This window comes from Ursus americanus, chromosome 11, assembly GCF_024610735.1.
Source record: "Ursus americanus isolate L20-20 chromosome 11, mUrsAme1.1.p, whole genome shotgun sequence".
Lineage (NCBI taxonomy): Eukaryota > Metazoa > Chordata > Mammalia > Carnivora > Ursidae > Ursus > Ursus americanus.
The window spans coordinates 6,137,028-6,275,728 of NC_142137.1; positions in this window are offsets into that span (position 1 = coordinate 6,137,028).

Below are 138,701 nucleotides of genomic sequence, written 5' to 3' on the forward strand. Positions count from 1 at the left end.
GCGCTGGACTCACCCTGCAGCTCCCCGCCACCGGGGCCGCTAGGGGCGCCGCCGGTCATTCAGGCGGGAGAAGGGGCAGGGCCCTCCGAGCCCCCACCGACCTTCGATGGCCCCCCCCGCCCCAAAGCGCTTGGGCCCACGTTCCCACTAGTCAGCGCCCTCACCTCAACCCGCCCCTCCGCTCGAAACACAGCAGGCGGATTGGACCTGCCGGCCTCCTGGGGGCTAACCTGAACCCTAGGTGGGTCCCCGAGGGGCCCCTCCCAAGGGGCTTGGCGACCCAACGCCGGGGATTGGGAACCACTGAACTCCAGCGGTGGAATCACCCTGCAGCCCCCCGCCACTCCGGCCGCTAGGGGCGCCGCCGGTCATTCAGGCGGGAGAAGGAGCAGGGCCCTCCTAGCCCCTGATGACCTTCGAAGGCCCCCGCGCCAAAACGGTTGGGCCCACGCTCCCACTCCTCAGCACCCTCAGCTCGGCCTACCCCTCTGCTCGCCGCACATCCAGCAGGTCGGGCTTGCCGGCCTCCCGGGGGCTAACACTAACTCTAGGTGGGCTCCTGAGGGGCCCCACCCAAGGGGCCTGGCGCCTCAACGCCAGAGATTGGGGACCCGAGTCCCAGCGCCGGACTCACCCTGCAGCCCCCCGCCACCTAGGCCGCTAGGGGGCCCGCCGGTCATTCAGGGCGTGAGAATGGGCAGGGCCCTCTGTGCCCCAGGGAACCTTCGATGCCCCCCCCCCCCCCGGTCCAAAATGTTTGGGCTCAGGCTCCAGCTCGCCAGCGCCCTCACTCCGCCCGCCCCTCCACTCGCTGCACAGCGGGCATTTCGGGCCGGCCGGCATCCTTCTCGCTAACCCTAACCCTAGGTCAGTCCCCGAGAGAACCCTGACAAGGGGCCTGGGGATGCAACGCTGGGGATTGGGGACCCCCGAGCCCCAGGGCCAGACAAACACTGCTGCCGTCCACCACCTGGGCCACTAGGGGCGCTGTCTCTCATTCAGGGCTGGAGAAGGGGCAGGGCCCTCTGAGGCCCCGCGGACCTTCGATGGCCCCCCGCCCCAAAGCGCTTGGGCCCACGTTCCCACTCCTCAGCGCCCTCAGCTCTCCTGCTCCTCCGCTCGCTGCACATCCAGCAGATCGGGCTTGCCGGACTCCTGGGGGCTAACCCGAGCTCTAGGTGGGCTCCTGAGGGGCCCCATTCAAGGGGCCTGGCGCCCTAACGCCGGGGATTGGGAAACTCCGAACCCCAACACTTGACTCACCCTGCAGCCCACCGCCACCTGGGCCATAGGGGCGCCACCGGTCATTCAGGGCAGGAGAACGGGTAGGGCCCTCCGAGTCCCCGGCGAGCTTCGAAGGCCCCGTTCGCCAAAACACTTAGGCCCATGCTCCCTCTCTCCAGCGCCCTCCCCTCGGCCCCACCCCCCGCTCGCCACACCTCCGGTGGATCCTGCCTGCCGGCGTCCTGGGGGCTAATCCTAACCCTAGCTGGGCCCCCGAGGGGCCCCTCCCAAGGGGCCTGGCACCGCAATTCCAGGCATTGGGGACCCCCAGCCCCAGGGCAAGACTAACACTGCTGCCCCTCCACCACCTGGGCACTAGGGGCGCTGCCGCTCATTCAGGGCTGGAGAAGGGGCAGGGCCCTCTGAGCCCCCGCCGACCTTCGATGGCCCCCCGCCCCAAGCGCTTGGGCCCACGTTCCCACCAGTCAGCGCCCTCACCTCAAGCGGCCCATCTGCTAGAAAGACATCAGGCGGATCGGACCTGCCGGCCACCTGGGGGCTAACCTGAACACTAGGTGGGTCCCCGAGGGGCCCCTCCCAAGGGGCTTGGCGACCCAACGCCGGGGATTGGGAACCACTGAATCCCAGCGTTGGAATCACCCTGCAGTCCCCCGCAACTCTGGCCGCTAGGAGCGCCGCCGGTCATTCAGGCGGGAGAAGGGGCAGGGCCCTCCTAGCCCCCGACCTCCGTCGAAGGCCCCCGCACCAAAACCTCTGGGCCCACGGTCCCGCTCGTCAGCTCCCTCCCCTCGGCCCGCCCCACCGCGAGCCACACAGCCAAGGGATTGGGCTTGCCGGACTCCTGGGGGCTAACCCAAACCCTAGGTGGGTCCCCGAGGGGCCCATCCCAAGGGGCTTGGCGCCCCTACCCCGGGGATTGGGAACCTCCGATCCCCAACGCTGGACTCAACCTGCAGCCCACCGCCACCTGGGCCGTAGGGGCGCCACCGGTCATTCAGGGCGGGAGAACGGGTAGGGCCCTCCGAATCCCCGGCGAGCTTCGAAGGCCCCGTGCGCCAAAACACTTGGGCCCGCGCTCCCTCTCTCCAGCGCCCTCCCCTCGGGCCCACACCCTGCTCGCCACACCGCCTGTGGATCCTGCCTGCCGGCGTTCTGGGGGCTAATCCTAACCCTAGGTGGGCCCCGAGGAGCCCCTCCCAAGGGGCCTGGCACCGCAACTCCAGGCATTGGGGACCCCCAGCCCCAGGGCAAGACCAACACTGCTGCCCCTCCACCACCTGGGCACTAGGGGCACTGCCGCTCATTCAGGGCTGGAGAAGGGGAAGGGCCCTCTGAGCCCCCGCCGACCTTCGATGGCCCCCCGCCCCAAAGCTCTTGGGCTCACGTTCCCACCCGTCAGCGCCCTCGCCTCAAGCGGCCCCTCCGCTCGGAAGACAGCAGGCGGATCGGACCTGCCGGCCACCTGGGGGTAACCTTAACCCTAGGGCGGTCCCCGAGGGGCCCCTCCCAAGGGGCCTTACGCAGCCACGCCGGGGATCCTGGACGTCTTAGCCTCAGGGCCGGACTCGCCCTGCAGCCCCATGGCACCTGGGCTGCTAGGGGCACCGCCGGTCATTCAGGCGGGAGAAGGGGCAGGGCCCTCCGAGCCCCCGACCTCCTTCGAAGGACCCCGCGCCAAAACCTGCGGGCCCCCGGTCCCGCTCGCCAGCTCCCTCCCCTCGGCCCGCACCACCGTGAGCCACACAGCCAGGTGATTGGGCCTGAAGGCCTCCTGGGGGCTAACCCAAACCCTAGGTGGGTCCCTGAGGGGCCCATCCCAAGGGGCTTGGCGCCTCAACGCCGGAGATTGGGGACCCGAGACCCAGCGCTGGACTCACCCTGCAGCCCCCCGCCACCTGGGCCGCTAGGGGGCCCGCCGATCATTCAGGGCGTGAGAAGGGGCAGGGCCCTCTGTGCCCCAGGCAACCTTCGAAGCCCCCCCACCCCCGCTCCAAAATGTTTGGGCCCAGGCTCCAGCTCGCCAGCGCCCTCACTCCGGCCGCCCCTCCACTCGCTGCACAGCGGGCATTTCGGGCCTGCCGGCATCCTTCTTGCTAACCCTAACCCTAGGTCAGTCCCCGAGAGGCCCCTGAAAAGGGGCCTGGGGCTGCAACGCTGGGGATTGGGGACCCCTGAGCCCCAGGGCCCGACGAACACTGCTGCCGTCCACCACCTGGGCCACTAGGGGCGCTGTCTCTCATTCAGGGCTGGAGAAGGGGCTGGGCCCTCCGAGCCCCCCGCGGACCTTCGATGGCCCGCCGCCCCAAAGCGCTTGGGCCCACGTTCCCACTCCTCAGCGCCCTCAGCTCGCCTGCCCCTCCGCTTGCTGCACATCCAGCAGATCGGGCTTCCCGGACTCCTGGGGCCTAACCCGAGCTCTAGGTGGGCTCCTGAGGGGCCCCATCCAAGGGGCCTGGCGCCCTAACGCTGGGGATTGGGAACCTCCGAACCCCAGCACTTGACTCACCCTGCAGCACACCGCCACCTGGGCCGTAGGGGCGCCACCGGTCATTCAGGGCAGGAGAACGGGTAGGGCCCTCCGAGTCCCCGGCAAGCATCGAAGGCCCCGTGCGCCAAAACACTTGGGCCCGCGCTCCCTCTCTCCAGCGCCCTCCCCTCGGCCCCACCCCCCCGCTCGCCACACCGCCTGTGGATCCTGCCTGCTGGCGTTCTGGGGGCTAATCCTAACCCCAGGTGGGCCCCCGAGGGGCCCCTCCCAAGGGGCCTGGCACCGCAACTCCAGGCACTGGGGACCCCCAGCCCCAGGGCAAGACTAACACTGCTGCCCCTCCACCACCTGGGCACTAGGGGCGCTGCCGCTCATTCAGGGCTGGAGAAGGGGCAGGGCCCTCTGAGCCCCCGCCGACCTTCGATGGCCCCCCGCCCCAAAGCTCTTGGGCTCACGTTCCCACCCGTCAGCGCCCTCGCCTCAAGCGGCCCCTCCGCTCGGAAGACAGCAGGCGGATCGGACCTGCCGGCCACCTGGGGGTAACCTTAACCCTAGGGCGGTCCCCGAGGGGCCCCTCCCAAGGGGCCTTACGCAGCCACGCCGGGGATCCTGGACGTCTTAGCCTCAGGGCCGGACTCGCCCTGCAGCCCCATGGCACCTGGGCTGCTAGGGGCACCGCCGGTCATTCAGGCGGGAGAAGGGGCAGGGCCCTCCGAGCCCCCGACCTCCTTCGAAGGACCCCGCGCCAAAACCTGCGGGCCCCCGGTCCCGCTCGCCAGCTCCCTCCCCTCGGCCCGCACCACCGTGAGCCACACAGCCAGGTGATTGGGCCTGAAGGCCTCCTGGGGGCTAACCCAAACCCTAGGTGGGTCCTTGAGGGGCCCATCCCAAGGGGCTTGGCGCCTCAACGCCGGAGATTGGGGACCCGAGACCCAGCGCTGGACTCACCCTGCAGCCCCCCGCCACCTGGGCCGCTAGGGGGCCCGCCGATCATTCAGGGCGTGAGAAGGGGCAGGGCCCTCTGTGCCCCAGGCAACCTTCGAAGCCCCCCCACCCCCGCTCCAAAATGTTTGGGCCCAGGCTCCAGCTCGCCAGCGCCCTCACTCCGGCCGCCCCTCCACTCGCTGCACAGCGGGCATTTCGGGCCTGCCGGCATCCTTCTTGCTAACCCTAACCCTAGGTCAGTCCCCGAGAGGCCCCTGAAAAGGGGCCTGGGGCTGCAACGCTGGGGATTGGGGACCCCTGAGCCCCAGGGCCCGACGAACACTGCTGCCGTCCACCACCTGGGCCACTAGGGGCGCTGTCTCTCATTCAGGGCTGGAGAAGGGGCTGGGCCCTCCGAGCCCCCCGCGGACCTTCGATGGCCCCCCGCCCCAAAGCGCTTGGGCCCACGTTCCCACTCCTCAGCGCCCTCAGCTCGCCTGCCCCTCCGCTTGCTGCACATCCAGCAGATCGGGCTTCCCGGACTCCTGGGGCCTAACCCGAGCTCTAGGTGGGCTCCTGAGGGGCCCCATCCAAGGGGCCTGGCGCCCTAACGCTGGGGATTGGGAACCTCCGAACCCCAGCACTTGACTCACCCTGCAGCACACCGCCACCTGGGCCGTAGGGGCGCCACCGGTCATTCAGGGCAGGAGAACGGGTAGGGCCCTCCGAGTCCCCGGCAAGCATCGAAGGCCCCGTGCGCCAAAACACTTGGGCCCGCGCTCCCTCTCTCCAGCGCCCTCCCCTCGGCCCCACCCCCCCGCTCGCCACACCGCCTGTGGATCCTGCCTGCTGGCGTTCTGGGGGCTAATCCTAACCCCAGGTGGGCCCCCGAGGGGCCCCTCCCAAGGGGCCTGGCACCGCAACTCCAGGCACTGGGGACCCCCAGCCCCAGGGCAAGACTAACACTGCTGCCCCTCCACCACCTGGGCACTAGGGGCGCTGCCGCTCATTCAGGGCTGGAGAAGGGGCAGGGCCCTCTGAGCCCCCGCCGACCTTCGATGGCCCCCCGCCCCAAAGCGCTTGGGCCCACGTTCCCACCAGTCAGCGCCCTCACCTCAAGCGGCCCCTCCGCTCGAAAGACAGCAGGCCGATCGGACCTGCCGGCCACCTGGGGGTAACCTTAATCCTAGGGCGGTCCCCGAGGGGCCCCTCCCAAGGGGACTTGCGCAGCCACGCCAGGGATCCTGGCGGTCTTAGCCCCAGGGCCGGACTCACCCTGCAGCCCCCTGGCACCCGGGCTGCTAGGGGCACCGCCGGTCATTCAGGCGGGAGAAGGGGCAGGGCCGTCCGAGCCCCTGACCTCCTTCGAAGGACCCCGCGCCAAAACCTGCGGGCCCCCGGTCCCCCTCGCCAGCTCCCTCCCCTCGGCCCGCCACACCGCGAGTCACACAGCCAGGGGATTGGGCCTGAATGCCTCCTGGGGGCTAACCCAAACCCTAGGTGGGTCCCAGAGGGGCCCATCCAAAGGGGCTTGGCGCCCCAACGCGGGCGACTGGGAACCTCCAAACCCCAGCGCTGGACTCACCCTGCAGCTCCCCGCCACCGGGGCCGCTAGGGGCGCCGCCGGTCATTCAGGCGGGAGAAGGGGCAGGGCCCTCCGAGCCCCCACCGACCTTCGATGGCCCCCCCGCCCCAAAGCGCTTGGGCCCACGTTCCCACTCCTCAGCGCCCTCAGCTCTCCTGCTCCTCCGCTCGCTGCACATCCAGCAGATCGGGCTTGCCGGACTCCTGGGGGCTAACCCGAGCTCTAGGTGGGCTCCTGAGGGGCCCCATTCAAGGGGCCTGGCGCCCTAACGCCGGGGATTGGGAAACTCCGAACCCCAACACTTGACTCACCCTGCAGCCCACCGCCACCTGGGCCGTAGGGGCGCCACCGGTCATTCAGGGCAGGAGAATGGGTAGCGCCCTCCGAGTCCCCGGCGAGCTTCGAAGGCCCCATTCGCCAAAACACTTAGGCCCATGCTCCCTCTCTCCAGCGCCCTCCCCTCGGCCCCACCCCCCCGCTCGCCACACCTCCGGTGGATCCTGCCTGCCGGCGTCCTGGGGGCTAATCCTAACCCTAGCTGGGCCCTCGAGGGGCCCCTCCCAAGGGGCCTGGCAGGGCAATTCCAGGCATTGGGGACCCCCAGCCCCAGGGCAAGACTAACACTGCTGCCCCTCCACCACCTGGGCACTAGGGGCGCTGCCGCTCATTCAGGGCTGGAGAAGGGGCAGGGCCCTCTGAGCCCCCGCCGACCTTCGATGGCCCCCCGCCCCAAAGCGCTTGGGCCCACGTTCCCACCAGTCAGCGCCCTCACCTCAAGCGGCCCATCTGCTAGAAAGACATCAGGCGGATCGGACCTGCCGGCCACCTGGGGGCTAACCTGAACACTAGGTGGGTCCCCGAGGGGCCCCTCCCAAGGGGCTTGGCGACCCAACGCCGGGGATTGGGAACCACTGAATCCCAGCGTTGGAATCACCCTGCAGTCCCCCGCAACTCTGGCCGCTAGGAGCGCCGCCGGTCATTCAGGCGGGAGAAGGGGCAGGGCCCTCCTAGCCCCCGACCTCCGTCGAAGGCCCCCGCACCAAAACCTCTGGGCCCACGGTCCCGCTCGTCAGCTCCCTCCCCTCGGCCCGCCCCACCGCGAGCCACACAGCCAAGGGATTGGGCTTGCCGGACTCCTGGGGGCTAACCCAAACCCTAGGTGGGTCCCCGAGGGGCCCATCCGAAGGGGCTTGGCGCCCCTACCCCGGGGATTGGGAACCTCCGATCCCCAACGCTGGACTCAACCTGCAGCCCACCGCCACCTGGGCCGTAGGGGCGCCACCGGTCATTCAGGGCGGGAGAACGGGTAGGGCCCTCCGAGTCCCCGGCAAGCATCGAAGGCCCCGTGCACCAAAACACTTGGGCCCGCGCTCCCTCTCTCCAGCGCCCTCCCCTCGGGCCCACACCCTGCTCGCCACACCGCCTGTGGATCCTGCCTGCCGGCGTTCTGGGGGCTAATCCTAACCCTAGGTGGGCCCCGAGGAGCCCCTCCCAAGGGGCCTGGCACCGCAACTCCAGGCATTGGGGACCCCCAGCCCCAGGGCAAGACCAACACTGCTGCCCCTCCACCACCTGGGCACTAGGGGCACTGCCGCTCATTCAGGGCTGGAGAAGGGGAAGGGCCCTCTGAGCCCCCGCCGACCTTCGATGGCCCCCCGCCCCAAAGCTCTTGGGCTCACGTTCCCACCCGTCAGCGCCCTCGCCTCAAGCGGCCCCTCCGCTCGGAAGACAGCAGGCGGATCGGACCTGCCGGCCACCTGGGGGTAACCTTAACCCTAGGGCGGTCCCCGAGGGGCCCCTCCCAAGGGGCCTTACGCAGCCACGCCGGGGATCCTGGACGTCTTAGCCTCAGGGCCGGACTCGCCCTGCAGCCCCATGGCACCTGGGCTGCTAGGGGCACCGCCGGTCATTCAGGCGGGAGAAGGGGCAGGGCCCTCCGAGCCCCCGACCTCCTTCGAAGGACCCCGCGCCAAAACCTGCGGGCCCCCGGTCCCACTCGCCAGCTCCCTCTCCTCGGCCCCCACCACCGTGAGCCACACAGCCAGGTGATTGGGCCTGAAGGCCTCCTGGGGGCTAACCCAAACCCTAGGTGGGTCCCTGAGGGGCCCATCCCAAGGGGCTTGGCGCCTCAACGCCGGAGATTGGGGACCCGAGACCCAGCGCTGGACTCACCCTGCAGCCCCCCGCCACCTGGGCCGCTAGGGGGCCCGCCGATCATTCAGGGCGTGAGAAGGGGCAGGGCCCTCTGTGCCCCAGGCAACCTTCGAAGCCCCCCCACCCCCGCTCCAAAATGTTTGGGCCCAGGCTCCAGCTCGCCAGCGCCCTCACTCCGGCCGCCCCTCCACTCGCTGCACAGCGGGCATTTCGGGCCTGCCGGCATCCTTCTTGCTAACCCTAACCCTAGGTCAGTCCCCGAGAGGCCCCTGAAAAGGGGCCTGGGGCTGCAACGCTGGGGATTGGGGACCCCTGAGCCCCAGGGCCCGACGAACACTGCTGCCGTCCACCACCTGGGCCACTAGGGGCGCTGTCTCTCATTCAGGGCTGGAGAAGGGGCTGGGCCCTCCGAGCCCCCCGCGGACCTTCGATGGCCCCCCGCCCCAAAGCGCTTGGGCCCACGTTCCCACTCCTCAGCGCCCTCAGCTCGCCTGCCCCTCCGCTTGCTGCACATCCAGCAGATCGGGCTTCCCGGACTCCTGGGGCCTAACCCGAGCTCTAGGTGGGCTCCTGAGGGGCCCCATCCAAGGGGCCTGGCGCCCTAACGCTGGGGATTGGGAACCTCCGAACCCCAGCACTTGACTCACCCTGCAGCACACCGCCACCTGGGCCGTAGGGGCGCCACCGGTCATTCAGGGCAGGAGAACGGGTAGGGCCCTCCGAGTCCCCGGCAAGCATCGAAGGCCCCGTGCGCCAAAACACTTGGGCCCGCGCTCCCTCTCTCCAGCGCCCTCCCCTCGGCCCCACCCCCCCGCTCGCCACACCGCCTGTGGATCCTGCCTGCTGGCGTTCTGGGGGCTAATCCTAACCCCAGGTGGGCCCCCGAGGGGCCCCTCCCAAGGGGCCTGGCACCGCAACTCCAGGCACTGGGGACCCCCAGCCCCAGGGAAAGACTAACACTGCTGCCCCTCCACCACCTGGGCACTAGGGGCGCTGCCGCTCATTCAGGGCTGGAGAAGGGGCAGGGCCCTCTGAGCCCCCGCCGACCTTCGATGGCCCCCCGCCCCAAAGCGCTTGGGCCCACGTTCCCACCAGTCAGCGCCCTCACCTCAAGCGGCCCCTCCGCTCGAAAGACAGCAGGCCGATCGGACCTGCCGGCCACCTGGGGGTAACCTTAATCCTAGGGCGGTCCCCGAGGGGCCCCTCCCAAGGGGACTTGCGCAGCCACGCCAGGGATCCTGGCGGTCTTAGCCCCAGGGCCGGACTCACCCTGCAGCCCCCTGGCACCCGGGCTGCTAGGGGCACCGCCGGTCATTCAGGCGGGAGAAGGGGCAGGGCCGTCCGAGCCCCTGACCTCCTTCGAAGGACCCCGCGCCAAAACCTGCGGGCCCCCGGTCCCCCTCGCCAGCTCCCTCCCCTCGGCCCGCCACACCGCGAGTCACACAGCCAGGGGATTGGGCCTGAATGCCTCCTGGGGGCTAACCCAAACCCTAGGTGGGTCCCAGAGGGGCCCATCCAAAGGGGCTTGGCGCCCCAACGCGGGCGACTGGGAACCTCCAAACCCCAGCGCTGGACTCACCCTGCAGCTCCCCGCCACCGGGGCCGCTAGGGGCGCCGCCGGTCATTCAGGCGGGAGAAGGGGCAGGGCCCTCCGAGCCCCCACCGACCTTCGATGGCCCCCCCGCCCCAAAGCGCTTGGGCCCACGTTCCCACTAGTCAGCGCCCTCACCTCAACCCGCCCCTCCGCTCGAAACACAGCAGGCGGATTGGACCTGCCGGCCTCCTGGGGGCTAACCTGAACCCTAGGTGGGTCCCCGAGGGGCCCCTCCCAAGGGGCTTGGCGACCCAACGCCGGGGATTGGGAACCACTGAACTCCAGCGGTGGAATCACCCTGCAGCCCCCCGCCACTCCGGCCGCTAGGGGCGCCGCCGGTCATTCAGGCGGGAGAAGGAGCAGGGCCCTCCTAGCCCCTGATGACCTTCGAAGGCCCCCGCGCCAAAACGGTTGGGCCCACGCTCCCACTCCTCAGCACCCTCAGCTCGGCCTACCCCTCTGCTCGCCGCACATCCAGCAGGTCGGGCTTGCCGGCCTCCCGGGGGCTAACACTAACTCTAGGTGGGCTCCTGAGAGGCCCCACCCAAGGGGCCTGGCGCCTCAACGCCAGAGATTGGGGACCCGAGTCCCAGCGCCGGACTCACCCTGCAGCCCCCCGCCACCTAGGCCGCTAGGGGGCCTGCCGGTCATTCAGGGCGTGAGAATGGGCAGGGCCCTCTGTGCCCCAGGGAACCTTCGATGCCCCCCCCCCCCCGTCCAAAATGTTTGGGCTCAGGCTCCAGCTCGCCAGCGCCCTCACTCCGCCCGCCCCTCCACTCGCTGCACAGTGGGCATTTCGGGCCGGCCGGCATCCTTCTTGCTAACCCTAACCCTAGGTCAGTCCCCGAGAGAACCCTGACAAGGGGCCTGGGGATGCAACGCTGGGGATTGGGGACCCCCGAGCCCCAGGGCCAGACAAACACTGCTGCCGTCCACCACCTGGGCCACTAGGGGCGCTGTCTCTCATTCAGGGCTGGAGAAGGGGCAGGGCCCTCTGAGGCCCCGCGGACCTTCGATGGCCCCCCGCCCCAAAGCGCTTGGGCCCACGTTCCCACTCCTCAGCGCCCTCAGCTCTCCTGCTCCTCCGCTCGCTGCACATCCAGCAGATCGGGCTTGCCGGACTCCTGGGGGCTAACCCGAGCTCTAGGCGGGCTCCTGAGGGGCCCCATTCAAGGGGCCTGGCGCCCTAACGCCGGGGATTGGGAAACTCCGAACCCCAACACTTGACTCACCCTGCAGCCCACCGCCACCTGGGCCGTAGGGGCGCCACCGGTCATTCAGGGCAGGAGAATGGGTAGCGCCCTCCGAGTCCCCGGCGAGCTTCGAAGGCCCCGTTCACCAAAACACTTAGGCCCATGCTCCCTCTCTCCAGCGCCCTCCCCTCGGCCCCACCCCCCCGCTCGCCACACCTCCGGTGGATCCTGCCTGCCGGCGTCCTGGGGGCTAATCCTAACCCTAGCTGGGCCCCCGAGGGGCCCCTCCCAAGGGGCCTGGCACCGCAATTCCAGGCATTGGGGACCCCCAGCCCCAGGGCAAGACTAACACTGCTGCCCCTCCACCACCTGGGCACTAGGGGCGCTGCCGCTCATTCAGGGCTGGAGAAGGGGCAGGGCCCTCTGAGCCCCCGCCGACCTTCGATGGCCCCCCGCCCCAAAGCGCTTGGGCCCACGTTCCCACCAGTCAGCGCCCTCACCTCAAGCGGCCCATCTGCTAGAAAGACATCAGGCGGATCGGACCTGCCGGCCACCTGGGGGCTAACCTGAACACTAGGTGGGTCCCCGAGGGGCCCCTCCCAAGGGGCTTGGCGACCCAACGCCGGGGATTGGGAACCACTGAATCCCAGCGTTGGAATCACCCTGCAGTCCCCCGCAACTCTGGCCGCTAGGAGCGCCGCCGGTCATTCAGGCGGGAGAAGGGGCAGGGCCCTCCTAGCCCCCGACCTCCGTCGAAGGCCCCCGCACCAAAACCTCTGGGCCCACGGTCCCGCTCGTCAGCTCCCTCCCCTCGGCCCGCCCCACCGCGAGCCACACAGCCAAGGGATTGGGCTTGCCGGACTCCTGGGGGCTAACCCAAACCCTAGGTGGGTCCCCGAGGGGCCCATCCCAAGGGGCTTGGCGCCCCTACCCCGGGGATTGGGAACCTCCGATCCCCAACGCTGGACTCAACCTGCAGCCCACCGCCACCTGGGCCGTAGGGGCGCCACCGGTCATTCAGGGCGGGAGAACGGGTAGGGCCCTCCGAGTCCCCGGCGAGCTTCGAAGGCCCCGTGCGCCAAAACACTTGGGCCCGCGCTCCCTCTCTCCAGCGCCCTCCCCTCGGGCCCACACCCTGCTCGCCACACCGCCTGTGGATCCTGCCTGCCGGCGTTCTGGGGGCTAATCCTAACCCTAGGTGGGCCCCGAGGAGCCCCTCCCAAGGGGCCTGGCACCGCAACTCCAGGCATTGGGGACCCCCAGCCCCAGGGCAAGACCAACACTGCTGCCCCTCCACCACCTGGGCACTAGGGGCACTGCCGCTCATTCAGGGCTGGAGAAGGGGAAGGGCCCTCTGAGCCCCCGCCGACCTTCGATGGCCCCCCGCCCCAAAGCTCTTGGGCTCACGTTCCCACCCGTCAGCGCCCTCGCCTCAAGCGGCCCCTCCGCTCGGAAGACAGCAGGCGGATCGGACCTGCCGGCCACCTGGGGGTAACCTTAACCCTAGGGCGGTCCCCGAGGGGCCCCTCCCAAGGGGCCTTACGCAGCCACGCCGGGGATCCTGGACGTCTTAGCCTCAGGGCCGGACTCGCCCTGCAGCCCCATGGCACCTGGGCTGCTAGGGGCACCGCCGGTCATTCAGGCGGGAGAAGGGGCAGGGCCCTCCGAGCCCCCGACCTCCTTCGAAGGACCCCGCGCCAAAACCTGCGGGCCCCCGGTCCCGCTCGCCAGCTCCCTCCCCTCGGCCCGCACCACCGTGAGCCACACAGCCAGGTGATTGGGCCTGAAGGCCTCCTGGGGGCTAACCCAAACCCTAGGTGGGTCCCTGAGGGGCCCATCCCAAGGGGCTTGGCGCCTCAACGCCGGAGATTGGGGACCCGAGACCCAGCGCTGGACTCACCCTGCAGCCCCCCGCCACCTGGGCCGCTAGGGGGCCCGCCGATCATTCAGGGCGTGAGAAGGGGCAGGGCCCTCTGTGCCCCAGGCAACCTTCGAAGCCCCCCCACCCCCGCTCCAAAATGTTTGGGCCCAGGCTCCAGCTCGCCAGCGCCCTCACTCCGGCCGCCCCTCCACTCGCTGCACAGCGGGCATTTCGGGCCTGCCGGCATCCTTCTTGCTAACCCTAACCCTAGGTCAGTCCCCGAGAGGCCCCTGAAAAGGGGCCTGGGGCTGCAACGCTGGGGATTGGGGACCCCTGAGCCCCAGGGCCCGACGAACACTGCTGCCGTCCACCACCTGGGCCACTAGGGGCGCTGTCTCTCATTCAGGGCTGGAGAAGGGGCTGGGCCCTCCGAGCCCCCCGCGGACCTTCGATGGCCCCCCGCCCCAAAGCGCTTGGGCCCACGTTCCCACTCCTCAGCGCCCTCAGCTCGCCTGCCCCTCCGCTTGCTGCACATCCAGCAGATCGGGCTTCCCGGACTCCTGGGGCCTAACCCGAGCTCTAGGTGGGCTCCTGAGGGGCCCCATCCAAGGGGCCTGGCGCCCTAACGCTGGGGATTGGGAACCTCCGAACCCCAGCACTTGACTCACCCTGCAGCACACCGCCACCTGGGCCGTAGGGGCGCCACCGGTCATTCAGGGCAGGAGAACGGGTAGGGCCCTCCGAGTCCCCGGCAAGCATCGAAGGCCCCGTGCGCCAAAACACTTGGGCCCGCGCTCCCTCTCTCCAGCGCCCTCCCCTCGGCCCCACCCCCCCGCTCGCCACACCGCCTGTGGATCCTGCCTGCTGGCGTTCTGGGGGCTAATCCTAACCCCAGGTGGGCCCCCGAGGGGCCCCTCCCAAGGGGCCTGGCACCGCAACTCCAGGCACTGGGGACCCCCAGCCCCAGGGCAAGACTAACACTGCTGCCCCTCCACCACCTGGGCACTAGGGGCGCTGCCGCTCATTCAGGGCTGGAGAAGGGGCAGGGCCCTCTGAGCCCCCGCCGACCTTCGATGGCCCCCCGCCCCAAAGCGCTTGGGCCCACGTTCCCACCAGTCAGCGCCCTCACCTCAAGCGGCCCCTCCGCTCGAAAGACAGCAGGCCGATCGGACCTGCCGGCCACCTGGGGGTAACCTTAATCCTAGGGCGGTCCCCGAGGGGCCCCTCCCAAGGGGACTTGCGCAGCCACGCCAGGGATCCTGGCGGTCTTAGCCCCAGGGCCGGACTCACCCTGCAGCCCCCTGGCACCCGGGCTGCTAGGGGCACCGCCGGTCATTCAGGTGGGAGAAGGGGCAGGGCCGTCCGAGCCCCTGACCTCCTTCGAAGGACCCCGCGCCAAAACCTGCGGGCCCCCGGTCCCCCTCGCCAGCTCCCTCCCCTCGGCCCGCCACACCGCGAGTCACACAGCCAGGGGATTGGGCCTGAATGCCTCCTGGGGGCTAACCCAAACCCTAGGTGGGTCCCAGAGGGGCCCATCCAAAGGGGCTTGGCGCCCCAACGCGGGCGACTGGGAACCTCCAAACCCCAGCGCTGGACTCACCCTGCAGCTCCCCGCCACCGGGGCCGCTAGGGGCGCCGCCGGTCATTCAGGCGGGAGAAGGGGCAGGGCCCTCCGAGCCCCCACCGACCTTCGATGGCCCCCCCGCCCCAAAGCGCTTGGGCCCACGTTCCCACTAGTCAGCGCCCTCACCTCAACCCGCCCCTCCGCTCGAAACACAGCAGGCGGATTGGACCTGCCGGCCTCCTGGGGGCTAACCTGAACCCTAGGTGGGTCCCCGAGGGGCCCCTCCCAAGGGGCTTGGCGACCCAACGCCGGGGATTGGGAACCACTGAACTCCAGCGGTGGAATCACCCTGCAGCCCCCCGCCACTCCGGCCGCTAGGGGCGCCGCCGGTCATTCAGGCGGGAGAAGGAGCAGGGCCCTCCTAGCCCCTGATGACCTTCGAAGGCCCCCGCGCCAAAACGGTTGGGCCCACGCTCCCACTCCTCAGCACCCTCAGCTCGGCCTACCCCTCTGCTCGCCGCACATCCAGCAGGTCGGGCTTGCCGGCCTCCCGGGGGCTAACACTAACTCTAGGTGGGCTCCTGAGAGGCCCCACCCAAGGGGCCTGGCGCCTCAACGCCAGAGATTGGGGACCCGAGTCCCAGCGCCGGACTCACCCTGCAGCCCCCCGCCACCTAGGCCGCTAGGGGGCCCGCCGGTCATTCAGGGCGTGAGAATGGGCAGGGCCCTCTGTGCCCCAGGGAACCTTCGATGCCCCCCCCCCCGTCCAAAATGTTTGGGCTCAGGCTCCAGCTCGCCAGCGCCCTCACTCCGCCCGCCCCTCCACTCGCTGCACAGCGGGCATTTCGGGCCGGCCGGCATCCTTCTTGCTAACCCTAACCCTAGGTCAGTCCCCGAGAGAACCCTGACAAGGGGCCTGGGGATGCAACGCTGGGGATTGGGGACCCCCGAGCCCCAGGGCCAGACAAACACTGCTGCCGTCCACCACCTGGGCCACTAGGGGCGCTGTCTCTCATTCAGGGCTGGAGAAGGGGCAGGGCCCTCTGAGGCCCCGCGGACCTTCGATGGCCCCCCGCCCCAAAGCGCTTGGGCCCACGTTCCCACTCCTCAGCGCCCTCAGCTCTCCTGCTCCTCCGCTCGCTGCACATCCAGCAGATCGGGCTTGCCGGACTCCTGGGGGCTAACCCGAGCTCTAGGTGGGCTCCTGAGGGGCCCCATTCAAGGGGCCTGGCGCCCTAACGCCGGGGATTGGGAAACTCCGAACCCCAACACTTGACTCACCCTGCAGCCCACCGCCACCTGGGCCGTAGGGGCGCCACCGGTCATTCAGGGCAGGAGAATGGGTAGCGCCCTCCGAGTCCCCGGCGAGCTTCGAAGGCCCCGTTCGCCAAAACACTTAGGCCCATGCTCCCTCTCTCCAGCGCCCTCCCCTCGGCCCCACCCACCCGCTCGCCACACCTCCGGTGGATCCTGCCTGCCGGCGTCCTGGGGGCTAATCCTAACCCTAGCTGGGCCCTCGAGGGGCCCCTCCCAAGGGGCCTGGCACGGCAATTCCAGGCATTGGGGACCCCCAGCCCCAGGGCAAGACTAACACTGCTGCCCCTCCACCACCTGGGCACTAGGGGCGCTGCCGCTCATTCAGGGCTGGAGAAGGGGCAGGGCCCTCTGAGCCCCCGCCGACCTTCGATGGCCCCCCGCCCCAAAGCGCTTGGGCCCACGTTCCCACCAGTCAGCGCCCTCACCTCAAGCGGCCCATCTGCTAGAAAGACATCAGGCGGATCGGACCTGCCGGCCACCTGGGGGCTAACCTGAACACTAGGTGGGTCCCCGAGGGGCCCCTCCCAAGGGGCTTGACGACCCAACGCCGGGGATTGGGAACCACTGAATCCCAGCGTTGGAATCACCCTGCAGTCCCCCGCAACTCTGGCCGCTAGGAGCGCCGCCGGTCATTCAGGCGGGAGAAGGGGCAGGGCCCTCCTAGCCCCCGACCTCCGTCGAAGGCCCCCGCACCAAAACCTCTGGGCCCACGGTCCCGCTCGTCAGCTCCCTCCCCTCGGCCCGCCCCACCGCGAGCCACACAGCCAAGGGATTGGGCTTGCCGGACTCCTGGGGGCTAACCCAAACCCTAGGTGGGTCCCCGAGGGGCCCATCCCAAGGGGCTTGGCGCCCCTACCCCGGGGATTGGGAACCTCCGATCCCCAACGCTGGACTCAACCTGCAGCCCACCGCCACCTGGGCCGTAGGGGCGCCACCGGTCATTCAGGGCGGGAGAACGGGTAGGGCCCTCCGAGTCCCCGGCGAGCTTCGAAGGCCCCGTGCGCCAAAACACTTGGGCCCGCGCTCCCTCTCTCCAGCGCCCTCCCCTCGGGCCCACACCCTGCTCGCCACACCGCCTGTGGATCCTGCCTGCCGGCGTTCTGGGGGCTAATCCTAACCCTAGGTGGGCCCCGAGGAGCCCCTCCCAAGGGGCCTGGCACCGCAACTCCAGGCATTGGGGACCCCCAGCCCCAGGGCAAGACCAACACTGCTGCCCCTCCACCACCTGGGCACTAGGGGCACTGCCGCTCATTCAGGGCTGGAGAAGGGGAAGGGCCCTCTGAGCCCCCGCCGACCTTCGATGGCCCCCCGCCCCAAAGCTCTTGGGCTCACGTTCCCACCCGTCAGCGCCCTCGCCTCAAGCGGCCCCTCCGCTCGGAAGACAGCAGGCGGATCGGACCTGCCGGCCACCTGGGGGTAACCTTAACCCTAGGGCGGTCCCCGAGGGGCCCCTCCCAAGGGGCCTTACGCAGCCACGCCGGGGATCCTGGACGTCTTAGCCTCAGGGCCGGACTCGCCCTGCAGCCCCATGGCACCTGGGCTGCTAGGGGCACCGCCGGTCATTCAGGCGGGAGAAGGGGCAGGGCCCTCCGAGCCCCCGACCTCCTTCGAAGGACCCCGCGCCAAAACCTGCGGGCCCCCGGTCCCGCTCGCCAGCTCCCTCCCCTCGGCCCGCACCACCGTGAGCCACACAGCCAGGTGATTGGGCCTGAAGGCCTCCTGGGGGCTAACCCAAACCCTAGGTGGGTCCCTGAGGGGCCCATCCCAAGGGGCTTGGCGCCTCAACGCCGGAGATTGGGGACCCGAGACCCAGCGCTGGACTCACCCTGCAGCCCCCCGCCACCTGGGCCGCTAGGGGGCCCGCCGATCATTCAGGGCGTGAGAAGGGGCAGGGCCCTCTGTGCCCCAGGCAACCTTCGAAGCCCCCCCACCCCCGCTCCAAAATGTTTGGGCCCAGGCTCCAGCTCGCCAGCGCCCTCACTCCGGCCGCCCCTCCACTCGCTGCACAGCGGGCATTTCGGGCCTGCCGGCATCCTTCTTGCTAACCCTAACCCTAGGTCAGTCCCCGAGAGGCCCCTGAAAAGGGGCCTGGGGCTGCAACGCTGGGGATTGGGGACCCCTGAGCCCCAGGGCCCGACGAACACTGCTGCCGTCCACCACCTGGGCCACTAGGGGCGCTGTCTCTCATTCAGGGCTGGAGAAGGGGCTGGGCCCTCCGAGCCCCCCGCGGACCTTCGATGGCCCCCCGCCCCAAAGCGCTTGGGCCCACGTTCCCACTCCTCAGCGCCCTCAGCTCGCCTGCCCCTCCGCTTGCTGCACATCCAGCAGATCGGGCTTCCCGGACTCCTGGGGCCTAACCCGAGCTCTAGGTGGGCTCCTGAGGGGCCCCATCCAAGGGGCCTGGCGCCCTAACGCTGGGGATTGGGAACCTCCGAACCCCAGCACTTGACTCACCCTGCAGCACACCGCCACCTGGGCCGTAGGGGCGCCACCGGTCATTCAGGGCAGGAGAACGGGTAGGGCCCTCCGAGTCCCCGGCAAGCATCGAAGGCCCCGTGCGCCAAAACACTTGGGCCCGCGCTCCCTCTCTCCAGCGCCCTCCCCTCGGCCCCACCCCCCCGCTCGCCACACCGCCTGTGGATCCTGCCTGCTGGCGTTCTGGGGGCTAATCCTAACCCCAGGTGGGCCCCCGAGGGGCCCCTCCCAAGGGGCCTGGCACCGCAACTCCAGGCACTGGGGACCCCCAGCCCCAGGGCAAGACTAACACTGCTGCCCCTCCACCACCTGGGCACTAGGGGCGCTGCCGCTCATTCAGGGCTGGAGAAGGGGCAGGGCCCTCTGAGCCCCCGCCGACCTTCGATGGCCCCCCGCCCCAAAGCGCTTGGGCCCACGTTCCCACCAGTCAGCGCCCTCACCTCAAGCGGCCCCTCCGCTCGAAAGACAGCAGGCCGATCGGACCTGCCGGCCACCTGGGGGTAACCTTAATCCTAGGGCGGTCCCCGAGGGGCCCCTCCCAAGGGGACTTGCGCAGCCACGCCAGGGATCCTGGCGGTCTTAGCCCCAGGGCCGGACTCACCCTGCAGCCCCCTGGCACCCGGGCTGCTAGGGGCACCGCCGGTCATTCAGGTGGGAGAAGGGGCAGGGCCGTCCGAGCCCCTGACCTCCTTCGAAGGACCCCGCGCCAAAACCTGCGGGCCCCCGGTCCCCCTCGCCAGCTCCCTCCCCTCGGCCCGCCACACCGCGAGTCACACAGCCAGGGGATTGGGCCTGAATGCCTCCTGGGGGCTAACCCAAACCCTAGGTGGGTCCCAGAGGGGCCCATCCAAAGGGGCTTGGCGCCCCAACGCGGGCGACTGGGAACCTCCAAACCCCAGCGCTGGACTCACCCTGCAGCTCCCCGCCACCGGGGCCGCTAGGGGCGCCGCCGGTCATTCAGGCGGGAGAAGGGGCAGGGCCCTCCGAGCCCCCACCGACCTTCGATGGCCCCCCCGCCCCAAAGCGCTTGGGCCCACGTTCCCACTAGTCAGCGCCCTCACCTCAACCCGCCCCTCCGCTCGAAACACAGCAGGCGGATTGGACCTGCCGGCCTCCTGGGGGCTAACCTGAACCCTAGGTGGGTCCCCGAGGGGCCCCTCCCAAGGGGCTTGGCGACCCAACGCCGGGGATTGGGAACCACTGAACTCCAGCGGTGGAATCACCCTGCAGCCCCCCGCCACTCCGGCCGCTAGGGGCGCCGCCGGTCATTCAGGCGGGAGAAGGAGCAGGGCCCTCCTAGCCCCTGATGACCTTCGAAGGCCCCCGCGCCAAAACGGTTGGGCCCACGCTCCCACTCCTCAGCACCCTCAGCTCGGCCTACCCCTCTGCTCGCCGCACATCCAGCAGGTCGGGCTTGCCGGCCTCCCGGGGGCTAACACTAACTCTAGGTGGGCTCCTGAGAGGCCCCACCCAAGGGGCCTGGCGCCTCAACGCCAGAGATTGGGGACCCGAGTCCCAGCGCCGGACTCACCCTGCAGCCCCCCGCCACCTAGGCCGCTAGGGGGCCCGCCGGTCATTCAGGGCGTGAGAATGGGCAGGGCCCTCTGTGCCCCAGGGAACCTTCGATGCCCCCCCCCCCCCGTCCAAAATGTTTGGGCTCAGGCTCCAGCTCGCCAGCGCCCTCACTCCGCCCGCCCCTCCACTCGCTGCACAGCGGGCATTTCGGGCCGGCCGGCATCCTTCTTGCTAACCCTAACCCTAGGTCAGTCCCCGAGAGAACCCTGACAAGGGGCCTGGGGATGCAACGCTGGGGATTGGGGACCCCCGAGCCCCAGGGCCAGACAAACACTGCTGCCGTCCACCACCTGGGCCACTAGGGGCGCTGTCTCTCATTCAGGGCTGGAGAAGGGGCAGGGCCCTCTGAGGCCCCGCGGACCTTCGATGGCCCCCCGCCCCAAAGCGCTTGGGCCCACGTTCCCACTCCTCAGCGCCCTCAGCTCTCCTGCTCCTCCGCTCGCTGCACATCCAGCAGATCGGGCTTGCCGGACTCCTGGGGGCTAACCCGAGCTCTAGGTGGGCTCCTGAGGGGCCCCATTCAAGGGGCCTGGCGCCCTAACGCCGGGGATTGGGAAACTCCGAACCCCAACACTTGACTCACCCTGCAGCCCACCGCCACCTGGGCCGTAGGGGCGCCACCGGTCATTCAGGGCAGGAGAATGGGTAGCGCCCTCCGAGTCCCCGGCGAGCTTCGAAGGCCCCGTTCGCCAAAACACTTAGGCCCATGCTCCCTCTCTCCAGCGCCCTCCCCTCGGCCCCACCCCCCCGCTCGCCACACCTCCGGTGGATCCTGCCTGCCGGCGTCCTGGGGGCTAATCCTAACCCTAGCTGGGCCCTCGAGGGGCCCCTCCCAAGGGGCCTGGCACGGCAATTCCAGGCATTGGGGACCCCCAGCCCCAGGGCAAGACTAACACTGCTGCCCCTCCACCACCTGGGCACTAGGGGCGCTGCCGCTCATTCAGGGCTGGAGAAGGGGCAGGGCCCTCTGAGCCCCCGCCGACCTTCGATGGCCCCCCGCCCCAAAGCGCTTGGGCCCACGTTCCCACCAGTCAGCGCCCTCACCTCAAGCGGCCCATCTGCTAGAAAGACATCAGGCGGATCGGACCTGCCGGCCACCTGGGGGCTAACCTGAACACTAGGTGGGTCCCCGAGGGGCCCCTCCCAAGGGGCTTGGCGACCCAACGCCGGGGATTGGGAACCACTGAATCCCAGCGTTGGAATCACCCTGCAGTCCCCCGCAACTCTGGCCGCTAGGAGCGCCGCCGGTCATTCAGGCGGGAGAAGGGGCAGGGCCCTCCTAGCCCCCGACCTCCGTCGAAGGCCCCCGCACCAAAACCTCTGGGCCCACGGTCCCGCTCGTCAGCTCCCTCCCCTCGGCCCGCCCCACCGCGAGCCACACAGCCAAGGGATTGGGCTTGCCGGACTCCTGGGGGCTAACCCAAACCCTAGGTGGGTCCCCGAGGGGCCCATCCCAAGGGGCTTGGCGCCCCTACCCCGGGGATTGGGAACCTCCGATCCCCAACGCTGGACTCAACCTGCAGCCCACCGCCACCTGGGCTGTAGGGGCGCCACCGGTCATTCAGGGCAGGAGAACGGGTAGGGCCCTCTGAGTCCCAGGCAAGCATCGAAGGCCCCGTGCGCCAAAACACTTGGGCCCGCGCTCCCTCTCTCCAGCGCCCTCCCCTCGGCCCCACCCCCCCGCTCGCCACACCGCCTGTGGATCCTGCCTGCTGGCGTTCTGGGGGCTAATCCTAACCCTAGCTGGGCCCCCGAGGGGCCCCTCCCAAGGGGCCTGGCACCGCAACTCCAGGCACTGGGGACCCCCAGCCCCAGGGCAAGACTAACACTGCTGCCCCTCCACCACCTGGGCACTAGGGGCGCTGCCGCTCATTCAGGGCTGGAGAAGGGGCAGGGCCCTCTGAGCCCCCGCCGACCTTCGATGGCCCCCCGCCCCAAAGCGCTTGGGCCCACGTTCCCACCAGTCAGCGCCCTCACCTCAAGCGGCCCCTCCGCTCGAAAGACAGCAGGCCGATCGGACCTGCCGGCCACCTGGGGGTAACCTTAATCCTAGGGCGGTCCCCGAGGGGCCCCTCCCAAGGGGACTTGCGCAGCCACGCCAGGGATCCTGGCGGTCTTAGCCCCAGGGCCGGACTCACCCTGCAGCCCCCTGGCACCCGGGCTGCTAGGGGCACCGCCGGTCATTCAGGCGGGAGAAGGGGCAGGGCCGTCCGAGCCCCTGACCTCCTTCGAAGGACCCCGCGCCAAAACCTGCGGGCCCCCGGTCCCCCTCGCCAGCTCCCTCCCCTCGGCCCGCCACACCGCGAGTCACACAGCCAGGGGATTGGGCCTGAATGCCTCCTGGGGGCTAACCCAAACCCTAGGTGGGTCCCAGAGGGGCCCATCCAAAGGGGCTTGGCGCCCCAACGCGGGCGACTGGGAACCTCCAAACCCCAGCGCTGGACTCACCCTGCAGCTCCCCGCCACCGGGGCCGCTAGGGGCGCCGCCGGTCATTCAGGCGGGAGAAGGGGCAGGGCCCTCCGAGCCCCCACCGACCTTCTATGGCCCCCCCGCCCCAAAGCGCTTGGGCCCACGTTCCCACTAGTCAGCGCCCTCACCTCAACCCGCCCCTCCGCTCGAAACACAGCAGGCGGATTGGACCTGCCGGCCTCCTGGGGGCTAACCTGAACCCTAGGTGGGTCCCCGAGGGGCCCCTCCCAAGGGGCTTGGCGACCCAACGCCGGGGATTGGGAACCACTGAACTCCAGCGGTGGAATCACCCTGCAGCCCCCCGCCACTCCGGCCGCTAGGGGCGCCGCCGGTCATTCAGGCGGGAGAAGGAGCAGGGCCCTCCTAGCCCCTGATGACCTTCGAAGGCCCCCGCGCCAAAACGGTTGGGCCCACGCTCCCACTCCTCAGCACCCTCAGCTCGGCCTACCCCTCTGCTCGCCGCACATCCAGCAGGTCGGGCTTGCCGGCCTCCCGGGGGCTAACACTAACTCTAGGTGGGCTCCTGAGAGGCCCCACCCAAGGGGCCTGGCGCCTCAACGCCAGAGATTGGGGACCCGAGTCCCAGCGCCGGACTCACCCTGCAGCCCCCCGCCACCTAGGCCGCTAGGGGGCCCGCCGGTCATTCAGGGCGTGAGAATGGGCAGGGCCCTCTGTGCCCCAGGGAACCTTCGATGCCCCCCCCCCCCCGGTCCAAAATGTTTGGGCTCAGGCTCCAGCTCGCCAGCGCCCTCACTCCGCCCGCCCCTCCACTCGCTGCACAGCGGGCATTTCGGGCCGGCCGGCATCCTTCTCGCTAACCCTAACCCTAGGTCAGTCCCCGAGAGAACCCTGACAAGGGGCCTGGGGATGCAACGCTGGGGATTGGGGACCCCCGAGCCCCAGGGCCAGACAAACACTGCTGCCGTCCACCACCTGGGCCACTAGGGGCGCTGTCTCTCATTCAGGGCTGGAGAAGGGGCAGGGCCCTCTGAGGCCCCGCGGACCTTCGATGGCCCCCCGCCCCAAAGCGCTTGGGCCCACGTTCCCACTCCTCAGCGCCCTCAGCTCTCCTGCTCCTCCGCTCGCTGCACATCCAGCAGATCGGGCTTGCCGGACTCCTGGGGGCTAACCCGAGCTCTAGGTGGGCTCCTGAGGGGCCCCATTCAAGGGGCCTGGCGCCCTAACGCCGGGGATTGGGAAACTCCGAACCCCAGCACTTGACTCACCCTGCAGCCCACCGCCACCTGGGCCGTAGGGGCGCCACCGGTCATTCAGGGCAGGAGAATGGGTAGCGCCCTCCGAGTCCCCGGCGAGCTTCGAAGGCCCCGTTCGCCAAAACACTTAGGCCCATGCTCCCTCTCTCCAGCGCCCTCCCCTCGGCCCCACCCCCCCGCTCGCCACACCTCCGGTGGATCCTGCCTGCCGGCGTCCTGGGGGCTAATCCTAACCCTAGCTGGGCCCCCGAGGGGCCCCTCCCAAGGGGCCTGGCACCGCAATTCCAGGCATTGGGGACCCCCAGCCCCAGGGCAAGACTAACACTGCTGCCCCTCCACCACCTGGGCACTAGGGGCGCTGCCGCTCATTCAGGGCTGGAGAAGGGGCAGGGCCCTCTGAGCCCCCGGCGACCTTCGATGGCCCCCCGCCCCAAAGCGCTTGGGCCCACGTTCCCACCAGTCAGCGCCCTCACCTCAAGCGGCCCATCTGCTAGAAAGACATCAGGCGGATCGGACCTGCCGGCCACCTGGGGGCTAACCTGAACACTAGGTGGGTCCCCGAGGGGCCCCTCCCAAGGGGCTTGGCGACCCAACGCCGGGGATTGGGAACCACTGAATCCCAGCGTTGGAATCACCCTGCAGTCCCCCACAACTCTGGCCGCTAGGAGCGCCGCCGGTCATTCAGGCGGGAGAAGGGGCAGGGCCCTCCTAGCCCCCGACCTCCGTCGAAGGCCCCCGCACCAAAACCTCTGGGCCCACGGTCCCGCTCGTCAGCTCCCTCCCCTCGGCCCGCCCCACCGCGAGCCACACAGCCAAGGGATTGGGCTTGCCGGACTCCTGGGGGCTAACCCAAACCCTAGGTGGGTCCCCGAGGGGCCCATCCCAAGGGGCTTGGCGCCCCTACCCCGGGGATTGGGAACCTCCGATCCCCAACGCTGGACTCAACCTGCAGCCCACCGCCACCTGGGCCGTAGGGGCGCCACCGGTCATTCAGGGCGGGAGAACGGGTAGGGCCCTCCGAGTCCCCGGCGAGCTTCGAAGGCCCCGTGCGCCAAAACACTTGGGCCCGCGCTCCCTCTCTCCAGCGCCCTCCCCTCGGGCCCACACCCTGCTCGCCACACCGCCTGTGGATCCTGCCTGCCGGCGTTCTGGGGGCTAATCCTAACCCTAGGTGGGCCCCGAGGAGCCCCTCCCAAGGGGCCTGGCACCGCAACTCCAGGCATTGGGGACCCCCAGCCCCAGGGCAAGACCAACACTGCTGCCCCTCCACCACCTGGGCACTAGGGGCACTGCCGCTCATTCAGGGCTGGAGAAGGGGAAGGGCCCTCTGAGCCCCCGCCGACCTTCGATGGCCCCCCGCCCCAAAGCTCTTGGGCTCACGTTCCCACCCGTCAGCGCCCTCGCCTCAAGCGGCCCCTCCGCTCGGAAGACAGCAGGCGGATCGGACCTGCCGGCCACCTGGGGGTAACCTTAACCCTAGGGCGGTCCCCGAGGGGCCCCTCCCAAGGGGCCTTACGCAGCCACGCCGGGGATCCTGGACGTCTTAGCCTCAGGGCCGGACTCGCCCTGCAGCCCCATGGCACCTGGGCTGCTAGGGGCACCGCCGGTCATTCAGGCGGGAGAAAGGGCAGGGCCCTCCGAGCCCCCGACCTCCTTCGAAGGACCCCGCGCCAAAACCTGCGGGCCCCCGGTCCCGCTCGCCAGCTCCCTCCCCTCGGCCCGCACCACCGTGAGCCACACAGCCAGGTGATTGGGCCTGAAGGCCTCCTGGGGGCTAACCCAAACCCTAGGTGGGTCCCTGAGGGGCCCATCCCAAGGGGCTTGGCGCCTCAACGCCGGAGATTGGGGACCCGAGACCCAGCGCTGGACTCACCCTGCAGCCCCCCGCCACCTGGGCCGCTAGGGGGCCCGCCGATCATTCAGGGCGTGAGAAGGGGCAGGGCCCTCTGTGCCCCAGGCAACCTTCGAAGCCCCCCCACCCCCGCTCCAAAATGTTTGGGCCCAGGCTCCAGCTCGCCAGCGCCCTCACTCCGGCCGCCCCTCCACTCGCTGCACAGCGGGCATTTCGGGCCTGCCGGCATCCTTCTTGCTAACCCTAACCCTAGGTCAGTCCCCGAGAGGCCCCTGAAAAGGGGCCTGGGGCTGCAACGCTGGGGATTGGGGACCCCTGAGCCCCAGGGCCCGACGAACACTGCTGCCGTCCACCACCTGGGCCACTAGGGGCGCTGTCTCTCATTCAGGGCTGGAGAAGGGGCTGGGCCCTCCGAGCCCCCCGCGGACCTTCGATGGCCCCCCGCCCCAAAGCGCTTGGGCCCACGTTCCCACTCCTCAGCGCCCTCAGCTCGCCTGCCCCTCCGCTTGCTGCACATCCAGCAGATCGGGCTTCCCGGACTCCTGGGGCCTAACCCGAGCTCTAGGTGGGCTCCTGAGGGGCCCCATCCAAGGGGCCTGGCGCCCTAACGCTGGGGATTGGGAACCTCCGAACCCCAGCACTTGACTCACCCTGCAGCACACCGCCACCTGGGCCGTAGGGGCGCCACCGGTCATTCAGGGCAGGAGAACGGGTAGGGCCCTCCGAGTCCCCGGCAAGCATCGAAGGCCCCGTGCGCCAAAACACTTGGGCCCGCGCTCCCTCTCTCCAGCGCCCTCCCCTCGGCCCCACCCCCCCGCTCGCCACACCGCCTGTGGATCCTGCCTGCTGGCGTTCTGGGGGCTAATCCTAACCCCAGGTGGGCCCCCGAGGGGCCCCTCCCAAGGGGCCTGGCACCGCAACTCCAGGCACTGGGGACCCCCAGCCCCAGGGCAAGACTAACACTGCTGCCCCTCCACCACCTGGGCACTAGGGGCGCTGCCGCTCATTCAGGGCTGGAGAAGGGGCAGGGCCCTCTGAGCCCCCGCCGACCTTCGATGGCCCCCCGCCCCAAAGCGCTTGGGCCCACGTTCCCACCAGTCAGCGCCCTCACCTCAAGCGGCCCCTCCGCTCGAAAGACAGCAGGCCGATCGGACCTGCCGGCCACCTGGGGGTAACCTTAATCCTAGGGCGGTCCCCGAGGGGCCCCTCCCAAGGGGACTTGCGCAGCCACGCCAGGGATCCTGGCGGTCTTAGCCCCAGGGCCGGACTCACCCTGCAGCCCCCTGGCACCCGGGCTGCTAGGGGCACCGCCGGTCATTCAGGCGGGAGAAGGGGCAGGGCCGTCCGAGCCCCTGACCTCCTTCGAAGGACCCCGCGCCAAAACCTGCGGGCCCCCGGTCCCCCTCGCCAGCTCCCTCCCCTCGGCCCGCCACACCGCGAGTCACACAGCCAGGGGATTGGGCCTGAATGCCTCCTGGGGGCTAACCCAAACCCTAGGTGGGTCCCAGAGGGGCCCATCCAAAGGGGCTTGGCGCCCCAACGCGGGCGACTGGGAACCTCCAAACCCCAGCGCTGGACTCACCCTGCAGCTCCCCGCCACCGGGGCCGCTAGGGGCGCCGCCGGTCATTCAGGCGGGAGAAGGGGCAGGGCCCTCCGAGCCCCCACCGACCTTCGATGGCCCCCCCGCCCCAAAGCGCTTGGGCCCACGTTCCCACTAGTCAGCGCCCTCACCTCAACCCGCCCCTCCGCTCGAAACACAGCAGGCGGATTGGACCTGCCGGCCTCCTGGGGGCTAACCTGAACCCTAGGTGGGTCCCCGAGGGGCCCCTCCCAAGGGGCTTGGCGACCCAACGCCGGGGATTGGGAACCACTGAACTCCAGCGGTGGAATCACCCTGCAGCCCCCCGCCACTCCGGCCGCTAGGGGCGCCGCCGGTCATTCAGGCGGGAGAAGGAGCAGGGCCCTCCTAGCCCCTGATGACCTTCGAAGGCCCCCGCGCCAAAACGGTTGGGCCCACGCTCCCACTCCTCAGCACCCTCAGCTCGGCCTACCCCTCTGCTCGCCGCACATCCAGCAGGTCGGGCTTGCCGGCCTCCCGGGGGCTAACACTAACTCTAGGTGGGCTCCTGAGGGGCCCCACCCAAGGGGCCTGGCGCCTCAACGCCAGAGATTGGGGACCCGAGTCCCAGCGCCGGACTCACCCTGCAGCCCCCCGCCACCTAGGCCGCTAGGGGGCCCGCCGGTCATTCAGGGCGTGAGAATGGGCAGGGCCCTCTGTGCCCCAGGGAACCTTCGATGCCCCCCCCCCCCCCGGTCCAAAATGTTTGGGCTCAGGCTCCAGCTCGCCAGCGCCCTCACTCCGCCCGCCCCTCCACTCGCTGCACAGCGGGCATTTCGGGCCGGCCGGCATCCTTCTCGCTAACCCTAACCCTAGGTCAGTCCCCGAGAGAACCCTGACAAGGGGCCTGGGGATGCAACGCTGGGGATTGGGGACCCCCGAGCCCCAGGGCCAGACAAACACTGCTGCCGTCCACCACCTGGGCCACTAGGGGCGCTGTCTCTCATTCAGGGCTGGAGAAGGGGCAGGGCCCTCTGAGGCCCCGCGGACCTTCGATGGCCCCCCGCCCCAAAGCGCTTGGGCCCACGTTCCCACTCCTCAGCGCCCTCAGCTCGCCTGCTCCTCCGCTCGCTGCACATCCAGCAGATCGGGCTTGCCGGACTCCTGGGGGCTAACCCGAGCTCTAGGTGGGCTCCTGAGGGGCCCCATTCAAGGGGCCTGGCGCCCTAACGCCGGGGATTGGGAAACTCCGAACCCCAACACTTGACTCACCCTGCAGCCCACCGCCACCTGGGCCGTAGGGGCGCCACCGGTCATTCAGGGCAGGAGAACGGGTAGGGCCCTCCGAGTCCCCGGCGAGCTTCGAAGGCCCCGTTCGCCAAAACACTTAGGCCCATGCTCCCTCTCTCCAGCGCCCTCCCCTCGGCCCCACCCCCCCGCTCGCCACACCTCCGGTGGATCCTGCCTGCCGGCGTCCTGGGGGCTAATCCTAACCCTAGCTGGGCCCCCGAGGGGCCCCTCCCAAGGGGCCTGGCACCGCAATTCCAGGCATTGGGGACCCCCAGCCCCAGGGCAAGACTAACACTGCTGCCCCTCCACCACCTGGGCACTAGGGGCGCTGCCGCTCATTCAGGGCTGGAGAAGGGGCAGGGCCCTCTGAGCCCCCGCCGACCTTCGATGGCCCCCCGCCCCAAAGCGCTTGGGCCCACGTTCCCACCAGTCAGCGCCCTCACCTCAAGCGGCCCATCTGCTAGAAAGACATCAGGCGGATCGGACCTGCCGGCCACCTGGGGGCTAACCTGAACACTAGGTGGGTCCCCGAGGGGCCCCTCCCAAGGGGCTTGGCGACCCAACGCCGGGGATTGGGAACCACTGAATCCCAGCGTTGGAATCACCCTGCAGTCCCCCGCAACTCTGGCCGCTAGGAGCGCCGCCGGTCATTCAGGCGGGAGAAGGGGCAGGGCCCTCCTAGCCCCCGACCTCCGTCGAAGGCCCCCGCACCAAAACCTCTGGGCCCACGGTCCCGCTCGTCAGCTCCCTCCCCTCGGCCCGCCCCACCGCGAGCCACACAGCCAAGGGATTGGGCTTGCCGGACTCCTGGGGGCTAACCCAAACCCTAGGTGGGTCCCCGAGGGGCCCATCCCAAGGGGCTTGGCGCCCCTACCCCGGGGATTGGGAACCTCCGATCCCCAACGCTGGACTCAACCTGCAGCCCACCGCCACCTGGGCCGTAGGGGCGCCACCGGTCATTCAGGGCGGGAGAACGGGTAGGGCCCTCCGAGTCCCCGGCGAGCTTCGAAGGCCCCGTGCGCCAAAACACTTGGGCCCGCGCTCCCTCTCTCCAGCGCCCTCCCCTCGGGCCCACACCCTGCTCGCCACACCGCCTGTGGATCCTGCCTGCCGGCGTTCTGGGGGCTAATCCTAACCCTAGGTGGGCCCCGAGGAGCCCCTCCCAAGGGGCCTGGCACCGCAACTCCAGGCATTGGGGACCCCCAGCCCCAGGGCAAGACCAACACTGCTGCCCCTCCACCACCTGGGCACTAGGGGCACTGCCGCTCATTCAGGGCTGGAGAAGGGGAAGGGCCCTCTGAGCCCCCGCCGACCTTCGATGGCCCCCCGCCCCAAAGCTCTTGGGCTCACGTTCCCACCCGTCAGCGCCCTCGCCTCAAGCGGCCCCTCCGCTCGGAAGACAGCAGGCGGATCGGACCTGCCGGCCACCTGGGGGTAACCTTAACCCTAGGGCGGTCCCCGAGGGGCCCCTCCCAAGGGGCCTTACGCAGCCACGCCGGGGATCCTGGACGTCTTAGCCTCAGGGCCGGACTCGCCCTGCAGCCCCATGGCACCTGGGCTGCTAGGGGCACCGCCGGTCATTCAGGCGGGAGAAGGGGCAGGGCCCTCCGAGCCCCCGACCTCCTTCGAAGGACCCCGCGCCAAAACCTGCGGGCCCCCGGTCCCGCTCGCCAGCTCCCTCCCCTCGGCCCGCACCACCGTGAGCCACACAGCCAGGTGATTGGGCCTGAAGGCCTCCTGGGGGCTAACCCAAACCCTAGGTGAGTCCCTGAGGGGCCCATCCCAAGGGGCTTGGCGCCTCAACGCCGGAGATTGGGGACCCGAGACCCAGCGCTGGACTCACCCTGCAGCCCCCCGCCACCTGGGCCGCTAGGGGGCCCGCCGATCATTCAGGGCGTGAGAAGGGGCAGGGCCCTCTGTGCCCCAGGCAACCTTCGAAGCCCCCCCACCCCCGCTCCAAAATGTTTGGGCCCAGGCTCCAGCTCGCCAGCGCCCTCACTCCGGCCGCCCCTCCACTCGCTGCACAGCGGGCATTTCGGGCCTGCCGGCATCCTTCTTGCTAACCCTAACCCTAGGTCAGTCCCCGAGAGGCCCCTGAAAAGGGGCCTGGGGCTGCAACGCTGGGGATTGGGGACCCCTGAGCCCCAGGGCCCGACGAACACTGCTGCCGTCCACCACCTGGGCCACTAGGGGCGCTGTCTCTCATTCAGGGCTGGAGAAGGGGCTGGGCCCTCCGAGCCCCCCGCGGACCTTCGATGGCCCCCCGCCCCAAAGCGCTTGGGCCCACGTTCCCACTCCTCAGCGCCCTCAGCTCGCCTGCCCCTCCGCTTGCTGCACATCCAGCAGATCGGGCTTCCCGGACTCCTGGGGCCTAACCCGAGCTCTAGGTGGGCTCCTGAGGGGCCCCATCCAAGGGGCCTGGCGCCCTAACGCTGGGGATTGGGAACCTCCGAACCCCAGCACTTGACTCACCCTGCAGCACACCGCCACCTGGGCCGTAGGGGCGCCACCGGTCATTCAGGGCAGGAGAACGGGTAGGGCCCTCCGAGTCCCCGGCAAGCATCGAAGGCCCCGTGCGCCAAAACACTTGGGCCCGCGCTCCCTCTCTCCAGCGCCCTCCCCTCGGCCCCACCCCCCCGCTCGCCACACCGCCTGTGGATCCTGCCTGCTGGCGTTCTGGGGGCTAATCCTAACCCCAGGTGGGCCCCCGAGGGGCCCCTCCCAAGGGGCCTGGCACCGCAACTCCAGGCACTGGGGACCCCCAGCCCCAGGGCAAGACTAACACTGCTGCCCCTCCACCACCTGGGCACTAGGGGCGCTGCCGCTCATTCAGGGCTGGAGAAGGGGCAGGGCCCTCTGAGCCCCCGCCGACCTTCGATGGCCCCCCGCCCCAAAGCGCTTGGGCCCACGTTCCCACCAGTCAGCGCCCTCACCTCAAGCGGCCCCTCCGCTCGAAAGACAGCAGGCCGATCGGACCTGCCGGCCACCTGGGGGTAACCTTAATCCTAGGGCGGTCCCCGAGGGGCCCCTCCCAAGGGGACTTGCGCAGCCACGCCAGGGATCCTGGCGGTCTTAGCCCCAGGGCCGGACTCACCCTGCAGCCCCCTGGCACCCGGGCTGCTAGGGGCACCGCCGGTCATTCAGGCGGGAGAAGGGGCAGGGCCGTCCGAGCCCCTGACCTCCTTCGAAGGACCCCGCGCCAAAACCTGCGGGCCCCCGGTCCCCCTCGCCAGCTCCCTCCCCTCGGCCCGCCACACCGCGAGTCACACAGCCAGGGGATTGGGCCTGAATGCCTCCTGGGGGCTAACCCAAACCCTAGGTGGGTCCCAGAGGGGCCCATCCAAAGGGGCTTGGCGCCCCAACGCGGGCGACTGGGAACCTCCAAACCCCAGCGCTGGACTCACCCTGCAGCTCCCCGCCACCGGGGCCGCTAGGGGCGCCGCCGGTCATTCAGGCGGGAGAAGGGGCAGGGCCCTCCGAGCCCCCACCGACCTTCGATGGCCCCCCCGCCCCAAAGCGCTTGGGCCCACGTTCCCACTAGTCAGCGCCCTCACCTCAACCCGCCCCTCCGCTCGAAACACAGCAGGCGGATTGGACCTGCCGGCCTCCTGGGGGCTAACCTGAACCCTAGGTGGGTCCCCGAGGGGCCCCTCCCAAGGGGCTTGGCGACCCAACGCCGGGGATTGGGAACCACTGAACTCCAGCGGTGGAATCACCCTGCAGCCCCCCGCCACTCCGGCCGCTAGGGGCGCCGCCGGTCATTCAGGCGGGAGAAGGAGCAGGGCCCTCCTAGCCCCTGATGACCTTCGAAGGCCCCCGCGCCAAAACGGTTGGGCCCACGCTCCCACTCCTCAGCACCCTCAGCTCGGCCTACCCCTCTGCTCGCCGCACATCCAGCAGGTCGGGCTTGCCGGCCTCCCGGGGGCTAACACTAACTCTAGGTGGGCTCCTGAGGGGCCCCACCCAAGGGGCCTGGCGCCTCAACGCCAGAGATTGGGGACCCGAGTCCCAGCGCCGGACTCACCCTGCAGCCCCCCGCCACCTAGGCCGCTAGGGGGCCCGCCGGTCATTCAGGGCGTGAGAATGGGCAGGGCCCTCTGTGCCCCAGGGAACCTTCGATGCCCCCCCCCCCCCCGGTCCAAAATGTTTGGGCTCAGGCTCCAGCTCGCCAGCGCCCTCACTCCGCCCGCCCCTCCACTCGCTGCACAGCGGGCATTTCGGGCCGGCCGGCATCCTTCTCGCTAACCCTAACCCTAGGTCAGTCCCCGAGAGAACCCTGACAAGGGGCCTGGGGATGCAACGCTGGGGATTGGGGACCCCCGAGCCCCAGGGCCAGACAAACACTGCTGCCGTCCACCACCTGGGCCACTAGGGGCGCTGTCTCTCATTCAGGGCTGGAGAAGGGGCAGGGCCCTCTGAGGCCCCGCGGACCTTCGATGGCCCCCCGCCCCAAAGCGCTTGGGCCCACGTTCCCACTCCTCAGCGCCCTCAGCTCGCCTGCTCCTCCGCTCGCTGCACATCCAGCAGATCGGGCTTGCCGGACTCCTGGGGGCTAACCCGAGCTCTAGGTGGGCTCCTGAGGGGCCCCATTCAAGGGGCCTGGCGCCCTAACGCCGGGGATTGGGAAACTCCGAACCCCAACACTTGACTCACCCTGCAGCCCACCGCCACCTGGGCCGTAGGGGCGCCACCGGTCATTCAGGGCAGGAGAACGGGTAGGACCCTCCGAGTCCCCGGCGAGCTTCGAAGGCCCCGTTCGCCAAAACACTTAGGCCCATGCTCCCTCTCTCCAGCGCCCTCCCCTCGGCCCCACCCCCCCGCTCGCCACACCTCCGGTGGATCCTGCCTGCCGGCGTCCTGGGGGCTAATCCTAACCCTAGCTGGGCCCGCGAGGGGCCCCTCCCAAGGGGCCTGGCACCGCAATTCCAGGCATTGGGGACCCCCAGCCCCAGGGCAAGACCAACACTGCTGCCCCTCCACCACCTGGGCACTAGGGGCGCTGCCGCTCATTCAGGGCTGGAGAAGGGGCAGGGCCCTCTGAGCCCCCGCCGACCTTCGATGGCCCCCCGCCCCAAAGCGCTTGGGCCCACGTTCCCACCAGTCAGCGCCCTCACCTCAAGCGGCCCATCTGCTAGAAAGACATCAGGCGGATCGGACCTGCCGGCCACCTGGGGGCTAACCTGAACACTAGGTGGGTCCCCGAGGGGCCCCTCCCAAGGGGCTTGGCGACCCAACGCCGGGGATTGGGAACCACTGAATCCCAGCGTTGGAATCACCCTGCAGTCCCCCGCAACTCTGGCCGCTAGGAGCGCCGCCGGTCATTCAGGCGGGAGAAGGGGCAGGGCCCTCCTAGCCCCCGACCTCCGTCGAAGGCCCCCGCACCAAAACCTCTGGGCCCACGGTCCCGCTCGTCAGCTCCCTCCCCTCGGCCCGCCCCACCGCGAGCCACACAGCCAAGGGATTGGGCTTGCCGGACTCCTGGGGGCTAACCCAAACCCTAGGTGGGTCCCCGAGGGGCCCATCCCAAGGGGCTTGGCGCCCCTACCCCGGGGATTGGGAACCTCCGATCCCCAACGCTGGACTCAACCTGCAGCCCACCGCCACCTGGGCCGTAGGGGCGCCACCGGTCATTCAGGGCGGGAGAACGGGTAGGGCCCTCCGAGTCCCCGGCGAGCTTCGAAGGCCCCGTGCGCCAAAACACTTGGGCCCGCGCTCCCTCTCTCCAGCGCCCTCCCCTCGGGCCCACACCCTGCTCGCCACACCGCCTGTGGATCCTGCCTGCCGGCGTTCTGGGGGCTAATCCTAACCCTAGGTGGGCCCCGAGGAGCCCCTCCCAAGGGGCCTGGCACCGCAACTCCAGGCATTGGGGACCCCCAGCCCCAGGGCAAGACCAACACTGCTGCCCCTCCACCACCTGGGCACTAGGGGCACTGCCGCTCATTCAGGGCTGGAGAAGGGGAAGGGCCCTCTGAGCCCCCGCCGACCTTCGATGGCCCCCCGCCCCAAAGCTCTTGGGCTCACGTTCCCACCCGTCAGCGCCCTCGCCTCAAGCGGCCCCTCCGCTCGGAAGACAGCAGGCGGATCGGACCTGCCGGCCACCTGGGGGTAACCTTAACCCTAGGGCGGTCCCCGAGGGGCCCCTCCCAAGGGGCCTTACGCAGCCACGCCGGGGATCCTGGACGTCTTAGCCTCAGGGCCGGACTCGCCCTGCAGCCCCATGGCACCTGGGCTGCTAGGGGCACCGCCGGTCATTCAGGCGGGAGAAGGGGCAGGGCCCTCCGAGCCCCCGACCTCCTTCGAAGGACCCCGCGCCAAAACCTGCGGGCCCCCGGTCCCGCTCGCCAGCTCCCTCCCCTCGGCCCGCACCACCGTGAGCCACACAGCCAGGTGATTGGGCCTGAAGGCCTCCTGGGGGCTAACCCAAACCCTAGGTGGGTCCCTGAGGGGCCCATCCCAAGGGGCTTGGCGCCTCAACGCCGGAGATTGGGGACCCGAGACCCAGCGCTGGACTCACCCTGCAGCCCCCCGCCACCTGGGCCGCTAGGGGGCCCGCCGATCATTCAGGGCGTGAGAAGGGGCAGGGCCCTCTGTGCCCCAGGCAACCTTCGAAGCCCCCCCACCCCCGCTCCAAAATGTTTGGGCCCAGGCTCCAGCTCGCCAGCGCCCTCACTCCGGCCGCCCCTCCACTCGCTGCACAGCGGGCATTTCGGGCCTGCCGGCATCCTTCTTGCTAACCCTAACCCTAGGTCAGTCCCCGAGAGGCCCCTGAAAAGGGGCCTGGGGCTGCAACGCTGGGGATTGGGGACCCCTGAGCCCCAGGGCCTGACGAACACTGCTGCCGTCCACCACCTGGGCCACTAGGGGCGCTGTCTCTCATTCAGGGCTGGAGAAGGGGCTGGGCCCTCCGAGCCCCCCGCGGACCTTCGATGGCCCCCCGCCCCAAAGCGCTTGGGCCCACGTTCCCACTCCTCAGCGCCCTCAGCTCGCCTGCCCCTCCGCTTGCTGCACATCCAGCAGATCGGGCTTCCCGGACTCCTGGGGCCTAACCCGAGCTCTAGGTGGGCTCCTGAGGGGCCCCATCCAAGGGGCCTGGCGCCCTAACGCTGGGGATTGGGAACCTCCGAACCCCAGCACTTGACTCACCCTGCAGCACACCGCCACCTGGGCCGTAGGGGCGCCACCGGTCATTCAGGGCAGGAGAACGGGTAGGGCCCTCCGAGTCCCCTGCAAGCATCAAAGGCCCCTTGCGCCAAAACACTTGGGCCCGCGCTCCCTCTCTCCAGCGCCCTCCCCTCGGCCCCACCGCCCCGCTCGCCTCACCGCCTGTGGATCCTGCCTGCTGGCGTTCTGGGGGCTAATCCTAACCCCAGGTGGGCCCCCGAGGGGCCCCTCCCAAGGGGCCTGGCACCGCAACTCCAGGCACTGGGGACCCCCAGCCCCAGGGCAAGACTAACACCGCTGCCCCTCCACCACCTGGGCACTAGGGGCGCTGCCGCTCATTCAGGGCTGGAGAAGGGGCAGGGCCCTCTGAGCCCCCGCCGACCTTCGATGGCCCCCCGCCCCAAAGCGCTTGGGCCCACGTTCCCACCAGTCAGCGCCCTCACCTCAAGCGGCCCCTCCGCTCGAAAGACAGCAGGCCGATCGGACCTGCCGGCCACCTGGGGGTAACCTTAATCCTAGGGCGGTCCCCGAGGGGCCCCTCCCAAGGGGACTTGCGCAGCCACGCCAGGGATCCTGGCGGTCTTAGCCCCAGGGCCGGACTCACCCTGCAGCCCCCTGGCACCCGGGCTGCTAGGGGCACCGCCGGTCATTCAGGCGGGAGAAGGGGCAGGGCCGTCCGAGCCCCTGACCTCCTTCGAAGGACCCCGCGCCAAAACCTGCGGGCCCCCGGTCCCCCTCGCCAGCTCCCTCCCCTCGGCCCGCCACACCGCGAGTCACACAGCCAGGGGATTGGGCCTGAATGCCTCCTGGGGGCTAACCCAAACCCTAGGTGGGTCCCAGAGGGGCCCATCCAAAGGGGCTTGGCGCCCCAACGCGGGCGACTGGGAACCTCCAAACCCCAGCGCTGGACTCACCCTGCAGCTCCCCGCCACCGGGGCCGCTAGGGGCGCCGCCGGTCATTCAGGCGGGAGAAGGGGCAGGGCCCTCCGAGCCCCCACCGACCTTCGATGGCCCCCCCGCCCCAAAGCGCTTGGGCCCACGTTCCCACTAGTCAGCGCCCTCACCTCAACCCGCCCCTCCGCTCGAAACACAGCAGGCGGATTGGACCTGCCGGCCTCCTGGGGGCTAACCTGAACCCTAGGTGGGTCCCCGAGGGGCCCCTCCCAAGGGGCTTGGCGACCCAACGCCGGGGATTGGGAACCACTGAACTCCAGCGGTGGAATCACCCTGCAGCCCCCCGCCACTCCGGCCGCTAGGGGCGCCGCCGGTCATTCAGGCGGGAGAAGGAGCAGGGCCCTCCTAGCCCCTGATGACCTTCGAAGGCCCCCGCGCCAAAACGGTTGGGCCCACGCTCCCACTCCTCAGCACCCTCAGCTCGGCCTACCCCTCTGCTCGCCGCACATCCAGCAGGTCGGGCTTGCCGGCCTCCCGGGGGCTAACACTAACTCTAGGTGGGCTCCTGAGGGGCCCCACCCAAGGGGCCTGGCGCCTCAACGCCAGAGATTGGGGACCCGAGTCCCAGCGCCGGACTCACCCTGCAGCCCCCCGCCACCTAGGCCGCTAGGGGGCCCGCCGGTCATTCAGGGCGTGAGAATGGGCAGGGCCCTCTGTGCCCCAGGGAACCTTCGATGCCCCCCCCCCCCCGGTCCAAAATGTTTGGGCTCAGGCTCCAGCTCGCCAGCGCCCTCACTCCGCCCGCCCCTCCACTCGCTGCACAGCGGGCATTTCGGGCCGGCCGGCATCCTTCTCGCTAACCCTAACCCTAGGTCAGTCCCCGAGAGAACCCTGACAAGGGGCCTGGGGATGCAACGCTGGGGATTGGGGACCCCCGAGCCCCAGGGCCAGACAAACACTGCTGCCGTCCACCACCTGGGCCACTAGGGGCGCTGTCTCTCATTCAGGGCTGGAGAAGGGGCAGGGCCCTCTGAGGCCCCGCGGACCTTCGATGGCCCCCCGCCCCAAAGCGCTTGGGCCCACGTTCCCACTCCTCAGCGCCCTCAGCTCGCCTGCTCCTCCGCTCGCTGCACATCCAGCAGATCGGGCTTGCCGGACTCCTGGGGGCTAACCCGAGCTCTAGGTGGGCTCCTGAGGGGCCCCATTCAAGGGGCCTGGCGCCCTAACGCCGGGGATTGGGAAACTCCGAACCCCAACACTTGACTCACCCTGCAGCCCACCGCCACCTGGGCCATAGGGGCGCCACCGGTCATTCAGGGCAGGAGAACGGGTAGGGCCCTCCGAGTCCCCGGCGAGCTTCGAAGGCCCCGTTCGCCAAAACACTTAGGCCCATGCTCCCTCTCTCCAGCGCCCTCCCCTCGGCCCCACCCCCCCGCTCGCCACACCTCCGGTGGATCCTGCCTGCCGGCGTCCTGGGGGCTAATCCTAACCCTAGCTGGGCCCGCGAGGGGCCCCTCCCAAGGGGCCTGGCACCGCAATTCCAGGCATTGGGGACCCCCAGCCCCAGGGCAAGACCAACACTGCTGCCCCTCCACCACCTGGGCACTAGGGGCGCTGCCGCTCATTCAGGGCTGGAGAAGGGGCAGGGCCCTCTGAGCCCCCGCCGACCTTCGATGGCCCCCCGCCCCAAAGCGCTTGGGCCCACGTTCCCACCAGTCAGCGCCCTCACCTCAAGCGGCCCATCTGCTAGAAAGACATCAGGCGGATCGGACCTGCCGGCCACCTGGGGGCTAACCTGAACACTAGGTGGGTCCCCGAGGGGCCCCTCCCAAGGGGCTTGGCGACCCAACGCCGGGGATTGGGAACCACTGAATCCCAGCGTTGGAATCACCCTGCAGTCCCCCGCAACTCTGGCCGCTAGGAGCGCCGCCGGTCATTCAGGCGGGAGAAGGGGCAGGGCCCTCCTAGCCCCCGACCTCCGTCGAAGGCCCCCGCACCAAAACCTCTGGGCCCACGGTCCCGCTCGTCAGCTCCCTCCCCTCGGCCCGCCCCACCGCGAGCCACACAGCCAAGGGATTGGGCTTGCCGGACTCCTGGGGGCTAACCCAAACCCTAGGTGGGTCCCCGAGGGGCCCATCCCAAGGGGCTTGGCGCCCCTACCCCGGGGATTGGGAACCTCCGATCCCCAACGCTGGACTCAACCTGCAGCCCACCGCCACCTGGGCCGTAGGGGCGCCACCGGTCATTCAGGGCGGGAGAACGGGTAGGGCCCTCCGAGTCCCCGGCGAGCTTCGAAGGCCCCTTGCGCCAAAACACTTGGGCCCGCGCTCCCTCTCTCCAGCGCCCTCCCCTCGGGCCCACACCCTGCTCGCCACACCGCCTGTGGATCCTGCCTGCCGGCGTTCTGGGGGCTAATCCTAACCCTAGGTGGGCCCCGAGGAGCCCCTCCCAAGGGGCCTGGCACCGCAACTCCAGGCATTGGGGACCCCCAGCCCCAGGGCAAGACCAACACTGCTGCCCCTCCACCACCTGGGCACTAGGGGCACTGCCGCTCATTCAGGGCTGGAGAAGGGGAAGGGCCCTCTGAGCCCCCGCCGACCTTCGATGGCCCCCCGCCCCAAAGCTCTTGGGCTCACGTTCCCACCCGTCAGCGCCCTCGCCTCAAGCGGCCCCTCCGCTCGGAAGACAGCAGGCGGATCGGACCTGCCGGCCACCTGGGGGTAACCTTAACCCTAGGGCGGTCCCCGAGGGGCCCCTCCCAAGGGGCCTTACGCAGCCACGCCGGGGATCCTGGACGTCTTAGCCTCAGGGCCGGACTCGCCCTGCAGCCCCATGGCACCTGGGCTGCTAGGGGCACCGCCGGTCATTCAGGCGGGAGAAAGGGCAGGGCCCTCCGAGCCCCCGACCTCCTTCGAAGGACCCCGCGCCAAAACCTGCGGGCCCCCGGTCCCGCTCGCCAGCTCCCTCCCCTCGGCCCGCACCACCGTGAGCCACACAGCCAGGTGATTGGGCCTGAAGGCCTCCTGGGGGCTAACCCAAACCCTAGGTGGGTCCCTGAGGGGCCCATCCCAAGGGGCTTGGCGCCTCAACGCCGGAGATTGGGGACCCGAGACCCAGCGCTGGACTCACCCTGCAGCCCCCCGCCACCTGGGCCGCTAGGGGGCCCGCCGATCATTCAGGGCGTGAGAAGGGGCAGGGCCCTCTGTGCCCCAGGCAACCTTCGAAGCCCCCCCACCCCCGCTCCAAAATGTTTGGGCCCAGGCTCCAGCTCGCCAGCGCCCTCACTCCGGCCGCCCCTCCACTCGCTGCACAGCGGGCATTTCGGGCCTGCCGGCATCCTTCTTGCTAACCCTAACCCTAGGTCAGTCCCCGAGAGGCCCCTGAAAAGGGGCCTGGGGCTGCAACGCTGGGGATTGGGGACCCCTGAGCCCCAGGGCCTGACGAACACTGCTGCCGTCCACCACCTGGGCCACTAGGGGCGCTGTCTCTCATTCAGGGCTGGAGAAGGGGCTGGGCCCTCCGAGCCCCCCGCGGACCTTCGATGGCCCCCCGCCCCAAAGCGCTTGGGCCCACGTTCCCACTCCTCAGCGCCCTCAGCTCGCCTGCCCCTCCGCTTGCTGCACATCCAGCAGATCGGGCTTCCCGGACTCCTGGGGCCTAACCCGAGCTCTAGGTGGGCTCCTGAGGGGCCCCATCCAAGGGGCCTGGCGCCCTAACGCTGGGGATTGGGAACCTCCGAACCCCAGCACTTGACTCACCCTGCAGCACACCGCCACCTGGGCCGTAGGGGCGCCACCGGTCATTCAGGGCAGGAGAACGGGTAGGGCCCTCCGAGTCCCCTGCAAGCATCAAAGGCCCCTTGCGCCAAAACACTTGGGCCCGCGCTCCCTCTCTCCAGCGCCCTCCCCTCGGCCCCACCGCCCCGCTCGCCTCACCGCCTGTGGATCCTGCCTGCTGGCGTTCTGGGGGCTAATCCTAACCCCAGGTGGGCCCCCGAGGGGCCCCTCCCAAGGGGCCTGGCACCGCAACTCCAGGCACTGGGGACCCCCAGCCCCAGGGCAAGACTAACACCGCTGCCCCTCCACCACCTGGGCACTAGGGGCGCTGCCGCTCATTCAGGGCTGGAGAAGGGGCAGGGCCCTCTGAGCCCCCGCCGACCTTCGATGGCCCCCCGCCCCAAAGCGCTTGGGCCCACGTTCCCACCAGTCAGCGCCCTCACCTCAAGCGGCCCCTCCGCTCGAAAGACAGCAGGCCGATCGGACCTGCCGGCCACCTGGGGGTAACCTTAATCCTAGGGCGGTCCCCGAGGGGCCCCTCCCAAGGGGACTTGCGCAGCCACGCCAGGGATCCTGGCGGTCTTAGCCCCAGGGCCGGACTCACCCTGCAGCCCCCTGGCACCCGGGCTGCTAGGGGCACCGCCGGTCATTCAGGCGGGAGAAGGGGCAGGGCCGTCCGAGCCCCTGACCTCCTTCGAAGGACCCCGCGCCAACACCTGCGGGCCCCCGGTCCCCCTCGCCAGCTCCCTCCCCTCGGCCCGCCACACCGCGAGTCACACAGCCAGGGGATTGGGCCTGAATGCCTCCTGGGGGCTAACCCAAACCCTAGGTGGGTCCCAGAGGGGCCCATCCAAAGGGGCTTGGCGCCCCAACGCGGGCGACTGGGAACCTCCAAACCCCAGCGCTGGACTCACCCTGCAGCTCCCCGCCACCGGGGCCGCTAGGGGCGCCGCCGGTCATTCAGGCGGGAGAAGGGGCAGGGCCCTCCGAGCCCCCACCGACCTTCGATGGCCCCCCCGCCCCAAAGCGCTTGGGCCCACGTTCCCACTAGTCAGCGCCCTCACCTCAACCCGCCCCTCCGCTCGAAACACAGCAGGCGGATTGGACCTGCCGGCCTCCTGGGGGCTAACCTGAACCCTAGGTGGGTCCCCGAGGGGCCCCTCCCAAGGGGCTTGGCGACCCAACGCCGGGGATTGGGAACCACTGAACTCCAGCGGTGGAATCACCCTGCAGCCCCCCGCCACTCCGGCCGCTAGGGGCGCCGCCGGTCATTCAGGCGGGAGAAGGAGCAGGGCCCTCCTAGCCCCTGATGACCTTCGAAGGCCCCCGCGCCAAAACGGTTGGGCCCACGCTCCCACTCCTCAGCACCCTCAGCTCGGCCTACCCCTCTGCTCGCCGCACATCCAGCAGGTCGGGCTTGCCGGCCTCCCGGGGGCTAACACTAACTCTAGGTGGGCTCCTGAGGGGCCCCACCCAAGGGGCCTGGCGCCTCAACGCCAGAGATTGGGGACCCGAGTCCCAGCGCCGGACTCACCCTGCAGCCCCCCGCCACCTAGGCCGCTAGGGGGCCCGCCGGTCATTCAGGGCGTGAGAATGGGCAGGGCCCTCTGTGCCCCAGGGAACCTTCGATGCCCCCCCCCCCCCGGTCCAAAATGTTTGGGCTCAGGCTCCAGCTCGCCAGCGCCCTCACTCCGCCCGCCCCTCCACTCGCTGCACAGCGGGCATTTCGGGCCGGCCGGCATCCTTCTCGCTAACCCTAACCCTAGGTCAGTCCCCGAGAGAACCCTGACAAGGGGCCTGGGGATGCAACGCTGGGGATTGGGGACCCCCGAGCCCCAGGGCCAGACAAACACTGCTGCCGTCCACCACCTGGGCCACTAGGGGCGCTGTCTCTCATTCAGGGCTGGAGAAGGGGCAGGGCCCTCTGAGGCCCCGCGGACCTTCGATGGCCCCCCGCCCCAAAGCGCTTGGGCCCACGTTCCCACTCCTCAGCGCCCTCAGCTCGCCTGCTCCTCCGCTCGCTGCACATCCAGCAGATCGGGCTTGCCGGACTCCTGGGGGCTAACCCGAGCTCTAGGTGGGCTCCTGAGGGGCCCCATTCAAGGGGCCTGGCGCCCTAACGCCGGGGATTGGGAAACTCCGAACCCCAACACTTGACTCACCCTGCAGCCCACCGCCACCTGGGCCATAGGGGCGCCACCGGTCATTCAGGGCAGGAGAACGGGTAGGGCCCTCCGAGTCCCCGGCGAGCTTCGAAGGCCCCGTTCGCCAAAACACTTAGGCCCATGCTCCCTCTCTCCAGCGCCCTCCCCTCGGCCCCACCCCCCCGCTCGCCACACCTCCGGTGGATCCTGCCTGCCGGCGTCCTGGGGGCTAATCCTAACCCTAGCTGGGCCCCCGAGGGGCCCCTCCCAAGGGGCCTGGCACCGCAATTCCAGGCATTGGGGACCCCCAGCCCCAGGGCAAGACTAACACTGCTGCCCCTCCACCACCTGGGCACTAGGGGCGCTGCCGCTCATTCAGGGCTGGAGAAGGGGCAGGGCCCTCTGAGCCCCCGCCGACCTTCGATGGCCCCCCGCCCCAAAGCGCTTGGGCCCACGTTCCCACCAGTCAGCGCCCTCACCTCAAGCGGCCCATCTGCTAGAAAGACATCAGGCGGATCGGACCTGCCGGCCACCTGGGGGCTAACCTGAACACTAGGTGGGTCCCCGAGGGGCCCCTCCCAAGGGGCTTGGCGACCCAACGCCGGGGATTGGGAACCACTGAATCCCAGCGTTGGAATCACCCTGCAGTCCCCCGCAACTCTGGCCGCTAGGAGCGCCGCCGGTCATTCAGGCGGGAGAAGGGGCAGGGCCCTCCTAGCCCCCGACCTCCGTCGAAGGCCCCCGCACCAAAACCTCTGGGCCCACGGTCCCGCTCGTCAGCTCCCTCCCCTCGGCCCGCCCCACCGCGAGCCACACAGCCAAGGGATTGGGCTTGCCGGACTCCTGGGGGCTAACCCAAACCCTAGGTGGGTCCCCGAGGGGCCCATCCCAAGGGGCTTGGCGCCCCTACCCCGGGGATTGGGAACCTCCGATCCCCAACGCTGGACTCAACCTGCAGCCCACCGCCACCTGGGCCGTAGGGGCGCCACCGGTCATTCAGGGCGGGAGAACGGGTAGGGCCCTCCGAGTCCCCGGCGAGCTTCGAAGGCCCCGTGCGCCAAAACACTTGGGCCCGCGCTCCCTCTCTCCAGCGCCCTCCCCTCGGGCCCACACCCTGCTCGCCACACCGCCTGTGGATCCTGCCTGCCGGCGTTCTGGGGGCTAATCCTAACCCTAGGTGGGCCCCGAGGAGCCCCTCCCAAGGGGCCTGGCACCGCAACTCCAGGCATTGGGGACCCCCAGCCCCAGGGCAAGACCAACACTGCTGCCCCTCCACCACCTGGGCACTAGGGGCACTGCCGCTCATTCAGGGCTGGAGAAGGGGAAGGGCCCTCTGAGCCCCCGCCGACCTTCGATGGCCCCCCGCCCCAAAGCTCTTGGGCTCACGTTCCCACCCGTCAGCGCCCTCGCCTCAAGCGGCCCCTCCGCTCGGAAGACAGCAGGCGGATCGGACCTGCCGGCCACCTGGGGGTAACCTTAACCCTAGGGCGGTCCCCGAGGGGCCCCTCCCAAGGGGCCTTACGCAGCCACGCCGGGGATCCTGGACGTCTTAGCCTCAGGGCCGGACTCGCCCTGCAGCCCCATGGCACCTGGGCTGCTAGGGGCACCGCCGGTCATTCAGGCGGGAGAAGGGGCAGGGCCCTCCGAGCCCCCGACCTCCTTCGAAGGACCCCGCGCCAAAACCTGCGGGCCCCCGGTCCCGCTCGCCAGCTCCCTCCCCTCGGCCCGCACCACCGTGAGCCACACAGCCAGGTGATTGGGCCTGAAGGCCTCCTGGGGGCTAACCCAAACCCTAGGTGGGTCCCTGAGGGGCCCATCCCAAGGGGCTTGGCGCCTCAACGCCGGAGATTGGGGACCCGAGACCCAGCGCTGGACTCACCCTGCAGCCCCCCGCCACCTGGGCCGCTAGGGGGCCCGCCGATCATTCAGGGCGTGAGAAGGGGCAGGGCCCTCTGTGCCCCAGGCAACCTTCGAAGCCCCCCCACCCCCGCTCCAAAATGTTTGGGCCCAGGCTCCAGCTCGCCAGCGCCCTCACTCCGGCCGCCCCTCCACTCGCTGCACAGCGGGCATTTCGGGCCTGCCGGCATCCTTCTTGCTAACCCTAACCCTAGGTCAGTCCCCGAGAGGCCCCTGAAAAGGGGCCTGGGGCTGCAACGCTGGGGATTGGGGACCCCTGAGCCCCAGGGCCCGACGAACACTGCTGCCGTCCACCACCTGGGCCACTAGGGGCGCTGTCTCTCATTCAGGGCTGGAGAAGGGGCTGGGCCCTCCGAGCCCCCCGCGGACCTTCGATGGCCCCCCGCCCCAAAGCGCTTGGGCCCACGTTCCCACTCCTCAGCGCCCTCAGCTCGCCTGCCCCTCCGCTTGCTGCACATCCAGCAGATCGGGCTTCCCGGACTCCTGGGGCCTAACCCGAGCTCTAGGTGGGCTCCTGAGGGGCCCCATCCAAGGGGCCTGGCGCCCTAACGCTGGGGATTGGGAACCTCCGAACCCCAGCACTTGACTCACCCTGCAGCACACCGCCACCTGGGCCGTAGGGGCGCCACCGGTCATTCAGGGCAGGAGAACGGGTAGGGCCCTCCGAGTCCCCTGCAAGCATCAAAGGCCCCTTGCGCCAAAACACTTGGGCCCGCGCTCCCTCTCTCCAGCGCCCTCCCCTCGGCCCCACCGCCCCGCTCGCCTCACCGCCTGTGGATCCTGCCTGCTGGCGTTCTGGGGGCTAATCCTAACCCCAGGTGGGCCCCCGAGGGGCCCCTCCCAAGGGGCCTGGCACCGCAACTCCAGGCACTGGGGACCCCCAGCCCCAGGGCAAGACTAACACCGCTGCCCCTCCACCACCTGGGCACTAGGGGCGCTGCCGCTCATTCAGGGCTGGAGAAGGGGCAGGGCCCTCTGAGCCCCCGCCGACCTTCGATGGCCCCCCGCCCCAAAGCGCTTGGGCCCACGTTCCCACCAGTCAGCGCCCTCACCTCAAGCGGCCCCTCCGCTCGAAAGACAGCAGGCCGATCGGACCTGCCGGCCACCTGGGGGTAACCTTAATCCTAGGGCGGTCCCCGAGGGGCCCCTCCCAAGGGGACTTGCGCAGCCACGCCAGGGATCCTGGCGGTCTTAGCCCCAGGGCCGGACTCACCCTGCAGCCCCCTGGCACCCGGGCTGCTAGGGGCACCGCCGGTCATTCAGGCGGGAGAAGGGGCAGGGCCGTCCGAGCCCCTGACCTCCTTCGAAGGACCCCGCGCCAACACCTGCGGGCCCCCGGTCCCCCTCGCCAGCTCCCTCCCCTCGGCCCGCCACACCGCGAGTCACACAGCCAGGGGATTGGGCCTGAATGCCTCCTGGGGGCTAACCCAAACCCTAGGTGGGTCCCAGAGGGGCCCATCCAAAGGGGCTTGGCGCCCCAACGCGGGCGACTGGGAACCTCCAAACCCCAGCGCTGGACTCACCCTGCAGCTCCCCGCCACCGGGGCCGCTAGGGGCGCCGCCGGTCATTCAGGCGGGAGAAGGGGCAGGGCCCTCCGAGCCCCCACCGACCTTCGATGGCCCCCCCGCCCCAAAGCGCTTGGGCCCACGTTCCCACTAGTCAGCGCCCTCACCTCAACCCGCCCCTCCGCTCGAAACACAGCAGGCGGATTGGACCTGCCGGCCTCCTGGGGGCTAACCTGAACCCTAGGTGGGTCCCCGAGGGGCCCCTCCCAAGGGGCTTGGCGACCCAACGCCGGGGATTGGGAACCACTGAACTCCAGCGGTGGAATCACCCTGCAGCCCCCCGCCACTCCGGCCGCTAGGGGCGCCGCCGGTCATTCAGGCGGGAGAAGGAGCAGGGCCCTCCTAGCCCCTGATGACCTTCGAAGGCCCCCGCGCCAAAACGGTTGGGCCCACGCTCCCACTCCTCAGCACCCTCAGCTCGGCCTACCCCTCTGCTCGCCGCACATCCAGCAGGTCGGGCTTGCCGGCCTCCCGGGGGCTAACACTAACTCTAGGTGGGCTCCTGAGGGGCCCCACCCAAGGGGCCTGGCGCCTCAACGCCAGAGATTGGGGACCCGAGTCCCAGCGCCGGACTCACCCTGCAGCCCCCCGCCACCTAGGCCGCTAGGGGGCCCGCCGGTCATTCAGGGCGTGAGAATGGGCAGGGCCCTCTGTGCCCCAGGGAACCTTCGATGCCCCCCCCCCCCCGGTCCAAAATGTTTGGGCTCAGGCTCCAGCTCGCCAGCGCCCTCACTCCGCCCGCCCCTCCACTCGCTGCACAGCGGGCATTTCGGGCCGGCCGGCATCCTTCTCGCTAACCCTAACCCTAGGTCAGTCCCCGAGAGAACCCTGACAAGGGGCCTGGGGATGCAACGCTGGGGATTGGGGACCCCCGAGCCCCAGGGCCAGACAAACACTGCTGCCGTCCACCACCTGGGCCACTAGGGGCGCTGTCTCTCATTCAGGGCTGGAGAAGGGGCAGGGCCCTCTGAGGCCCCGCGGACCTTCGATGGCCCCCCGCCCCAAAGCGCTTGGGCCCACGTTCCCACTCCTCAGCGCCCTCAGCTCGCCTGCTCCTCCGCTCGCTGCACATCCAGCAGATCGGGCTTGCCGGACTCCTGGGGGCTAACCCGAGCTCTAGGTGGGCTCCTGAGGGGCCCCATTCAAGGGGCCTGGCGCCCTAACGCCGGGGATTGGGAAACTCCGAACCCCAACACTTGACTCACCCTGCAGCCCACCGCCACCTGGGCCATAGGGGCGCCACCGGTCATTCAGGGCAGGAGAACGGGTAGGGCCCTCCGAGTCCCCGGCGAGCTTCGAAGGCCCCGTTCGCCAAAACACTTAGGCCCATGCTCCCTCTCTCCAGCGCCCTCCCCTCGGCCCCACCCCCCGCTCGCCACACCTCCGGTGGATCCTGCCTGCCGGCGTCCTGGGGGCTAATCCTAACCCTAGCTGGGCCCCCGAGGGGCCCCTCCCAAGGGGCCTGGCACCGCAATTCCAGGCATTGGGGACCCCCAGCCCCAGGGCAAGACTAACACTGCTGCCCCTCCACCACCTGGGCACTAGGGGCGCTGCCGCTCATTCAGGGCTGGAGAAGGGGCAGGGCCCTCTGAGCCCCCGCCGACCTTCGATGGCCCCCCGCCCCAAAGCGCTTGGGCCCACGTTCCCACCAGTCAGCGCCCTCACCTCAAGCGGCCCATCTGCTAGAAAGACATCAGGCGGATCGGACCTGCCGGCCACCTGGGGGCTAACCTGAACACTAGGTGGGTCCCCGAGGGGCCCCTCCCAAGGGGCTTGGCGACCCAACGCCGGGGATTGGGAACCACTGAATCCCAGCGTTGGAATCACCCTGCAGTCCCCCGCAACTCTGGCCGCTAGGAGCGCCGCCGGTCATTCAGGCGGGAGAAGGGGCAGGGCCCTCCTAGCCCCCGACCTCCGTCGAAGGCCCCCGCACCAAAACCTCTGGGCCCACGGTCCCGCTCGTCAGCTCCCTCCCCTCGGCCCGCCCCACCGCGAGCCACACAGCCAAGGGATTGGGCTTGCCGGACTCCTGGGGGCTAACCCAAACCCTAGGTGGGTCCCCGAGGGGCCCATCCCAAGGGGCTTGGCGCCCCTACCCCGGGGATTGGGAACCTCCGATCCCCAACGCTGGACTCAACCTGCAGCCCACCGCCACCTGGGCCGTAGGGGCGCCACCGGTCATTCAGGGCGGGAGAACGGGTAGGGCCCTCCGAGTCCCCGGCGAGCTTCGAAGGCCCCGTGCGCCAAAACACTTGGGCCCGCGCTCCCTCTCTCCAGCGCCCTCCCCTCGGGCCCACACCCTGCTCGCCACACCGCCTGTGGATCCTGCCTGCCGGCGTTCTGGGGGCTAATCCTAACCCTAGGTGGGCCCCGAGGAGCCCCTCCCAAGGGGCCTGGCACCGCAACTCCAGGCATTGGGGACCCCCAGCCCCAGGGCAAGACCAACACTGCTGCCCCTCCACCACCTGGGCACTAGGGGCACTGCCGCTCATTCAGGGCTGGAGAAGGGGAAGGGCCCTCTGAGCCCCCGCCGACCTTCGATGGCCCCCCGCCCCAAAGCTCTTGGGCTCACGTTCCCACCCGTCAGCGCCCTCACCTCAAGCGGCCCCTCCGCTCGGAAGACAGCAGGCGGATCGGACCTGCCGGCCACCTGGGGGTAACCTTAACCCTAGGGCGGTCCCCGAGGGGCCCCTCCCAAGGGGCCTTACGCAGCCACGCCGGGGATCCTGGACGTCTTAGCCTCAGGGCCGGACTCGCCCTGCAGCCCCATGGCACCTGGGCTGCTAGGGGCACCGCCGGTCATTCAGGCGGGAGAAGGGGCAGGGCCCTCCGAGCCCCCGACCTCCTTCGAAGGACCCCGCGCCAAAACCTGCGGGCCCCCGGTCCCGCTCGCCAGCTCCCTCCCCTCGGCCCGCACCACCGTGAGCCACACAGCCAGGTGATTGGGCCTGAAGGCCTCCTGGGGGCTAACCCAAACCCTAGGTGGGTCCCTGAGGGGCCCATCCCAAGGGGCTTGGCGCCTCAACGCCGGAGATTGGGGACCCGAGACCCAGCGCTGGACTCACCCTGCAGCCCCCCGCCACCTGGGCCGCTAGGGGGCCCGCCGATCATTCAGGGCGTGAGAAGGGGCAGGGCCCTCTGTGCCCCAGGCAACCTTCGAAGCCCCCCCACCCCCGCTCCAAAATGTTTGGGCCCAGGCTCCAGCTCGCCAGCGCCCTCACTCCGGCCGCCCCTCCACTCGCTGCACAGCGGGCATTTCGGGCCTGCCGGCATCCTTCTTGCTAACCCTAACCCTAGGTCAGTCCCCGAGAGGCCCCTGAAAAGGGGCCTGGGGCTGCAACGCTGGGGATTGGGGACCCCTGAGCCCCAGGGCCTGACGAACACTGCTGCCGTCCACCACCTGGGCCACTAGGGGCGCTGTCTCTCATTCAGGGCTGGAGAAGGGGCTGGGCCCTCCGAGCCCCCCGCGGACCTTCGATGGCCCCCCGCCCCAAAGCGCTTGGGCCCACGTTCCCACTCCTCAGCGCCCTCAGCTCGCCTGCCCCTCCGCTTGCTGCACATCCAGCAGATCGGGCTTCCCGGACTCCTGGGGCCTAACCCGAGCTCTAGGTGGGCTCCTGAGGGGCCCCATCCAAGGGGCCTGGCGCCCTAACGCTGGGGATTGGGAACCTCCGAACCCCAGCACTTGACTCACCCTGCAGCACACCGCCACCTGGGCCGTAGGGGCGCCACCGGTCATTCAGGGCAGGAGAACGGGTAGGGCCCTCCGAGTCCCCTGCAAGCATCAAAGGCCCCTTGCGCCAAAACACTTGGGCCCGCGCTCCCTCTCTCCAGCGCCCTCCCCTCGGCCCCACCGCCCCGCTCGCCTCACCGCCTGTGGATCCTGCCTGCTGGCGTTCTGGGGGCTAATCCTAACCCCAGGTGGGCCCCCGAGGGGCCCCTCCCAAGGGGCCTGGCACCGCAACTCCAGGCACTGGGGACCCCCAGCCCCAGGGCAAGACTAACACCGCTGCCCCTCCACCACCTGGGCACTAGGGGCGCTGCCGCTCATTCAGGGCTGGAGAAGGGGCAGGGCCCTCTGAGCCCCCGCCGACCTTCGATGGCCCCCCGCCCCAAAGCGCTTGGGCCCACGTTCCCACCAGTCAGCGCCCTCACCTCAAGCGGCCCCTCCGCTCGAAAGACAGCAGGCCGATCGGACCTGCCGGCCACCTGGGGGTAACCTTAATCCTAGGGCGGTCCCCGAGGGGCCCCTCCCAAGGGGACTTGCGCAGCCACGCCAGGGATCCTGGCGGTCTTAGCCCCAGGGCCGGACTCACCCTGCAGCCCCCTGGCACCCGGGCTGCTAGGGGCACCGCCGGTCATTCAGGCGGGAGAAGGGGCAGGGCCGTCCGAGCCCCTGACCTCCTTCGAAGGACCCCGCGCCAACACCTGCGGGCCCCCGGTCCCCCTCGCCAGCTCCCTCCCCTCGGCCCGCCACACCGCGAGTCACACAGCCAGGGGATTGGGCCTGAATGCCTCCTGGGGGCTAACCCAAACCCTAGGTGGGTCCCAGAGGGGCCCATCCAAAGGGGCTTGGCGCCCCAACGCGGGCGACTGGGAACCTCCAAACCCCAGCGCTGGACTCACCCTGCAGCTCCCCGCCACCGGGGCCGCTAGGGGCGCCGCCGGTCATTCAGGCGGGAGAAGGGGCAGGGCCCTCCGAGCCCCCACCGACCTTCGATGGCCCCCCCGCCCCAAAGCGCTTGGGCCCACGTTCCCACTAGTCAGCGCCCTCACCTCAACCCGCCCCTCCGCTCGAAACACAGCAGGCGGATTGGACCTGCCGGCCTCCTGGGGGCTAACCTGAACCCTAGGTGGGTCCCCGAGGGGCCCCTCCCAAGGGGCTTGGCGACCCAACGCCGGGGATTGGGAACCACTGAACTCCAGCGGTGGAATCACCCTGCAGCCCCCCGCCACTCCGGCCGCTAGGGGCGCCGCCGGTCATTCAGGCGGGAGAAGGAGCAGGGCCCTCCTAGCCCCTGATGACCTTCGAAGGCCCCCGCGCCAAAACGGTTGGGCCCACGCTCCCACTCCTCAGCACCCTCAGCTCGGCCTACCCCTCTGCTCGCCGCACATCCAGCAGGTCGGGCTTGCCGGCCTCCCGGGGGCTAACACTAACTCTAGGTGGGCTCCTGAGGGGCCCCACCCAAGGGGCCTGGCGCCTCAACGCCAGAGATTGGGGACCCGAGTCCCAGCGCCGGACTCACCCTGCAGCCCCCCGCCACCTAGGCCGCTAGGGGGCCCGCCGGTCATTCAGGGCGTGAGAATGGGCAGGGCCCTCTGTGCCCCAGGGAACCTTCGATGCCCCCCCCCCCCGGTCCAAAATGTTTGGGCTCAGGCTCCAGCTCGCCAGCGCCCTCACTCCGCCCGCCCCTCCACTCGCTGCACAGCGGGCATTTCGGGCCGGCCGGCATCCTTCTCGCTAACCCTAACCCTAGGTCAGTCCCCGAGAGAACCCTGACAAGGGGCCTGGGGATGCAACGCTGGGGATTGGGGACCCCCGAGCCCCAGGGCCAGACAAACACTGCTGCCGTCCACCACCTGGGCCACTAGGGGCGCTGTCTCTCATTCAGGGCTGGAGAAGGGGCAGGGCCCTCTGAGGCCCCGCGGACCTTCGATGGCCCCCCGCCCCAAAGCGCTTGGGCCCACGTTCCCACTCCTCAGCGCCCTCAGCTCGCCTGCTCCTCCGCTCGCTGCACATCCAGCAGATCGGGCTTGCCGGACTCCTGGGGGCTAACCCGAGCTCTAGGTGGGCTCCTGAGGGGCCCCATTCAAGGGGCCTGGCGCCCTAACGCCGGGGATTGGGAAACTCCGAACCCCAACACTTGACTCACCCTGCAGCCCACCGCCACCTGGGCCATAGGGGCGCCACCGGTCATTCAGGGCAGGAGAACGGGTAGGGCCCTCCGAGTCCCCGGCGAGCTTCGAAGGCCCCGTTCGCCAAAACACTTAGGCCCATGCTCCCTCTCTCCAGCGCCCTCCCCTCGGCCCCACCCCCCCGCTCGCCACACCTCCGGTGGATCCTGCCTGCCGGCGTCCTGGGGGCTAATCCTAACCCTAGCTGGGCCCCCGAGGGGCCCCTCCCAAGGGGCCTGGCACCGCAATTCCAGGCATTGGGGACCCCCAGCCCCAGGGCAAGACTAACACTGCTGCCCCTCCACCACCTGGGCACTAGGGGCGCTGCCGCTCATTCAGGGCTGGAGAAGGGGCAGGGCCCTCTGAGCCCCCGCCGACCTTCGATGGCCCCCCGCCCCAAAGCGCTTGGGCCCACGTTCCCACCAGTCAGCGCCCTCACCTCAAGCGGCCCATCTGCTAGAAAGACATCAGGCGGATCGGACCTGCCGGCCACCTGGGGGCTAACCTGAACACTAGGTGGGTCCCCGAGGGGCCCCTCCCAAGGGGCTTGGCGACCCAACGCCGGGGATTGGGAACCACTGAATCCCAGCGTTGGAATCACCCTGCAGTCCCCCGCAACTCTGGCCGCTAGGAGCGCCGCCGGTCATTCAGGCGGGAGAAGGGGCAGGGCCCTCCTAGCCCCCGACCTCCGTCGAAGGCCCCCGCACCAAAACCTCTGGGCCCACGGTCCCGCTCGTCAGCTCCCTCCCCTCGGCCCGCCCCACCGCGAGCCACACAGCCAAGGGATTGGGCTTGCCGGACTCCTGGGGGCTAACCCAAACCCTAGGTGGGTCCCCGAGGGGCCCATCCCAAGGGGCTTGGCGCCCCTACCCCGGGGATTGGGAACCTCCGATCCCCAACGCTGGACTCAACCTGCAGCCCACCGCCACCTGGGCCGTAGGGGCGCCACCGGTCATTCAGGGCGGGAGAACGGGTAGGGCCCTCCGAGTCCCCGGCGAGCTTCGAAGGCCCCGTGCGCCAAAACACTTGGGCCCGCGCTCCCTCTCTCCAGCGCCCTCCCCTCGGGCCCACACCCTGCTCGCCACACCGCCTGTGGATCCTGCCTGCCGGCGTTCTGGGGGCTAATCCTAACCCTAGGTGGGCCCCGAGGAGCCCCTCCCAAGGGGCCTGGCACCGCAACTCCAGGCATTGGGGACCCCCAGCCCCAGGGCAAGACCAACACTGCTGCCCCTCCACCACCTGGGCACTAGGGGCACTGCCGCTCATTCAGGGCTGGAGAAGGGGAAGGGCCCTCTGAGCCCCCGCCGACCTTCGATGGCCCCCCGCCCCAAAGCTCTTGGGCTCACGTTCCCACCCGTCAGCGCCCTCACCTCAAGCGGCCCCTCCGCTCGGAAGACAGCAGGCGGATCGGACCTGCCGGCCACCTGGGGGTAACCTTAACCCTAGGGCGGTCCCCGAGGGGCCCCTCCCAAGGGGCCTTACGCAGCCACGCCGGGGATCCTGGACGTCTTAGCCTCAGGGCCGGACTCGCCCTGCAGCCCCATGGCACCTGGGCTGCTAGGGGCACCGCCGGTCATTCAGGCGGGAGAAGGGGCAGGGCCCTCCGAGCCCCCGACCTCCTTCGAAGGACCCCGCGCCAAAACCTGCGGGCCCCCGGTCCCGCTCGCCAGCTCCCTCCCCTCGGCCCGCACCACCGTGAGCCACACAGCCAGGTGATTGGGCCTGAAGGCCTCCTGGGGGCTAACCCAAACCCTAGGTGGGTCCCTGAGGGGCCCATCCCAAGGGGCTTGGCGCCTCAACGCCGGAGATTGGGGACCCGAGACCCAGCGCTGGACTCACCCTGCAGCCCCCCGCCACCTGGGCCGCTAGGGGGCCCGCCGATCATTCAGGGCGTGAGAAGGGGCAGGGCCCTCTGTGCCCCAGGCAACCTTCGAAGCCCCCCCACCCCCGCTCCAAAATGTTTGGGCCCAGGCTCCAGCTCGCCAGCGCCCTCACTCCGGCCGCCCCTCCACTCGCTGCACAGCGGGCATTTCGGGCCTGCCGGCATCCTTCTTGCTAACCCTAACCCTAGGTCAGTCCCCGAGAGGCCCCTGAAAAGGGGCCTGGGGCTGCAACGCTGGGGATTGGGGACCCCTGAGCCCCAGGGCCTGACGAACACTGCTGCCGTCCACCACCTGGGCCACTAGGGGCGCTGTCTCTCATTCAGGGCTGGAGAAGGGGCTGGGCCCTCCGAGCCCCCCGCGGACCTTCGATGGCCCCCCGCCCCAAAGCGCTTGGGCCCACGTTCCCACTCCTCAGCGCCCTCAGCTCGCCTGCCCCTCCGCTTGCTGCACATCCAGCAGATCGGGCTTCCCGGACTCCTGGGGCCTAACCCGAGCTCTAGGTGGGCTCCTGAGGGGCCCCATCCAAGGGGCCTGGCGCCCTAACGCTGGGGATTGGGAACCTCCGAACCCCAGCACTTGACTCACCCTGCAGCACACCGCCACCTGGGCCGTAGGGGCGCCACCGGTCATTCAGGGCAGGAGAACGGGTAGGGCCCTCCGAGTCCCCTGCAAGCATCGAAGGCCCCGTGCGCCAAAACACTTGGGCCCGCGCTCCCTCTCTCCAGCGCCCTCCCCTCGGCCCCACCCCCCCGCTCGCCACACCGCCTGTGGATCCTGCCTGCTGGCGTTCTGGGGGCTAATCCTAACCCCAGGTGGGCCCCCGAGGGGCCCCTCCGAAGGGGCCTGGCACCGCAACTCCAGGCACTGGGGACCCCCAGCCCCAGGGCAAGACTAACACTGCTGCCCCTCCACCACCTGGGCACTAGGGGCGCTGCCGCTCATTCAGGGCTGGAGAAGGGGCAGGGCCCTCTGAGCCCCCGCCGACCTTCGATGGCCCCCCGCCCCAAAGCGCTTGGGCCCACGTTCCCACCAGTCAGCGCCCTCACCTCAAGCGGCCCCTCCGCTCGAAAGACAGCAGGCCGATCGGACCTGCCGGCCACCTGGGGGTAACCTTAATCCTAGGGCGGTCCCCGAGGGGCCCCTCCCAAGGGGACTTGCGCAGCCACGCCAGGGATCCTGGCGGTCTTAGCCCCAGGGCCGGACTCACCCTGCAGCCCCCTGGCACCCGGGCTGCTAGGGGCACCGCCGGTCATTCAGGCGGGAGAAGGGGCAGGGCCGTCCGAGCCCCTGACCTCCTTCGAAGGACCCCGCGCCAAAACCTGCGGGCCCCCGGTCCCCCTCGCCAGCTCCCTCCCCTCGGCCCGCCACACCGCGAGTCACACAGCCAGGGGATTGGGCCTGAATGCCTCCTGGGGGCTAACCCAAACCCTAGGTGGGTCCCAGAGGGGCCCATCCAAAGGGGCTTGGCGCCCCAACGCGGGCGACTGGGAACCTCCAAACCCCAGCGCTGGACTCACCCTGCAGCTCCCCGCCACCGGGGCCGCTAGGGGCGCCGCCGGTCATTCAGGCGGGAGAAGGGGCAGGGCCCTCCGAGCCCCCACCGACCTTCGATGGCCCCCCCGCCCCAAAGCGCTTGGGCCCACGTTCCCACTAGTCAGCGCCCTCACCTCAACCCGCCCCTCCGCTCGAAACACAGCAGGCGGATTGGACCTGCCGGCCTCCTGGGGGCTAACCTGAACCCTAGGTGGGTCCCCGAGGGGCCCCTCCCAAGGGGCTTGGCGACCCAACGCCGGGGATTGGGAACCACTGAACTCCAGCGGTGGAATCACCCTGCAGCCCCCCGCCACTCCGGCCGCTAGGGGCGCCGCCGGTCATTCAGGCGGGAGAAGGAGCAGGGCCCTCCTAGCCCCTGATGACCTTCGAAGGCCCCCGCGCCAAAACGGTTGGGCCCACGCTCCCACTCCTCAGCACCCTCAGCTCGGCCTACCCCTCTGCTCGCCGCACATCCAGCAGGTCGGGCTTGCCGGCCTCCCGGGGGCTAACACTAACTCTAGGTGGGCTCCTGAGAGGCCCCACCCAAGGGGCCTGGCGCCTCAACGCCAGAGATTGGGGACCCGAGTCCCAGCGCCGGACTCACCCTGCAGCCCCCCGCCACCTAGGCCGCTAGGGGGCCCGCCGGTCATTCAGGGCGTGAGAATGGGCAGGGCCCTCTGTGCCCCAGGGAACCTTCGATGCCCCCCCCCCCCCCCGGTCCAAAATGTTTGGGCTCAGGCTCCAGCTCGCCAGCGCCCTCACTCCGCCCGCCCCTCCACTCGCTGCACAGCGGGCATTTCGGGCCGGCCGGCATCCTTCTCGCTAACCCTAACCCTAGGTCAGTCCCCGAGAGAACCCTGACAAGGGGCCTGGGGATGCAACGCTGGGGATTGGGGACCCCCGAGCCCCAGGGCCAGACAAACACTGCTGCCGTCCACCACCTGGGCCACTAGGGGCGCTGTCTCTCATTCAGGGCTGGAGAAGGGGCAGGGCCCTCTGAGGCCCCGCGGACCTTCGATGGCCCCCCGCCCCAAAGCGCTTGGGCCCACGTTCCCACTCCTCAGCGCCCTCAGCTCTCCTGCTCCTCCGCTCGCTGCACATCCAGCAGATCGGGCTTGCCGGACTCCTGGGGGCTAACCCGAGCTCTAGGTGGGCTCCTGAGGGGCCCCATTCAAGGGGCCTGGCGCCCTAACGCCGGGGATTGGGAAACTCCGAACCCCACCACTTGACTCACCCTGCAGCCCACCGCCACCTGGGCCGTAGGGGCGCCACCGGTCATTCAGGGCAGGAGAATGGGTAGCGCCCTCCGAGTCCCCGGCGAGCTTCGAAGGCCCCGTTCGCCAAAACACTTAGGCCCATGCTCCCTCTCTCCAGCGCCCTCCCCTCGGCCCCACCCCCCCGCTCGCCACACCTCCGGTGGATCCTGCCTGCCGGAGTCCTGGGGGCTAATCCTAACCCTAGCTGGGCCCCCGAGGGGCCCCTCCCAAGGGGCCTGGCACGGCAATTCCAGGCATTGGGGACCCCCAGCCCCAGGGCAAGACTAACACTGCTGCCCCTCCACCACCTGGGCACTAGGGGCGCTGCCGCTCATTCAGGGCTGGAGAAGGGGCAGGGCCCTCTGAGCCCCCGCCGACCTTCGATGGCCCCCCGCCCCAAAGCGCTTGGGCCCACGTTCCCACCAGTCAGCGCCCTCACCTCAAGCGGCCCATCTGCTAGAAAGACATCAGGCGGATCGGACCTGCCGGCCACCTGGGGGCTAACCTGAACACTAGGTGGGTCCCCGAGGGGCCCCTCCCAAGGGGCTTGGTGACCCAACGCCGGGGATTGGGAACCACTGAATCCCAGCGTTGGAATCACCCTGCAGTCCCCCGCAACTCTGGCCGCTAGGAGCGCCGCCGGTCATTCAGGCGGGAGAAGGGGCAGGGCCCTCCTAGCCCCCGACCTCCGTCGAAGGCCCCCGCACCAAAACCTCTGGGCCCACGGTCCCGCTCGTCAGCTCCCTCCCCTCGGCCCGCCCCACCGCGAGCCACACAGCCAAGGGATTGGGCTTGCCGGACTCCTGGGGGCTAACCCAAACCCTAGGTGGGTCCCCGAGGGGCCCATCCCAAGGGGCTTGGCGCCCCTACCCCGGGGATTGGGAACCTCCGATCCCCAACGCTGGACTCAACCTGCAGCCCACCGCCACCTGGGCCGTAGGGGCGCCACCGGTCATTCAGGGCGGGAGAACGGGTAGGGCCCTCCGAGTCCCCGGCGAGCTTCGAAGGCCCCGTGCGCCAAAACACTTGGGCCCGCGCTCCCTCTCTCCAGCGCCCTCCCCTCGGGCCCACACCCTGCTCGCCACACCGCCTGTGGATCCTGCCTGCCGGCGTTCTGGGGGCTAATCCTAACCCTAGGTGGGCCCCGAGGAGCCCCTCCCAAGGGGCCTGGCACCGCAACTCCAGGCATTGGGGACCCCCAGCCCCAGGGCAAGACCAACACTGCTGCCCCTCCACCACCTGGGCACTAGGGGCACTGCCGCTCATTCAGGGCTGGAGAAGGGGAAGGGCCCTCTGAGCCCCCGCCGACCTTCGATGGCCCCCCGCCCCAAAGCTCTTGGGCTCACGTTCCCACCCGTCAGCGCCCTCGCCTCAAGCGGCCCCTCCGCTCGGAAGACAGCAGGCGGATCGGACCTGCCGGCCACCTGGGGGTAACCTTAACCCTAGGGCGGTCCCCGAGGGGCCCCTCCCAAGGGGCCTTACGCAGCCACGCCGGGGATCCTGGACGTCTTAGCCTCAGGGCCGGACTCGCCCTGCAGCCCCATGGCACCTGGGCTGCTAGGGGCACCGCCGGTCATTCAGGCGGGAGAAGGGGCAGGGCCCTCCGAGCCCCCGACCTCCTTCGAAGGACCCCGCGCCAAAACCTGCGGGCCCCCGGTCCCGCTCGCCAGCTCCCTCCCCTCGGCCCGCACCACCGTGAGCCACACAGCCAGGTGATTGGGCCTGAAGGCCTCCTGGGGGCTAACCCAAACCCTAGGTGGGTCCCTGAGGGGCCCATCCCAAGGGGCTTGGCGCCTCAACGCCGGAGATTGGGGACCCGAGACCCAGCGCTGGACTCACCCTGCAGCCCCCCGCCACCTGGGCCGCTAGGGGGCCCGCCGATCATTCAGGGCGTGAGAAGGGGCAGGGCCCTCTGTGCCCCAGGCAACCTTCGAAGCCCCCCCACCCCCGCTCCAAAATGTTTGGGCCCAGGCTCCAGCTCGCCAGCGCCCTCACTCCGGCCGCCCCTCCACTCGCTGCACAGCGGGCATTTCGGGCCTGCCGGCATCCTTCTTGCTAACCCTAACCCTAGGTCAGTCCCCGAGAGGCCCCTGAAAAGGGGCCTGGGGCTGCAACGCTGGGGATTGGGGACCCCTGAGCCCCAGGGCCCGACGAACACTGCTGCCGTCCACCACCTGGGCCACTAGGGGCGCTGTCTCTCATTCAGGGCTGGAGAAGGGGCTGGGCCCTCCGAGCCCCCCGCGGACCTTCGATGGCCCCCCGCCCCAAAGCGCTTGGGCCCACGTTCCCACTCCTCAGCGCCCTCAGCTCGCCTGCCCCTCCGCTTGCTGCACATCCAGCAGATCGGGCTTGCCGGACTCCTGGGGCCTAACCCGAGCTCTAGGTGGGCTCCTGAGGGGCCCCATCCAAGGGGCCTGGCGCCCTAACGCTGGGGATTGGGAACCTCCGAACCCCAGCACTTGACTCACCCTGCAGCACACCGCCACCTGGGCCGTAGGGGCGCCACCGGTCATTCAGGGCAGGAGAACGGGTAGGGCCCTCCGAGTCCCCGGCAAGCATCGAAGGCCCCGTGCGCCAAAACACTTGGGCCCGCGCTCCCTCTCTCCAGCGCCCTCCCCTCGGCCCCACCCCCCCGCTCGCCACACCGCCTGTGGATCCTGCCTGCTGGCGTTCTGGGGGCTAATCCTAACCCCAGGTGGGCCCCCGAGGGGCCCCTCCCAAGGGGCCTGGCACCGCAACTCCAGGCACTGGGGACCCCCAGCCCCAGGGCAAGACTAACACTGCTGCCCCTCCACCACCTGGGCACTAGGGGCGCTGCCGCTCATTCAGGGCTGGAGAAGGGGCAGGGCCCTCTGAGCCCCCGCCGACCTTCGATGGCCCCCCGCCCCAAAGCGCTTGGGCCCACGTTCCCACCAGTCAGCGCCCTCACCTCAAGCGGCCCCTCCGCTCGAAAGACAGCAGGCCGATCGGACCTGCCGGCCACCTGGGGGTAACCTTAATCCTAGGGCGGTCCCCGAGGGGCCCCTCCCAAGGGGACTTGCGCAGCCACACCAGGGATCCTGGCGGTCTTAGCCCCAGGGCCGGACTCACCCTGCAGCCCCCTGGCACCCGGGCTGCTAGGGGCACCGCCGGTCATTCAGGCGGGAGAAGGGGCAGGGCCGTCCGAGCCCCTGACCTCCTTCGAAGGACCCCGCGCCAAAACCTGCGGGCCCCCGGTCCCCCTCGCCAGCTCCCTCCCCTCGGCCCGCCACACCGCGAGTCACACAGCCAGGGGATTGGGCCTGAATGCCTCCTGGGGGCTAACCCAAACCCTAGGTGGGTCCCAGAGGGGCCCATCCAAAGGGGCTTGGCGCCCCAACGCGGGCGACTGGGAACCTCCAAACCCCAGCGCTGGACTCACCCTGCAGCTCCCCGCCACCGGGGCCGCTAGGGGCGCCGCCGGTCATTCAGGCGGGAGAAGGGGCAGGGCCCTCCGAGCCCCCACCGACCTTCGATGGCCCCCCCCGCCCCAAAGCGCTTGGGCCCACGTTCCCACTAGTCAGCGCCCTCACCTCAACCCGCCCCTCCGCTCGAAACACAGCAGGCGGATTGGACCTGCCGGCCTCCTGGGGGCTAACCTGAACCCTAGGTGGGTCCCCGAGGGGCCCCTCCCAAGGGGCTTGGCGACCCAACGCCGGGGATTGGGAACCACTGAACTCCAGCGGTGGAATCACCCTGCAGCCCCCCGCCACTCCGGCCGCTAGGGGCGCCGCCGGTCATTCAGGCGGGAGAAGGAGCAGGGCCCTCCTAGCCCCTGATGACCTTCGAAGGCCCCCGCGCCAAAACGGTTGGGCCCACGCTCCCACTCCTCAGCACCCTCAGCTCGGCCTACCCCTCTGCTCGCCGCACATCCAGCAGGTCGGGCTTGCCGGCCTCCCGGGGGCTAACACTAACTCTAGGTGGGCTCCTGAGAGGCCCCACCCAAGGGGCCTGGCGCCTCAACGCCAGAGATTGGGGACCCGAGTCCCAGCGCCGGACTCACCCTGCAGCCCCCCGCCACCTAGGCCGCTAGGGGGCCCGCCGGTCATTCAGGGCGTGAGAATGGGCAGGGCCCTCTGTGCCCCAGGGAACCTTCGATGCCCCCCCCCCCCCGTCCAAAATGTTTGGGCTCAGGCTCCAGCTCGCCAGCGCCCTCACTCCGCCCGCCCCTCCACTCGCTGCACAGCGGGCATTTCGGGCCGGCCGGCATCCTTCTTGCTAACCCTAACCCTAGGTCAGTCCCCGAGAGAACCCTGACAAGGGGCCTGGGGATGCAACGCTGGGGATTGGGGACCCCCGAGCCCCAGGGCCAGACAAACACTGCTGCCGTCCACCACCTGGGCCACTAGGGGCGCTGTCTCTCATTCAGGGCTGGAGAAGGGGCAGGGCCCTCTGAGGCCCCGCGGACCTTCGATGGCCCCCCGCCCCAAAGCGCTTGGGCCCACGTTCCCACTCCTCAGCGCCCTCAGCTCTCCTGCTCCTCCGCTCGCTGCACATCCAGCAGATCGGGCTTGCCGGACTCCTGGGGGCTAACCCGAGCTCTAGGTGGGCTCCTGAGGGGCCCCATTCAAGGGGCCTGGCGCCCTAACGCCGGGGATTGGGAAACTCCGAACCCCAACACTTGACTCACCCTGCAGCCCACCGCCACCTGGGCCGTAGGGGCGCCACCGGTCATTCAGGGCAGGAGAATGGGTAGCGCCCTCCGAGTCCCCGGCGAGCTTCGAAGGCCCCGTTCGCCAAAACACTTAGGCCCATGCTCCCTCTCTCCAGCGCCCTCCCCTCGGCCCCACCCCCCCCGCTCGCCACACCTCCGGTGGATCCTGCCTGCCGGCGTCCTGGGGGCTAATCCTAACCCTAGCTGGGCCCTCGAGGGGCCCCTCCCAAGGGGCCTGGCACGGCAATTCCAGGCATTGGGGACCCCCAGCCCCAGGGCAAGACTAACACTGCTGCCCCTCCACCACCTGGGCACTAGGGGCGCTGCCGCTCATTCAGGGCTGGAGAAGGGGCAGGGCCCTCTGAGCCCCCGCCGACCTTCGATGGCCCCCCGCCCCAAAGCGCTTGGGCCCACGTTCCCACCAGTCAGCGCCCTCACCTCAAGCGGCCCATCTGCTAGAAAGACATCAGGCGGATCGGACCTGCCGGCCACCTGGGGGCTAACCTGAACACTAGGTGGGTCCCCGAGGGGCCCCTCCCAAGGGGCTTGGCGACCCAACGCCGGGGATTGGGAACCACTGAATCCCAGCGTTGGAATCACCCTGCAGTCCCCCCGCAACTCTGGCCGCTAGGAGCGCCGCCGGTCATTCAGGCGGGAGAAGGGGCAGGGCCCTCCTAGCCCCCGACCTCCGTCGAAGGCCCCCGCACCAAAACCTCTGGGCCCACGGTCCCGCTCGTCAGCTCCCTCCCCTCGGCCCGCCCCACCGCGAGCCACACAGCCAAGGGATTGGGCTTGCCGGACTCCTGGGGGCTAACCCAAACCCTAGGTGGGTCCCCGAGGGGCCCATCCCAAGGGGCTTGGCGCCCCTACCCCGGGGATTGGGAACCTCCGATCCCCAACGCTGGACTCAACCTGCAGCCCACCGCCACCTGGGCTGTAGGGGCGCCACCGGTCATTCAGGGCAGGAGAACGGGTAGGGCCCTCTGAGTCCCAGGCAAGCATCGAAGGCCCCGTGCGCCAAAACACTTGGGCCCGCGCTCCCTCTCTCCAGCGCCCTCCCCTCGGCCCCACCCCCCCCGCTCGCCACACCGCCTGTGGATCCTGCCTGCTGGCGTTCTGGGGGCTAATCCTAACCCTAGCTGGGCCCCCGAGGGGCCCCTCCCAAGGGGCCTGGCACCGCAACTCCAGGCACTGGGGACCCCCAGCCCCAGGGCAAGACTAACACTGCTGCCCCTCCACCACCTGGGCACTAGGGGCGCTGCCGCTCATTCAGGGCTGGAGAAGGGGCAGGGCCCTCTGAGCCCCCGCCGACCTTCGATGGCCCCCCCGCCCCAAAGCGCTTGGGCCCACGTTCCCACCAGTCAGCGCCCTCACCTCAAGCGGCCCCTCCGCTCGAAAGACAGCAGGCCGATCGGACCTGCCGGCCACCTGGGGGTAACCTTAATCCTAGGGCGGTCCCCGAGGGGCCCCTCCCAAGGGGACTTGCGCAGCCACGCCAGGGATCCTGGCGGTCTTAGCCCCAGGGCCGGACTCACCCTGCAGCCCCCTGGCACCCGGGCTGCTAGGGGCACCGCCGGTCATTCAGGCGGGAGAAGGGGCAGGGCCGTCCGAGCCCCTGACCTCCTTCGAAGGACCCCGCGCCAAAACCTGCGGGCCCCCGGTCCCCCTCGCCAGCTCCCTCCCCTCGGCCCGCCACACCGCGAGTCACACAGCCAGGGGATTGGGCCTGAATGCCTCCTGGGGGCTAACCCAAACCCTAGGTGGGTCCCAGAGGGGCCCATCCAAAGGGGCTTGGCGCCCCAACGCGGGCGACTGGGAACCTCCAAACCCCAGCGCTGGACTCACCCTGCAGCTCCCCGCCACCGGGGCCGCTAGGGGCGCCGCCGGTCATTCAGGCGGGAGAAGGGGCAGGGCCCTCCGAGCCCCCACCGACCTTCTATGGCCCCCCCGCCCCAAAGCGCTTGGGCCCACGTTCCCACTAGTCAGCGCCCTCACCTCAACCCGCCCCTCCGCTCGAAACACAGCAGGCGGATTGGACCTGCCGGCCTCCTGGGGGCTAACCTGAACCCTAGGTGGGTCCCCGAGGGGCCCCTCCCAAGGGGCTTGGCGACCCAACGCCGGGGATTGGGAACCACTGAACTCCAGCGGTGGAATCACCCTGCAGCCCCCCGCCACTCCGGCCGCTAGGGGCGCCGCCGGTCATTCAGGCGGGAGAAGGAGCAGGGCCCTCCTAGCCCCTGATGACCTTCGAAGGCCCCCGCGCCAAAACGGTTGGGCCCACGCTCCCACTCCTCAGCACCCTCAGCTCGGCCTACCCCTCTGCTCGCCGCACATCCAGCAGGTCGGGCTTGCCGGCCTCCCGGGGGCTAACACTAACTCTAGGTGGGCTCCTGAGAGGCCCCACCCAAGGGGCCTGGCGCCTCAACGCCAGAGATTGGGGACCCGAGTCCCAGCGCCGGACTCACCCTGCAGCCCCCCGCCACCTAGGCCGCTAGGGGGCCCGCCGGTCATTCAGGGCGTGAGAATGGGCAGGGCCCTCTGTGCCCCAGGGAACCTTCGATGCCCCCCCCCCCCGGTCCAAAATGTTTGGGCTCAGGCTCCAGCTCGCCAGCGCCCTCACTCCGCCCGCCCCTCCACTCGCTGCACAGCGGGCATTTCGGGCCGGCCGGCATCCTTCTCGCTAACCCTAACCCTAGGTCAGTCCCCGAGAGAACCCTGACAAGGGGCCTGGGGATGCAACGCTGGGGATTGGGGACCCCCGAGCCCCAGGGCCAGACAAACACTGCTGCCGTCCACCACCTGGGCCACTAGGGGCGCTGTCTCTCATTCAGGGCTGGAGAAGGGGCAGGGCCCTCTGAGGCCCCGCGGACCTTCGATGGCCCCCCGCCCCAAAGCGCTTGGGCCCACGTTCCCACTCCTCAGCGCCCTCAGCTCTCCTGCTCCTCCGCTCGCTGCACATCCAGCAGATCGGGCTTGCCGGACTCCTGGGGGCTAACCCGAGCTCTAGGTGGGCTCCTGAGGGGCCCCATTCAAGGGGCCTGGCGCCCTAACGCCGGGGATTGGGAAACTCCGAACCCCAGCACTTGACTCACCCTGCAGCCCACCGCCACCTGGGCCGTAGGGGCGCCACCGGTCATTCAGGGCAGGAGAATGGGTAGCGCCCTCCGAGTCCCCGGCGAGCTTCGAAGGCCCCGTTCGCCAAAACACTTAGGCCCATGCTCCCTCTCTCCAGCGCCCTCCCCTCGGCCCCACCCCCCCGCTCGCCACACCTCCGGTGGATCCTGCCTGCCGGCGTCCTGGGGGCTAATCCTAACCCTAGCTGGGCCCCCGAGGGGCCCCTCCCAAGGGGCCTGGCACCGCAATTCCAGGCATTGGGGACCCCCAGCCCCAGGGCAAGACTAACACTGCTGCCCCTCCACCACCTGGGCACTAGGGGCGCTGCCGCTCATTCAGGGCTGGAGAAGGGGCAGGGCCCTCTGAGCCCCCGGCGACCTTCGATGGCCCCCCGCCCCAAAGCGCTTGGGCCCACGTTCCCACCAGTCAGCGCCCTCACCTCAAGCGGCCCATCTGCTAGAAAGACATCAGGCGGATCGGACCTGCCGGCCACCTGGGGGCTAACCTGAACACTAGGTGGGTCCCCGAGGGGCCCCTCCCAAGGGGCTTGGCGACCCAACGCCGGGGATTGGGAACCACTGAATCCCAGCGTTGGAATCACCCTGCAGTCCCCCACAACTCTGGCCGCTAGGAGCGCCGCCGGTCATTCAGGCGGGAGAAGGGGCAGGGCCCTCCTAGCCCCCGACCTCCGTCGAAGGCCCCCGCACCAAAACCTCTGGGCCCACGGTCCCGCTCGTCAGCTCCCTCCCCTCGGCCCGCCCCACCGCGAGCCACACAGCCAAGGGATTGGGCTTGCCGGACTCCTGGGGGCTAACCCAAACCCTAGGTGGGTCCCCGAGGGGCCCATCCCAAGGGGCTTGGCGCCCCTACCCCGGGGATTGGGAACCTCCGATCCCCAACGCTGGACTCAACCTGCAGCCCACCGCCACCTGGGCCGTAGGGGCGCCACCGGTCATTCAGGGCGGGAGAACGGGTAGGGCCCTCCGAGTCCCCGGCGAGCTTCGAAGGCCCCGTGCGCCAAAACACTTGGGCCCGCGCTCCCTCTCTCCAGCGCCCTCCCCTCGGGCCCACACCCTGCTCGCCACACCGCCTGTGGATCCTGCCTGCCGGCGTTCTGGGGGCTAATCCTAACCCTAGGTGGGCCCCGAGGAGCCCCTCCCAAGGGGCCTGGCACCGCAACTCCAGGCATTGGGGACCCCCAGCCCCAGGGCAAGACCAACACTGCTGCCCCTCCACCACCTGGGCACTAGGGGCACTGCCGCTCATTCAGGGCTGGAGAAGGGGAAGGGCCCTCTGAGCCCCCGCCGACCTTCGATGGCCCCCCGCCCCAAAGCTCTTGGGCTCACGTTCCCACCCGTCAGCGCCCTCGCCTCAAGCGGCCCCTCCGCTCGGAAGACAGCAGGCGGATCGGACCTGCCGGCCACCTGGGGGTAACCTTAACCCTAGGGCGGTCCCCGAGGGGCCCCTCCCAAGGGGCCTTACGCAGCCACGCCGGGGATCCTGGACGTCTTAGCCTCAGGGCCGGACTCGCCCTGCAGCCCCATGGCACCTGGGCTGCTAGGGGCACCGCCGGTCATTCAGGCGGGAGAAAGGGCAGGGCCCTCCGAGCCCCCGACCTCCTTCGAAGGACCCCGCGCCAAAACCTGCGGGCCCCCGGTCCCGCTCGCCAGCTCCCTCCCCTCGGCCCGCACCACCGTGAGCCACACAGCCAGGTGATTGGGCCTGAAGGCCTCCTGGGGGCTAACCCAAACCCTAGGTGGGTCCCTGAGGGGCCCATCCCAAGGGGCTTGGCGCCTCAACGCCGGAGATTGGGGACCCGAGACCCAGCGCTGGACTCACCCTGCAGCCCCCCGCCACCTGGGCCGCTAGGGGGCCCGCCGATCATTCAGGGCGTGAGAAGGGGCAGGGCCCTCTGTGCCCCAGGCAACCTTCGAAGCCCCCCCACCCCCGCTCCAAAATGTTTGGGCCCAGGCTCCAGCTCGCCAGCGCCCTCACTCCGGCCGCCCCTCCACTCGCTGCACAGCGGGCATTTCGGGCCTGCCGGCATCCTTCTTGCTAACCCTAACCCTAGGTCAGTCCCCGAGAGGCCCCTGAAAAGGGGCCTGGGGCTGCAACGCTGGGGATTGGGGACCCCTGAGCCCCAGGGCCCGACGAACACTGCTGCCGTCCACCACCTGGGCCACTAGGGGCGCTGTCTCTCATTCAGGGCTGGAGAAGGGGCTGGGCCCTCCGAGCCCCCCGCGGACCTTCGATGGCCCCCCGCCCCAAAGCGCTTGGGCCCACGTTCCCACTCCTCAGCGCCCTCAGCTCGCCTGCCCCTCCGCTTGCTGCACATCCAGCAGATCGGGCTTCCCGGACTCCTGGGGCCTAACCCGAGCTCTAGGTGGGCTCCTGAGGGGCCCCATCCAAGGGGCCTGGCGCCCTAACGCTGGGGATTGGGAACCTCCGAACCCCAGCACTTGACTCACCCTGCAGCACACCGCCACCTGGGCCGTAGGGGCGCCACCGGTCATTCAGGGCAGGAGAACGGGTAGGGCCCTCCGAGTCCCCGGCAAGCATCGAAGGCCCCGTGCGCCAAAACACTTGGGCCCGCGCTCCCTCTCTCCAGCGCCCTCCCCTCGGCCCCACCCCCCCGCTCGCCACACCGCCTGTGGATCCTGCCTGCTGGCGTTCTGGGGGCTAATCCTAACCCCAGGTGGGCCCCCGAGGGGCCCCTCCCAAGGGGCCTGGCACCGCAACTCCAGGCACTGGGGACCCCCAGCCCCAGGGCAAGACTAACACTGCTGCCCCTCCACCACCTGGGCACTAGGGGCGCTGCCGCTCATTCAGGGCTGGAGAAGGGGCAGGGCCCTCTGAGCCCCCGCCGACCTTCGATGGCCCCCCGCCCCAAAGCGCTTGGGCCCACGTTCCCACCAGTCAGCGCCCTCACCTCAAGCGGCCCCTCCGCTCGAAAGACAGCAGGCCGATCGGACCTGCCGGCCACCTGGGGGTAACCTTAATCCTAGGGCGGTCCCCGAGGGGCCCCTCCCAAGGGGACTTGCGCAGCCACGCCAGGGATCCTGGCGGTCTTAGCCCCAGGGCCGGACTCACCCTGCAGCCCCCTGGCACCCGGGCTGCTAGGGGCACCGCCGGTCATTCAGGCGGGAGAAGGGGCAGGGCCGTCCGAGCCCCTGACCTCCTTCGAAGGACCCCGCGCCAAAACCTGCGGGCCCCCGGTCCCCCTCGCCAGCTCCCTCCCCTCGGCCCGCCACACCGCGAGTCACACAGCCAGGGGATTGGGCCTGAATGCCTCCTGGGGGCTAACCCAAACCCTAGGTGGGTCCCAGAGGGGCCCATCCAAAGGGGCTTGGCGCCCCAACGCGGGCGACTGGGAACCTCCAAACCCCAGCGCTGGACTCACCCTGCAGCTCCCCGCCACCGGGGCCGCTAGGGGCGCCGCCGGTCATTCAGGCGGGAGAAGGGGCAGGGCCCTCCGAGCCCCCACCGACCTTCGATGGCCCCCCCGCCCCAAAGCGCTTGGGCCCACGTTCCCACTAGTCAGCGCCCTCACCTCAACCCGCCCCTCCGCTCGAAACACAGCAGGCGGATTGGACCTGCCGGCCTCCTGGGGGCTAACCTGAACCCTAGGTGGGTCCCCGAGGGGCCCCTCCCAAGGGGCTTGGCGACCCAACGCCGGGGATTGGGAACCACTGAACTCCAGCGGTGGAATCACCCTGCAGCCCCCCGCCACTCCGGCCGCTAGGGGCGCCGCCGGTCATTCAGGCGGGAGAAGGAGCAGGGCCCTCCTAGCCCCTGATGACCTTCGAAGGCCCCCGCGCCAAAACGGTTGGGCCCACGCTCCCACTCCTCAGCACCCTCAGCTCGGCCTACCCCTCTGCTCGCCGCACATCCAGCAGGTCGGGCTTGCCGGCCTCCCGGGGGCTAACACTAACTCTAGGTGGGCTCCTGAGGGGCCCCACCCAAGGGGCCTGGCGCCTCAACGCCAGAGATTGGGGACCCGAGTCCCAGCGCCGGACTCACCCTGCAGCCCCCCGCCACCTAGGCCGCTAGGGGGCCCGCCGGTCATTCAGGGCGTGAGAATGGGCAGGGCCCTCTGTGCCCCAGGGAACCTTCGATGCCCCCCCCCCCCCCGGTCCAAAATGTTTGGGCTCAGGCTCCAGCTCGCCAGCGCCCTCACTCCGCCCGCCCCTCCACTCGCTGCACAGCGGGCATTTCGGGCCGGCCGGCATCCTTCTCGCTAACCCTAACCCTAGGTCAGTCCCCGAGAGAACCCTGACAAGGGGCCTGGGGATGCAACGCTGGGGATTGGGGACCCCCGAGCCCCAGGGCCAGACAAACACTGCTGCCGTCCACCACCTGGGCCACTAGGGGCGCTGTCTCTCATTCAGGGCTGGAGAAGGGGCAGGGCCCTCTGAGGCCCCGCGGACCTTCGATGGCCCCCCGCCCCAAAGCGCTTGGGCCCACGTTCCCACTCCTCAGCGCCCTCAGCTCGCCTGCTCCTCCGCTCGCTGCACATCCAGCAGATCGGGCTTGCCGGACTCCTGGGGGCTAACCCGAGCTCTAGGTGGGCTCCTGAGGGGCCCCATTCAAGGGGCCTGGCGCCCTAACGCCGGGGATTGGGAAACTCCGAACCCCAACACTTGACTCACCCTGCAGCCCACCGCCACCTGGGCCGTAGGGGCGCCACCGGTCATTCAGGGCAGGAGAACGGGTAGGGCCCTCCGAGTCCCCGGCGAGCTTCGAAGGCCCCGTTCGCCAAAACACTTAGGCCCATGCTCCCTCTCTCCAGCGCCCTCCCCTCGGCCCCACCCCCCCGCTCGCCACACCTCCGGTGGATCCTGCCTGCCGGCGTCCTGGGGGCTAATCCTAACCCTAGCTGGGCCCCCGAGGGGCCCCTCCCAAGGGGCCTGGCACCGCAATTCCAGGCATTGGGGACCCCCAGCCCCAGGGCAAGACTAACACTGCTGCCCCTCCACCACCTGGGCACTAGGGGCGCTGCCGCTCATTCAGGGCTGGAGAAGGGGCAGGGCCCTCTGAGCCCCCGCCGACCTTCGATGGCCCCCCGCCCCAAAGCGCTTGGGCCCACGTTCCCACCAGTCAGCGCCCTCACCTCAAGCGGCCCATCTGCTAGAAAGACATCAGGCGGATCGGACCTGCCGGCCACCTGGGGGCTAACCTGAACACTAGGTGGGTCCCCGAGGGGCCCCTCCCAAGGGGCTTGGCGACCCAACGCCGGGGATTGGGAACCACTGAATCCCAGCGTTGGAATCACCCTGCAGTCCCCCGCAACTCTGGCCGCTAGGAGCGCCGCCGGTCATTCAGGCGGGAGAAGGGGCAGGGCCCTCCTAGCCCCCGACCTCCGTCGAAGGCCCCCGCACCAAAACCTCTGGGCCCACGGTCCCGCTCGTCAGCTCCCTCCCCTCGGCCCGCCCCACCGCGAGCCACACAGCCAAGGGATTGGGCTTGCCGGACTCCTGGGGGCTAACCCAAACCCTAGGTGGGTCCCCGAGGGGCCCATCCCAAGGGGCTTGGCGCCCCTACCCCGGGGATTGGGAACCTCCGATCCCCAACGCTGGACTCAACCTGCAGCCCACCGCCACCTGGGCCGTAGGGGCGCCACCGGTCATTCAGGGCGGGAGAACGGGTAGGGCCCTCCGAGTCCCCGGCGAGCTTCGAAGGCCCCGTGCGCCAAAACACTTGGGCCCGCGCTCCCTCTCTCCAGCGCCCTCCCCTCGGGCCCACACCCTGCTCGCCACACCGCCTGTGGATCCTGCCTGCCGGCGTTCTGGGGGCTAATCCTAACCCTAGGTGGGCCCCGAGGAGCCCCTCCCAAGGGGCCTGGCACCGCAACTCCAGGCATTGGGGACCCCCAGCCCCAGGGCAAGACCAACACTGCTGCCCCTCCACCACCTGGGCACTAGGGGCACTGCCGCTCATTCAGGGCTGGAGAAGGGGAAGGGCCCTCTGAGCCCCCGCCGACCTTCGATGGCCCCCCGCCCCAAAGCTCTTGGGCTCACGTTCCCACCCGTCAGCGCCCTCGCCTCAAGCGGCCCCTCCGCTCGGAAGACAGCAGGCGGATCGGACCTGCCGGCCACCTGGGGGTAACCTTAACCCTAGGGCGGTCCCCGAGGGGCCCCTCCCAAGGGGCCTTACGCAGCCACGCCGGGGATCCTGGACGTCTTAGCCTCAGGGCCGGACTCGCCCTGCAGCCCCATGGCACCTGGGCTGCTAGGGGCACCGCCGGTCATTCAGGCGGGAGAAGGGGCAGGGCCCTCCGAGCCCCCGACCTCCTTCGAAGGACCCCGCGCCAAAACCTGCGGGCCCCCGGTCCCGCTCGCCAGCTCCCTCCCCTCGGCCCGCACCACCGTGAGCCACACAGCCAGGTGATTGGGCCTGAAGGCCTCCTGGGGGCTAACCCAAACCCTAGGTGAGTCCCTGAGGGGCCCATCCCAAGGGGCTTGGCGCCTCAACGCCGGAGATTGGGGACCCGAGACCCAGCGCTGGACTCACCCTGCAGCCCCCCGCCACCTGGGCCGCTAGGGGGCCCGCCGATCATTCAGGGCGTGAGAAGGGGCAGGGCCCTCTGTGCCCCAGGCAACCTTCGAAGCCCCCCCACCCCCGCTCCAAAATGTTTGGGCCCAGGCTCCAGCTCGCCAGCGCCCTCACTCCGGCCGCCCCTCCACTCGCTGCACAGCGGGCATTTCGGGCCTGCCGGCATCCTTCTTGCTAACCCTAACCCTAGGTCAGTCCCCGAGAGGCCCCTGAAAAGGGGCCTGGGGCTGCAACGCTGGGGATTGGGGACCCCTGAGCCCCAGGGCCCGACGAACACTGCTGCCGTCCACCACCTGGGCCACTAGGGGCGCTGTCTCTCATTCAGGGCTGGAGAAGGGGCTGGGCCCTCCGAGCCCCCCGCGGACCTTCGATGGCCCCCCGCCCCAAAGCGCTTGGGCCCACGTTCCCACTCCTCAGCGCCCTCAGCTCGCCTGCCCCTCCGCTTGCTGCACATCCAGCAGATCGGGCTTCCCGGACTCCTGGGGCCTAACCCGAGCTCTAGGTGGGCTCCTGAGGGGCCCCATCCAAGGGGCCTGGCGCCCTAACGCTGGGGATTGGGAACCTCCGAACCCCAGCACTTGACTCACCCTGCAGCACACCGCCACCTGGGCCGTAGGGGCGCCACCGGTCATTCAGGGCAGGAGAACGGGTAGGGCCCTCCGAGTCCCCGGCAAGCATCGAAGGCCCCGTGCGCCAAAACACTTGGGCCCGCGCTCCCTCTCTCCAGCGCCCTCCCCTCGGCCCCACCCCCCCGCTCGCCACACCGCCTGTGGATCCTGCCTGCTGGCGTTCTGGGGGCTAATCCTAACCCCAGGTGGGCCCCCGAGGGGCCCCTCCCAAGGGGCCTGGCACCGCAACTCCAGGCACTGGGGACCCCCAGCCCCAGGGCAAGACTAACACTGCTGCCCCTCCACCACCTGGGCACTAGGGGCGCTGCCGCTCATTCAGGGCTGGAGAAGGGGCAGGGCCCTCTGAGCCCCCGCCGACCTTCGATGGCCCCCCGCCCCAAAGCGCTTGGGCCCACGTTCCCACCAGTCAGCGCCCTCACCTCAAGCGGCCCCTCCGCTCGAAAGACAGCAGGCCGATCGGACCTGCCGGCCACCTGGGGGTAACCTTAATCCTAGGGCGGTCCCCGAGGGGCCCCTCCCAAGGGGACTTGCGCAGCCACGCCAGGGATCCTGGCGGTCTTAGCCCCAGGGCCGGACTCACCCTGCAGCCCCCTGGCACCCGGGCTGCTAGGGGCACCGCCGGTCATTCAGGCGGGAGAAGGGGCAGGGCCGTCCGAGCCCCTGACCTCCTTCGAAGGACCCCGCGCCAAAACCTGCGGGCCCCCGGTCCCCCTCGCCAGCTCCCTCCCCTCGGCCCGCCACACCGCGAGTCACACAGCCAGGGGATTGGGCCTGAATGCCTCCTGGGGGCTAACCCAAACCCTAGGTGGGTCCCAGAGGGGCCCATCCAAAGGGGCTTGGCGCCCCAACGCGGGCGACTGGGAACCTCCAAACCCCAGCGCTGGACTCACCCTGCAGCTCCCCGCCACCGGGGCCGCTAGGGGCGCCGCCGGTCATTCAGGCGGGAGAAGGGGCAGGGCCCTCCGAGCCCCCACCGACCTTCGATGGCCCCCCCGCCCCAAAGCGCTTGGGCCCACGTTCCCACTAGTCAGCGCCCTCACCTCAACCCGCCCCTCCGCTCGAAACACAGCAGGCGGATTGGACCTGCCGGCCTCCTGGGGGCTAACCTGAACCCTAGGTGGGTCCCCGAGGGGCCCCTCCCAAGGGGCTTGGCGACCCAACGCCGGGGATTGGGAACCACTGAACTCCAGCGGTGGAATCACCCTGCAGCCCCCCGCCACTCCGGCCGCTAGGGGCGCCGCCGGTCATTCAGGCGGGAGAAGGAGCAGGGCCCTCCTAGCCCCTGATGACCTTCGAAGGCCCCCGCGCCAAAACGGTTGGGCCCACGCTCCCACTCCTCAGCACCCTCAGCTCGGCCTACCCCTCTGCTCGCCGCACATCCAGCAGGTCGGGCTTGCCGGCCTCCCGGGGGCTAACACTAACTCTAGGTGGGCTCCTGAGGGGCCCCACCCAAGGGGCCTGGCGCCTCAACGCCAGAGATTGGGGACCCGAGTCCCAGCGCCGGACTCACCCTGCAGCCCCCCGCCACCTAGGCCGCTAGGGGGCCCGCCGGTCATTCAGGGCGTGAGAATGGGCAGGGCCCTCTGTGCCCCAGGGAACCTTCGATGCCCCCCCCCCCCCCGGTCCAAAATGTTTGGGCTCAGGCTCCAGCTCGCCAGCGCCCTCACTCCGCCCGCCCCTCCACTCGCTGCACAGCGGGCATTTCGGGCCGGCCGGCATCCTTCTCGCTAACCCTAACCCTAGGTCAGTCCCCGAGAGAACCCTGACAAGGGGCCTGGGGATGCAACGCTGGGGATTGGGGACCCCCGAGCCCCAGGGCCAGACAAACACTGCTGCCGTCCACCACCTGGGCCACTAGGGGCGCTGTCTCTCATTCAGGGCTGGAGAAGGGGCAGGGCCCTCTGAGGCCCCGCGGACCTTCGATGGCCCCCCGCCCCAAAGCGCTTGGGCCCACGTTCCCACTCCTCAGCGCCCTCAGCTCGCCTGCTCCTCCGCTCGCTGCACATCCAGCAGATCGGGCTTGCCGGACTCCTGGGGGCTAACCCGAGCTCTAGGTGGGCTCCTGAGGGGCCCCATTCAAGGGGCCTGGCGCCCTAACGCCGGGGATTGGGAAACTCCGAACCCCAACACTTGACTCACCCTGCAGCCCACCGCCACCTGGGCCGTAGGGGCGCCACCGGTCATTCAGGGCAGGAGAACGGGTAGGACCCTCCGAGTCCCCGGCGAGCTTCGAAGGCCCCGTTCGCCAAAACACTTAGGCCCATGCTCCCTCTCTCCAGCGCCCTCCCCTCGGCCCCACCCCCCCGCTCGCCACACCTCCGGTGGATCCTGCCTGCCGGCGTCCTGGGGGCTAATCCTAACCCTAGCTGGGCCCGCGAGGGGCCCCTCCCAAGGGGCCTGGCACCGCAATTCCAGGCATTGGGGACCCCCAGCCCCAGGGCAAGACCAACACTGCTGCCCCTCCACCACCTGGGCACTAGGGGCGCTGCCGCTCATTCAGGGCTGGAGAAGGGGCAGGGCCCTCTGAGCCCCCGCCGACCTTCGATGGCCCCCCGCCCCAAAGCGCTTGGGCCCACGTTCCCACCAGTCAGCGCCCTCACCTCAAGCGGCCCATCTGCTAGAAAGACATCAGGCGGATCGGACCTGCCGGCCACCTGGGGGCTAACCTGAACACTAGGTGGGTCCCCGAGGGGCCCCTCCCAAGGGGCTTGGCGACCCAACGCCGGGGATTGGGAACCACTGAATCCCAGCGTTGGAATCACCCTGCAGTCCCCCGCAACTCTGGCCGCTAGGAGCGCCGCCGGTCATTCAGGCGGGAGAAGGGGCAGGGCCCTCCTAGCCCCCGACCTCCGTCGAAGGCCCCCGCACCAAAACCTCTGGGCCCACGGTCCCGCTCGTCAGCTCCCTCCCCTCGGCCCGCCCCACCGCGAGCCACACAGCCAAGGGATTGGGCTTGCCGGACTCCTGGGGGCTAACCCAAACCCTAGGTGGGTCCCCGAGGGGCCCATCCCAAGGGGCTTGGCGCCCCTACCCCGGGGATTGGGAACCTCCGATCCCCAACGCTGGACTCAACCTGCAGCCCACCGCCACCTGGGCCGTAGGGGCGCCACCGGTCATTCAGGGCGGGAGAACGGGTAGGGCCCTCCGAGTCCCCGGCGAGCTTCGAAGGCCCCGTGCGCCAAAACACTTGGGCCCGCGCTCCCTCTCTCCAGCGCCCTCCCCTCGGGCCCACACCCTGCTCGCCACACCGCCTGTGGATCCTGCCTGCCGGCGTTCTGGGGGCTAATCCTAACCCTAGGTGGGCCCCGAGGAGCCCCTCCCAAGGGGCCTGGCACCGCAACTCCAGGCATTGGGGACCCCCAGCCCCAGGGCAAGACCAACACTGCTGCCCCTCCACCACCTGGGCACTAGGGGCACTGCCGCTCATTCAGGGCTGGAGAAGGGGAAGGGCCCTCTGAGCCCCCGCCGACCTTCGATGGCCCCCCGCCCCAAAGCTCTTGGGCTCACGTTCCCACCCGTCAGCGCCCTCGCCTCAAGCGGCCCCTCCGCTCGGAAGACAGCAGGCGGATCGGACCTGCCGGCCACCTGGGGGTAACCTTAACCCTAGGGCGGTCCCCGAGGGGCCCCTCCCAAGGGGCCTTACGCAGCCACGCCGGGGATCCTGGACGTCTTAGCCTCAGGGCCGGACTCGCCCTGCAGCCCCATGGCACCTGGGCTGCTAGGGGCACCGCCGGTCATTCAGGCGGGAGAAGGGGCAGGGCCCTCCGAGCCCCCGACCTCCTTCGAAGGACCCCGCGCCAAAACCTGCGGGCCCCCGGTCCCGCTCGCCAGCTCCCTCCCCTCGGCCCGCACCACCGTGAGCCACACAGCCAGGTGATTGGGCCTGAAGGCCTCCTGGGGGCTAACCCAAACCCTAGGTGGGTCCCTGAGGGGCCCATCCCAAGGGGCTTGGCGCCTCAACGCCGGAGATTGGGGACCCGAGACCCAGCGCTGGACTCACCCTGCAGCCCCCCGCCACCTGGGCCGCTAGGGGGCCCGCCGATCATTCAGGGCGTGAGAAGGGGCAGGGCCCTCTGTGCCCCAGGCAACCTTCGAAGCCCCCCCACCCCCGCTCCAAAATGTTTGGGCCCAGGCTCCAGCTCGCCAGCGCCCTCACTCCGGCCGCCCCTCCACTCGCTGCACAGCGGGCATTTCGGGCCTGCCGGCATCCTTCTTGCTAACCCTAACCCTAGGTCAGTCCCCGAGAGGCCCCTGAAAAGGGGCCTGGGGCTGCAACGCTGGGGATTGGGGACCCCTGAGCCCCAGGGCCTGACGAACACTGCTGCCGTCCACCACCTGGGCCACTAGGGGCGCTGTCTCTCATTCAGGGCTGGAGAAGGGGCTGGGCCCTCCGAGCCCCCCGCGGACCTTCGATGGCCCCCCGCCCCAAAGCGCTTGGGCCCACGTTCCCACTCCTCAGCGCCCTCAGCTCGCCTGCCCCTCCGCTTGCTGCACATCCAGCAGATCGGGCTTCCCGGACTCCTGGGGCCTAACCCGAGCTCTAGGTGGGCTCCTGAGGGGCCCCATCCAAGGGGCCTGGCGCCCTAACGCTGGGGATTGGGAACCTCCGAACCCCAGCACTTGACTCACCCTGCAGCACACCGCCACCTGGGCCGTAGGGGCGCCACCGGTCATTCAGGGCAGGAGAACGGGTAGGGCCCTCCGAGTCCCCTGCAAGCATCAAAGGCCCCTTGCGCCAAAACACTTGGGCCCGCGCTCCCTCTCTCCAGCGCCCTCCCCTCGGCCCCACCGCCCCGCTCGCCTCACCGCCTGTGGATCCTGCCTGCTGGCGTTCTGGGGGCTAATCCTAACCCCAGGTGGGCCCCCGAGGGGCCCCTCCCAAGGGGCCTGGCACCGCAACTCCAGGCACTGGGGACCCCCAGCCCCAGGGCAAGACTAACACCGCTGCCCCTCCACCACCTGGGCACTAGGGGCGCTGCCGCTCATTCAGGGCTGGAGAAGGGGCAGGGCCCTCTGAGCCCCCGCCGACCTTCGATGGCCCCCCGCCCCAAAGCGCTTGGGCCCACGTTCCCACCAGTCAGCGCCCTCACCTCAAGCGGCCCCTCCGCTCGAAAGACAGCAGGCCGATCGGACCTGCCGGCCACCTGGGGGTAACCTTAATCCTAGGGCGGTCCCCGAGGGGCCCCTCCCAAGGGGACTTGCGCAGCCACGCCAGGGATCCTGGCGGTCTTAGCCCCAGGGCCGGACTCACCCTGCAGCCCCCTGGCACCCGGGCTGCTAGGGGCACCGCCGGTCATTCAGGCGGGAGAAGGGGCAGGGCCGTCCGAGCCCCTGACCTCCTTCGAAGGACCCCGCGCCAAAACCTGCGGGCCCCCGGTCCCCCTCGCCAGCTCCCTCCCCTCGGCCCGCCACACCGCGAGTCACACAGCCAGGGGATTGGGCCTGAATGCCTCCTGGGGGCTAACCCAAACCCTAGGTGGGTCCCAGAGGGGCCCATCCAAAGGGGCTTGGCGCCCCAACGCGGGCGACTGGGAACCTCCAAACCCCAGCGCTGGACTCACCCTGCAGCTCCCCGCCACCGGGGCCGCTAGGGGCGCCGCCGGTCATTCAGGCGGGAGAAGGGGCAGGGCCCTCCGAGCCCCCACCGACCTTCGATGGCCCCCCCGCCCCAAAGCGCTTGGGCCCACGTTCCCACTAGTCAGCGCCCTCACCTCAACCCGCCCCTCCGCTCGAAACACAGCAGGCGGATTGGACCTGCCGGCCTCCTGGGGGCTAACCTGAACCCTAGGTGGGTCCCCGAGGGGCCCCTCCCAAGGGGCTTGGCGACCCAACGCCGGGGATTGGGAACCACTGAACTCCAGCGGTGGAATCACCCTGCAGCCCCCCGCCACTCCGGCCGCTAGGGGCGCCGCCGGTCATTCAGGCGGGAGAAGGAGCAGGGCCCTCCTAGCCCCTGATGACCTTCGAAGGCCCCCGCGCCAAAACGGTTGGGCCCACGCTCCCACTCCTCAGCACCCTCAGCTCGGCCTACCCCTCTGCTCGCCGCACATCCAGCAGGTCGGGCTTGCCGGCCTCCCGGGGGCTAACACTAACTCTAGGTGGGCTCCTGAGGGGCCCCACCCAAGGGGCCTGGCGCCTCAACGCCAGAGATTGGGGACCCGAGTCCCAGCGCCGGACTCACCCTGCAGCCCCCCGCCACCTAGGCCGCTAGGGGGCCCGCCGGTCATTCAGGGCGTGAGAATGGGCAGGGCCCTCTGTGCCCCAGGGAACCTTCGATGCCCCCCCCCCCCCGGTCCAAAATGTTTGGGCTCAGGCTCCAGCTCGCCAGCGCCCTCACTCCGCCCGCCCCTCCACTCGCTGCACAGCGGGCATTTCGGGCCGGCCGGCATCCTTCTCGCTAACCCTAACCCTAGGTCAGTCCCCGAGAGAACCCTGACAAGGGGCCTGGGGATGCAACGCTGGGGATTGGGGACCCCCGAGCCCCAGGGCCAGACAAACACTGCTGCCGTCCACCACCTGGGCCACTAGGGGCGCTGTCTCTCATTCAGGGCTGGAGAAGGGGCAGGGCCCTCTGAGGCCCCGCGGACCTTCGATGGCCCCCCGCCCCAAAGCGCTTGGGCCCACGTTCCCACTCCTCAGCGCCCTCAGCTCGCCTGCTCCTCCGCTCGCTGCACATCCAGCAGATCGGGCTTGCCGGACTCCTGGGGGCTAACCCGAGCTCTAGGTGGGCTCCTGAGGGGCCCCATTCAAGGGGCCTGGCGCCCTAACGCCGGGGATTGGGAAACTCCGAACCCCAACACTTGACTCACCCTGCAGCCCACCGCCACCTGGGCCATAGGGGCGCCACCGGTCATTCAGGGCAGGAGAACGGGTAGGGCCCTCCGAGTCCCCGGCGAGCTTCGAAGGCCCCGTTCGCCAAAACACTTAGGCCCATGCTCCCTCTCTCCAGCGCCCTCCCCTCGGCCCCACCCCCCCGCTCGCCACACCTCCGGTGGATCCTGCCTGCCGGCGTCCTGGGGGCTAATCCTAACCCTAGCTGGGCCCGCGAGGGGCCCCTCCCAAGGGGCCTGGCACCGCAATTCCAGGCATTGGGGACCCCCAGCCCCAGGGCAAGACCAACACTGCTGCCCCTCCACCACCTGGGCACTAGGGGCGCTGCCGCTCATTCAGGGCTGGAGAAGGGGCAGGGCCCTCTGAGCCCCCGCCGACCTTCGATGGCCCCCCGCCCCAAAGCGCTTGGGCCCACGTTCCCACCAGTCAGCGCCCTCACCTCAAGCGGCCCATCTGCTAGAAAGACATCAGGCGGATCGGACCTGCCGGCCACCTGGGGGCTAACCTGAACACTAGGTGGGTCCCCGAGGGGCCCCTCCCAAGGGGCTTGGCGACCCAACGCCGGGGATTGGGAACCACTGAATCCCAGCGTTGGAATCACCCTGCAGTCCCCCGCAACTCTGGCCGCTAGGAGCGCCGCCGGTCATTCAGGCGGGAGAAGGGGCAGGGCCCTCCTAGCCCCCGACCTCCGTCGAAGGCCCCCGCACCAAAACCTCTGGGCCCACGGTCCCGCTCGTCAGCTCCCTCCCCTCGGCCCGCCCCACCGCGAGCCACACAGCCAAGGGATTGGGCTTGCCGGACTCCTGGGGGCTAACCCAAACCCTAGGTGGGTCCCCGAGGGGCCCATCCCAAGGGGCTTGGCGCCCCTACCCCGGGGATTGGGAACCTCCGATCCCCAACGCTGGACTCAACCTGCAGCCCACCGCCACCTGGGCCGTAGGGGCGCCACCGGTCATTCAGGGCGGGAGAACGGGTAGGGCCCTCCGAGTCCCCGGCGAGCTTCGAAGGCCCCTTGCGCCAAAACACTTGGGCCCGCGCTCCCTCTCTCCAGCGCCCTCCCCTCGGGCCCACACCCTGCTCGCCACACCGCCTGTGGATCCTGCCTGCCGGCGTTCTGGGGGCTAATCCTAACCCTAGGTGGGCCCCGAGGAGCCCCTCCCAAGGGGCCTGGCACCGCAACTCCAGGCATTGGGGACCCCCAGCCCCAGGGCAAGACCAACACTGCTGCCCCTCCACCACCTGGGCACTAGGGGCACTGCCGCTCATTCAGGGCTGGAGAAGGGGAAGGGCCCTCTGAGCCCCCGCCGACCTTCGATGGCCCCCCGCCCCAAAGCTCTTGGGCTCACGTTCCCACCCGTCAGCGCCCTCGCCTCAAGCGGCCCCTCCGCTCGGAAGACAGCAGGCGGATCGGACCTGCCGGCCACCTGGGGGTAACCTTAACCCTAGGGCGGTCCCCGAGGGGCCCCTCCCAAGGGGCCTTACGCAGCCACGCCGGGGATCCTGGACGTCTTAGCCTCAGGGCCGGACTCGCCCTGCAGCCCCATGGCACCTGGGCTGCTAGGGGCACCGCCGGTCATTCAGGCGGGAGAAAGGGCAGGGCCCTCCGAGCCCCCGACCTCCTTCGAAGGACCCCGCGCCAAAACCTGCGGGCCCCCGGTCCCGCTCGCCAGCTCCCTCCCCTCGGCCCGCACCACCGTGAGCCACACAGCCAGGTGATTGGGCCTGAAGGCCTCCTGGGGGCTAACCCAAACCCTAGGTGGGTCCCTGAGGGGCCCATCCCAAGGGGCTTGGCGCCTCAACGCCGGAGATTGGGGACCCGAGACCCAGCGCTGGACTCACCCTGCAGCCCCCCGCCACCTGGGCCGCTAGGGGGCCCGCCGATCATTCAGGGCGTGAGAAGGGGCAGGGCCCTCTGTGCCCCAGGCAACCTTCGAAGCCCCCCCACCCCCGCTCCAAAATGTTTGGGCCCAGGCTCCAGCTCGCCAGCGCCCTCACTCCGGCCGCCCCTCCACTCGCTGCACAGCGGGCATTTCGGGCCTGCCGGCATCCTTCTTGCTAACCCTAACCCTAGGTCAGTCCCCGAGAGGCCCCTGAAAAGGGGCCTGGGGCTGCAACGCTGGGGATTGGGGACCCCTGAGCCCCAGGGCCTGACGAACACTGCTGCCGTCCACCACCTGGGCCACTAGGGGCGCTGTCTCTCATTCAGGGCTGGAGAAGGGGCTGGGCCCTCCGAGCCCCCCGCGGACCTTCGATGGCCCCCCGCCCCAAAGCGCTTGGGCCCACGTTCCCACTCCTCAGCGCCCTCAGCTCGCCTGCCCCTCCGCTTGCTGCACATCCAGCAGATCGGGCTTCCCGGACTCCTGGGGCCTAACCCGAGCTCTAGGTGGGCTCCTGAGGGGCCCCATCCAAGGGGCCTGGCGCCCTAACGCTGGGGATTGGGAACCTCCGAACCCCAGCACTTGACTCACCCTGCAGCACACCGCCACCTGGGCCGTAGGGGCGCCACCGGTCATTCAGGGCAGGAGAACGGGTAGGGCCCTCCGAGTCCCCTGCAAGCATCAAAGGCCCCTTGCGCCAAAACACTTGGGCCCGCGCTCCCTCTCTCCAGCGCCCTCCCCTCGGCCCCACCGCCCCGCTCGCCTCACCGCCTGTGGATCCTGCCTGCTGGCGTTCTGGGGGCTAATCCTAACCCCAGGTGGGCCCCCGAGGGGCCCCTCCCAAGGGGCCTGGCACCGCAACTCCAGGCACTGGGGACCCCCAGCCCCAGGGCAAGACTAACACCGCTGCCCCTCCACCACCTGGGCACTAGGGGCGCTGCCGCTCATTCAGGGCTGGAGAAGGGGCAGGGCCCTCTGAGCCCCCGCCGACCTTCGATGGCCCCCCGCCCCAAAGCGCTTGGGCCCACGTTCCCACCAGTCAGCGCCCTCACCTCAAGCGGCCCCTCCGCTCGAAAGACAGCAGGCCGATCGGACCTGCCGGCCACCTGGGGGTAACCTTAATCCTAGGGCGGTCCCCGAGGGGCCCCTCCCAAGGGGACTTGCGCAGCCACGCCAGGGATCCTGGCGGTCTTAGCCCCAGGGCCGGACTCACCCTGCAGCCCCCTGGCACCCGGGCTGCTAGGGGCACCGCCGGTCATTCAGGCGGGAGAAGGGGCAGGGCCGTCCGAGCCCCTGACCTCCTTCGAAGGACCCCGCGCCAACACCTGCGGGCCCCCGGTCCCCCTCGCCAGCTCCCTCCCCTCGGCCCGCCACACCGCGAGTCACACAGCCAGGGGATTGGGCCTGAATGCCTCCTGGGGGCTAACCCAAACCCTAGGTGGGTCCCAGAGGGGCCCATCCAAAGGGGCTTGGCGCCCCAACGCGGGCGACTGGGAACCTCCAAACCCCAGCGCTGGACTCACCCTGCAGCTCCCCGCCACCGGGGCCGCTAGGGGCGCCGCCGGTCATTCAGGCGGGAGAAGGGGCAGGGCCCTCCGAGCCCCCACCGACCTTCGATGGCCCCCCCGCCCCAAAGCGCTTGGGCCCACGTTCCCACTAGTCAGCGCCCTCACCTCAACCCGCCCCTCCGCTCGAAACACAGCAGGCGGATTGGACCTGCCGGCCTCCTGGGGGCTAACCTGAACCCTAGGTGGGTCCCCGAGGGGCCCCTCCCAAGGGGCTTGGCGACCCAACGCCGGGGATTGGGAACCACTGAACTCCAGCGGTGGAATCACCCTGCAGCCCCCCGCCACTCCGGCCGCTAGGGGCGCCGCCGGTCATTCAGGCGGGAGAAGGAGCAGGGCCCTCCTAGCCCCTGATGACCTTCGAAGGCCCCCGCGCCAAAACGGTTGGGCCCACGCTCCCACTCCTCAGCACCCTCAGCTCGGCCTACCCCTCTGCTCGCCGCACATCCAGCAGGTCGGGCTTGCCGGCCTCCCGGGGGCTAACACTAACTCTAGGTGGGCTCCTGAGGGGCCCCACCCAAGGGGCCTGGCGCCTCAACGCCAGAGATTGGGGACCCGAGTCCCAGCGCCGGACTCACCCTGCAGCCCCCCGCCACCTAGGCCGCTAGGGGGCCCGCCGGTCATTCAGGGCGTGAGAATGGGCAGGGCCCTCTGTGCCCCAGGGAACCTTCGATGCCCCCCCCCCCCCGGTCCAAAATGTTTGGGCTCAGGCTCCAGCTCGCCAGCGCCCTCACTCCGCCCGCCCCTCCACTCGCTGCACAGCGGGCATTTCGGGCCGGCCGGCATCCTTCTCGCTAACCCTAACCCTAGGTCAGTCCCCGAGAGAACCCTGACAAGGGGCCTGGGGATGCAACGCTGGGGATTGGGGACCCCCGAGCCCCAGGGCCAGACAAACACTGCTGCCGTCCACCACCTGGGCCACTAGGGGCGCTGTCTCTCATTCAGGGCTGGAGAAGGGGCAGGGCCCTCTGAGGCCCCGCGGACCTTCGATGGCCCCCCGCCCCAAAGCGCTTGGGCCCACGTTCCCACTCCTCAGCGCCCTCAGCTCGCCTGCTCCTCCGCTCGCTGCACATCCAGCAGATCGGGCTTGCCGGACTCCTGGGGGCTAACCCGAGCTCTAGGTGGGCTCCTGAGGGGCCCCATTCAAGGGGCCTGGCGCCCTAACGCCGGGGATTGGGAAACTCCGAACCCCAACACTTGACTCACCCTGCAGCCCACCGCCACCTGGGCCATAGGGGCGCCACCGGTCATTCAGGGCAGGAGAACGGGTAGGGCCCTCCGAGTCCCCGGCGAGCTTCGAAGGCCCCGTTCGCCAAAACACTTAGGCCCATGCTCCCTCTCTCCAGCGCCCTCCCCTCGGCCCCACCCCCCCGCTCGCCACACCTCCGGTGGATCCTGCCTGCCGGCGTCCTGGGGGCTAATCCTAACCCTAGCTGGGCCCCCGAGGGGCCCCTCCCAAGGGGCCTGGCACCGCAATTCCAGGCATTGGGGACCCCCAGCCCCAGGGCAAGACTAACACTGCTGCCCCTCCACCACCTGGGCACTAGGGGCGCTGCCGCTCATTCAGGGCTGGAGAAGGGGCAGGGCCCTCTGAGCCCCCGCCGACCTTCGATGGCCCCCCGCCCCAAAGCGCTTGGGCCCACGTTCCCACCAGTCAGCGCCCTCACCTCAAGCGGCCCATCTGCTAGAAAGACATCAGGCGGATCGGACCTGCCGGCCACCTGGGGGCTAACCTGAACACTAGGTGGGTCCCCGAGGGGCCCCTCCCAAGGGGCTTGGCGACCCAACGCCGGGGATTGGGAACCACTGAATCCCAGCGTTGGAATCACCCTGCAGTCCCCCGCAACTCTGGCCGCTAGGAGCGCCGCCGGTCATTCAGGCGGGAGAAGGGGCAGGGCCCTCCTAGCCCCCGACCTCCGTCGAAGGCCCCCGCACCAAAACCTCTGGGCCCACGGTCCCGCTCGTCAGCTCCCTCCCCTCGGCCCGCCCCACCGCGAGCCACACAGCCAAGGGATTGGGCTTGCCGGACTCCTGGGGGCTAACCCAAACCCTAGGTGGGTCCCCGAGGGGCCCATCCCAAGGGGCTTGGCGCCCCTACCCCGGGGATTGGGAACCTCCGATCCCCAACGCTGGACTCAACCTGCAGCCCACCGCCACCTGGGCCGTAGGGGCGCCACCGGTCATTCAGGGCGGGAGAACGGGTAGGGCCCTCCGAGTCCCCGGCGAGCTTCGAAGGCCCCGTGCGCCAAAACACTTGGGCCCGCGCTCCCTCTCTCCAGCGCCCTCCCCTCGGGCCCACACCCTGCTCGCCACACCGCCTGTGGATCCTGCCTGCCGGCGTTCTGGGGGCTAATCCTAACCCTAGGTGGGCCCCGAGGAGCCCCTCCCAAGGGGCCTGGCACCGCAACTCCAGGCATTGGGGACCCCCAGCCCCAGGGCAAGACCAACACTGCTGCCCCTCCACCACCTGGGCACTAGGGGCACTGCCGCTCATTCAGGGCTGGAGAAGGGGAAGGGCCCTCTGAGCCCCCGCCGACCTTCGATGGCCCCCCGCCCCAAAGCTCTTGGGCTCACGTTCCCACCCGTCAGCGCCCTCGCCTCAAGCGGCCCCTCCGCTCGGAAGACAGCAGGCGGATCGGACCTGCCGGCCACCTGGGGGTAACCTTAACCCTAGGGCGGTCCCCGAGGGGCCCCTCCCAAGGGGCCTTACGCAGCCACGCCGGGGATCCTGGACGTCTTAGCCTCAGGGCCGGACTCGCCCTGCAGCCCCATGGCACCTGGGCTGCTAGGGGCACCGCCGGTCATTCAGGCGGGAGAAGGGGCAGGGCCCTCCGAGCCCCCGACCTCCTTCGAAGGACCCCGCGCCAAAACCTGCGGGCCCCCGGTCCCGCTCGCCAGCTCCCTCCCCTCGGCCCGCACCACCGTGAGCCACACAGCCAGGTGATTGGGCCTGAAGGCCTCCTGGGGGCTAACCCAAACCCTAGGTGGGTCCCTGAGGGGCCCATCCCAAGGGGCTTGGCGCCTCAACGCCGGAGATTGGGGACCCGAGACCCAGCGCTGGACTCACCCTGCAGCCCCCCGCCACCTGGGCCGCTAGGGGGCCCGCCGATCATTCAGGGCGTGAGAAGGGGCAGGGCCCTCTGTGCCCCAGGCAACCTTCGAAGCCCCCCCACCCCCGCTCCAAAATGTTTGGGCCCAGGCTCCAGCTCGCCAGCGCCCTCACTCCGGCCGCCCCTCCACTCGCTGCACAGCGGGCATTTCGGGCCTGCCGGCATCCTTCTTGCTAACCCTAACCCTAGGTCAGTCCCCGAGAGGCCCCTGAAAAGGGGCCTGGGGCTGCAACGCTGGGGATTGGGGACCCCTGAGCCCCAGGGCCCGACGAACACTGCTGCCGTCCACCACCTGGGCCACTAGGGGCGCTGTCTCTCATTCAGGGCTGGAGAAGGGGCTGGGCCCTCCGAGCCCCCCGCGGACCTTCGATGGCCCCCCGCCCCAAAGCGCTTGGGCCCACGTTCCCACTCCTCAGCGCCCTCAGCTCGCCTGCCCCTCCGCTTGCTGCACATCCAGCAGATCGGGCTTCCCGGACTCCTGGGGCCTAACCCGAGCTCTAGGTGGGCTCCTGAGGGGCCCCATCCAAGGGGCCTGGCGCCCTAACGCTGGGGATTGGGAACCTCCGAACCCCAGCACTTGACTCACCCTGCAGCACACCGCCACCTGGGCCGTAGGGGCGCCACCGGTCATTCAGGGCAGGAGAACGGGTAGGGCCCTCCGAGTCCCCTGCAAGCATCAAAGGCCCCTTGCGCCAAAACACTTGGGCCCGCGCTCCCTCTCTCCAGCGCCCTCCCCTCGGCCCCACCGCCCCGCTCGCCTCACCGCCTGTGGATCCTGCCTGCTGGCGTTCTGGGGGCTAATCCTAACCCCAGGTGGGCCCCCGAGGGGCCCCTCCCAAGGGGCCTGGCACCGCAACTCCAGGCACTGGGGACCCCCAGCCCCAGGGCAAGACTAACACCGCTGCCCCTCCACCACCTGGGCACTAGGGGCGCTGCCGCTCATTCAGGGCTGGAGAAGGGGCAGGGCCCTCTGAGCCCCCGCCGACCTTCGATGGCCCCCCGCCCCAAAGCGCTTGGGCCCACGTTCCCACCAGTCAGCGCCCTCACCTCAAGCGGCCCCTCCGCTCGAAAGACAGCAGGCCGATCGGACCTGCCGGCCACCTGGGGGTAACCTTAATCCTAGGGCGGTCCCCGAGGGGCCCCTCCCAAGGGGACTTGCGCAGCCACGCCAGGGATCCTGGCGGTCTTAGCCCCAGGGCCGGACTCACCCTGCAGCCCCCTGGCACCCGGGCTGCTAGGGGCACCGCCGGTCATTCAGGCGGGAGAAGGGGCAGGGCCGTCCGAGCCCCTGACCTCCTTCGAAGGACCCCGCGCCAACACCTGCGGGCCCCCGGTCCCCCTCGCCAGCTCCCTCCCCTCGGCCCGCCACACCGCGAGTCACACAGCCAGGGGATTGGGCCTGAATGCCTCCTGGGGGCTAACCCAAACCCTAGGTGGGTCCCAGAGGGGCCCATCCAAAGGGGCTTGGCGCCCCAACGCGGGCGACTGGGAACCTCCAAACCCCAGCGCTGGACTCACCCTGCAGCTCCCCGCCACCGGGGCCGCTAGGGGCGCCGCCGGTCATTCAGGCGGGAGAAGGGGCAGGGCCCTCCGAGCCCCCACCGACCTTCGATGGCCCCCCCGCCCCAAAGCGCTTGGGCCCACGTTCCCACTAGTCAGCGCCCTCACCTCAACCCGCCCCTCCGCTCGAAACACAGCAGGCGGATTGGACCTGCCGGCCTCCTGGGGGCTAACCTGAACCCTAGGTGGGTCCCCGAGGGGCCCCTCCCAAGGGGCTTGGCGACCCAACGCCGGGGATTGGGAACCACTGAACTCCAGCGGTGGAATCACCCTGCAGCCCCCCGCCACTCCGGCCGCTAGGGGCGCCGCCGGTCATTCAGGCGGGAGAAGGAGCAGGGCCCTCCTAGCCCCTGATGACCTTCGAAGGCCCCCGCGCCAAAACGGTTGGGCCCACGCTCCCACTCCTCAGCACCCTCAGCTCGGCCTACCCCTCTGCTCGCCGCACATCCAGCAGGTCGGGCTTGCCGGCCTCCCGGGGGCTAACACTAACTCTAGGTGGGCTCCTGAGGGGCCCCACCCAAGGGGCCTGGCGCCTCAACGCCAGAGATTGGGGACCCGAGTCCCAGCGCCGGACTCACCCTGCAGCCCCCCGCCACCTAGGCCGCTAGGGGGCCCGCCGGTCATTCAGGGCGTGAGAATGGGCAGGGCCCTCTGTGCCCCAGGGAACCTTCGATGCCCCCCCCCCCCCGGTCCAAAATGTTTGGGCTCAGGCTCCAGCTCGCCAGCGCCCTCACTCCGCCCGCCCCTCCACTCGCTGCACAGCGGGCATTTCGGGCCGGCCGGCATCCTTCTCGCTAACCCTAACCCTAGGTCAGTCCCCGAGAGAACCCTGACAAGGGGCCTGGGGATGCAACGCTGGGGATTGGGGACCCCCGAGCCCCAGGGCCAGACAAACACTGCTGCCGTCCACCACCTGGGCCACTAGGGGCGCTGTCTCTCATTCAGGGCTGGAGAAGGGGCAGGGCCCTCTGAGGCCCCGCGGACCTTCGATGGCCCCCCGCCCCAAAGCGCTTGGGCCCACGTTCCCACTCCTCAGCGCCCTCAGCTCGCCTGCTCCTCCGCTCGCTGCACATCCAGCAGATCGGGCTTGCCGGACTCCTGGGGGCTAACCCGAGCTCTAGGTGGGCTCCTGAGGGGCCCCATTCAAGGGGCCTGGCGCCCTAACGCCGGGGATTGGGAAACTCCGAACCCCAACACTTGACTCACCCTGCAGCCCACCGCCACCTGGGCCATAGGGGCGCCACCGGTCATTCAGGGCAGGAGAACGGGTAGGGCCCTCCGAGTCCCCGGCGAGCTTCGAAGGCCCCGTTCGCCAAAACACTTAGGCCCATGCTCCCTCTCTCCAGCGCCCTCCCCTCGGCCCCACCCCCCGCTCGCCACACCTCCGGTGGATCCTGCCTGCCGGCGTCCTGGGGGCTAATCCTAACCCTAGCTGGGCCCCCGAGGGGCCCCTCCCAAGGGGCCTGGCACCGCAATTCCAGGCATTGGGGACCCCCAGCCCCAGGGCAAGACTAACACTGCTGCCCCTCCACCACCTGGGCACTAGGGGCGCTGCCGCTCATTCAGGGCTGGAGAAGGGGCAGGGCCCTCTGAGCCCCCGCCGACCTTCGATGGCCCCCCGCCCCAAAGCGCTTGGGCCCACGTTCCCACCAGTCAGCGCCCTCACCTCAAGCGGCCCATCTGCTAGAAAGACATCAGGCGGATCGGACCTGCCGGCCACCTGGGGGCTAACCTGAACACTAGGTGGGTCCCCGAGGGGCCCCTCCCAAGGGGCTTGGCGACCCAACGCCGGGGATTGGGAACCACTGAATCCCAGCGTTGGAATCACCCTGCAGTCCCCCGCAACTCTGGCCGCTAGGAGCGCCGCCGGTCATTCAGGCGGGAGAAGGGGCAGGGCCCTCCTAGCCCCCGACCTCCGTCGAAGGCCCCCGCACCAAAACCTCTGGGCCCACGGTCCCGCTCGTCAGCTCCCTCCCCTCGGCCCGCCCCACCGCGAGCCACACAGCCAAGGGATTGGGCTTGCCGGACTCCTGGGGGCTAACCCAAACCCTAGGTGGGTCCCCGAGGGGCCCATCCCAAGGGGCTTGGCGCCCCTACCCCGGGGATTGGGAACCTCCGATCCCCAACGCTGGACTCAACCTGCAGCCCACCGCCACCTGGGCCGTAGGGGCGCCACCGGTCATTCAGGGCGGGAGAACGGGTAGGGCCCTCCGAGTCCCCGGCGAGCTTCGAAGGCCCCGTGCGCCAAAACACTTGGGCCCGCGCTCCCTCTCTCCAGCGCCCTCCCCTCGGGCCCACACCCTGCTCGCCACACCGCCTGTGGATCCTGCCTGCCGGCGTTCTGGGGGCTAATCCTAACCCTAGGTGGGCCCCGAGGAGCCCCTCCCAAGGGGCCTGGCACCGCAACTCCAGGCATTGGGGACCCCCAGCCCCAGGGCAAGACCAACACTGCTGCCCCTCCACCACCTGGGCACTAGGGGCACTGCCGCTCATTCAGGGCTGGAGAAGGGGAAGGGCCCTCTGAGCCCCCGCCGACCTTCGATGGCCCCCCGCCCCAAAGCTCTTGGGCTCACGTTCCCACCCGTCAGCGCCCTCACCTCAAGCGGCCCCTCCGCTCGGAAGACAGCAGGCGGATCGGACCTGCCGGCCACCTGGGGGTAACCTTAACCCTAGGGCGGTCCCCGAGGGGCCCCTCCCAAGGGGCCTTACGCAGCCACGCCGGGGATCCTGGACGTCTTAGCCTCAGGGCCGGACTCGCCCTGCAGCCCCATGGCACCTGGGCTGCTAGGGGCACCGCCGGTCATTCAGGCGGGAGAAGGGGCAGGGCCCTCCGAGCCCCCGACCTCCTTCGAAGGACCCCGCGCCAAAACCTGCGGGCCCCCGGTCCCGCTCGCCAGCTCCCTCCCCTCGGCCCGCACCACCGTGAGCCACACAGCCAGGTGATTGGGCCTGAAGGCCTCCTGGGGGCTAACCCAAACCCTAGGTGGGTCCCTGAGGGGCCCATCCCAAGGGGCTTGGCGCCTCAACGCCGGAGATTGGGGACCCGAGACCCAGCGCTGGACTCACCCTGCAGCCCCCCGCCACCTGGGCCGCTAGGGGGCCCGCCGATCATTCAGGGCGTGAGAAGGGGCAGGGCCCTCTGTGCCCCAGGCAACCTTCGAAGCCCCCCCACCCCCGCTCCAAAATGTTTGGGCCCAGGCTCCAGCTCGCCAGCGCCCTCACTCCGGCCGCCCCTCCACTCGCTGCACAGCGGGCATTTCGGGCCTGCCGGCATCCTTCTTGCTAACCCTAACCCTAGGTCAGTCCCCGAGAGGCCCCTGAAAAGGGGCCTGGGGCTGCAACGCTGGGGATTGGGGACCCCTGAGCCCCAGGGCCTGACGAACACTGCTGCCGTCCACCACCTGGGCCACTAGGGGCGCTGTCTCTCATTCAGGGCTGGAGAAGGGGCTGGGCCCTCCGAGCCCCCCGCGGACCTTCGATGGCCCCCCGCCCCAAAGCGCTTGGGCCCACGTTCCCACTCCTCAGCGCCCTCAGCTCGCCTGCCCCTCCGCTTGCTGCACATCCAGCAGATCGGGCTTCCCGGACTCCTGGGGCCTAACCCGAGCTCTAGGTGGGCTCCTGAGGGGCCCCATCCAAGGGGCCTGGCGCCCTAACGCTGGGGATTGGGAACCTCCGAACCCCAGCACTTGACTCACCCTGCAGCACACCGCCACCTGGGCCGTAGGGGCGCCACCGGTCATTCAGGGCAGGAGAACGGGTAGGGCCCTCCGAGTCCCCTGCAAGCATCAAAGGCCCCTTGCGCCAAAACACTTGGGCCCGCGCTCCCTCTCTCCAGCGCCCTCCCCTCGGCCCCACCGCCCCGCTCGCCTCACCGCCTGTGGATCCTGCCTGCTGGCGTTCTGGGGGCTAATCCTAACCCCAGGTGGGCCCCCGAGGGGCCCCTCCCAAGGGGCCTGGCACCGCAACTCCAGGCACTGGGGACCCCCAGCCCCAGGGCAAGACTAACACCGCTGCCCCTCCACCACCTGGGCACTAGGGGCGCTGCCGCTCATTCAGGGCTGGAGAAGGGGCAGGGCCCTCTGAGCCCCCGCCGACCTTCGATGGCCCCCCGCCCCAAAGCGCTTGGGCCCACGTTCCCACCAGTCAGCGCCCTCACCTCAAGCGGCCCCTCCGCTCGAAAGACAGCAGGCCGATCGGACCTGCCGGCCACCTGGGGGTAACCTTAATCCTAGGGCGGTCCCCGAGGGGCCCCTCCCAAGGGGACTTGCGCAGCCACGCCAGGGATCCTGGCGGTCTTAGCCCCAGGGCCGGACTCACCCTGCAGCCCCCTGGCACCCGGGCTGCTAGGGGCACCGCCGGTCATTCAGGCGGGAGAAGGGGCAGGGCCGTCCGAGCCCCTGACCTCCTTCGAAGGACCCCGCGCCAACACCTGCGGGCCCCCGGTCCCCCTCGCCAGCTCCCTCCCCTCGGCCCGCCACACCGCGAGTCACACAGCCAGGGGATTGGGCCTGAATGCCTCCTGGGGGCTAACCCAAACCCTAGGTGGGTCCCAGAGGGGCCCATCCAAAGGGGCTTGGCGCCCCAACGCGGGCGACTGGGAACCTCCAAACCCCAGCGCTGGACTCACCCTGCAGCTCCCCGCCACCGGGGCCGCTAGGGGCGCCGCCGGTCATTCAGGCGGGAGAAGGGGCAGGGCCCTCCGAGCCCCCACCGACCTTCGATGGCCCCCCCGCCCCAAAGCGCTTGGGCCCACGTTCCCACTAGTCAGCGCCCTCACCTCAACCCGCCCCTCCGCTCGAAACACAGCAGGCGGATTGGACCTGCCGGCCTCCTGGGGGCTAACCTGAACCCTAGGTGGGTCCCCGAGGGGCCCCTCCCAAGGGGCTTGGCGACCCAACGCCGGGGATTGGGAACCACTGAACTCCAGCGGTGGAATCACCCTGCAGCCCCCCGCCACTCCGGCCGCTAGGGGCGCCGCCGGTCATTCAGGCGGGAGAAGGAGCAGGGCCCTCCTAGCCCCTGATGACCTTCGAAGGCCCCCGCGCCAAAACGGTTGGGCCCACGCTCCCACTCCTCAGCACCCTCAGCTCGGCCTACCCCTCTGCTCGCCGCACATCCAGCAGGTCGGGCTTGCCGGCCTCCCGGGGGCTAACACTAACTCTAGGTGGGCTCCTGAGGGGCCCCACCCAAGGGGCCTGGCGCCTCAACGCCAGAGATTGGGGACCCGAGTCCCAGCGCCGGACTCACCCTGCAGCCCCCCGCCACCTAGGCCGCTAGGGGGCCCGCCGGTCATTCAGGGCGTGAGAATGGGCAGGGCCCTCTGTGCCCCAGGGAACCTTCGATGCCCCCCCCCCCCGGTCCAAAATGTTTGGGCTCAGGCTCCAGCTCGCCAGCGCCCTCACTCCGCCCGCCCCTCCACTCGCTGCACAGCGGGCATTTCGGGCCGGCCGGCATCCTTCTCGCTAACCCTAACCCTAGGTCAGTCCCCGAGAGAACCCTGACAAGGGGCCTGGGGATGCAACGCTGGGGATTGGGGACCCCCGAGCCCCAGGGCCAGACAAACACTGCTGCCGTCCACCACCTGGGCCACTAGGGGCGCTGTCTCTCATTCAGGGCTGGAGAAGGGGCAGGGCCCTCTGAGGCCCCGCGGACCTTCGATGGCCCCCCGCCCCAAAGCGCTTGGGCCCACGTTCCCACTCCTCAGCGCCCTCAGCTCGCCTGCTCCTCCGCTCGCTGCACATCCAGCAGATCGGGCTTGCCGGACTCCTGGGGGCTAACCCGAGCTCTAGGTGGGCTCCTGAGGGGCCCCATTCAAGGGGCCTGGCGCCCTAACGCCGGGGATTGGGAAACTCCGAACCCCAACACTTGACTCACCCTGCAGCCCACCGCCACCTGGGCCATAGGGGCGCCACCGGTCATTCAGGGCAGGAGAACGGGTAGGGCCCTCCGAGTCCCCGGCGAGCTTCGAAGGCCCCGTTCGCCAAAACACTTAGGCCCATGCTCCCTCTCTCCAGCGCCCTCCCCTCGGCCCCACCCCCCCGCTCGCCACACCTCCGGTGGATCCTGCCTGCCGGCGTCCTGGGGGCTAATCCTAACCCTAGCTGGGCCCCCGAGGGGCCCCTCCCAAGGGGCCTGGCACCGCAATTCCAGGCATTGGGGACCCCCAGCCCCAGGGCAAGACTAACACTGCTGCCCCTCCACCACCTGGGCACTAGGGGCGCTGCCGCTCATTCAGGGCTGGAGAAGGGGCAGGGCCCTCTGAGCCCCCGCCGACCTTCGATGGCCCCCCGCCCCAAAGCGCTTGGGCCCACGTTCCCACCAGTCAGCGCCCTCACCTCAAGCGGCCCATCTGCTAGAAAGACATCAGGCGGATCGGACCTGCCGGCCACCTGGGGGCTAACCTGAACACTAGGTGGGTCCCCGAGGGGCCCCTCCCAAGGGGCTTGGCGACCCAACGCCGGGGATTGGGAACCACTGAATCCCAGCGTTGGAATCACCCTGCAGTCCCCCGCAACTCTGGCCGCTAGGAGCGCCGCCGGTCATTCAGGCGGGAGAAGGGGCAGGGCCCTCCTAGCCCCCGACCTCCGTCGAAGGCCCCCGCACCAAAACCTCTGGGCCCACGGTCCCGCTCGTCAGCTCCCTCCCCTCGGCCCGCCCCACCGCGAGCCACACAGCCAAGGGATTGGGCTTGCCGGACTCCTGGGGGCTAACCCAAACCCTAGGTGGGTCCCCGAGGGGCCCATCCCAAGGGGCTTGGCGCCCCTACCCCGGGGATTGGGAACCTCCGATCCCCAACGCTGGACTCAACCTGCAGCCCACCGCCACCTGGGCCGTAGGGGCGCCACCGGTCATTCAGGGCGGGAGAACGGGTAGGGCCCTCCGAGTCCCCGGCGAGCTTCGAAGGCCCCGTGCGCCAAAACACTTGGGCCCGCGCTCCCTCTCTCCAGCGCCCTCCCCTCGGGCCCACACCCTGCTCGCCACACCGCCTGTGGATCCTGCCTGCCGGCGTTCTGGGGGCTAATCCTAACCCTAGGTGGGCCCCGAGGAGCCCCTCCCAAGGGGCCTGGCACCGCAACTCCAGGCATTGGGGACCCCCAGCCCCAGGGCAAGACCAACACTGCTGCCCCTCCACCACCTGGGCACTAGGGGCACTGCCGCTCATTCAGGGCTGGAGAAGGGGAAGGGCCCTCTGAGCCCCCGCCGACCTTCGATGGCCCCCCGCCCCAAAGCTCTTGGGCTCACGTTCCCACCCGTCAGCGCCCTCACCTCAAGCGGCCCCTCCGCTCGGAAGACAGCAGGCGGATCGGACCTGCCGGCCACCTGGGGGTAACCTTAACCCTAGGGCGGTCCCCGAGGGGCCCCTCCCAAGGGGCCTTACGCAGCCACGCCGGGGATCCTGGACGTCTTAGCCTCAGGGCCGGACTCGCCCTGCAGCCCCATGGCACCTGGGCTGCTAGGGGCACCGCCGGTCATTCAGGCGGGAGAAGGGGCAGGGCCCTCCGAGCCCCCGACCTCCTTCGAAGGACCCCGCGCCAAAACCTGCGGGCCCCCGGTCCCGCTCGCCAGCTCCCTCCCCTCGGCCCGCACCACCGTGAGCCACACAGCCAGGTGATTGGGCCTGAAGGCCTCCTGGGGGCTAACCCAAACCCTAGGTGGGTCCCTGAGGGGCCCATCCCAAGGGGCTTGGCGCCTCAACGCCGGAGATTGGGGACCCGAGACCCAGCGCTGGACTCACCCTGCAGCCCCCCGCCACCTGGGCCGCTAGGGGGCCCGCCGATCATTCAGGGCGTGAGAAGGGGCAGGGCCCTCTGTGCCCCAGGCAACCTTCGAAGCCCCCCCACCCCCGCTCCAAAATGTTTGGGCCCAGGCTCCAGCTCGCCAGCGCCCTCACTCCGGCCGCCCCTCCACTCGCTGCACAGCGGGCATTTCGGGCCTGCCGGCATCCTTCTTGCTAACCCTAACCCTAGGTCAGTCCCCGAGAGGCCCCTGAAAAGGGGCCTGGGGCTGCAACGCTGGGGATTGGGGACCCCTGAGCCCCAGGGCCTGACGAACACTGCTGCCGTCCACCACCTGGGCCACTAGGGGCGCTGTCTCTCATTCAGGGCTGGAGAAGGGGCTGGGCCCTCCGAGCCCCCCGCGGACCTTCGATGGCCCCCCGCCCCAAAGCGCTTGGGCCCACGTTCCCACTCCTCAGCGCCCTCAGCTCGCCTGCCCCTCCGCTTGCTGCACATCCAGCAGATCGGGCTTCCCGGACTCCTGGGGCCTAACCCGAGCTCTAGGTGGGCTCCTGAGGGGCCCCATCCAAGGGGCCTGGCGCCCTAACGCTGGGGATTGGGAACCTCCGAACCCCAGCACTTGACTCACCCTGCAGCACACCGCCACCTGGGCCGTAGGGGCGCCACCGGTCATTCAGGGCAGGAGAACGGGTAGGGCCCTCCGAGTCCCCTGCAAGCATCGAAGGCCCCGTGCGCCAAAACACTTGGGCCCGCGCTCCCTCTCTCCAGCGCCCTCCCCTCGGCCCCACCCCCCCGCTCGCCACACCGCCTGTGGATCCTGCCTGCTGGCGTTCTGGGGGCTAATCCTAACCCCAGGTGGGCCCCCGAGGGGCCCCTCCGAAGGGGCCTGGCACCGCAACTCCAGGCACTGGGGACCCCCAGCCCCAGGGCAAGACTAACACTGCTGCCCCTCCACCACCTGGGCACTAGGGGCGCTGCCGCTCATTCAGGGCTGGAGAAGGGGCAGGGCCCTCTGAGCCCCCGCCGACCTTCGATGGCCCCCCGCCCCAAAGCGCTTGGGCCCACGTTCCCACCAGTCAGCGCCCTCACCTCAAGCGGCCCCTCCGCTCGAAAGACAGCAGGCCGATCGGACCTGCCGGCCACCTGGGGGTAACCTTAATCCTAGGGCGGTCCCCGAGGGGCCCCTCCCAAGGGGACTTGCGCAGCCACGCCAGGGATCCTGGCGGTCTTAGCCCCAGGGCCGGACTCACCCTGCAGCCCCCTGGCACCCGGGCTGCTAGGGGCACCGCCGGTCATTCAGGCGGGAGAAGGGGCAGGGCCGTCCGAGCCCCTGACCTCCTTCGAAGGACCCCGCGCCAAAACCTGCGGGCCCCCGGTCCCCCTCGCCAGCTCCCTCCCCTCGGCCCGCCACACCGCGAGTCACACAGCCAGGGGATTGGGCCTGAATGCCTCCTGGGGGCTAACCCAAACCCTAGGTGGGTCCCAGAGGGGCCCATCCAAAGGGGCTTGGCGCCCCAACGCGGGCGACTGGGAACCTCCAAACCCCAGCGCTGGACTCACCCTGCAGCTCCCCGCCACCGGGGCCGCTAGGGGCGCCGCCGGTCATTCAGGCGGGAGAAGGGGCAGGGCCCTCCGAGCCCCCACCGACCTTCGATGGCCCCCCCGCCCCAAAGCGCTTGGGCCCACGTTCCCACTAGTCAGCGCCCTCACCTCAACCCGCCCCTCCGCTCGAAACACAGCAGGCGGATTGGACCTGCCGGCCTCCTGGGGGCTAACCTGAACCCTAGGTGGGTCCCCGAGGGGCCCCTCCCAAGGGGCTTGGCGACCCAACGCCGGGGATTGGGAACCACTGAACTCCAGCGGTGGAATCACCCTGCAGCCCCCCGCCACTCCGGCCGCTAGGGGCGCCGCCGGTCATTCAGGCGGGAGAAGGAGCAGGGCCCTCCTAGCCCCTGATGACCTTCGAAGGCCCCCGCGCCAAAACGGTTGGGCCCACGCTCCCACTCCTCAGCACCCTCAGCTCGGCCTACCCCTCTGCTCGCCGCACATCCAGCAGGTCGGGCTTGCCGGCCTCCCGGGGGCTAACACTAACTCTAGGTGGGCTCCTGAGAGGCCCCACCCAAGGGGCCTGGCGCCTCAACGCCAGAGATTGGGGACCCGAGTCCCAGCGCCGGACTCACCCTGCAGCCCCCCGCCACCTAGGCCGCTAGGGGGCCCGCCGGTCATTCAGGGCGTGAGAATGGGCAGGGCCCTCTGTGCCCCAGGGAACCTTCGATGCCCCCCCCCCCCCCCGGTCCAAAATGTTTGGGCTCAGGCTCCAGCTCGCCAGCGCCCTCACTCCGCCCGCCCCTCCACTCGCTGCACAGCGGGCATTTCGGGCCGGCCGGCATCCTTCTCGCTAACCCTAACCCTAGGTCAGTCCCCGAGAGAACCCTGACAAGGGGCCTGGGGATGCAACGCTGGGGATTGGGGACCCCCGAGCCCCAGGGCCAGACAAACACTGCTGCCGTCCACCACCTGGGCCACTAGGGGCGCTGTCTCTCATTCAGGGCTGGAGAAGGGGCAGGGCCCTCTGAGGCCCCGCGGACCTTCGATGGCCCCCCGCCCCAAAGCGCTTGGGCCCACGTTCCCACTCCTCAGCGCCCTCAGCTCTCCTGCTCCTCCGCTCGCTGCACATCCAGCAGATCGGGCTTGCCGGACTCCTGGGGGCTAACCCGAGCTCTAGGTGGGCTCCTGAGGGGCCCCATTCAAGGGGCCTGGCGCCCTAACGCCGGGGATTGGGAAACTCCGAACCCCACCACTTGACTCACCCTGCAGCCCACCGCCACCTGGGCCGTAGGGGCGCCACCGGTCATTCAGGGCAGGAGAATGGGTAGCGCCCTCCGAGTCCCCGGCGAGCTTCGAAGGCCCCGTTCGCCAAAACACTTAGGCCCATGCTCCCTCTCTCCAGCGCCCTCCCCTCGGCCCCACCCCCCCGCTCGCCACACCTCCGGTGGATCCTGCCTGCCGGAGTCCTGGGGGCTAATCCTAACCCTAGCTGGGCCCCCGAGGGGCCCCTCCCAAGGGGCCTGGCACGGCAATTCCAGGCATTGGGGACCCCCAGCCCCAGGGCAAGACTAACACTGCTGCCCCTCCACCACCTGGGCACTAGGGGCGCTGCCGCTCATTCAGGGCTGGAGAAGGGGCAGGGCCCTCTGAGCCCCCGCCGACCTTCGATGGCCCCCCGCCCCAAAGCGCTTGGGCCCACGTTCCCACCAGTCAGCGCCCTCACCTCAAGCGGCCCATCTGCTAGAAAGACATCAGGCGGATCGGACCTGCCGGCCACCTGGGGGCTAACCTGAACACTAGGTGGGTCCCCGAGGGGCCCCTCCCAAGGGGCTTGGTGACCCAACGCCGGGGATTGGGAACCACTGAATCCCAGCGTTGGAATCACCCTGCAGTCCCCCGCAACTCTGGCCGCTAGGAGCGCCGCCGGTCATTCAGGCGGGAGAAGGGGCAGGGCCCTCCTAGCCCCCGACCTCCGTCGAAGGCCCCCGCACCAAAACCTCTGGGCCCACGGTCCCGCTCGTCAGCTCCCTCCCCTCGGCCCGCCCCACCGCGAGCCACACAGCCAAGGGATTGGGCTTGCCGGACTCCTGGGGGCTAACCCAAACCCTAGGTGGGTCCCCGAGGGGCCCATCCCAAGGGGCTTGGCGCCCCTACCCCGGGGATTGGGAACCTCCGATCCCCAACGCTGGACTCAACCTGCAGCCCACCGCCACCTGGGCCGTAGGGGCGCCACCGGTCATTCAGGGCGGGAGAACGGGTAGGGCCCTCCGAGTCCCCGGCGAGCTTCGAAGGCCCCGTGCGCCAAAACACTTGGGCCCGCGCTCCCTCTCTCCAGCGCCCTCCCCTCGGGCCCACACCCTGCTCGCCACACCGCCTGTGGATCCTGCCTGCCGGCGTTCTGGGGGCTAATCCTAACCCTAGGTGGGCCCCGAGGAGCCCCTCCCAAGGGGCCTGGCACCGCAACTCCAGGCATTGGGGACCCCCAGCCCCAGGGCAAGACCAACACTGCTGCCCCTCCACCACCTGGGCACTAGGGGCACTGCCGCTCATTCAGGGCTGGAGAAGGGGAAGGGCCCTCTGAGCCCCCGCCGACCTTCGATGGCCCCCCGCCCCAAAGCTCTTGGGCTCACGTTCCCACCCGTCAGCGCCCTCGCCTCAAGCGGCCCCTCCGCTCGGAAGACAGCAGGCGGATCGGACCTGCCGGCCACCTGGGGGTAACCTTAACCCTAGGGCGGTCCCCGAGGGGCCCCTCCCAAGGGGCCTTACGCAGCCACGCCGGGGATCCTGGACGTCTTAGCCTCAGGGCCGGACTCGCCCTGCAGCCCCATGGCACCTGGGCTGCTAGGGGCACCGCCGGTCATTCAGGCGGGAGAAGGGGCAGGGCCCTCCGAGCCCCCGACCTCCTTCGAAGGACCCCGCGCCAAAACCTGCGGGCCCCCGGTCCCGCTCGCCAGCTCCCTCCCCTCGGCCCGCACCACCGTGAGCCACACAGCCAGGTGATTGGGCCTGAAGGCCTCCTGGGGGCTAACCCAAACCCTAGGTGGGTCCCTGAGGGGCCCATCCCAAGGGGCTTGGCGCCTCAACGCCGGAGATTGGGGACCCGAGACCCAGCGCTGGACTCACCCTGCAGCCCCCCGCCACCTGGGCCGCTAGGGGGCCCGCCGATCATTCAGGGCGTGAGAAGGGGCAGGGCCCTCTGTGCCCCAGGCAACCTTCGAAGCCCCCCCACCCCCGCTCCAAAATGTTTGGGCCCAGGCTCCAGCTCGCCAGCGCCCTCACTCCGGCCGCCCCTCCACTCGCTGCACAGCGGGCATTTCGGGCCTGCCGGCATCCTTCTTGCTAACCCTAACCCTAGGTCAGTCCCCGAGAGGCCCCTGAAAAGGGGCCTGGGGCTGCAACGCTGGGGATTGGGGACCCCTGAGCCCCAGGGCCCGACGAACACTGCTGCCGTCCACCACCTGGGCCACTAGGGGCGCTGTCTCTCATTCAGGGCTGGAGAAGGGGCTGGGCCCTCCGAGCCCCCCGCGGACCTTCGATGGCCCCCCGCCCCAAAGCGCTTGGGCCCACGTTCCCACTCCTCAGCGCCCTCAGCTCGCCTGCCCCTCCGCTTGCTGCACATCCAGCAGATCGGGCTTGCCGGACTCCTGGGGCCTAACCCGAGCTCTAGGTGGGCTCCTGAGGGGCCCCATCCAAGGGGCCTGGCGCCCTAACGCTGGGGATTGGGAACCTCCGAACCCCAGCACTTGACTCACCCTGCAGCACACCGCCACCTGGGCCGTAGGGGCGCCACCGGTCATTCAGGGCAGGAGAACGGGTAGGGCCCTCCGAGTCCCCGGCAAGCATCGAAGGCCCTGTGCGCCAAAACACTTGGGCCCGCGCTCCCTCTCTCCAGCGCCCTCCCCTCGGCCCCACCCCCCCGCTCGCCACACCGCCTGTGGATCCTGCCTGCTGGCGTTCTGGGGGCTAATCCTAACCCCAGGTGGGCCCCCGAGGGGCCCCTCCCAAGGGGCCTGGCACCGCAACTCCAGGCACTGGGGACCCCCAGCCCCAGGGCAAGACTAACACTGCTGCCCCTCCACCACCTGGGCACTAGGGGCGCTGCCGCTCATTCAGGGCTGGAGAAGGGGCAGGGCCCTCTGAGCCCCCGCCGACCTTCGATGGCCCCCCGCCCCAAAGCGCTTGGGCCCACGTTCCCACCAGTCAGCGCCCTCACCTCAAGCGGCCCCTCCGCTCGAAAGACAGCAGGCCGATCGGACCTGCCGGCCACCTGGGGGTAACCTTAATCCTAGGGCGGTCCCCGAGGGGCCCCTCCCAAGGGGACTTGCGCAGCCACACCAGGGATCCTGGCGGTCTTAGCCCCAGGGCCGGACTCACCCTGCAGCCCCCTGGCACCCGGGCTGCTAGGGGCACCGCCGGTCATTCAGGCGGGAGAAGGGGCAGGGCCGTCCGAGCCCCTGACCTCCTTCGAAGGACCCCGCGCCAAAACCTGCGGGCCCCCGGTCCCCCTCGCCAGCTCCCTCCCCTCGGCCCGCCACACCGCGAGTCACACAGCCAGGGGATTGGGCCTGAATGCCTCCTGGGGGCTAACCCAAACCCTAGGTGGGTCCCAGAGGGGCCCATCCAAAGGGGCTTGGCGCCCCAACGCGGGCGACTGGGAACCTCCAAACCCCAGCGCTGGACTCACCCTGCAGCTCCCCGCCACCGGGGCCGCTAGGGGCGCCGCCGGTCATTCAGGCGGGAGAAGGGGCAGGGCCCTCCGAGCCCCCACCGACCTTCGATGGCCCCCCCGCCCCAAAGCGCTTGGGCCCACGTTCCCACTAGTCAGCGCCCTCACCTCAACCCGCCCCTCCGCTCGAAACACAGCAGGCGGATTGGACCTGCCGGCCTCCTGGGGGCTAACCTGAACCCTAGGTGGGTCCCCGAGGGGCCCCTCCCAAGGGGCTTGGCGACCCAACGCCGGGGATTGGGAACCACTGAACTCCAGCGGTGGAATCACCCTGCAGCCCCCCGCCACTCCGGCCGCTAGGGGCGCCGCCGGTCATTCAGGCGGGAGAAGGAGCAGGGCCCTCCTAGCCCCTGATGACCTTCGAAGGCCCCCGCGCCAAAACGGTTGGGCCCACGCTCCCACTCCTCAGCACCCTCAGCTCGGCCTACCCCTCTGCTCGCCGCACATCCAGCAGGTCGGGCTTGCCGGCCTCCCGGGGGCTAACACTAACTCTAGGTGGGCTCCTGAGGGGCCCCACCCAAGGGGCCTGGCGCCTCAACGCCAGAGATTGGGGACCCGAGTCCCAGCGCCGGACTCACCCTGCAGCCCCCCGCCACCTAGGCCGCTAGGGGGCCCGCCGGTCATTCAGGGCGTGAGAATGGGCAGGGCCCTCTGTGCCCCAGGGAACCTTCGATGCCCCCCCCCCCCCCCCCCGGTCCAAAATGTTTGGGCTCAGGCTCCAGCTCGCCAGCGCCCTCACTCCGCCCGCCCCTCCACTCGCTGCACAGCGGGCATTTCGGGCCGGCCCCATCCTTCTCGCTAACCCTAACCCTAGGTCAGTCCCCCAGAGAACCCTGACAAGGGGCCTGGGGATGCAACGCGGGGGATTGGGGACCCCCGAGCCCCAGGGCCAGACAAACACTGCTGCCGTCCACCACCTGGGCCACTAGGGGCGCTGTCTCTCATTCAGGGCTGGAGAAGGGGCAGGGCCCTCTGAGGCCCCGCGGACCTTCGATGGCCCCCCCGCCCCAAAGCGCTTGGGCCCACGTTCCCACTCCTCAGCGCCCTCAGCTCGCCTGCTCCTCCGCTCGCTGCACATCCAGCAGATCGGGCTTGCCGGACTCCTGGGGGCTAACCCGAGCTCTAGGTGGGCTCCTGAGGGGCCCCATTCAAGGGGCCTGGCGCCCTAACGCCGGGGATTGGGAAACTCCGAACCCCAACACTTGACTCACCCTGCAGCCCACCGCCACCTGGGCCATAGGGGCGCCACCGGTCATTCAGGGCAGGAGAACGGGTAGGGCCCTCCGAGTCCCCGGCGAGCTTCGAAGGCCCCGTTCGCCAAAACACTTAGGCCCATGCTCCCTCTCTCCAGCGCCCTCCCCTCGGCCCCACCCCCCGCTCGCCACACCTCCGGTGGATCCTGCCTGCCGGCGTCCTGGGGGCTAATCCTAACCCTAGCTGGGCCCCCGAGGGGCCCCTCCCAAGGGGCCTGGCACCGCAATTCCAGGCATTGGGGACCCCCAGCCCCAGGGCAAGACTAACACTGCTGCCCCTCCACCACCTGGGCACTAGGGGCGCTGCCGCTCATTCAGGGCTGGAGAAGGGGCAGGGCCCTCTGAGCCCCCGCGGACCTTCGATGGCCCCCCGCCCCAAGCGCTTGGGCCCACGTTCCCACCAGTCAGCGCCCTCACCTCAAGCGGCCCATCTGCTAGAAAGACATCAGGCGGATCGGACCTGCCGGCCACCTGGGGGCTAACCTGAACACTAGGTGGGTCCCCGAGGGGCCCCTCCCAAGGGGCTTGGCGACCCAACGCCGGGGATTGGGAACCACTGAATCCCAGCGTTGGAATCACCCTGCAGTCCCCCGCAACTCTGGCCGCTAGGAGCGCCGCCGGTCATTCAGGCGGGAGAAGGGGCAGGGCCCTCCTAGTCCCCGACCTCCGTCGAAGGCCCCTGCACCAAAACCTCTGGGCCAACGGTCCCGCTCGTCAGCTCCCTCCCCTCGGCCCGCCCCACCGCGAGCCACACAGCCAAGGGATTGGGCTTGCCGGACTCCTGGGGGCTAACCCAAACCCTAGGTGGGTCCCCGAGGGGCCCATCCCAAGGGGCTTGGCGCCCCTACCCCGGGGATTGGGAACCTCCGATCCCCAACGCTGGACTCAACCTGCAGCCCACCGCCACCTGGGCCGTAGGGGCGCCACCGGTCATTCAGGGCGGGAGAACGGGTAGGGCCCTCCGAGTCCCCGGCGAGCTTCGAAGGCCCCGTGCGCCAAAACACTTGGGCCCGCGCTCCCTCTCTCCAGCGCCCTCCCCTCGGGCCCACACCCTGCTCGCCACACCGCCTGTGGATCCTGCCTGCCGGCGTTCTGGGGGCTAATCCTAACCCTAGGTGGGCCCCGAGGAGCCCCTCCCAAGGGGCCTGGCACCGCAACTCCAGGCATTGGGGACCCCCAGCCCCAGGGCAAGACCAACACTGCTGCCCCTCCACCACCTGGGCACTAGGGGCACTGCCGCTCATTCAGGGCTGGAGAAGGGGAAGGGCCCTCTGAGCCCCCGCCGACCTTCGATGGCCCCCCGCCCCAAAGCTCTTGGGCTCACGTTCCCACCCGTCAGCGCCCTCGCCTCAAGCGGCCCCTCCGCTCGGAAGACAGCAGGCGGATCGGACCTGCCGGCCACCTGGGGGTAACCTTAACCCTAGGGCGGTCCCCGAGGGGCCCCTCCCAAGGGGCCTTACGCAGCCACGCCGGGGATCCTGGACGTCTTAGCCTCAGGGCCGGACTCGCCCTGCAGCCCCATGGCACCTGGGCTGCTAGGGGCACCGCCGGTCATTCAGGCGGGAGAAGGGGCAGGGCCCTCCGAGCCCCCGACCTCCTTCGAAGGACCCCGCGCCAAAACCTGCGGGCCCCCGGTCCCGCTCGCCAGCTCCCTCCCCTCGGCCCGCACCACCGTGAGCCACACAGCCAGGTGATTGGGCCTGAAGGCCTCCTGGGGGCTAACCCAAACCCTAGGTGGGTCCCTGAGGGGCCCATCCCAAGGGGCTTGGCGCCTCAACGCCGGAGATTGGGGACCCGAGACCCAGCGCTGGACTCACCCTGCAGCCCCCCGCCACCTGGGCCGCTAGGGGGCCCGCCGATCATTCAGGGCGTGAGAAGGGGCAGGGCCCTCTGTGCCCCAGGCAACCTTCGAAGCCCCCCCACCCCCGCTCCAAAATGTTTGGGCCCAGGCTCCAGCTCGCCAGCGCCCTCACTCCGGCCGCCCCTCCACTCGCTGCACAGCGGGCATTTCGGGCCTGCCGGCATCCTTCTTGCTAACCCTAACCCTAGGTCAGTCCCCGAGAGGCCCCTGAAAAGGGGCCTGGGGCTGCAACGCTGGGGATTGGGGACCCCTGAGCCCCAGGGCCCGACGAACACTGCTGCCGTCCACCACCTGGGCCACTAGGGGCGCTGTCTCTCATTCAGGGCTGGAGAAGGGGCTGGGCCCTCCGAGCCCCCCGCGGACCTTCGATGGCCCCCCGCCCCAAAGCGCTTGGGCCCACGTTCCCACTCCTCAGCGCCCTCAGCTCGCCTGCCCCTCCGCTTGCTGCACATCCAGCAGATCGGGCTTGCCGGACTCCTGGGGCCTAACCCGAGCTCTAGGTGGGCTCCTGAGGGGCCCCATCCAAGGGGCCTGGCGCCCTAACGCTGGGGATTGGGAACCTCCGAACCCCAGCACTTGACTCACCCTGCAGCACACCGCCACCTGGGCCGTAGGGGCGCCACCGGTCATTCAGGGCAGGAGAACGGGTAGGGCCCTCCGAGTCCCCGGCAAGCATCGAAGGCCCCGTGCGCCAAAACACTTGGGCCCGCGCTCCCTCTCTCCAGCGCCCTCCCCTCGGCCCCACCCCCCCGCTCGCCACACCGCCTGTGGATCCTGCCTGCTGGCGTTCTGGGGGCTAATCCTAACCCCAGGTGGGCCCCCGAGGGGCCCCTCCCAAGGGGCCTGGCACCGCAACTCCAGGCACTGGGGACCCCCAGCCCCAGGGCAAGACTAACACTGCTGCCCCTCCACCACCTGGGCACTAGGGGCGCTGCCGCTCTTTCAGGGCTGGAGAAGGGGTAGGGCCCTCTGAGCCCCCGCCGACCTTCGATGGCCCCCCGCCCCAAAGCGCTTGGGCCCACGTTCCCACCAGTCAGCGCCCTCACCTCAAGCGGCCCCTCCGCTCGAAAGACAGCAGGCCGATCGGACCTGCCGGCCACCTGGGGGTAACCTTAATCCTAGGGCGGTCCCCGAGGGGCCCCTCCCAAGGGGACTTGCGCAGCCACGCCAGGGATCCTGGCGGTCTTAGCCCCAGGGCCGGACTCACCCTGCAGCCCCCTGGCACCCGGGCTGCTAGGGGCACCGCCGGTCATTCAGGCGGGAGAAGGGGCAGGGCCGTCCGAGCCCCTGACCTCCTTCGAAGGACCCCGCGCCAAAACCTGCGGGCCCCCGGTCCCCCTCGCCAGCTCCCTCCCCTCGGCCCGCCACACCGCGAGTCACACAGCCAGGGGATTGGGCCTGAATGCCTCCTGGGGGCTAACCCAAACCCTAGGTGGGTCCCAGAGGGGCCCATCCAAAGGGGCTTGGCGCCCCAACGCGGGCGACTGGGAACCTCCAAACCCCAGCGCTGGACTCACCCTGCAGCTCCCCGCCACCGGGGCCGCTAGGGGCGCCGCCGGTCATTCAGGCGGGAGAAGGGGCAGGGCCCTCCGAGCCCCCACCGACCTTCGATGGCCCCCCCGCCCCAAAGCGCTTGGGCCCACGTTCCCACTAGTCAGCGCCCTCACCTCAACCCGCCCCTCCGCTCGAAACACAGCAGGCGGATTGGACCTGCCGGCCTCCTGGGGGCTAACCTGAACCCTAGGTGGGTCCCCGAGGGGCCCCTCCCAAGGGGCTTGGCGACCCAACGCCGGGGATTGGGAACCACTGAACTCCAGCGGTGGAATCACCCTGCAGCCCCCCGCCACTCCGGCCGCTAGGGGCGCCGCCGGTCATTCAGGCGGGAGAAGGAGCAGGGCCCTCCTAGCCCCTGATGACCTTCGAAGGCCCCCGCGCCAAAACGGTTGGGCCCACGCTCCCACTCCTCAGCACCCTCAGCTCGGCCTACCCCTCTGCTCGCCGCACATCCAGAAGGTCGGGCTTGCCGGCCTCCCGGGGGCTAACACTAACTCTAGGTGGGCTCCTGAGAGGCCCCACCCAAGGGGCCTGGCGCCTCACCGCCAGAGATTGGGGACCCGAGTCCCAGCGCCGGACTCACCCTGCAGCCCCCCGCCACCTAGGCCGCTAGGGGGCCCGCCGGTCATTCAGGGCGTGAGAATGGGCAGGGCCCTCTGTGCCCCAGGGAACCTTCGATGCCCCCCCCCCCCCGGTCCAAAATGTTTGGGCTCAGGCTCCAGCTCGCCAGCGCCCTCACTCCGCCCGCCCCTCCACTCGCTGCACAGCGGGCATTTCGGGCCGGCCGGCATCCTTCTCGCTAACCCTAACCCTAGGTCAGTCCCCGAGAGAACCCTGACAAGGGGCCTGGGGATGCAACGCTGGGGATTGGGGACCCCCGAGCCCCAGGGCCAGACAAACACTGCTGCCGTCCACCACCTGGGCCACTAGGGGCGCTATCTCTCATTCAGGGCTGGAGAAGGGGCAGGGCCCTCTGAGGCCCCGCGGACCTTCGATGGCCCCCCGCCCCAAAGCGCTTGGGCCCACGTTCCCACTCCTCAGCGCCCTCAGCTCGCCTGCTCCTCCGCTCGCTGCACATCCAGCAGATCGGGCTTGCCGGACTCCTGGGGGCTAACCCGAGCTCTAGGTGGGCTCCTGAGGGGCCCCATTCAAGGGGCCTGGCGCCCTAACGCCGGGGATTGGGAAACTCCGAACCCCAACACTTGACTCACCCTGCAGCCCACCGCCACCTGGGCCATAGGGGCGCCACCGGTCATTCAGGGCAGGAGAACGGGTAGGGCCCTCCGAGTCCCCGGCGAGCTTCGAAGGCCCCGTTCGCCAAAACACTTAGGCCCATGCTCCCTCTCTCCAGCGCCCTCCCCTCGGCCCCACCCCCCGCTCGCCACACCTCCGGTGGATCCTGCCTGCCGGCGTCCTGGGGGCTAATCCTAACCCTAGCTGGGCCCCCGAGGGGCCCCTCCCAAGGGGCCTGGCACCGCAATTCCAGGCATTGGGGACCCCCAGCCCCAGGGCAAGACTAACACTGCTGCCCCTCCACCACCTGGGCACTAGGGGCGCTGCCGCTCATTCAGGGCTGGAGAAGGGGCAGGGCCCTCTGAGCCCCCGCGGACCTTCGATGGCCCCCCGCCCCAAGCGCTTGGGCCCACGTTCCCACCAGTCAGCGCCCTCACCTCAAGCGGCCCATCTGCTAGAAAGACATCAGGCGGATCGGACCTGCCGGCCACCTGGGGGCTAACCTGAACACTAGGTGGGTCCCCGAGGGGCCCCTCCCAAGGGGCTTGGCGACCCAACGCCGGGGATTGGGAACCACTGAATCCCAGCGTTGGAATCACCCTGCAGTCCCCCGCAACTCTGGCCGCTAGGAGCGCCGCCGGTCATTCAGGCGGGAGAAGGGGCAGGGCCCTCCTAGCCCCCGACCTCCGTCGAAGGCCCCCGCACCAAAACCTCTGGGCCCACGGTCCCGCTCGTCAGCTCCCTCCCCTCGGCCCGCCCCACCGCGAGCCACACAGCCAAGGGATTGGGCTTGCCGGACTCCTGGGGGCTAACCCAAACCCTAGGTGGGTCCCCGAGGGGCCCATCCCAAGGGGCTTGGCGCCCCTACCCCGGGGATTGGGAACCTCCGATCCCCAACGCTGGACTCAACCTGCAGCCCACCGCCACCTGGGCCGTAGGGGCGCCACCGGTCATTCAGGGCGGGAGAACGGGTAGGGCCCTCCGAGTCCCCGGCGAGCTTCGAAGGCCCCGTGCGCCAAAACACTTGGGCCTGCGCTCCCTCTCTCCAGCGCCCTCCCCTCGGGCCCACACCCTGCTCGCCACACCGCCTGTGGATCCTGCCTGCCGGCGTTCTGGGGGCTAATCCTAACCCTAGGTGGGCCCCGAGGAGCCCCTCCCAAGGGGCCTGGCACCGCAACTCCAGGCATTGGGGACCCCCAGCCCCAGGGCAAGACCAACACTGCTGCCCCTCCACCACCTGGGCACTAGGGGCACTGCCGCTCATTCAGGGCTGGAGAAGGGGAAGGGCCCTCTGAGCCCCCGCCGACCTTCGATGGCCCCCCGCCCCAAAGCTCTTGGGCTCACGTTCCCACCCGTCAGCGCCCTCACCTCAAGCGGCCCCTCCGCTCGGAAGACAGCAGGCGGATCGGACCTGCCGGCCACCTGGGGGTAACCTTAACCCTAGGGCGGTCCCCGAGGGGCCCCTCCCAAGGGGCCTTACGCAGCCACGCCGGGGATCCTGGACGTCTTAGCCTCAGGGCCGGACTCGCCCTGCAGCCCCATGGCACCTGGGCTGCTAGGGGCACCGCCGGTCATTCAGGCGGGAGAAGGGGCAGGGCCCTCCGAGCCCCCGACCTCCTTCGAAGGACCCCGCGCCAAAACCTGCGGGCCCCCGGTCCCGCTCGCCAGCTCCCTCCCCTCGGCCCGCACCACCGTGAGCCACACAGCCAGGTGATTGGGCCTGAAGGCCTCCTGGGGGCTAACCCAAACCCTAGGTGGGTCCCTGAGGGGCCCATCCCAAGGGGCTTGGCGCCTCAACGCCGGAGATTGGGGACCCGAGACCCAGCGCTGGACTCACCCTGCAGCCCCCCGCCACCTGGGCCGCTAGGGGGCCCGCCGATCATTCAGGGCGTGAGAAGGGGCAGGGCCCTCTGTGCCCCAGGCAACCTTCGAAGCCCCCCCACCCCCGCTCCAAAATGTTTGGGCCCAGGCTCCAGCTCGCCAGCGCCCTCACTCCGGCCGCCCCTCCACTCGCTGCACAGCGGGCATTTCGGGCCTGCCGGCATCCTTCTTGCTAACCCTAACCCTAGGTCAGTCCCCGAGAGGCCCCTGAAAAGGGGCCTGGGGCTGCAACGCTGGGGATTGGGGACCCCTGAGCCCCAGGGCCCGACGAACACTGCTGCCGTCCACCACCTGGGCCACTAGGGGCGCTGTCTCTCATTCAGGGCTGGAGAAGGGGCTGGGCCCTCCGAGCCCCCCGCGGACCTTCGATGGCCCCCCGCCCCAAAGCGCTTGGGCCCACGTTCCCACTCCTCAGCGCCCTCAGCTCGCCTGCCCCTCCGCTTGCTGCACATCCAGCAGATCGGGCTTCCCGGACTCCTGGGGCCTAACCCGAGCTCTAGGTGGGCTCCTGAGGGGCCCCATCCAAGGGGCCTGGCGCCCTAACGCTGGGGATTGGGAACCTCCGAACCCCAGCACTTGACTCACCCTGCAGCACACCGCCACCTGGGCCGTAGGGGCGCCACCGGTCATTCAGGGCAGGAGAACGGGTAGGGCCCTCCGAGTCCCCGGCAAGCATCGAAGGCCCCGTGCGCCAAAACACTTGGGCCCGCGCTCCCTCTCTCCAGCGCCCTCCCCTCGGCCCCACCCCCCCGCTCGCCACACCGCCTGTGGATCCTGCCTGCTGGCGTTCTGGGGGCTAATCCTAACCCCAGGTGGGCCCCCGAGGGGCCCCTCCCAAGGGGCCTGGCACCGCAACTCCAGGCACTGGGGACCCCCAGCCCCAGGGCAAGACTAACACTGCTGCCCCTCCACCACCTGGGCACTAGGGGCGCTGCCGCTCATTCAGGGCTGGAGAAGGGGCAGGGCCCTCTGAGCCCCCGCCGACCTTCGATGGCCCCCCGCCCCAAAGCGCTTGGGCCCACGTTCCCACCAGTCAGCGCCCTCACCTCAAGCGGCCATCTGCTAGAAAGACATCAGGCGGATCGGACCTGCCGGCCACCTGGGGGCTCACCTGAACACTAGGTGGGTCCCCGAGGGGCCCCTCCCAAGGGGCTTGGCGACCCAACGCCGGGGATTGGGAACCACTGAATCCCAGCGTTGGAATCACCCTGCAGTCCCCCGCAACTCTGGCCGCTAGGAGCGCCGCCGGTCATTCAGGCGGGAGAAGGGGCAGGGCCCTCCTAGCCCCCGACCTCCGTCGAAGGCCCCCGCACCAAAACCTCTGGGCCCACGGTCCCGCTCGTCAGCTCCCTCCCCTCGGGCCCGCCCCACCGCGAGCCACACAGCCAAGGGATTGGGCTTGCCGGACTCCTGGGGGCTAACCCAAACCCTAGGTGGGTCCCCGAGGGGCCCATCCCAAGGGGCTTGGCGCCCCTACCCCGGGGATTGGGAACCTCCGATCCCCCAACGCTGGACTCAACCTGCAGCCCACCGCCACCTGGGCCGTAGGGGCGCCACCCGGTCATTCAGGGCGGGAGAACGGGTAGGGCCCTCCGAGTCCCCGGCGAGCTTCGAAGGCCCCGTGCGCCAAAACACTTGGGCCCCCGCGCTCCCTCTCTCCAGCGCCCTCCCCTCGGGCCCACACCCTGCTCGCCACAACCCGCCTGTGGATCCTGCCTGCCGGCGTTCTGGGGGCTAATCCTAACCCTAGGTGGGCCCCGAGGAGCCCCTCCCAAGGGGCCTGGCACCGCAACTCCAGGCATTGGGGACCCCCAGGGCAAGACCAACACTGCTGCCCCTCCACCACCTGGGCACTAGGGGCACTGCCGCTCATTCAGGGCTGGAGAAGGGGAAGGGCCCTCTGAGCCCCCGCCGACCTTCGATGGCCCCCCGCCCCAAAGCTCTTGGGCTCACGTTCCCACCCGTCAGCGCCCTCGCCTCAAGCGGCCCCTCCGCTCGGAAGACAGCAGGCGGATCGGACCTGCCGGCCACCTGGGGGTAACCTTAACCCTAGGGCGGTCCCCGAGGGGCCCCTCCCAAGGGGCCTTACGCAGCCACGCCGGGGATCCTGGACGTCTTAGCCTCAGGGCCGGACTCGCCCTGCAGCCCCATGGCACCTGGGCTGCTAGGGGCACCGCCGGTCATTCAGGCGGGAGAAGGGGCAGGGCCCTCCGAGCCCCCGACCTCCTTCGAAGGACCCCGCGCCAAAACCTGCGGGCCCCCGGTCCCGCTCGCCAGCTCCCTCCCCTCGGCCCGCACCACCGTGAGCCACACAGCCAGGTGATTGGGCCTGAAGGCCTCCTGGGGGCTAACCCAAACCCTAGGTGGGTCCCTGAGGGGCCCATCCCAAGGGGCTTGGCGCCTCAACGCCGGAGATTGGGGACCCGAGACCCAGCGCTGGACTCACCCTGCAGCCCCCCGCCACCTGGGCCGCTAGGGGGCCCGCCGATCATTCAGGGCGTGAGAAGGGGCAGGGCCCTCTGTGCCCCAGGCAACCTTCGAAGCCCCCCCACCCCCGCTCCAAAATGTTTGGGCCCAGGCTCCAGCTCGCCAGCGCCCTCACTCCGGCCGCCCCTCCACTCGCTGCACAGCGGGCATTTCGGGCCTGCCGGCATCCTTCTTGCTAACCCTAACCCTAGGTCAGTCCCCGAGAGGCCCCTGAAAAGGGGCCTGGGGCTGCAACGCTGGGGATTGGGGACCCCTGAGCCCCAGGGCCCGACGAACACTGCTGCCGTCCACCACCTGGGCCACTAGGGGCGCTGTCTCTCATTCAGGGCTGGAGAAGGGGCTGGGCCCTCCGAGCCCCCCGCGGACCTTCGATGGCCCCCCGCCCCAAAGCGCTTGGGCCCACGTTCCCACTCCTCAGCGCCCTCAGCTCGCCTGCCCCTCCGCTTGCTGCACATCCAGCAGATCGGGCTTGCCGGACTCCTGGGGCCTAACCCGAGCTCTAGGTGGGCTCCTGAGGGGCCCCATCCAAGGGGCCTGGCGCCCTAACGCTGGGGATTGGGAACCTCCGAACCCCAGCACTTGACTCACCCTGCAGCACACCGCCACCTGGGCCGTAGGGGCGCCACCGGTCATTCAGGGCAGGAGAACGGGTAGGGCCCTCCGAGTCCCCGGCAAGCATCGAAGGCCCCGTGCGCCAAAACACTTGGGCCCGCGCTCCCTCTCTCCAGCGCCCTCCCCTCGGCCCCACCCCCCCGCTCGCCACACCGCCTGTGGATCCTGCCTGCTGGCGTTCTGGGGGCTAATCCTAACCCCAGGTGGGCCCCCGAGGGGCCCCTCCCAAGGGGCCTGGCACCGCAACTCCAGGCACTGGGGACCCCCAGCCCCAGGGCAAGACTAACACTGCTGCCCCTCCACCACCTGGGCACTAGGGGCGCTGCCGCTCTTTCAGGGCTGGAGAAGGGGCAGGGCCCTCTGAGCCCCCGCCGACCTTCGATGGCCCCCCGCCCCAAAGCGCTTGGGCCCACGTTCCCACCAGTCAGCGCCCTCACCTCAAGCGGCCCCTCCGCTCGAAAGACAGCAGGCCGATCGGACCTGCCGGCCACCTGGGGGTAACCTTAATCCTAGGGCGGTCCCCGAGGGGCCCCTCCCAAGGGGACTTGCGCAGCCACGCCAGGGATCCTGGCGGTCTTAGCCCCAGGGCCGGACTCACCCTGCAGCCCCCTGGCACCCGGGCTGCTAGGGGCACCGCCGGTCATTCAGGCGGGAGAAGGGGCAGGGCCGTCCGAGCCCCTGACCTCCTTCGAAGGACCCCGCGCCAAAACCTGCGGGCCCCCGGTCCCCCTCGCCAGCTCCCTCCCCTCGGCCCGCCACACCGCGAGTCACACAGCCAGGGGATTGGGCCTGAATGCCTCCTGGGGGCTAACCCAAACCCTAGGTGGGTCCCAGAGGGGCCCATCCAAAGGGGCTTGGCGCCCCAACGCGGGCGACTGGGAACCTCCAAACCCCAGCGCTGGACTCACCCTGCAGCTCCCCGCCACCGGGGCCGCTAGGGGCGCCGCCGGTCATTCAGGCGGGAGAAGGGGCAGGGCCCTCCGAGCCCCCACCGACCTTCGATGGCCCCCCCCGCCCCAAAGCGCTTGGGCCCACGTTCCCACTAGTCAGCGCCCTCACCTCAACCCGCCCCTCCGCTCGAAACACAGCAGGCGGATTGGACCTGCCGGCCTCCTGGGGGCTAACCTGAACCCTAGGTGGGTCCCCGAGGGGCCCCTCCCAAGGGGCTTGGCGACCCAACGCCGGGGATTGGGAACCACTGAACTCCAGCGGTGGAATCACCCTGCAGCCCCCCGCCACTCCGGCCGCTAGGGGCGCCGCCGGTCATTCAGGCGGGAGAAGGAGCAGGGCCCTCCTAGCCCCTGATGACCTTCGAAGGCCCCCGCGCCAAAACGGTTGGGCCCATGCTCCCACTCCTCAGCACCCTCAGCTCGGCCTACCCCTCTGCTCGCCGCACATCCAGCAGGTCGGGCTTGCCGGCCTCCCGGGGGCTAACACTAACTCTAGGTGGGCTCCTGAGAGGCCCCACCCAAGGGGCCTGGCGCCTCAACGCCAGAGATTGGGGACCCGAGTCCCAGCGCCGGACTCACCCTGCAGCCCCCCGCCACCTAGGCCGCTAGGGGGCCCGCCGGTCATTCAGGGCGTGAGAATGGGCAGGGCCCTCTGTGCCCCAGGGAACCTTCGATGCCCCCCCCCCCCGGTCCAAAATGTTTGGGCTCAGGCTCCAGCTCGCCAGCGCCCTCACTCCGCCCGCCCCTCCACTCGCTGCACAGCGGGCATTTCGGGCCGGCCGGCATCCTTCTCGCTAACCCTAACCCTAGGTCAGTCCCCGAGAGAACCCTGACAAGGGGCCTGGGGATGCAACGCTGGGGATTGGGGACCCCCGAGCCCCAGGGCCAGGCAAACACTGCTGCCGTCCACCACCTGGGCCACTAGGGGCGCTGTCTCTCATTCAGGGCTGGAGAAGGGGCAGGGCCCTCTGAGGCCCCGCGGACCTTCGATGGCCCCCCGCCCCAAAGCGCTTGGGCCCACGTTCCCACTCCTCAGCGCCCTCAGCTCGCCTGCTCCTCCGCTCGCTGCACATCCAGCAGATCGGGCTTGCCGGACTCCTGGGGGCTAACCCGAGCTCTAGGTGGGCTCCTGAGGGGCCCCATTCAAGGGGCCTGGCGCCCTAACGCCGGGGATTGGGAAACTCCGAACCCCAACACTTGACTCACCCTGCAGCCCACCGCCACCTGGGCCATAGGGGCGCCACCGGTCATTCAGGGCAGGAGAACGGGTAGGGCCCTCCGAGTCCCCGGCGAGCTTCGAAGGCCCCGTTCGCCAAAACACTTAGGCCCATGCTCCCTCTCTCCAGCGCCCTCCCCTCGGCCCCACCCCCCGCTCGCCACACCTCCGGTGGATCCTGCCTGCCGGCGTCCTGGGGGCTAATCCTAACCCTAGCTGGGCCCCCGAGGGGCCCCTCCCAAGGGGCCTGGCACCGCAATTCCAGGCATTGGGGACCCCCAGCCCCAGGGCAAGACTAACACTGCTGCCCCTCCACCACCTGGGCACTAGGGGCGCTGCCGCTCATTCAGGGCTGGAGAAGGGGCAGGGCCCTCTGAGCCCCCGCGGACCTTCGATGGCCCCCCGCCCCAAGCGCTTGGGCCCACGTTCCCACCAGTCAGCGCCCTCACCTCAAGCGGCCCATCTGCTAGAAAGACATCAGGCGGATCGGACCTGCCGGCCACCTGGGGGCTAACCTGAACACTAGGTGGGTCCCCGAGGGGCCCCTCCCAAGGGGCTTGGCGACCCAACGCCGGGGATTGGGAACCACTGAATCCCAGCGTTGGAATCACCCTGCAGTCCCCCGCAACTCTGGCCGCTAGGAGCGCCGCCGGTCATTCAGGCGGGAGAAGGGGCAGGGCCCTCCTAGCCCCCGACCTCCGTCGAAGGCCCCCGCACCAAAACCTCTGGGCCCACGGTCCCGCTCGTCAGCTCCCTCCCCTCGGCCCGCCCCACCGCGAGCCACACAGCCAAGGGATTGGGCTTGCCGGACTCCTGGGGGCTAACCCAAACCCTAGGTGGGTCCCCGAGGGGCCCATCCCAAGGGGCTTGGCGCCCCTACCCCGGGGATTGGGAACCTCCGATCCCCAACGCTGGACTCAACCTGCAGCCCACCGCCACCTGGGCCGTAGGGGCGCCACCGGTCATTCAGGGCGGGAGAACGGGTAGGGCCCTCCGAGTCCCCGGCGAGCTTCGAAGGCCCCGTGCGCCAAAACACTTGGGCCTGCGCTCCCTCTCTCCAGCGCCCTCCCCTCGGGCCCACACCCTGCTCGCCACACCGCCTGTGGATCCTGCCTGCCGGCGTTCTGGGGGCTAATCCTAACCCTAGGTGGGCCCCGAGGAGCCCCTCCCAAGGGGCCTGGCACCGCAACTCCAGGCATTGGGGACCCCCAGCCCCAGGGCAAGACCAACACTGCTGCCCCTCCACCACCTGGGCACTAGGGGCACTGCCGCTCATTCAGGGCTGGAGAAGGGGAAGGGCCCTCTGAGCCCCCGCCGACCTTCGATGGCCCCCCGCCCCAAAGCTCTTGGGCTCACGTTCCCACCCGTCAGCGCCCTCACCTCAAGCGGCCCCTCCGCTCGGAAGACAGCAGGCGGATCGGACCTGCCGGCCACCTGGGGGTAACCTTAACCCTAGGGCGGTCCCCGAGGGGCCCCTCCCAAGGGGCCTTACGCAGCCACGCCGGGGATCCTGGACGTCTTAGCCTCAGGGCCGGACTCGCCCTGCAGCCCCATGGCACCTGGGCTGCTAGGGGCACCGCCGGTCATTCAGGCGGGAGAAGGGGCAGGGCCCTCCGAGCCCCCGACCTCCTTCGAAGGACCCCGCGCCAAAACCTGCGGGCCCCCGGTCCCGCTCGCCAGCTCCCTCCCCTCGGCCCGCACCACCGTGAGCCACACAGCCAGGTGATTGGGCCTGAAGGCCTCCTGGGGGCTAACCCAAACCCTAGGTGGGTCCCTGAGGGGCCCATCCCAAGGGGCTTGGCGCCTCAACGCCGGAGATTGGGGACCCGAGACCCAGCGCTGGACTCACCCTGCAGCCCCCCGCCACCTGGGCCGCTAGGGGGCCCGCCGATCATTCAGGGCGTGAGAAGGGGCAGGGCCCTCTGTGCCCCAGGCAACCTTCGAAGCCCCCCCACCCCCGCTCCAAAATGTTTGGGCCCAGGCTCCAGCTCGCCAGCGCCCTCACTCCGGCCGCCCCTCCACTCGCTGCACAGCGGGCATTTCGGGCCTGCCGGCATCCTTCTTGCTAACCCTAACCCTAGGTCAGTCCCCGAGAGGCCCCTGAAAAGGGGCCTGGGGCTGCAACGCTGGGGATTGGGGACCCCTGAGCCCCAGGGCCCGACGAACACTGCTGCCGTCCACCACCTGGGCCACTAGGGGCGCTGTCTCTCATTCAGGGCTGGAGAAGGGGCTGGGCCCTCCGAGCCCCCCGCGGACCTTCGATGGCCCCCCGCCCCAAAGCGCTTGGGCCCACGTTCCCACTCCTCAGCGCCCTCAGCTCGCCTGCCCCTCCGCTTGCTGCACATCCAGCAGATCGGGCTTGCCGGACTCCTGGGGCCTAACCCGAGCTCTAGGTGGGCTCCTGAGGGGCCCCATCCAAGGGGCCTGGCGCCCTAACGCTGGGGATTGGGAACCTCCGAACCCCAGCACTTGACTCACCCTGCAGCACACCGCCACCTGGGCCGTAGGGGCGCCACCGGTCATTCAGGGCAGGAGAACGGGTAGGGCCCTCCGAGTCCCCGGCAAGCATCGAAGGCCCCGAGCGCCAAAACACTTGGGCCCGCGCTCCCTCTCTCAAGCGCCCTCCCCTCGGCCCCACCCCCCCGCTCGCCACACCGCCTGTGGATCCTGCCTGCTGGCGTTCTGGGGGCTAATCCTAACCCCAGGTGGGCCCCCGAGGGGCCCCTCCCAAGGGGCCTGGCACCGCAACTCCAGGCACTGGGGACCCCCAGCCCCAGGGCAAGACTAACACTGCTGCCCCTCCACCACCTGGGCACTAGGGGCGCTGCCGCTCATTCAGGGCTGGAGAAGGGGCAGGGCCCTCTGAGCCCCCGCCGACCTTCGATGGCCCCCCGCCCCAAAGCGCTTGGGCCCACGTTCCCACCAGTCAGCGCCCTCACCTCAAGCGGCCCATCTGCTAGAAAGACATCAGGCGGATCGGACCTGCCGGCCACCTGGGGGCTAACCTGAACACTAGGTGGGTCCCCGAGGGGCCCCTCCCAAGGGGCTTGGCGACCCAACGCCGGGGATTGGGAACCACTGAATCCCAGCGTTGGAATCACCCTGCAGTCCCCCGCAACTCTGGCCGCTAGGAGCGCCGCCGGTCATTCAGGCGGGAGAAGGGGCAGGGCCCTCCTAGCCCCCGACCTCCGTCGAAGGCCCCCGCACCAAAACCTCTGGGCCCACGGTCCCGCTCGTCAGCTCCCTCCCCTCGGCCCGCCCCACCGCGAGCCACACAGCCAAGGGATTGGGCTTGCCGGACTCCTGGGGGCTAACCCAAACCCTAGGTGGGTCCCCGAGGGGCCCATCCCAAGGGGCTTGGCGCCCCTACCCCGGGGATTGGGAACCTCCGATCCCCAACGCTGGACTCAACCTGCAGCCCACCGCCACCTGGGCCGTAGGGGCGCCACCGGTCATTCAGGGCGGGAGAACGGGTAGGGCCCTCCGAGTCCCCGGCGAGCTTCGAAGGCCCCGTGCGCCAAAACACTTGGGCCCGCGCTCCCTCTCTCCAGCGCCCTCCCCTCGGGCCCACACCCTGCTCGCCACACCGCCTGTGGATCCTGCCTGCCGGCGTTCTGGGGGCTAATCCTAACCCTAGGTGGGCCCCGAGGAGCCCCTCCCAAGGGGCCTGGCACCGCAACTCCAGGCATTGGGGACCCCCAGCCCCAGGGCAAGACCAACACTGCTGCCCCTCCACCACCTGGGCACTAGGGGCACTGCCGCTCATTCAGGGCTGGAGAAGGGGAAGGGCCCTCTGAGCCCCCGCCGACCTTCGATGGCCCCCCGCCCCAAAGCTCTTGGGCTCACGTTCCCACCCGTCAGCGCCCTCGCCTCAAGCGGCCCCTCCGCTCGGAAGACAGCAGGCGGATCGGACCTGCCGGCCACCTGGGGGTAACCTTAACCCTAGGGCGGTCCCCGAGGGGCCCCTCCCAAGGGGCCTTACGCAGCCACGCCGGGGATCCTGGACGTCTTAGCCTCAGGGCCGGACTCGCCCTGCAGCCCCATGGCACCTGGGCTGCTAGGGGCACCGCCGGTCATTCAGGCGGGAGAAGGGGCAGGGCCCTCCGAGCCCCCGACCTCCTTCGAAGGACCCCGCGCCAAAACCTGCGGGCCCCCGGTCCCGCTCGCCAGCTCCCTCCCCTCGGCCCGCACCACCGTGAGCCACACAGCCAGGTGATTGGGCCTGAAGGCCTCCTGGGGGCTAACCCAAACCCTAGGTGGGTCCCTGAGGGGCCCATCCCAAGGGGCTTGGCGCCTCAACGCCGGAGATTGGGGACCCGAGACCCAGCGCTGGACTCACCCTGCAGCCCCCCGCCACCTGGGCCGCTAGGGGGCCCGCCGATCATTCAGGGCGTGAGAAGGGGCAGGGCCCTCTGTGCCCCAGGCAACCTTCGAAGCCCCCCCACCCCCGCTCCAAAATGTTTGGGCCCAGGCTCCAGCTCGCCAGCGCCCTCACTCCGGCCGCCCCTCCACTCGCTGCACAGCGGGCATTTCGGGCCTGCCGGCATCCTTCTTGCTAACCCTAACCCTAGGTCAGTCCCCGAGAGGCCCCTGAAAAGGGGCCTGGGGCTGCAATGCTGGGGATTGGGGACCCCTGAGCCCCAGGGCCCGACGAACACTGCTGCCGTCCACCACCTGGGCCACTAGGGGCGCTGTCTCTCATTCAGGGCTGGAGAAGGGGCTGGGCCCTCCGAGCCCCCCGCGGACCTTCGATGGCCCCCCGCCCCAAAGCGCTTGGGCCCACGTTCCCACTCCTCAGCGCCCTCAGCTCGCCTGCCCCTCCGCTTGCTGCACATCCAGCAGATCGGGCTTGCCGGACTCCTGGGGCCTAACCCGAGCTCTAGGTGGGCTCCTGAGGGGCCCCATCCAAGGGGCCTGGCGCCCTAACGCTGGGGATTGGGAACCTCCGAACCCCAGCACTTGACTCACCCTGCAGCACACCGCCACCTGGGCCGTAGGGGCGCCACCGGTCATTCAGGGCAGGAGAACGGGTAGGGCCCTCCGAGTCCCCGGCAAGCATCGAAGGCCCCGTGCGCCAAAACACTTGGGCCCGCGCTCCCTCTCTCCAGCGCCCTCCCCTCGGCCCCACCCCCCCGCTCGCCACACCGCCTGTGGATCCTGCCTGCTGGCGTTCTGGGGGCTAATCCTAACCCCAGGTGGGCCCCCGAGGGGCCCCTCCCAAGGGGCCTGGCACCGCAACTCCAGGCACTGGGGACCCCCAGCCCCAGGGCAAGACTAACACTGCTGCCCCTCCACCACCTGGGCACTAGGGGCGCTGCCGCTCTTTCAGGGCTGGAGAAGGGGCAGGGCCCTCTGAGCCCCCGCCGACCTTCGATGGCCCCCCGCCCCAAAGCGCTTGGGCCCACGTTCCCACCAGTCAGCGCCCTCACCTCAAGCGGCCCCTCCGCTCGAAAGACAGCAGGCCGATCGGACCTGCCGGCCACCTGGGGTAACCTTAATCCTAGGGCGGTCCCCGAGGGGCCCCTCCCAAGGGGACTTGCGCAGCCACGCCAGGGATCCTGGCGGTCTTAGCCCCAGGGCCGGACTCACCCTGCAGCCCCCTGGCACCCGGGCTGCTAGGGGCACCGCCGGTCATTCAGGCGGGAGAAGGGGCAGGGCCGTCCGAGCCCCTGACCTCCTTCGAAGGACCCCGCGCCAAAACCTGCGGGCCCCCGGTCCCCCTCGCCAGCTCCCTCCCCTCGGCCCGCCACACCGCGAGTCACACAGCCAGGGGATTGGGCCTGAATGCCTCCTGGGGGCTAACCCAAACCCTAGGTGGGTCCCAGAGGGGCCCATCCAAAGGGGCTTGGCGCCCCAACGCGGGCGACTGGGAACCTCCAAACCCCAGCGCTGGACTCACCCTGCAGCTCCCCGCCACCGGGGCCGCTAGGGGCGCCGCCGGTCATTCAGGCGGGAGAAGGGGCAGGGCCCTCCGAGCCCCCACCGACCTTCGATGGCCCCCCCGCCCCAAAGCGCTTGGGCCCACGTTCCCACTAGTCAGCGCCCTCACCTCAACCCGCCCCTCCGCTCGAAACACAGCAGGCGGATTGGACCTGCCGGCCTCCTGGGGGCTAACCTGAACCCTAGGTGGGTCCCCGAGGGGCCCCTCCCAAGGGGCTTGGCGACCCAACGCCGGGGATTGGGAACCACTGAACTCCAGCGGTGGAATCACCCTGCAGCCCCCCGCCACTCCGGCCGCTAGGGGCGCCGCCGGTCATTCAGGCGGGAGAAGGAGCAGGGCCCTCCTAGCCCCTGATGACCTTCGAAGGCCCCCGCGCCAAAACGGTTGGGCCCACGCTCCCACTCCTCAGCACCCTCAGCTCGGCCTACCCCTCTGCTCGCCGCACATCCAGCAGGTCGGGCTTGCCGGCCTCCCGGGGGCTAACACTAACTCTAGGTGGGCTCCTGAGAGGCCCCACCCAAGGGGCCTGGCGCCTCAACGCCAGAGATTGGGGACCCGAGTCCCAGCGCCGGACTCACCCTGCAGCCCCCCGCCACCTAGGCCGCTAGGGGGCCCGCCGGTCATTCAGGGCGTGAGAATGGGCAGGGCCCTCTGTGCCCCAGGGAACCTTCGATGCCCCCCCCCCCCCGGTCCAAAATGTTTGGGCTCAGGCTCCAGCTCGCCAGCGCCCTCACTCCGCCCGCCCCTCCACTCGCTGCACAGCGGGCATTTCGGGCCGGCCGGCATCCTTCTCGCTAACCCTAACCCTAGGTCAGTCCCCGAGAGAACCCTGACAAGGGGCCTGGGGATGCAACGCTGGGGATTGGGGACCCCCGAGCCCCAGGGCCAGACAAACACTGCTGCCGTCCACCACCTGGGCCACTAGGGGCGCTGTCTCTCATTCAGGGCTGGAGAAGGGGCAGGGCCCTCTGAGGCCCCGCGGACCTTCGATGGCCCCCCGCCCCAAAGCGCTTGGGCCCACGTTCCCACTCCTCAGCGCCCTCAGCTCTCCTGCTCCTCCGCTCGCTGCACATCCAGCAGATCGGGCTTGCCGGACTCCTGGGGGCTAACCCGAGCTCTAGGTGGGCTCCTGAGGGGCCCCATTCAAGGGGCCTGGCGCCCTAACGCCGGGGATTGGGAAACTCCGAACCCCAACACTTGACTCACCCTGCAGCCCACCGCCACCTGGGCCGTAGGGGCGCCACCGGTCATTCAGGGCAGGAGAATGGGTAGCGCCCTCCGAGTCCCCGGCGAGCTTCGAAGGCCCCGTTCGCCAAAACACTTAGGCCCATGCTCCCTCTCTCCAGCGCCCTCCCCTCGGCCCCACCCCCCCGCTCGCCACACCTCCGGTGGATCCTGCCTGCCGGCGTCCTGGGGGCTAATCCTAACCCTAGCTGGGCCCTCGAGGGGCCCCTCCCAAGGGGCCTGGCACGGCAATTCCAGGCATTGGGGACCCCCAGCCCCAGGGCAAGACTAACACTGCTGCCCCTCCACCACCTGGGCACTAGGGGCGCTGCCGCTCATTCAGGGCTGGAGAAGGGGCAGGGCCCTCTGAGCCCCCGCCGACCTTCGATGGCCCCCCGCCCCAAAGCGCTTGGGCCCACGTTCCCACCAGTCAGCGCCCTCACCTCAAGCGGCCCATCTGCTAGAAAGACATCAGGCGGATCGGACCTGCCGGCCACCTGGGGGCTAACCTGAACACTAGGTGGGTCCCCGAGGGGCCCCTCCCAAGGGGCTTGGCGACCCAACGCCGGGGATTGGGAACCACTGAATCCCAGCGTTGGAATCACCCTGCAGTCCCCCGCAACTCTGGCCGCTAGGAGCGCCGCCGGTCATTCAGGCGGGAGAAGGGGCAGGGCCCTCCTAGCCCCCGACCTCCGTCGAAGGCCCCCGCACCAAAACCTCTGGGCCCACGGTCCCGCTCGTCAGCTCCCTCCCCTCGGCCCGCCCCACCGCGAGCCACACAGCCAAGGGATTGGGCTTGCCGGACTCCTGGGGGCTAACCCAAACCCTAGGTGGGTCCCCGAGGGGCCCATCCCAAGGGGCTTGGCGCCCCTACCCCGGGGATTGGGAACCTCCGATCCCCAACGCTGGACTCAACCTGCAGCCCACCGCCACCTGGGCCGTAGGGGCGCCACCGGTCATTCAGGGCGGGAGAAGGGGTAGGGCCCTCCGAGTCCCCGGCGAGCTTCGAAGGCCCCGTGCGCCAAAACACTTGGGCCCGCGCTCCCTCTCTCCAGCGCCCTCCCCTCGGGCCCACACCCTGCTCGCCACACCGCCTGTGGATCCTGCCTGCCGGCGTTCTGGGGGCTAATCCTAACCCTAGGTGGGCCCCGAGGAGCCCCTCCCAAGGGGCCTGGCACCGCAACTCCAGGCATTGGGGACCCCCAGCCCCAGGGCAAGACCAACACTGCTGCCCCTCCACCACCTGGGCACTAGGGGCACTGCTGCTCATTCAGGGCTGGAGAAGGGGAAGGGCCCTCTGAGCCCCCGCCGACCTTCGATGGCCCCCCGCCCCAAAGCTCTTGGGCTCACGTTCCCACCCGTCAGCGCCCTCGCCTCAAGCGGCCCCTCCGCTCGGAAGACAGCAGGCGGATCGGACCTGCCGGCCACCTGGGGGTAACCTTAACCCTAGGGCGGTCCCCGAGGGGCCCCTCCCAAGGGGCCTTACGCAGCCACGCCGGGGATCCTGGACGTCTTAGCCTCAGGGCCGGACTCGCCCTGCAGCCCCATGGCACCTGGGCTGCTAGGGGCACCGCCGGTCATTCAGGCGGGAGAAGGGGCAGGGCCCTCCGAGCCCCCGACCTCCTTCGAAGGACCCCGCGCCAAAACCTGCGGGCCCCCGGTCCCGCTCGCCAGCTCCCTCCCCTCGGCCCGCACCACCGTGAGCCACACAGCCAGGTGATTGGGCCTGAAGGCCTCCTGGGGGCTAACCCAAACCCTAGGTGGGTCCCTGAGGGGCCCATCCCAAGGGGCTTGGCGCCTCAACGCCGGAGATTGGGGACCCGAGACCCAGCGCTGGACTCACCCTGCAGCCCCCCGCCACCTGGGCCGCTAGGGGGCCCGCCGATCATTCAGGGCGTGAGAAGGGGCAGGGCCCTCTGTGCCCCAGGCAACCTTCGAAGCCCCCCCACCCCCGCTCCAAAATGTTTGGGCCCAGGCTCCAGCTCGCCAGCGCCCTCACTCCGGCCGCCCCTCCACTCGCTGCACAGCGGGCATTTCGGGCCTGCCGGCATCCTTCTTGCTAACCCTAACCCTAGGTCAGTCCCCGAGAGGCCCCTGAAAAGGGGCCTGGGGCTGCAACGCTGGGGATTGGGGACCCCTGAGCCCCAGGGCCCGACGAACACTGCTGCCGTCCACCACCTGGGCCACTAGGGGCGCTGTCTCTCATTCAGGGCTGGAGAAGGGGCTGGGCCCTCCGAGCCCCCCGCGGACCTTCGATGGCCCCCCGCCCCAAAGCGCTTGGGCCCACGTTCCCACTCCTCAGCGCCCTCAGCTCGCCTGCCCCTCCGCTTGCTGCACATCCAGCAGATCGGGCTTCCCGGACTCCTGGGGCCTAACCCGAGCTCTAGGTGGGCTCCTGAGGGGCCCCATCCAAGGGGCCTGGCGCCCTAACGCTGGGGATTGGGAACCTCCGAACCCCAGCACTTGACTCACCCTGCAGCACACCGCCACCTGGGCCGTAGGGGCGCCACCGGTCATTCAGGGCAGGAGAACGGGTAGGGCCCTCCGAGTCCCCGGCAAGCATCGAAGGCCCCGTGCGCCAAAACACTTGGGCCCGCGCTCCCTCTCTCCAGCGCCCTCCCCTCGGCCCCACCCCCCCGCTCGCCACACCGCCTGTGGATCCTGCCTGCTGGCGTTCTGGGGGCTAATCCTAACCCCAGGTGGGCCCCCGAGGGGCCCCTCCCAAGGGGCCTGGCACCGCAACTCCAGGCACTGGGGACCCCCAGCCCCAGGGCAAGACTAACACTGCTGCCCCTCCACCACCTGGGCACTAGGGGCGCTGCCGCTCTTTCAGGGCTGGAGAAGGGGCAGGGCCCTCTGAGCCCCCGCCGACCTTCGATGGCCCCCCGCCCCAAAGCGCTTGGGCCCACGTTCCCACCAGTCAGCGCCCTCACCTCAAGCGGCCCCTCCGCTCGAAAGACAGCAGGCCGATCGGACCTGCCGGCCACCTGGGGGTAACCTTAATCCTAGGGCGGTCCCCGAGGGGCCCCTCCCAAGGGGACTTGCGCAGCCACGCCAGGGATCCTGGCGGTCTTAGCCCCAGGGCCGGACTCACCCTGCAGCCCCCTGGCACCCGGGCTGCTAGGGGCACCGCCGGTCATTCAGGCGGGAGAAGGGGCAGGGCCGTCCGAGCCCCTGACCTCCTTCGAAGGACCCCGCGCCAAAACCTGCGGGCCCCCGGTCCCCCTCGCCAGCTCCCTCCCCTCGGCCCGCCACACCGCGAGTCACACAGCCAGGGGATTGGGCCTGAATGCCTCCTGGGGGCTAACCCAAACCCTAGGTGGGTCCCAGAGGGGCCCATCCAAAGGGGCTTGGCGCCCCAACGCGGGCGACTGGGAACCTCCAAACCCCAGCGCTGGACTCACCCTGCAGCTCCCCGCCACCGGGGCCGCTAGGGGCGCCGCCGGTCATTCAGGCGGGAGAAGGGGCAGGGCCCTCCGAGCCCCCACCGACCTTCGATGGCCCCCCCGCCCCAAAGCGCTTGGGCCCACGTTCCCACTAGTCAGCGCCCTCACCTCAACCCGCCCCTCCGCTCGAAACACAGCAGGCGGATTGGACCTGCCGGCCTCCTGGGGGCTAACCTGAACCCTAGGTGGGTCCCCGAGGGGCCCCTCCCAAGGGGCTTGGCGACCCAACGCCGGGGATTGGGAACCACTGAACTCCAGCGGTGGAATCACCCTGCAGCCCCCCGCCACTCCGGCCGCTAGGGGCGCCGCCGGTCATTCAGGCGGGAGAAGGAGCAGGGCCCTCCTAGCCCCTGATGACCTTCGAAGGCCCCCGCGCCAAAACGGTTGGGCCCACGCTCCCACTCCTCAGCACCCTCAGCTCGGCCTACCCCTCTGCTCGCCGCACATCCAGCAGGTCGGGCTTGCCGGCCTCCCGGGGGCTAACACTAACTCTAGGTGGGCTCCTGAGAGGCCCCACCCAAGGGGCCTGGCGCCTCAACGCCAGAGATTGGGGACCCGAGTCCCAGCGCCGGACTCACCCTGCAGCCCCCCGCCACCTAGGCCGCTAGGGGGCCCGCCGGTCATTCAGGGCGTGAGAATGGGCAGGGCCCTCTGTGCCCCAGGGAACCTTCGATGCCCCCCCCCCCCGGTCCAAAATGTTTGGGCTCAGGCTCCAGCTCGCCAGCGCCCTCACTCCGCCCGCCCCTCCACTCGCTGCACAGCGGGCATTTCGGGCCGGCCGGCATCCTTCTCGCTAACCCTAACCCTAGGTCAGTCCCCGAGAGAACCCTGACAAGGGGCCTGGGGCTGCAACGCTGGGGATTGGGGACCCCCGAGCCCCAGGGCCAGACAAACACTGCTGCCGTCCACCACCTGGGCCACTAGGGGCGCTGTCTCTCATTCAGGGCTGGAGAAGGGGCAGGGCCCTCTGAGGCCCCGCGGACCTTCGATGGCCCCCCGCCCCAAAGCGCTTGGGCCCACGTTCCCACTCCTCAGCGCCCTCAGCTCGCCTGCTCCTCCGCTCGCTGCACATCCAGCAGATCGGGCTTGCCGGACTCCTGGGGGCTAACCCGAGCTCTAGGTGGGCTCCTGAGGGGCCCCATTCAAGGGGCCTGGCGCCCTAACGCCGGGGATTGGGAAACTCCGAACCCCAACACTTGACTCACCCTGCAGCCCACCGCCACCTGGGCCATAGGGGCGCCACCGGTCATTCAGGGCAGGAGAACGGGTAGGGCCCTCCGAGTCCCCGGCGAGCTTCGAAGGCCCCGTTCGCCAAAACACTTAGGCCCATGCTCCCTCTCTCCAGCGCCCTCCCCTCGGCCCCACCCCCCGCTCGCCACACCTCCGGTGGATCCTGCCTGCCGGCGTCCTGGGGGCTAATCCTAACCCTAGCTGGGCCCCCGAGGGGCCCCTCCCAAGGGGCCTGGCACCGCAATTCCAGGCATTGGGGACCCCCAGCCCCAGGGCAAGACTAACACTGCTGCCCCTCCACCACCTGGGCACTAGGGGCGCTGCCGCTCATTCAGGGCTGGAGAAGGGGCAGGGCCCTCTGAGCCCCCGCGGACCTTCGATGGCCCCCCGCCCCAAGCGCTTGGGCCCACGTTCCCACCAGTCAGCGCCCTCACCTCAAGCGGCCCATCTGCTAGAAAGACATCAGGCGGATCGGACCTGCCGGCCACCTGGGGGCTAACCTGAACACTAGGTGGGTCCCCGAGGGGCCCCTCCCAAGGGGCTTGGCGACCCAACGCCGGGGATTGGGAACCACTGAATCCCAGCGTTGGAATCACCCTGCAGTCCCCCGCAACTCTGGCCGCTAGGAGCGCCGCCGGTCATTCAGGCGGGAGAAGGGGCAGGGCCCTCCTAGCCCCCGACCTCCGTCGAAGGCCCCTGCACCAAAACCTCTGGGCCCACGGTCCCGCTCGTCAGCTCCCTCCCCTCGGCCCGCCCCACCGCGAGCCACACAGCCAAGGGATTGGGCTTGCCGGACTCCTGGGGGCTAACCCAAACCCTAGGTGGGTCCCCGAGGGGCCCATCCCAAGGGGCTTGGCGCCCCTACCCCGGGGATTGGGAACCTCCGATCCCCAACGCTGGACTCAACCTGCAGCCCACCGCCACCTGGGCCGTAGGGGCGCCACCGGTCATTCAGGGCGGGAGAACGGGTAGGGCCCTCCGAGTCCCCGGCGAGCTTCGAAGGCCCCGTGCGCCAAAACACTTGGGCCCGCGCTCCCTCTCTCCAGCGCCCTCCCCTCGGGCCCACACCCTGCTCGCCACACCGCCTGTGGATCCTGCCTGCCGGCGTTCTGGGGGCTAATCCTAACCCTAGGTGGGCCCCGAGGAGCCCCTCCCAAGGGGCCTGGCACCGCAACTCCAGGCATTGGGGACCCCCAGCCCCAGGGCAAGACCAACACTGCTGCCCCTCCACCACCTGGGCACTAGGGGCACTGCCGCTCATTCAGGGCTGGAGAAGGGGAAGGGCCCTCTGAGCCCCCGCCGACCTTCGATGGCCCCCCGCCCCAAAGCTCTTGGGCTCACGTTCCCACCCGTCAGCGCCCTCGCCTCAAGCGGCCCCTCCGCTCGGAAGACAGCAGGCGGATCGGACCTGCCGGCCACCTGGGGGTAACCTTAACCCTAGGGCGGTCCCCGAGGGGCCCCTCCCAAGGGGCCTTACGCAGCCACGCCGGGGATCCTGGACGTCTTAGCCTCAGGGCCGGACTCGCCCTGCAGCCCCATGGCACCTGGGCTGCTAGGGGCACCGCCGGTCATTCAGGCGGGAGAAGGGGCAGGGCCCTCCGAGCCCCCGACCTCCTTCGAAGGACCCCGCGCCAAAACCTGCGGGCCCCCGGTCCCGCTCGCCAGCTCCCTCCCCTCGGCCCGCACCACCGTGAGCCACACAGCCAGGTGATTGGGCCTGAAGGCCTCCTGGGGGCTAACCCAAACCCTAGGTGGGTCCCTGAGGGGCCCATCCCAAGGGGCTTGGCGCCTCAACGCCGGAGATTGGGGACCCGAGACCCAGCGCTGGACTCACCCTGCAGCCCCCCGCCACCTGGGCCGCTAGGGGGCCCGCCGATCATTCAGGGCGTGAGAAGGGGCAGGGCCCTCTGTGCCCCAGGCAACCTTCGAAGCCCCCCCACCCCCGCTCCAAAATGTTTGGGCCCAGGCTCCAGCTCGCCAGCGCCCTCACTCCGGCCGCCCCTCCACTCGCTGCACAGCGGGCATTTCGGGCCTGCCGGCATCCTTCTTGCTAACCCTAACCCTAGGTCAGTCCCCGAGAGGCCCCTGAAAAGGGGCCTGGGGCTGCAACGCTCGGGATTGGGGACCCCTGAGCCCCAGGGCCCGACGAACACTGCTGCCGTCCACCACCTGGGCCACTAGGGGCGCTGTCTCTCATTCAGGGCTGGAGAAGGGGCTGGGCCCTCCGAGCCCCCCGTGGACCTTCGATGGCCCCCCGCCCAAAGCGCTTGGGCCCACGTTCCCACTCCTCAGCGCCCTCAGCTCGCCTGCCCCTCCGCTTGCTGCACATCCAGCAGATCGGGCTTCCCGGACTCCTGGGGCCTAACCCGAGCTCTAGGTGGGCTCCTGAGGGGCCCCATCCAAGGGGCCTGGCGCCCTAACGCTGGGGATTGGGAACCTCCGAACCCCAGCACTTGACTCACCCTGCAGCACACCGCCACCTGGGCCGTAGGGGCGCCACCGGTCATTCAGGGCAGGAGAACGGGTAGGGCCCTCCGAGTCCCCGGCAAGCATCGAAGGCCCCGTGCGCCAAAACACTTGGGCCCGCGCTCCCTCTCTCCAGCGCCCTCCCCTCGGCCCCACCCCCCCGCTCGCCACACCGCCTGTGGATCCTGCCTGCTGGCGTTCTGGGGGCTAATCCTAACCCCAGGTGGGCCCCCGAGGGGCCCCTCCCAAGGGGCCTGGCACCGCAACTCCAGGCACTGGGGACCCCCAGCCCCAGGGCAAGACTAACACTGCTGCCCCTCCACCACCTGGGCACTAGGGGCGCTGCCGCTCTTTCAGGGCTGGAGAAGGGGCAGGGCCCTCTGAGCCCCCGCCGACCTTCGATGGCCCCCCGCCCCAAAGCGCTTGGGCCCACGTTCCCACCAGTCAGCGCCCTCACCTCAAGCGGCCCCTCCGCTCGAAAGACAGCAGGCCGATCGGACCTGCCGGCCACCTGGGGGTAACCTTAATCCTAGGGCGGTCCCCGAGGGGCCCCTCCCAAGGGGACTTGCGCAGCCACGCCAGGGATCCTGGCGGTCTTAGCCCCAGGGCCGGACTCACCCTGCAGCCCCCTGGCACCCGGGCTGCTAGGGGCACCGCCGGTCATTCAGGCGGGAGAAGGGGCAGGGCCGTCCGAGCCCCTGACCTCCTTCGAAGGACCCCGCGCCAAAACCTGCGGGCCCCCGGTCCCCCTCGCCAGCTGCCTCCCCTCGGCCCGCCACACCGCGAGTCACACAGCCAGGGGATTGGGCCTGAATGCCTCCTGGGGGCTAACCCAAACCCTAGGTGGGTCCCAGAGGGGCCCATCCAAAGGGGCTTGGCGCCCCAACGCGGGCGACTGGGAACCTCCAAACCCCAGCGCTGGACTCACCCTGCAGCTCCCCGCCACCGGGGCCGCTAGGGGCGCCGCCGGTCATTCAGGCGGGAGAAGGGGCAGGGCCCTCCGAGCCCCCACCGACCTTCGATGGCCCCCCCGCCCCAAAGCGCTTGGGCCCACGTTCCCACTAGTCAGCGCCCTCACCTCAACCCGCCCCTCCGCTCGAAACACAGCAGGCGGATTGGACCTGCCGGCCTCCTGGGGGCTAACCTGAACCCTAGGTGGGTCCCCGAGGGGCCCCTCCCAAGGGGCTTGGCGACCCAACGCCGGGGATTGGGAACCACTGAACTCCAGCGGTGGAATCACCCTGCAGCCCCCCGCCACTCCGGCCGCTAGGGGCGCCGCCGGTCATTCAGGCGGGAGAAGGAGCAGGGCCCTCCTAGCCCCTGATGACCTTCGAAGGCCCCCGCGCCAAAACGGTTGGGCCCACGCTCCCACTCCTCAGCACCCTCAGCTCGGCCTACCCCTCTGCTCGCCGCACATCCAGCAGGTCGGGCTTGCCGGCCTCCCGGGGGCTAACACTAACTCTAGGTGGGCTCCTGAGAGGCCCCACCCAAGGGGCCTGGCGCCTCAACGCCAGAGATTGGGGACCCGAGTCCCAGCGCCGGACTCACCCTGCAGCCCCCCGCCACCTAGGCCGCTAGGGGGCCCGCCGGTCATTCAGGGCGTGAGAATGGGCAGGGCCCTCTGTGCCCCAGGGAACCTTCGATGCCCCCCCCCCCCGGTCCAAAATGTTTGGGCTCAGGCTCCAGCTCGCCAGCGCCCTCACTCCGCCCGCCCCTCCACTCGCTGCACAGCGGGCATTTCGGGCCGGCCGGCATCCTTCTCGCTAACCCTAACCCTAGGTCAGTCCCCGAGAGAACCCTGACAAGGGGCCTGGGGATGCAACGCTGGGGATTGGGGACCCCCGAGCCCCAGGGCCAGACAAACACTGCTGCCGTCCACCACCTGGGCCACTAGGGGCGCTGTCTCTCATTCAGGGCTGGAGAAGGGGCAGGGCCCTCTGAGGCCCCGCGGACCTTCGATGGCCCCCCGCCCCAAAGCGCTTGGGCCCACGTTCCCACTCCTCAGCGCCCTCAGCTCTCCTGCTCCTCCGCTCGCTGCACATCCAGCAGATCGGGCTTGCCGGACTCCTGGGGGCTAACCCGAGCTCTAGGTGGGCTCCTGAGGGGCCCCATTCAAGGGGCCTGGCGCCCTAACGCCGGGGATTGGGAAACTCCGAACCCCAACACTTGACTCACCCTGCAGCCCACCGCCACCTGGGCCGTAGGGGCGCCACCGGTCATTCAGGGCAGGAGAATGGGTAGCGCCCTCCGAGTCCCCGGCGAGCTTCGAAGGCCCCGTTCGCCAAAACACTTAGGCCCATGCTCCCTCTCTCCAGCGCCCTCCCCTCGGCCCCACCCCCCCGCTCGCCACACCTCCGGTGGATCCTGCCTGCCGGCGTCCTGGGGGCTAATCCTAACCCTAGCTGGGCCCTCGAGGGGCCCCTCCCAAGGGGCCTGGCACGGCAATTCCAGGCATTGGGGACCCCCAGCCCCAGGGCAAGACTAACACTGCTGCCCCTCCACCACCTGGGCACTAGGGGCGCTGCCGCTCATTCAGGGCTGGAGAAGGGGCAGGGCCCTCTGAGCCCCCGCCGACCTTCGATGGCCCCCCGCCCCAAAGCGCTTGGGCCCACGTTCCCACCAGTCAGCGCCCTCACCTCAAGCGGCCCATCTGCTAGAAAGACATCAGGCGGATCGGACCTGCCGGCCACCTGGGGGCTAACCTGAACACTAGGTGGGTCCCCGAGGGGCCCCTCCCAAGGGGCTTGGCGACCCAACGCCGGGGATTGGGAACCACTGAATCCCAGCGTTGGAATCACCCTGCAGTCCCCCGCAACTCTGGCCGCTAGGAGCGCCGCCGGTCATTCAGGCGGGAGAAGGGGCAGGGCCCTCCTAGCCCCCGACCTCCGTCGAAGGCCCCCGCACCAAAACCTCTGGGCCCACGGTCCCGCTCGTCAGCTCCCTCCCCTCGGCCCGCCCCACCGCGAGCCACACAGCCAAGGGATTGGGCTTGCCGGACTCCTGGGGGCTAACCCAAACCCTAGGTGGGTCCCCGAGGGGCCCATCCCAAGGGGCTTGGCGCCCCTACCCCGGGGATTGGGAACCTCCGATCCCCAACGCTGGACTCAACCTGCAGCCCACCGCCACCTGGGCCGTAGGGGCGCCACCGGTCATTCAGGGCGGGAGAAGGGGTAGGGCCCTCCGAGTCCCCGGCGAGCTTCGAAGGCCCCGTGCGCCAAAACACTTGGGCCCGCGCTCCCTCTCTCCAGCGCCCTCCCCTCGGGCCCACACCCTGCTCGCCACACCGCCTGTGGATCCTGCCTGCCGGCGTTCTGGGGGCTAATCCTAACCCTAGGTGGGCCCCGAGGAGCCCCTCCCAAGGGGCCTGGCACCGCAACTCCAGGCATTGGGGACCCCCAGCCCCAGGGCAAGACCAACACTGCTGCCCCTCCACCACCTGGGCACTAGGGGCACTGCTGCTCATTCAGGGCTGGAGAAGGGGAAGGGCCCTCTGAGCCCCCGCCGACCTTCGATGGCCCCCCGCCCCAAAGCTCTTGGGCTCACGTTCCCACCCGTCAGCGCCCTCGCCTCAAGCGGCCCCTCCGCTCGGAAGACAGCAGGCGGATCGGACCTGCCGGCCACCTGGGGGTAACCTTAACCCTAGGGCGGTCCCCGAGGGGCCCCTCCCAAGGGGCCTTACGCAGCCACGCCGGGGATCCTGGACGTCTTAGCCTCAGGGCCGGACTCGCCCTGCAGCCCCATGGCACCTGGGCTGCTAGGGGCACCGCCGGTCATTCAGGCGGGAGAAGGGGCAGGGCCCTCCGAGCCCCCGACCTCCTTCGAAGGACCCCGCGCCAAAACCTGCGGGCCCCCGGTCCCGCTCGCCAGCTCCCTCCCCTCGGCCCGCACCACCGTGAGCCACACAGCCAGGTGATTGGGCCTGAAGGCCTCCTGGGGGCTAACCCAAACCCTAGGTGGGTCCCTGAGGGGCCCATCCCAAGGGGCTTGGCGCCTCAACGCCGGAGATTGGGGACCCGAGACCCAGCGCTGGACTCACCCTGCAGCCCCCCGCCACCTGGGCCGCTAGGGGGCCCGCCGATCATTCAGGGCGTGAGAAGGGGCAGGGCCCTCTGTGCCCCAGGCAACCTTCGAAGCCCCCCCACCCCCGCTCCAAAATGTTTGGGCCCAGGCTCCAGCTCGCCAGCGCCCTCACTCCGGCCGCCCCTCCACTCGCTGCACAGCGGGCATTTCGGGCCTGCCGGCATCCTTCTTGCTAACCCTAACCCTAGGTCAGTCCCCGAGAGGCCCCTGAAAAGGGGCCTGGGGCTGCAACGCTGGGGATTGGGGACCCCTGAGCCCCAGGGCCCGACGAACACTGCTGCCGTCCACCACCTGGGCCACTAGGGGCGCTGTCTCTCATTCAGGGCTGGAGAAGGGGCTGGGCCCTCCGAGCCCCCCGCGGACCTTCGATGGCCCCCCGCCCCAAAGCGCTTGGGCCCACGTTCCCACTCCTCAGCGCCCTCAGCTCGCCTGCCCCTCCGCTTGCTGCACATCCAGCAGATCGGGCTTCCCGGACTCCTGGGGCCTAACCCGAGCTCTAGGTGGGCTCCTGAGGGGCCCCATCCAAGGGGCCTGGCGCCCTAACGCTGGGGATTGGGAACCTCCGAACCCCAGCACTTGACTCACCCTGCAGCACACCGCCACCTGGGCCGTAGGGGCGCCACCGGTCATTCAGGGCAGGAGAACGGGTAGGGCCCTCCGAGTCCCCGGCAAGCATCGAAGGCCCCGTGCGCCAAAACACTTGGGCCCGCGCTCCCTCTCTCCAGCGCCCTCCCCTCGGCCCCACCCCCCCGCTCGCCACACCGCCTGTGGATCCTGCCTGCTGGCGTTCTGGGGGCTAATCCTAACCCCAGGTGGGCCCCCGAGGGGCCCCTCCCAAGGGGCCTGGCACCGCAACTCCAGGCACTGGGGACCCCCAGCCCCAGGGCAAGACTAACACTGCTGCCCCTCCACCACCTGGGCACTAGGGGCGCTGCCGCTCTTTCAGGGCTGGAGAAGGGGCAGGGCCCTCTGAGCCCCCGCCGACCTTCGATGGCCCCCCGCCCCAAAGCGCTTGGGCCCACGTTCCCACCAGTCAGCGCCCTCACCTCAAGCGGCCCCTCCGCTCGAAAGACAGCAGGCCGATCGGACCTGCCGGCCACCTGGGGGTAACCTTAATCCTAGGGCGGTCCCCGAGGGGCCCCTCCCAAGGGGACTTGCGCAGCCACGCCAGGGATCCTGGCGGTCTTAGCCCCAGGGCCGGACTCACCCTGCAGCCCCCTGGCACCCGGGCTGCTAGGGGCACCGCCGGTCATTCAGGCGGGAGAAGGGGCAGGGCCGTCCGAGCCCCTGACCTCCTTCGAAGGACCCCGCGCCAAAACCTGCGGGCCCCCGGTCCCCCTCGCCAGCTGCCTCCCCTCGGCCCGCCACACCGCGAGTCACACAGCCAGGGGATTGGGCCTGAATGCCTCCTGGGGGCTAACCCAAACCCTAGGTGGGTCCCAGAGGGGCCCATCCAAAGGGGCTTGGCGCCCCAACGCGGGCGACTGGGAACCTCCAAACCCCAGCGCTGGACTCACCCTGCAGCTCCCCGCCACCGGGGCCGCTAGGGGCGCCGCCGGTCATTCAGGCGGGAGAAGGGGCAGGGCCCTCCGAGCCCCCACCGACCTTCGATGGCCCCCCCGCCCCAAAGCGCTTGGGCCCACGTTCCCACTAGTCAGCGCCCTCACCTCAACCCGCCCCTCCGCTCGAAACACAGCAGGCGGATTGGACCTGCCGGCCTCCTGGGGGCTAACCTGAACCCTAGGTGGGTCCCCGAGGGGCCCCTCCCAAGGGGCTTGGCGACCCAACGCCGGGGATTGGGAACCACTGAACTCCAGCGGTGGAATCACCCTGCAGCCCCCCGCCACTCCGGCCGCTAGGGGCGCCGCCGGTCATTCAGGCGGGAGAAGGAGCAGGGCCCTCCTAGCCCCTGATGACCTTCGAAGGCCCCCGCGCCAAAACGGTTGGGCCCACGCTCCCACTCCTCAGCACCCTCAGCTCGGCCTACCCCTCTGCTCGCCGCACATCCAGCAGGTCGGGCTTGCCGGCCTCCCGGGGGCTAACACTAACTCTAGGTGGGCTCCTGAGAGGCCCCACCCAAGGGGCCTGGCGCCTCAACGCCAGAGATTGGGGACCCGAGTCCCAGCGCCGGACTCACCCTGCAGCCCCCCGCCACCTAGGCCGCTAGGGTGCCCGCCGGTCATTCAGGGCGTGAGAATGGGCATGGCCCTCTGTGCCCCAGGGAACCTTCGATGCCCCCCCCGCCCCCGGTCCAAAATGTTTGGGCTCAGGCTCCAGCTCGCCAGCGCCCTCACTCCGCCCGCCCCTCCACTCGCTGCACAGCGGGCATTTCGGGCCGGCCCCATCCTTCTCGCTAACCCTAACCCTAGGTCAGTCCCCGAGAGAACCCTGACAAGGGGCCTGGGGCTGCAACGCTGGGGATTGGGGACCCCCGAGCCCCAGGGCCAGACAAACACTGCTGCCGTCCACCACCTGGGCCACTAGGGGCGCTGTCTCTCATTCAGGGCTGGAGAAGGGGCAGGGCCCTCTGAGGCCCCGCGGACCTTCGATGGCCCCCCGCCCCAAAGCGCTTGGGCCCACGTTCCCACTCCTCAGCGCCCTCAGCTCGCCTGCTCCTCCGCTCGCTGCACATCCAGCAGATCGGGCTTGCCGGACTCCTGGGGGCTAACCCGAGCTCTAGGTGGGCTCCTGAGGGGCCCCATTCAAGGGGCCTGGCGCCCTAACGCCGGGGATTGGGAAACTCCGAACCCCAACACTTGACTCACCCTGCAGCCCACCGCCACCTGGGCCATAGGGGCGCCACCGGTCATTCAGGGCAGGAGAACGGGTAGGGCCCTCCGAGTCCCCGGCGAGCTTCGAAGGCCCCGTTCGCCAAAACACTTAGGCCCATGCTCCCTCTCTCCAGCGCCCTCCCCTCGGCCCCACCCCCCGCTCGCCACACCTCCGGTGGATCCTGCCTGCCGGCGTCCTGGGGGCTAATCCTAACCCTAGCTGGGCCCCCGAGGGGCCCCTCCCAAGGGGCCTGGCACCGCAATTCCAGGCATTGGGGACCCCCAGCCCCAGGGCAAGACTAACACTGCTGCCCCTCCACCACCTGGGCACTAGGGGCGCTGCCGCTCATTCAGGGCTGGAGAAGGGGCAGGGCCCTCTGAGCCCCCGCGGACCTTCGATGGCCCCCCGCCCCAAGCGCTTGGGCCCACGTTCCCACCAGTCAGCGCCCTCACCTCAAGCGGCCCATCTGCTAGAAAGACATCAGGCGGATCGGACCTGCCGGCCACCTGGGGGCTAACCTGAACACTAGGTGGGTCCCCGAGGGGCCCCTCCCAAGGGGCTTGGCGACCCAACGCCGGGGATTGGGAACCACTGAATCCCAGCGTTGGAATCACCCTGCAGTCCCCCGCAACTCTGGCCGCTAGGAGCGCCGCCGGTCATTCAGGCGGGAGAAGGGGCAGGGCCCTCCTAGCCCCCGACCTCCGTCGAAGGCCCCTGCACCAAAACCTCTGGGCCCACGGTCCCGCTCGTCAGCTCCCTCCCCTCGGCCCGCCCCACCGCGAGCCACACAGCCAAGGGATTGGGCTTGCCGGACTCCTGGGGGCTAACCCAAACCCTAGGTGGGTCCCCGAGGGGCCCATCCCAAGGGGCTTGGCGCCCCTACCCCGGGGATTGGGAACCTCCGATCCCCAACGCTGGACTCAACCTGCAGCCCACCGCCACCTGGGCCGTAGGGGCGCCACCGGTCATTCAGGGCGGGAGAACGGGTAGGGCCCTCCGAGTCCCCGGCGAGCTTCGAAGGCCCCGTGCGCCAAAACACTTGGGCCCGCGCTCCCTCTCTCCAGCGCCCTCCCCTCGGGCCCACACCCTGCTCGCCACACCGCCTGTGGATCCTGCCTGCCGGCGTTCTGGGGGCTAATCCTAACCCTAGGTGGGCCCCGAGGAGCCCCTCCCAAGGGGCCTGGCACCGCAACTCCAGGCATTGGGGACCCCCAGCCCCAGGGCAAGACCAACACTGCTGCCCCTCCACCACCTGGGCACTAGGGGCACTGCCGCTCATTCAGGGCTGGAGAAGGGGAAGGGCCCTCTGAGCCCCCGCCGACCTTCGATGGCCCCCCGCCCCAAAGCTCTTGGGCTCACGTTCCCACCCGTCAGCGCCCTCGCCTCAAGCGGCCCCTCCGCTCGGAAGACAGCAGGCGGATCGGACCTGCCGGCCACCTGGGGGTAACCTTAACCCTAGGGCGGTCCCCGAGGGGCCCCTCCCAAGGGGCCTTACGCAGCCACGCCGGGGATCCTGGACGTCTTAGCCTCAGGGCCGGACTCGCCCTGCAGCCCCATGGCACCTGGGCTGCTAGGGGCACCGCCGGTCATTCAGGCGGGAGAAGGGGCAGGGCCCTCCGAGCCCCCGACCTCCTTCGAAGGACCCCGCGCCAAAACCTGCGGGCCCCCGGTCCCGCTCGCCAGCTCCCTCCCCTCGGCCCGCACCACCGTGAGCCACACAGCCAGGTGATTGGGCCTGAAGGCCTCCTGGGGGCTAACCCAAACCCTAGGTGGGTCCCTGAGGGGCCCATCCCAAGGGGCTTGGCGCCTCAACGCCGGAGATTGGGGACCCGAGACCCAGCGCTGGACTCACCCTGCAGCCCCCCGCCACCTGGGCCGCTAGGGGGCCCGCCGATCATTCAGGGCGTGAGAAGGGGCAGGGCCCTCTGTGCCCCAGGCAACCTTCGAAGCCCCCCCACCCCCGCTCCAAAATGTTTGGGCCCAGGCTCCAGCTCGCCAGCGCCCTCACTCCGGCCGCCCCTCCACTCGCTGCACAGCGGGCATTTCGGGCCTGCCGGCATCCTTCTTGCTAACCCTAACCCTAGGTCAGTCCCCGAGAGGCCCCTGAAAAGGGGCCTGGGGCTGCAACGCTGGGGATTGGGGACCCCTGAGCCCCAGGGCCCGACGAACACTGCTGCCGTCCACCACCTGGGCCACTAGGGGCGCTGTCTCTCATTCAGGGCTGGAGAAGGGGCTGGGCCCTCCGAGCCCCCCGCGGACCTTCGATGGCCCCCCGCCCCAAAGCGCTTGGGCCCACGTTCCCACTCCTCAGCGCCCTCAGCTCGCCTGCCCCTCCGCTTGCTGCACATCCAGCAGATCGGGCTTCCCGGACTCCTGGGGCCTAACCCGAGCTCTAGGTGGGCTCCTGAGGGGCCCCATCCAAGGGGCCTGGCGCCCTAACGCTGGGGATTGGGAACCTCCGAACCCCAGCACTTGACTCACCCTGCAGCACACCGCCACCTGGGCCGTAGGGGCGCCACCGGTCATTCAGGGCAGGAGAACGGGTAGGGCCCTCCGAGTCCCCGGCAAGCATCGAAGGCCCCGTGCGCCAAAACACTTGGGCCCGCGCTCCCTCTCTCCAGCGCCCTCCCCTCGGCCCCACCCCCCCCGCTCGCCACACCGCCTGTGGATCCTGCCTGCTGGCGTTCTGGGGGCTAATCCTAACCCCAGGTGGGCCCCCGAGGGGCCCCTCCCAAGGGGCCTGGCACCGCAACTCCAGGCACTGGGGACCCCCAGCCCCAGGGCAAGACTAACACTGCTGCCCCTCCACCACCTGGGCACTAGGGGCGCTGCCGCTCATTCAGGGCTGGAGAAGGGGCAGGGCCCTCTGAGCCCCCGCCGACCTTCGATGGCCCCCCGCCCCAAAGCGCTTGGGCCCACGTTCCCACCAGTCAGCGCCCTCACCTCAAGCGGCCCCTCCGCTCGAAAGACAGCAGGCCGATCGGACCTGCCGGCCACCTGGGGGTAACCTTAATCCTAGGGCGGTCCCCGAGGGGCCCCTCCCAAGGGGACTTGCGCAGCCACGCCAGGGATCCTGGCGGTCTTAGCCCCAGGGCCGGACTCACCCTGCAGCCCCCTGGCACCCGGGCTGCTAGGGGCACCGCCGGTCATTCAGGCGGGAGAAGGGGCAGGGCCGTCCGAGCCCCTGACCTCCTTCGAAGGACCCCGCGCCAACACCTGCGGGCCCCCGGTCCCCCTCGCCAGCTCCCTCCCCTCGGCCCGCCACACCGCGAGTCACACAGCCAGGGGATTGGGCCTGAATGCCTCCTGGGGGCTAACCCAAACCCTAGGTGGGTCCCAGAGGGGCCCATCCAAAGGGGCTTGGCGCCCCAACGCGGGCGACTGGGAACCTCCAAACCCCAGCGCTGGACTCACCCTGCAGCTCCCCGCCACCGGGGCCGCTAGGGGCGCCGCCGGTCATTCAGGCGGGAGAAGGGGCAGGGCCCTCCGAGCCCCCACCGACCTTCGATGGCCCCCCCGCCCCAAAGCGCTTGGGCCCACGTTCCCACTAGTCAGCGCCCTCACCTCAACCCGCCCCTCCGCTCGAAACACAGCAGGCGGATTGGACCTGCCGGCCTCCTGGGGGCTAACCTGAACCCTAGGTGGGTCCCCGAGGGGCCCCTCCCAAGGGGCTTGGCGACCCAACGCCGGGGATTGGGAACCACTGAACTCCAGCGGTGGAATCACCCTGCAGCCCCCCGCCACTCCGGCCGCTAGGGGCGCCGCCGGTCATTCAGGCGGGAGAAGGAGCAGGGCCCTCCTAGCCCCTGATGACCTTCGAAGGCCCCCGCGCCAAAACGGTTGGGCCCACGCTCCCACTCCTCAGCACCCTCAGCTCGGCCTACCCCTCTGCTCGCCGCACATCCAGCAGGTCGGGCTTGCCGGCCTCCCGGGGGCTAACACTAACTCTAGGTGGGCTCCTGAGAGGCCCCACCCAAGGGGCCTGGCGCCTCAACGCCAGAGATTGGGGACCCGAGTCCCAGCGCCGGACTCACCCTGCAGCCCCCCGCCACCTAGGCCGCTAGGGGGCCCGCCGGTCATTCAGGGCGTGAGAATGGGCAGGGCCCTCTGTGCCCCAGGGAACCTTCGATGCCCCCCCGCCCCCGGTCCAAAATGTTTGGGCTCAGGCTCCAGCTCGCCAGCGCCCTCAC